Source organism: Hyperoodon ampullatus (assembly GCF_949752795.1).
Source record: "Hyperoodon ampullatus genome assembly, chromosome: 16".
Taxonomy (NCBI): Eukaryota; Metazoa; Chordata; class Mammalia; order Artiodactyla; family Ziphiidae; genus Hyperoodon; species Hyperoodon ampullatus.
In genome coordinates this window covers 76903537-77026063 of record NC_136929.1, presented here as the reverse complement: position 1 = coordinate 77026063, position 122527 = coordinate 76903537, and the positions used below count along the sequence as shown (strand labels likewise).

The following is a 122527-nucleotide window of genomic DNA, read 5'->3' as shown; positions in this document are numbered from 1 at the left end:
CCCAGACCTTGACTTTACTGAATGTAAAAGTAACATTTCCACTAGCCATCCCTTAAACGTCAGAAACGCTCCATCCGTCAGCAGAGATGGGTTCCAGTTTATGGTGCCTTTTCCGCCCTTTTCTTTTTTAATCTTTTTATTTTGAAACAATTTTAAGTTTGCAGAAGAGTTTTTAAGATAGTAGAGCTCCTATATAGCCTTCACTCAGCCTCCCTAATGCTAACATCTTATAAAACCATAATGTATTTATCAAAACGAAGAAATTAACATGGATACAACACTTTAAACTACAGGCTGATTTTTACCAGTTTTCCCATGAATATCCTTTTCTGCCCCAGAATCCCACTTCGCATTTAGTCGCCACATCTTCTTAGTGTCCTCCAGTCTGTCTTCCTTGCTTTGCATGGAAAAACACTTTCAAAAAGTACTGGTCAGGTATTTTTCAGAATGTCCTTCAATCTGGGTTTGTCTGATGTTTTCCCATGACTAGACTGCAGTTGTGGATTTGGGGAAGAAAAGCACAGAGATGTGTGCCTTTCTCATCATGGCAGGTGGATGTGATGTTGACAAGCCTACTGTTGACATTAGCCTTCATCACTTGCTTAAGGTACTGTGTCCACTGTAAAGTCACAATTTCCCTTTCCCTGCACTATGCATTAGAAAACAGTCGTCAAGTCCAGCCACATTCAAAGGGAAAGGAACTAAATTCTATCTCCTGCAGGGAGGAATGTCAAGGACTTTGTGGCCATCTGTTCATTTTTGGGGGAGGTACTTTGAGGCTATGCAAATCCTGCTTCTCTGCAAAGTTTCTCCCACTAATTTGAACATCCATTGGTGGACCTTGGCTGCACCAGGCCTTTTTCTTTTTTTTGCTGTGTAGTTGACTAATGATCTGCTTGTTGACTAATGAAATACAGCCAAAAAGTGTGTCCAGAGACTCAGCTGTCACGGTGGGATGACAAATAGATTCCTGACCCTGATGACTGCAAGAGTTTCTGGTTTGGTTAGATCTGTGTTTGCTCATCTGGAATCTGTCCCCAGAAAGCTTCCGGGCCACTGGTTCACTGATCGGTCCAGGCACGTGTCACTGACTGCATTTAGGCTCCAGGGAAAGCCTGGGCTTGGCTGCTGCCTCAGGAAACATTGACTCCTTACCAGAAAAGAGCAGGTTTTTAGGAAACATTACGCAGCTCTACTGTCTGCATTGCTGTGATCTATGATTGTTCTGGATTGAGAACTGACAAGTTTCTGGCAAACAAAGGCAGAGTGGACACGCCATTCCAGACAGGAGAGGGGCACAGGCCAAGCTCTTGAGTGTGTGTCTATGCGTGTGTCTGTGTGTGTGTAGGTGTGTGTGTGTGTGAGGGGTGTCAGTATTTGGAACTGCCCTGTAGTCATTCAGCCTCTCTATGTTAAACCCCTGTATGATACACTCAGGTAATTCTCTTATGTATGATTATTTAATTAAAGATAGTTTCCCCAGACTGTGAGCTTTCTGAAAGACGGACTAGGTCTGTTTTGCTCCCATGGTGAGCCCAGCACACAGTCAGGCACAGAAGAGGCACTGAGTCATATCAATTGACATAACCTGGAATCAGGGGTGTCCATGCTTTTCCCAAAGTTATGGGGAGTTTTCTCAAACTCCCCATAACTTTGATCACAGAAGCAGTCTTGTATACGGTGGTGATGTTCTTAGTGTTATTAGAATAGCGTTAATGCTTATTTATATTATGAGGTGAAGAAACATTTGTGGACCAGCCTAGGGATGGAACTATGATGATGTGGAACACTAGTAAGGATAAATTGACTTGGGCATAGTGGAAAAAAGATGGGTTGCGGTGTCAGTGATATTTGGATTCAAGCCCCAGCTTCCTCACTTGTTAGCTATATAATATCGTGGGATTTATCTAAGTTCCCTGAGATTCAGTTTCTTCTGTCTATCAGGGATAATAGCATCAATCTCACGGTGGGAGGGCTAGATGAAATTTTATATACAATGTATGTATATACAGGTATATATGTAGTATATGTAAAAACATGTATATATGTACTTGTATGTATACATGAACCTATAGATCTACTGTGTGTATATATACTAGTATGAATCTACGTATGCTCGTCTACCTATCTATCTTGTGTATCTATAGTTCCTGACATATGGTCATTTTTATCAGTTAGGATTCACATTAAGTATTTCGACAGAGAAAATTTACTACAAGGACGTGGTTAAACAGGTGTTAGAGAAGCAAACAGCAAAGGGGACTGAGGTCCCACAGAGGAAGCACCTGCAGGAAGGGCCCCCCACCCCTGAGGCTGGGGCACAAAGAGATGAGGGGCAGTGTGTTAGGATCCAGAAGCTTGAAGGAAACGCCCCGGGATGCTTAGTGAGGGAAGCCTGCCAGTGGTGCTGGGTCTCCAGGAGAACACAGCAATCTGGTTCTGGGAGTGCCAGAACGTTCACAGCAACCAGAACAGTGGGAGACTGGTACCAAGGGCTGCTAGGGTGCCGGCTGGGGCTCTGGGGACATTGGCAGGACAGCAGCAGATGGGAGCATGGCCCAACCCAGCATCACAAGGCTGACTGTGTATGGGAGGGAGGGCTGGGAACAGAGACAACAGCTTAGCAACTAGCAAAATCACGGAACTTAATTTGTTGCCTTCATCACGTTAACCGCTGCCTGGAATTCCATTGTACAACTCTAGCACAGTTTATTTATCACTTTCATGGTGCTGGACATTCAAGCTAGTTCAAATGAATACAAATTAAATTTGTATTAATTGAAATGATGCTGCAATGAAAATTCCTTCAATTCACTTTGGATTGTAACATTTTGTCACTGGGGAGAGCTTGTATGACATGATGTAAACCATAAAGGAGTTATTAATTAATACTATTTTCTCCCAAGATTGAATGTCTAAATATTATGTAAATCCAGGTGTTATAAGGAAAATATTTTCTCCCGTTTCATCCTCTTGGAAAGAAAGCTTCCATACAAGGAAGACTAGCACCTCGCAGAGTGCACTGGATAGAGCAGGTTCAATAGAGATTTGATACTAACGCTGCTGAAGAAATAACCTACCCAAAATACGATGCGTCACCTAGAGATTCCAAAGATTAATTTCCTTCCTCACTGAGCATAACCAAACACAAATTTCATGTGAATGGGCACCATGGTAGCGCCCTGTGTTCATTTCTCTACGAGCTGGTGGATATTTAACCAAGGCTCGCCCGGCCAAAGTCTCCTACGGGGCTCCTTCAATAAGTCATTTTTGAAATACTCTGTAATTTTCTGGGTATTTGCTTGGTTTTTCTGTTAAAGGTCACGCTTGGTGCGCAAGGAAGGTAAACTATTTTGGAAAGGCGAGAGTGCCATCTTGTGGCACATTTGTAAACTATTTTTGGAAAGGCGAGAGTGCCATCTTGTGGAACATTTGTGTTGCAGTTCTTTTATTTTAAAGGAGCTGCCGGGCTACGTCACCGGACGGGCAGGGTTCTCCTCATTTTCTCCCTGAATCTCATCTTTCTGTCTCATCTATTCTACGGCACTGGGATGCTATGGTGTCAGTTTGCCCCCAGCTTTTGAGGACGTGCCGTTTCCCTTAAACACACCTTAGCTCCTCGTCTGCCCTGTGCTGCCTTTATCTACTTCTGTTTCCTTCTTAGCATCAAACTCTGATTTTGCTGTTTGCTTCGTACCTCCCCAGGGAAGATCGGGGAAATTTCTTTAAAAATCCACGTAACCGTTACGATTTAGAGGGAAATACCTGCCGCTTAGGAGGAGAGCGGGGAGACCGTGGAGTTGAACAGCCCTCCAGAGGTCAGGAACCCTCCGCTGAGCTCCAGCCTCCGTCCCGGCCTGACGGGAGGTCGGCGCAGCTGCTCACCTTGTGCTTTCCTTCCGTACCAGGTCGGCAGAGGGCGGCGTCTGGAGAAAGGCCTCACGGGTCACTGAGAGGAGGTTCAGGCGCCCGTACTGCGGGGCAGGTGCCGCCTTTTCTCCCTTCTCCTTCCCCCTGCTCATCACCACCGGGCGGAGGTGAGGGGTGGCGGGATACGGGACACTCGGAGGCTTAGAAAAGAGAAAAGACCCGGGGCTACAGGGCCAGGCCGGCTCCTCTCTGCTTAGCCAGCCAAGTCTCACCGGAAGTCTAAAACGTGCCCCAGTAAGAGGAGGAGAAAATAAAATATACAAATCAAATGAGAATCTTTTCCATAGCTGTTAATTTAGGGAACACTTTCAAATATACTGGTGCCAGAGGGTTACATACGGAGAATTCTTGGAGCAAGTCCTCAGTGGGCAGCCGACTTCTTGAAATCGCCCCTTGATCTCTGGCGCTGAGTCATAGATCTGCGGGCCCCCGGAGACCCCCGAACTGGTCTCAGCCATTAGACTCTCCACGTGGGGAGGAAGCACCAACCCTCGCCCCCCTCTGGGAGCAGCAACCCCCTTTTGATAAGCCTCCTCCCCTGCCCCCTCCAGTCTGGGGGGGTCAAGGAAGCTGCGCGTTTCGTACAAGACACCACCCTTCGGGGCACACGTGATTGGCCAGGGGTGGACCCCGGTCCTGGCGGCAGCCAGGCAGCACTTCCCTGGTCCTGCGCTGGGCCTGGCGCAGCCAGAGAGGATGGAAGTGACGCACAGAGCAAACGGTGGTGCGGGCCTCGGTGGGTCTTTTAGTGTAGTAGTGTCTGAACATGTGCATACTGATTATATGCTATTATAAATTTTAAAATATAGGTTAGTGCTTTATGTTATTAAAAATATGTAAGGTTATGTTACGTATAAATTTCCTTTCAGGATAGTATAAGGGCGTTACAAAAAGAAATTTAAAAACAAATCGTGGTGGTGGGGAAAGGATATTAGGTCTCACTTGGTGGAGAACCAGGATGTAGATATGAATCCCTTCTTGGTTTTTGACATTTCCAAATACTTTCTCTTAACTATTCACCCACTGGTTAACCCTGACCATATCATACATTGTTTTTTAAAAATAGCTTCTTTAAGGGGCTTCCCTGGTGGTGCAGTGGTTAAGAATCCACCTGCCAATGCAGGGGACATGGGTTCGAGCCCTGGTCCGGGAAGATCCCACATGCCGTGGAGCAACTAAGCCCATGCACCACAACTAGTGAGCCTGCGCTCTAGAGCCCGTGTGCCACAACTACTGAGCCTGTATGCTGCAACTACTGAGGCTGCACTCTAGAGCCCATGCTTTAGGGCCTGTGTTCCGCAACAAGAAGCCACTGCAATGCACCGCCATGAAGAGTAGCCCCCACTCGCCGCAACTAGAGAAAGCCCACGCACAGCAATGAAGACCCAATGCAGCCAAAAATAAATTTATTTTTAAAAAAGCTTAAGATATAATTCACATACCATATAGTTTACCCACATAAACAATTCAGCATCTATTGGTGTATTACAATACTGATTTTAAAAAATTACGTTAAAAAGGATATATATATACATATATATGTATATACACACAAAACATAAAGACTGCCATTTTAACCATTTTAAGTACACAATTCAGTGGCATTAATTAAATGTGCAAACATCACCATTATGCATTTCCATAACTTTCCATCACCTTAAACCAAAATTCTGTAACCATTAAGCAGCAATCCCCCATCCCCCATCCTTCCCAGCCCCTGGCAACCTCTAGTCCACTTTCTGTCTCTATGAAGTTGCCTATTCTAGGGACCTACATAAGTGGAATCATACAATACTAGTCCTTTTGTGTCTGGCTTATTTTACTTAGCATAATATTTCCAAGGTTTGCCTGCACGTCTTGGAATCAGCTGTTTATCCAGAGAGTGGAACATGTTTTAAATATTTGCACTATTCTTGAGAAGCATATTAAAAAATAATTTTTATTTGCCATATTTAAAATATTTATATTTAATGCCAATTAAATTCTAGTACCATTTTAAATGTTCACCCATAAACCACTATATCCTGAGAGACCCTTATCATGTGATCAAGGTTCTCCCGATCACACTTTTTTTTTTTAATTTGTTTTATTTTTGGCTGCAATGGATCTTTGGTGCTTCTCATTGCGGTGGCTTCTCTTGTTGCGGAGCACGGGATCTAGGCACTCGGGCTTCAGCAGTTGTGGCTCATGGGCTCTAGAGTGCAGGCTCAGTAGTTGTGGCGCAGGGGCTTAGTTGCTCCGCGGCATGTGGGATCTTCCCGGACCAGGGCTCGAACCCGTGTCTCCTGCGTTGGCAGGTGGATTCTTAACCACTGTGCCACCAGGGAAGCCCCCCAAAATGTAGTTTTAAACAGTACATATAAAACAAAATGCACCTTAGTAATTTTTTTATCTTTATAAATACTTTATTCTGTTTCCAGAATATTCCAGAATACTGAAATTTACATATAATTTTAAAGACAACGAATATACAGCTCACTGAAATAAAATGTACAAGAAGTCTATGAGATGTAAGGTACAGATAAGAAAACCTGAAATGCTTTAACTTCATTTGCCCTACTAGGAGCATCAGGTCTGCAGAATTGATCCTGGCCTCACATCAGTGACTCTTCCTGTGCACCTGTTGACTGCTCCAGAGAACGTGCTGTGCTGCTGTGTTGACACCAGTGAATGACCAGGTTTTCCATCTTATCAAAGTCAAAGCGTCACTTCAATCCTAGGCTTTGGACAGAGTCCACTGTCTGTTTTTGTAAAAGAATACTTTCTTTTTACGAAGTTCTGTAATGAAATCTTACTAAGAAATTATTGAATCAGAAAGCAATACAAGGCATCTTTATATTACAAAGGAAATCAATGAAGACTTAAGAAGATAACCATCTACTACTTTAAGAAATCCCCAGTTCCGACACTTGGAGCAATGTAATTCCCACATTATGTTTTTCTATAAAAGACCTCTTCCTGCTTGTTTCCAGACTTCTTTCACTCCTTTAATGCTTTCTTTTTTCACACATTTCCAGTATTCTTGTATACTGAGCTGTTGCGGCACCTGTTAACCAAAAATGAAAACCAAGGGTCACGGTCTGCGAGTTAAACCCGGTTCACACGTGCTTGTCGCTGCACAGTCCCGCATTCCTCCAGAAAGGACTGGAGGTGATGACGCTGTGAAGGCGACTGCGGCAGACTGTAAACTAAAGGTAAAGGCTGAGAAGTGAATGTGAGTACGAGTATCCCACGGTACCGAGAGAATGGAGGCTCCTCCCCAGCAAGGTAACAAAGACTTCGCGTGGCTTTCTTTCATATGTTGGTTTTAAAATGTAATTATTTCATAATGTTTTCTTTTATAATATTTTATAATGTTTCTGGTTTTCTGGTGAACTTCAGTTAGCTATGTGGAACAAAAATTATAAGCCTAAAACTTTGACCTAACCTTGGCTAAAATTAAAAAGAAAGAAACCATAAGTCACAATATACTTGATGAGAAGCCTTAAGAAGAAACAGTGGGGCTTCCCTGGTGGCGCAGTGGTTGAGAGTCCGCCTACTGATGCAGGGGATGAGGGTTCGCGCCCTGGTCCGGGAGGATCCCACATGCCGTGGAGCGGCTGGGCCCCTGAGCCATGGCCGCTGAGCCTGCGCGTCCGGAGCCTGTGCTCCACAACGGGAGAGGCCACAGCAGTGAAGGCCCGCGTACCGCAAAAAAAAAAAAAAAAAAAAAAGAAGAAACAGTGGGTTGGCCAAAGAGTTCGTTTAGGAAAACACGAATGAACTCTTTGGCCAACCCAATGATATAGTGATATGTAATATAATATAATTCACACAAGTACTGTGCGGCTATGATTTCTCTCAGTTGAAGGAGAAAAAGCAAAGGTTAGAAAACATCTGGCTCCTGGTGACCATATGCACAGCATTGCTGGAAATCCACCAAGTGGAAGCAAAAGTCGATTTCAGATTATATTTATGTCCTTTTCCTATCATTGATTTGAAGCTCTTCTCTTTAATAGGTTTTTGAGAAATGGCAAAGAGGCTGCTGGATATGTTAAACTGTTAACTGGAAAGGCTGGTTTAATTTCCAGGAATATGATCATTAACTATGAGGTGTTGGATGACCATAAGCTTGTAAATCACGTCTGCTAGTGGAAATCGTATTTGTTCATTTCCCATAAATAATGTTTGCAGCAGGAAAATGAATGTGCTCTTCTAAGTTGTAAATGAACAGCTCTGTTTACATGAACCTACCGCAGTCTCTCTCCTGTTCTCCCTCCTGCCTTTCTTCTGGACTCATTACCTACTTATCATCTCCTGGAACCTTGTTTTCAACCTGCAGACGGCTTTCTTGAGTGTTTCTAGCAGATTCTAATCTAAACAAAATTTTGAGTTTGATTTGTCCCTCAGTTATAGACCAATATGTGAATTTGAGTGAATAATGATAACAGCTAACATCTACTTCAAGTGTCTCAGCCACTACATTAAATATTTTATGCTTAACTCTCATAAATAATTTTTTCTGGTAGATTCTGTTTCTCACTGTAACAGATGAGGAATCTGAGGCTCAGAAAAATTAAGTGGCTTTGCAAGATTTGGCAGTTAATATGTGATAGGGCTGTGGTTTGAGTCTAGGTGTCTAATTACAAAGCCCTAAGTAAAATTCTAGGCTATGACTTCTGAGTAGTGCTTCCTGATTCAGACTATTTTTTTAAAAAAAGCAAAGAAAAACGGTGGATCCCACCTGTAGGAGATACTTCAGTGTTGTAACTATAGCTTATAATCGCTTTAAAAATGATAAAAACTCCATTTAAGACTATACATTTGCTCAAATTCTAGGTTTACTTCCATTCATTTAACTACATATAAACATGTAACTATTTAAAAACTCAAAATCTGTTACCCATAAACCTCGATGCATCCTGTTTTTTAACACCCCAAGAAACTCTTCATGACTAAGACACTCATCACCATCCAAATCAAAGATCTTGAAGACGGTGTCCAAAATATTGTTGGAGAGTTCTTGTCCTGTTGTTACCTTCACAGCTCTCTTAAACTCCGCTAAAAGGAGAAAATATAAAAACTCATCAACAGTGTAAAATAGTCTAAGTCTAAATGTTTATTATTTGAGAAGTAAAAACAAATCTATGTATTTATCATTTGGGAAGTAAAACAAGAACAAAAATACTCATCAAGAATGTGTTCAAATAATAAACTTGGCTGAGAAATGTCAGCACGCTATTTTAATGTAATCAGTGTTTTGAACACAGATATTTAAATATTTCCTTCTACTTCTCAGGGGAAAGGTAAAGTAAAAGCAAAAAGGTAATTGTTAATAAATTGTTGTAAATCTGGAATAACCACACTGAATTCATTGAAAGGCCAATCAACTGTTTTTTCTGGTAAGTGGTCCCTTGACTGGTATCAACCAGGTGAAGAACAGAGTGACACTGTTTACAGATGATAAAAATTAAGTGATTCATATAACTTACCTAGTCTGACAGGGCGATGAGCTAAATTAAACATCTGCATGGCAATAGCGAAGTCTTCCAAGTGGGTCGCAAAATGACAAAATGACTTGAACTCATCCAAACTAATGCTCTAATAAAATAACAAAGTGAGTTTTTATTACAATCTTGTAAACACATTAAATAATTTTATGAATACAACTGTGAGTCCTCTTTTCTGTCATAAAGCCTGTGCACTTACATCTTTCTAAGCAAGTCTATTGAAAAATCTGAGATGCAGAATAACAACAGAACTATAGATTCTAGAGATTAGGAGGAATCCCAAGAGATTAAGTGCAGGGCCCCTGGGTGTGACCGTGCAGACTGCGCACTGTGTGAGCCTGAGTGCACGGCTGGGGGCCCCGGGGCTGTGAGCGTGGGGCTGGGGGCGTGTGTTACAGCCCCGCTGTATCTCCTCAAAGGTCCTACGTGGGGCTTCCCTGGTGGTGCAGTGGTTGAGAGTCCGCCTGCCGATGCAGGGGACGCGGGTTCGTGCCCTGGTCTGGGAAGATCCCACACGCTGCGGAGCGGCTGGGTCTGTGAGCCATGGCCGCTGAGCCTGCGCGTCCAGAGCCTGTGCTCCGCAACGGGAGAAGCCACAACAGTGTGAAGCCCGCGTACCGCAAAAAAAAAAAAAAAAAGGTCCTACGTAAAGCCTTAACCCCCAGCATGGCCGTGCGTGGAGGGGGCCTTGACAGGGGTCATTAGGGCTGAGTGAGGTCTCAGGGGTGGGCCCCGTTCTGAGAGGACTGGGGTCCTGATGAGAAGAGGGAGAGACACCAGGGTCTGAGTGTGAGCAGAGGAAAGGCTGCGTCTGCAGCAAACCAGACACTGACCACGTTGGCACCCAACCACCTCGAACTGCTGTTTAAGCCCCTGTCTGTGGCAGCCCCAGGAGACGAATACATCCTGTCACGTGGCCGGCCGCCTCCTTGCTCTTCCGCCCCGGGAGCTCAGGGCTCTGTAGTGAGAGGGACCTGCCCTTTCCTCTGTGCACGGTCCAGGCCTCGCTAAGCCTCCAGGGGCCTCTCAGGGGTGAAGTTCATCCTCTAAGGCTACTGAACAGAACGGTCAGGACTTGACCCTTGGCCCATCTGATTTTAAAACCTATGCACTCAAACAAAAAATAAGTTAAAGAACCTAGTTTTTCCACTGAAAAAAAAAAAGTATGAAAATTCTTATTTTGAAAGTAGATTCTTCCCTGCCTGAAAAACTTTCTCTTTGTGGAGACCTTCGGGACCACGCCCTCTGCACATGTGAGGCTGATTCAAGTTTCACTGCTTTCAGATTTTGTGAATTTATCGAATTTTTATTTTTTTAAATTTAAATTTTTGAAGAGGTAATATGTATACATGGTAAAAAAAAAAAATCCAACAATTCAAGAAGTAAAAAATGAAAAGTCTGCTTTCTTCTTTCACCCGTGACACACCCCTTCTGCGTCCTTCCAGAAAGGCGCTCCTCCTGTCAAACACGCACACGCGCCTGCTGTCCACGGCGGGCACGCCCCCCTCCACGTCTCCTCCCCGCTGTACTCTCATCAGCACACATCAGAGGGTGGCTGGTTCTCTACGTTGTGGTCTCAAAGCAGGCACCGGGGCCACCTTTCTGATTTTGGCTTTACTGCTGGTGAGAAATGGTTTGTCGTCAATGCTGCAACTTGCATGTCTGTAATTGTGAGTGAAGGTAAGCACTTTGCACTTCTATGCGCATCCGTCATCTGTGGATTTCTGCTCCGGGGCTTGAGGGGCTGGCGGGTGACCTGTTACTAGGAGGCAACTCTCCATGGTCTTTGGCGTTTCTGCGTATCTTGTGAACAGAGGCCCAACCACCTTTCTGCTCCAGATGGCCTTTCCAGGACGTCTGTAGAGTGAACAGCCTTGAAGAGAGACGGTGTCTCCCTCGGAGCAGAGGGCAGCCTTGCCTACTGTCCGTCATGAGAGACCCAGGCTCCTCGGCGGTAGCATGAACCCACTTCGTGAGCCTTGGGGGCAGGGGGACGGACGCAGACGTGGTGCTCGTGCTGCCTCTAAGCTGCAGATGATGAGCTTCTCTGGCTCTGACCCAACGGGCTGTGTCTTCTGCCGGCACCCGTCAAGTGGCAGAGGCTAACTTGCAAATGACAAAATCTCAGACACTTCAGTAATTAACACATTGATATCTGAGATCCCATTTTCTGTATTAAGTAGGGTAGAATGTCAGACCCTTCAACGTTCTTGATTTTTTAAGATCTCATTATAAACTAAAGAAACTGGTCTATTACATGTGATGCCAGTATTTCCCCCCATTTTGTTAATTTTTTTCTGTTGACTTTGATTATAATTTTGGGGGGATGAGGGAGGCAACAGACTTCTACATTTTAGGTAGTAATTTAATCAATTTCATTGAAAGCTTCTAGGTTTTTGCTTAGCGTATATACCTCACTCTAAGACATTGTTTCCAAGTCTTCTTCTGTACTCAGTTTCAGTTTTCTCTTTAACATTTAATTCTTTGATCCACCTAGAATTTATTTTAGAGTAACGAGTGAGGTGGAGGTTTCCTTCATTCTCTCCCTCAGAGGGCCAGTGAACTACCCCAGTGCCACTTACTCACGGCTCTTCTTTTACCCAACCAACTTGCAATCTGAGGTTACACATACTCAATTTCTGTATTTGTAATCTATTGCTGACTTAATATTCCATTCAACTGATTTGTCAAATTCCTTGTCAGTAACACTGTTTTAGTTCCAATGTTTGGTGATGCATTTTCATATCTCAGCTTTCTTTTTTTAAAGACTTCATTTTTTTAGAGCAGTTTTAGGTTCACAGCAAAAGTCCGGGGAAGGTGCGAGATTTCCATGTGCCCCCTGCCCCCTCATCGGCAGTTTCACACAGACTTGTGGCTTCTCTGGCTCCCTCTCAAGAATCCAAGGCCTTTTGATGGATGCCTGTTGGTGGTCACCAGTATCTGGTGCTCTCCTGAGACCTGCACATGTCAGGACCACGCTGCTTGGCTTCCTTGCAGTAACATGTGGTCATGCGATCAGTCCGGCCAGTGGCCGAGTGTGATGCTTCCAGGTCTAAAGATTTAATTGCTGGAATGTGACTCACTCCTTTCTTTTCCTGCCTCTGAGGCTGGTGTTTCTAGCAGATGGGGGAGCTCCAAAGGGGTGGAGCCTCAGAGAGTGTGGGTCCCCCAGCAACTGCGTGGGCAGGGTTTCCCACCAGCCCACAAGGGATGTGCAGCATGACTGAGAAGGAAGCTCTCCCGTGTCAGCCTTGGGCTTCCAGGGCTAATGTGAAAGTGCAGCAAACCAAGGCTGTTCAGACTGTACAACATAACATTTACAGACTGATTTAAGGGACAACTGCTATGTTTATAATAGTAAGACATTCTAGTCAATACCAGGGTGTGTCTCTACAGTTAGATAAGTTTTCTTTTCTATCCGTCAAGGCTTTAAAGTTTTTTCTATATATTTCTTGTTAAATTTATTTCTAATTGTTATATATCTCTATTGCAATTATAAATGAGATCTTCATTATATTTTATTATCTTTTTCCTCATTATAGAGATAGCTTTAAAAAAATTATATAAAAACACATGCCCACTAAGAGGTAAAATGAGGTTTTTTAAAAAAAATGAATTTATTTATTTATTTATTTTTGGCTGTGTTGGGTCTTTGTTGCTTTGCACAGGCTTTCTCTAGTTGTGGTGAGTGGGGGCTACTGTTCATTGCAGTGCGCGGGCTTCTCATTGCGGTGGCTTCTCTTGCTGTGAAGCACGGGCTCTAGGCACGCGGGCTTCAGTAGCTGTGGCACGCGGGCTCAGTAGTTGTAGCTCGCGGGCTCTAGAGTGCAGGTTCAGTAGTTGTGGTGCATAGGCTTAGTTACTCCGTGGCATGTGGGATCTTTCCGGACCGGGGCTCGAACCTGTGTCCCCTGCATTGGCAGGCGGATTCTTAACCAGTGTGCCACCAGGGAAGTCCCGAGGTCTGGGTTTTAATTTGGGGTAGTGGGACACATAATGAGGGAAATTAAAAAACAAAAAACCCCCAAAAAACCACATCCCCATTTGAAAAAAAATTTTTTGGAACAATAAAGTAAAAAATCACTCAAAATCTTACCACTGTCCATTAATCATTATTAACAGTTTGGCAATCATCATTTCATGCATCACACAATTATGTAATAGACAGTAGGTTAGTCTTCATTAATTTGGAAGTTACTTTATTGAATTATATAAACACATCTAACGTACTGTTTCATTTTCATCATGAGCATAGTAAAAAGGCACACCAACCTCTCCTGCAGACAGCTTCTCTCTCACATTTTTCCAATAAACGTCTTTATTTTCAGTGTTGGTGAAAAAAAGGAGCCATTCTGCAAAGTCTTCCTTTCTCATGAAACTCAAACCTTTAGAGAACTGAAGGAACTCCATTTCTTGGACCTCCGTCTGTAAGTTTTCCATAAATCTAAATGTTAAAATATGAGATGGTGTCAGTAACTCATGGCTTCGCCTTAGTGCTATAAATGGATTGCAGGCACCTTAAGCAGCACCTCTATGAGTTTCAATATGTTGCAGATCCCCTTACGTACCTGCCACGTGTTACAAGATCTGTACTACATGTCATGTCGCAATTTAACAGAAATATACATGGGGAGCAAAAGAGGTATATTCTCGTTCAATGGGAGAAGAACCGTCACTGTTAAAAATGTACTTGCTTTAGAGCCTGCATTTATTCCGCAGACCTTAAAAGTATGAAGGGGGAGTTTGACTTCAGGCTTCTATCTGTGTGACAGGTAAGAGTCGGTTTCCTACAACATTTTCTGAATGTACTGGATACATGAATTTAGTTATCAATGCCGTGTGTCTCTGGGTCAAAGCAGAATTTTATCTAAAATTTGAAGCATTTCAAGTTTGGGCTGATCAACTAACTCTTTTAGTGATACGCTTTGTCCTCCGTTTTACTGAGTTTTACTGTACTGAGTACTGTGATGGCATCAACTGATTCTTATAAGGATTGTTAAAAGGGTGTTTTACCTGCAAATGAGTGTACAGTGATAAGGGAAGTAGAAAATATGGTATAAAAACATTACTAACTGTTCCTTTCCTTTTTCTTTTTCTTTGGGCTCTACCTGAGGCTGAAATATTATAAACTTAATTGTTGTTAAACTATCCATTGTCTGGTTTTAGCTCTTTCATCTTAACTAATTATACTACTTCTGAAGAACATTAAATATGCTTAATGATAAAATCTTGTCTCAAATTATACGTCTTGTCAAGACATGAAAGTCTGGGACATGATACTGGACATAAATATCTGAATTGAAGAATTTACAGTACAAAAGGCCACCAGATGCATCCTGAACAAATTAAATAGTTTATAAATTAGTGTCTTAATTGGAAGACAGTGTCATAATTGGAAACAACGGGAAAAATCTGTTTTGCTTATCTGGGTTTTTTAGGCCACGGTGTCTTGTAGAGTATTTACTATTAATTTGCAAGTTTACCAATCAAGGCCGTTCTTCCCGAGAGCCGATCGCAGAATATATTTACCAGCACAGCACTGCTTACAGACATCTCTGAATTTATAAAAGCTCTTCATGAATTTAGAACATCCTCAACTAATAATTGGTATTTCAGAATTAAAAAAAATCCCAGTCCTAAAAAGTACATCTGCATCAATATCCTCCTAATTTTTCCTGATGAGAAAACTTGAGACCAATTTTCTTCCCTTTCCAACCACTTCCCTATCTTCAGTCACAAAGTTATTTTAAGTTTTAGCTATTTATTGGAATAAAAAACGAGGTCAAACATACCACACAGGAAATAAACACAGGGGTTATTTCTGGTCACTAGTTTTAGGGCTAACCGTTGAGTTTAGAAGAAGAGAAAAAGAAATGTAGAAGACAAGTCCCCAGTAAAGTAAGAGGACAGGGAGGAAAAGACAGGAAAACCAAACAAGACAAACAGGCGCTGGCACAGAGCGGGTAAACACCATCGCAGCTGCCTGCGTAGTCTGAGCTTCAGTACTTTTTCCCCTGAACTATATATATGCTGATAAAGAACTGAATTTTCACAATTAAATTACCTGAATTTTCACAATTAAATAACAATGAATAGACACCAAAATTCTAGGAGATAGAACTTAAATTATACTTTAGCTTTTACTGAAATGGCTAAGTGGTATTTCAGCTGGAGAATCTGACTAGTTGTAGAAGTAAAAAACAAAACAAAACCCCCAAACAAGCCACCAATTTATCCACATGTTCCCTCAGTCACTGGCAAGTTTCTCTTGACACCTGATGGCATCTACTAAGTCTGTCTGTCCCTCTGGTCACCTGGGGGGACTACTTCCTTGAAAGCCCACCCAGTGCCCCCAACCACCTAGCAGGCAACTGCAGGACCACCTCTTTCAGAAACTCTGTGACTGCTCGAAACTTAAGACAAAAGCTGTGTCTGAATTTCACCTCTCCAATTTCCAGTCACATGACCTGTTATAATAGTTACACCTGCATCACAGATAAGCTTGTGAACAGCCTCACTGAGTGGGTCTCACTGGTGAAGGAACAGACCCGGCACTCAGGTCCAATCGCTTGTCAAATCAAATCACACTTAGCAAACGGTCAAGCTCCGCACTGGAACCCAGGTTTGTCTAAATCATAAATATGTGTTTTTTTTCAAAATATAATATTGTTTCTCTAAATGAGAAAACTAATATCTCTAGGCAAATACCATAATTAGCTGCCACAACACTAACTCTGTGTCACCTTCCCTGCCTTTCCTTGAGACTTATAAGCTGTAATTTATAAAACAATATCCTTTATCAGACAAGCTGTAAAGAGGATGCTAAGACAAACGTCAGAAGAGAAAAGGCAAACATCTTTTTATAAGGTAGGATTATACATTATACTCCCATAAAAACAAAACTATAAGCTCCACATAACACATAGTGAAAGAACTTCTTGTGTTGTGCAATTTCAATGAGTAATTTGGCCACTATAATGGTGACTGGTTAAAAATTATATATATAATTTTATATTACATTATATATACATAATATAATATAATATATGGAAGCTATTTTCTGTTACTTTACCACTTACGCAAAATGTTAAAGACATGTTATGATTACCGAATTCTAGCCCAGTACACCTGTAACGTTAATTTTAGGGGCGGCCTCCTCCATCCAAGAGCCAAGTCCCTGAAAAACTGCATTTAAAGCATTCTTTGTTAATTGGATCTTTTTCTTAAATTGCATAATGGTGTTACAAATTTCACAGGGCCCATTAATTACAGAAACTCTAAGAAAAAGTTTAAAGTAAGAATTCTAAATGAAATTATTCCCTTTAAGGAAAATTAAAGTTAGAAGCAACTTTAAATAATCACTAAGCCCTACAATCTTATCTCCTAAATGTGTCTTGAAAACTCCCAGTTCAAAGTCTTCATCGCCACCCCAGTGGTTCAGGGCTCCCGTCATTCCTCATCTGCAGTAGCCCAGCGGCCTCATGTCGCATCGGATCCCCCCTGTCGTTGCCCACCATCCTGCCAGAGTGACGCCCATCTGACCAGGCACCAAGCGCGGGACCCCTGCGGGGCCTCCCTCACGGCCTAACTCAAGCTGGACCTTCTGGTGCGTGAGCCCCCACACAGGAAGCATATGCCTCCCAGGCCTCCACCCTCACCTCTGCCCACCCCTTATGCTTGTTTATTTCTCCAGCATGCCTGCCCTCTCTGATTCCTGGACAAGCCACACGTTCTCCTGCGTGTCCTTCCTCGTGCTGTTCTCCGTCCCTCCCTCCCCGACCATTTCTCCCTGGCTAATTCCTGCTCATCTGTCAAGATCGGCGTAGGGCTATTTCCTCCAGAAAGCTTCCTGATCACCCACTCCAGAAGTGATCTTCTGTGCTGCCCAAAACCCTATCCACCTGTGATAGCACTGACCGAATGCGTTTAAATGTTCTCTGCACATTTACTAGATGGTTCCCAGGAGGGACCAGCCCTGCGTCTGAGGCACAGCCCGGCACATAGCAGCACGTGGAATACACTCAGTCAGTCTTTAGTTAGCTGCACTGAGTTGACAAGAGGTGTTTCCTTCCTCCCAAATCAGTGCTTTTCCACCGTTTTGAGCTGCTTTCTGGTATTTGTCCTACGACTCTGGTTAGCGGGCAGGCCCGCGAGCACAGGGTCCGGTTCCACATGGAGCTATTCTTGCCGGGGACGAGGTGAACAGGACACGACACTGCGGTGCTTACAATGCCACAGACTGTAAGTGCGATTCCCTCCCTGCAGATGAAGACGTGAGTGCAGCAAGGTCCGCAAGCTAGACTGGACCACAGACACACCCACCACGTACCAACGCATCAACACGCCTGTGCTGTTCACAGCCGCTTTCACGCTGTGACGGCTGAGCTGCGCAGCCAGGACAGAGACTGTACTCACTGCCTGGCCCTTTACAAAGAAGGGCTGCCGACCCCTGGGCTGCGGGCGGGGGCGGTGGGAGCAGAGTTGGGCTGTCCCGGCTGTGCCCTCTCAGCAGAGCCGGCCCCAGCTCCAGCCAACCATCAGCAGATGGCAACAGCAGGGGCCTGTCCAGTCTAGAAGGCCCGATTCTGGCCCCTGCTGGAGAAGCACCCAGCTGACCCAAAGACTCATGGCAATAACGAATGGTCACTGTTTTAAGTTGGGCTGGTTTGTTGTGAATTAAGAACTAACTGATACGAGGGGCATCTCTCTCTTCTAGCTGCAAACAGTAAGTTACTAAGAATAATTATTGTAGTCTGTAAAATGAATACTACTTTTCATAATAGGTTAGAGGTATTTTTGAGCATAGTTACTTTAGTTTACATTTCACAGGTTTTGCTCTCAGAGATACTATATCTGGTTTTATGGCCTGCAGTTCTGGGACATAAATAAAGGTATTCGGTTGTTTCTTTACCTCTTACCTATAAAAAAATTTCCCTAAATGAATACAAATATTTGCATTTACCTTCGAAATTCTTTATAGTGAAGTTTTCTTTCTCCTCTTTTTCCAAAGAAACGTATCTGAAGGGTTGTGTTAATTTCAGGTTCTTTCACTGCTGGTTCCTGTAAAAAAATGATACAATAATTTCAAGTAATTATATAACCAAGGACAAAAAATGGATCCTGTAGCCTGGAATTCTTAGGACAATACCCACAAAAGATTCTTGTAACAACAACAAGAGGGTGAGAACAGATGTAGCCATTCTGTCTGTTACTCTACATAACACTATTCTATATCATGGCTCAAGCAGGAGGAAAACAACAGGGCTAAAATACTCAAAGGACCCAAGGTGGACTTCGGCAGTGAACGACATTTTGGATCAGGCCAAAAAGAGAGCTTAGAATAGTGAGATGAGTTATTTTAAAATGTGACCCTTAGGCATTTTGTAATAAAGCAGGACTGAGAGAATTAAAGCAGGGAAGTCTTGGACCTTTTGTTGAATGCTAGAAATGTGAGAAGCACTAGCTTTTCCTAATTATAAAGTTACCAGGTGAGGATTCCATTCAAGGCTACGAGAGAAGCAGATTCATAGACTCTTCCTCCTTAAAATCTCCAATAAAATAAACAAAAATAATAACAAAACAGAGCTGCTAAAAAGATTATCAGCAGCAACTAAACAACAAATGGGGGTACAAACTTAAACCAAATAATCTGAAAAAGAGCATCTGGAGAAAGAAATTCAGGCACTGGATGGTCCAGCCTGCTCCCCAATCCTGCCCCCACTTCCCAGATACAGAAGCAGGTGGGGTGACTGTCACATGGTGAGAACTCATAAAAGCCTGGGTGTAGTGGGCGAGAAGGTGGCTGGGACCAGCGAGGCTCCGAGACAGTGTGTGGGCTCAGGCAGAGGGCGGGCCGGCTTCCGGACGTAGAACCTTCTGGGCACTGTTCCCCTGAAGGGTGATCCGGAGCCCAGAGAGGGGAATGCCCCTTGGAGGGCGGAGTGGGCTGTGGTCCAGGGCCTTTACGGGAGCACAGGAAGTGAGCACAGTTTAGTCCTCCAGCAAGGGCTGCAGGGCAGGGCACCAACACGTGACCACCTGCAGCTCAGAACCAGAGCTGGCCCGGGGAAGGCAGCGACAGACTTGAAAAGAGCCTGAGGTGGGACGGGGGCCCAGCCTCTCAGCCCGTGAGCAGGGCTGCATCCGCAAGCGGACTCCCTGCTCAGTGTCTGCTCGACACCGGCCGGGACAGCTCCCGGGAGGCCAGCCAGAGACGAGTGCAGCCTCAGGTTCTGGAGGGGACAGACTGCAGAGACTCAGCGCAGGCAAGTCACCCACACATCCAGCAACCAGCCGGCCACGGCCCAGGGGCCGCAGGGGGCTCGCCCGCACCTCAACCCCCTGCCACGGGGTCAGCTCATGCGGAGGAAGCGGTGGTCCCAGCGGGGCTGACTGACACAGAGCCTTCCACAGTACTGACTCCTAAACACTTGACTTTGTGTCTAATAATTTTATAAAATAGCCACTATAAATACAAATGTGGATTTTAACTGGACTTTCACACAAGTGTGGACAGGAAGTCATGCCTGAAGTTTTTTCTTAATTCCCATATAAATGCCCAGGAGATACACTAAAATACAAAACCGTATGTATTCTCGTTAAGGTTAGAATATGATCAGGGTGTCTACTAAGAACACTATTACTAAACATTTTTGGGGGTAATTTTGTCCAATACATAAAGGAATAAACTAAGATTAGTATTATTTAGAAATAATTTTATACTTAGAACAACCAGGAAAATCAACAGAAAAAATAAGAAAATTCAGTAAGATAGACTGGTACAAAAACATTAAAAATTAAGTGAATTTCCTGCTTAACAGCAATAATTTTTCCCTTGAGGGTAAAGAGTCCATTTATAATAGTAAAAAAGTTAAGTAATGAAATATCCCTAGGGATGCCCTTAAGAAACAAATTTCAGATGAATGAAAACATTATATGTAAGAAAATAAAACCACAACTAAATCAGAGGATAATATAGGTTAGTATTTCACAACTGATTTTGATGTGGGGAAGGCATTTTAAAGAACGAAAGTAACTGAATAAATAAAAAGACAGCTAAACATGACTACATTAAAAATAAAAACATCTATAACCAAAACATCATAAACAAAAACAAATCTGAAAAATATTTCAATAATTTTGACAGACACTAGGTTAATATTCTCAAGTATATGAAGAAAAACCCTAAAGAAATTCTCAAAGAACAGAAACTGAAAATTTGGGTGTGAGGGAGACACAAGAGGGAGGGGATATGGGGATATATGTATACGTATAGCTGATTCATTTTGTTATAAAGCAGAAACTAACACACCACTGTAAAGCAATTATACTCCAATAAAGATGTTAAATAAAAAAGAAACAGAAAATTTATAAAATAAGAAACATGAATGGTGTACATAACTATCTTAAAAAACAATCTGCAATACCTTTTCCCCGGTCATACTGACACAGATTAAGAACAAAACAAAAAAGATACTAACCTTGGAGAGAGTGCCGGCAGGCCCGTAAACTGTTACAACCTTTGCGGAAGGCAGCCTGACAATATGGGTCAAAGCCTTACAAGCAGTCATGTCTTCATCCAACAACCTGACTCTTAGATCTCTATCTTAAATTTACACGTGTAGCTATTTACTGCATCGTGTCTTCTAACAGCAAAGATTTGGAAACAGTCTTAATGACCAAGAACAGGTCAACGGTTAAAAGTGTTATATCTGGGGCTTCCCTGGTGGCGCAGTGGTTAAGAATGCACCTGCCAATGCAGGAGACACGGGTTCGAGCCCTGGTCCGGGAAGATCCCACATGCTGCGGAGCAAGTAAGCCTGTGTCCACAACTGCGGAGCCTGCCCTCTAGAGCCCGTGAGCCACAACTACTGAGCCCACATGCCACAATTACTGAAGCCCGCACACCTAGAGCCTGTGCTCTGCAACAAGAGAAGCCACCGCAATGAGAAGCCCGCACACGGCAATGAAGAGTAGCCCTGCTCACCGCAACTAGAGAAAGCCTGCGTGCAGCAACGAAGACCCAACGCAGCCAAAAATAAATAAATAAAATAAATCTATTTTAAAAAAAGTTAAAAAATAGTGTTATATCCATAAGATTAGGTATTTGTTCATTCATTAAAAAATATTTATGGAGTATATAGGATATGCCTGGTGCTTTACCAGGCTATGTAGATACAACTTGTGTAGTAAGGAATTAGCGTTACCCAGATGTCTGGCCTTTGCCCTGGGCTGCTAGGAGGTGGTCCCTAAGAGAAGGTGTCTTTGTTTACCTGAGGACCTTGGGCCACAACAGGTAGTCCAACAATGAGATTTGGGGTGGAGGCTTTGGGCCATGGGGTATCAGCTTGACCTCTGGAACAGCTAGAGTCTGAGGTCGGCCATGAGGACAGCCAACCAGGTTTCCATGGCTGACCCCAATAGTCTCTGGACACCAAGGCCCTGGCTGGCACTACTCTGTGTGTGCTGTCACAGTCACTGCTGGGAAAGTTGCCGCTTTCTACACTCCCCTGGGAGAGGACGACCAGAACCTCTGGATTCTGCCTACGAGTCTCTCCCCTTGGCTGATGTTAACCTGCATCCTCTCACTGTAATAAACCGTAGCCACGGACCTAACAACTTTCGGGGAGTACTATGAGTCCTCCCAATGAATTATCAGACCCAAGGTGATACTGGGGGCCCCCTGAGCCTCAAGCTGGCATCAGAGGTAAGGGTGGTCGCGTGGCCGGCTCCCGAACCTCACACGACCTCAGAAAGAATAAGGGTGCGCACGCTCCAGAGGACACAGACGATTGAACACCTACCCTAAGGAGGGGCACGTGGTGTGGCAGGACGCGCAGGGAGCCGAGGACACGGGGGAGGTGCACACCCGGGAAGCGGGGCACCGTCAGGGGACCCAGACGCAGGTGAGACAAGTCCAGCATAGGGCTGCTCAAAGGGAATGAAATATAAAAAAACGGTGATTTTAATAGTGTGCAAAATTTGAAGCAGGCGTGCTCTAAAAGCTGAAATGATTTGGAAATTTAAGAAAATCTCACAGAAAGCAAATTGTGGAATTACAACTGATTAAAAGATTATCAATGGAAAATGTAAGGATATACATTATTGGTGGGAATGAAAGTTGGTTCATTTTCTACAGAAGATATTTGCCAATTATTTATCAAAGTTTATCAACAGCCTTAGAAATGTTCATACCTTTTAACCCAGCAAGTGAATTTCTGGGAAGTTACCCCTTGGATATATTCACATATATATAAAGTCATATGATTACAGGATTATTAACTGCATTATTTGCAATATCAAAAGACTGGATACATGTTAAATATCTTTCAAATGGGGAATGGTTGCATCAACTGGTACATCCATCCATACAGCAAAGTACTACGGAGCCATTAAAAAGAATGAGATATTCGGATATGGTAAGAAAAAATGGGAGGGTATGGAACAGTGTATAGTATGATACTGCTTGTATAAAAATGGTAAAAAGAACACATGGAAATGTTTAGTTGCTTATTTACATACATGCTTATATACACATGAAATATCTCTGGAAGAATACCCAGGACCTGAGTCATGGGGAGGAAAGTTCTACCCTGCATACATCCTCTTGTGAGTCCTTTGAGGTCTGGATCATGTGAATGTAGAAAACCTATTTAAAATATTTAGAAAAATTAAGTTACTGTTAATTTCCTCAACTATTTGGGAATACTTATTTGAGCAAACAGAATAGAGAAGCTATTGTAAATAACATCTGCTTGGAAATATTTAGTTTATTTGCACATACCTGGCATTCTGTTTCATTAGTTATTGTTGTCTTCAAGTCATCCTGTTTACTTAAGATCTTCTGCAGCTAGAAAGAATGCAAACACGAATTTAGATGCATTTCTACTGGATTTTAAAAAACAACCTAAAAAACAGATGCTAAGTTTTTATTATAAAATGTTTACTAGTTATTTGTTAAATATTAAATTATTTTTGCATTGTAACTCCTAATATTAGTTTTTTTTTTTTTTTTGCGATACGCAGGCCTCTCACTGTTGTGGCCTCTCCCGTTGCGGAGCTCCGGACGCGCAGGCTCAGCAGCCATGGCTCACAGGCCCAGCCGCCCCACGGCATGTGGGATCTTCCCGGACCAGGGCACGAACCTGTGTCCCCCGCATCGGCAGGCAGACTCTCAACCACTGCGCCACCAGGGAAGCCCTAATATTAGTTTTTACTCCTTAGATCATATAAGAATCAAAGGAGAAAACAGATATGCAAGTATTAACATTATTATGATTTGGATCATTTGTTCTCCTAAGAAAGCTGGCTTACTTTATGTGTGTATCTATCTATCTATCTATCTATCTATCTAAAATATATACACACACACACATATATATATATTCTAAAGGCATCACTGTATAAAAACTTCATGATTACCCTCATTCTTCAAGAGAATTTTTATTCCCTTCTTTTTTTTCTCTATCTCTTCTTTTCCTATCTCTGGTGCTTTATGGCCACATTTCAAGTACTTAGCTCTTAAAAAGCTATTTGTATCATATAAATGCTCTTCCCTTTTCTCCTTATGCATTTACAAAGCATTAAAATAATTTAAAGGCCTACATTTCTACTAATTATAAACTATCAATAGTACCTTCAAAAAAACCCCCAATAAACGAAAAAACAATACCTTCAGACTGAGTATATTAAAAAACCTACCTACCTTTCAGAGTCATTTGTACCAATCCTCACATGGAAAGCAAATTAAAAAAAAAAGTTTTTTAAAAAAATTAAATGCAGACAAAATCTCAAACTATGGATTCAAATCAATTAGGAGACAAACCTTCACCCATTTTTTTCTAGGCTGCTTCTTTCTTAATAGTTTGAAAACTGCTGAGTAACCAGCGGGGGAAGTACTGGACTACTTCACTGTGGCTTTAACTTGCATTTCCCTGAGAACTCACGGGGAGCACTTTTTCAAGTGTTATCTCCCATTTGTACATTTTCTCTCGTGAAGTTTCTGTTGTAGTCTTTTGCTTACTTAAAAAAATTTTTTTAAACTATTAAGTTGTAAGCATTTGTTATATATTCTGGATACAAGTCTTTGGTTAGATATGTTTGGAAAATATTTTCTCTTATCCTACAATTTGCCTATTCATTTTCTTAATAAACAGAAGTTATTAATTTTGATGATGACTACTTTATCAGTTTTTTCTTTTATGGTTACTGCTTTTAGTGCCCTAAGCAACTCTGCCTACCCTAGATTCTGAAGATATTCTCTTGTATTTTTTCCCAGAAGCTTAGTGGTTTTAGTTTTTATGTTTAGATATATAATACATCTCAAATACATATTTTTTTCAAATACATTTTTGTATGTGGTGTGAGGCAGAGGTTATGACTAATCTTCTTCATATATATATCCTATCCGTTTGTTCTAGTGTCGTTTGTTGAAAAGACTTTTCCCATTAACTGATTTGGTGTCTTTATTGAAAATTAAGTGACCATGTAAGTGTGGACTCTTTACTATCCTCCACTATCTACTTGTCCATCCTGTGGGCAACATCACAGTGTCACTGTTACTATAGCTTTGCAGTGTCTTAAAGTCAGGTAGGTGAGAGTCAACCAGATTTGTTCTTGTTTCTCAAGATTGATTTGAGTATTTTAGGTCCTTTGCTTTTGTTTATTTGGGCCATGCCTCGTGGCTTGCTGGATCTCAGTTCCCCAACCAGGGGTCTTAGGCTCCCTGCAGTGGAAGTGCAGAGTCCTAACCACTGGACCGCCAGGGAATTCCCAGGTCCTCTGCTTTTTTCTGTTTTTTTTTTTTTTAAATAAATTTATTTATTTATTTTTTGGCTGCGTTGGGTCTTTGTTGCTGCGTGCAGGCTTTCTCTAGTTGTGGCGAGTGGGGGCTACTCTTAGTTGCAGTGCGCAGGCTTCTCCTGGCAGGGGCTTCTCTTTGTTGCGGAGCACAGGCTCTAGGCACACGGGCTGCAGTAGTTGTGGCACGCGGGCTCAGTAGTTGTGACTCGTGGGCTCTAGAGCGCAGGCTCAGTAGCTGTGGCGCACGGGCTTAGTTGCTCCGCAGCATGTGGGATCTTCCCGGACCTGGGCTCGAACCCTTGTCCCCTGCATTGGCAGGCTGATTCTTAACATTGCACCACCAGGCAAGTCCTAGGTCCTCTGCTTTTAAATATACACTTTAGGGACTTCCCTGGTGGCACAGTGGTTAAGAATCTGCCTGCCAATGCAGGGGACACGGGTTCAAGCCCTGGTCCGGGAAGATCCCACATGTCACGGAGCAACTAAGCCCATATGCCACAACTACTGAAGCCTGCACGCCTAGAGCCCGTGCTCCGCAAAAGAGAAGCCACCGCAACGAGAAGCCCACGCGCTGCAACGAAGAGTAGCCCCCGCTCGCCTCAACTACAGAAAGCCTGCGCACAGAAATGAAGACCCAATACAGCCAAAAATAAATTAACAAACACTTTAAAATCAGCTTGTCAACTTCTATAAAAAAAGACTGCTGGGATTTTGCTTGGCAAAGTTGAATCTCTAGACCAATTTGGGAAGAACTAAATCTTCTAATCCATTAACATGGTATATTCCTCCATTTACTGAGGCCTCCTTGAATTTCTACCAGCGATGTCTGAAGTTTTTGGTGTATGTTTTTTGTTAAATTTATTTCTACTTATTTTATACCATCCAAAAAGAACTGATCTTAATTTCATTTTCCAAATGTTTGCTACTAATTATATGGAAATACAATCGATTTTTCCATACTGATCTTCTATGCTTTGATTTTGTTGTTGGTTCCTTAGTCATATTATCTGTGAATAAAGTCAAATATCCTTCTTCCTTTCTAATATTTTTATCTCTCTATTTTCTTTTCCTGTATTGCTGTTATCTCTAGAATCTCCAGTAAACTGTTAAACAGCAGAGGTAAGAAAAGACATCCTTTGCCTTGTTCCTGATTAAGGGGAAAGCATTCAGTATTTTGTGTTGTAGCATGATGATATTTAAAAAATTTTTTTTGTAAATGCCCTTTATCAGTTTGAAGAAGTTCTCTCCTATTCCTACTCTGAGTTTTACACAAAAATGCTTATTTTGTTAGATGCTCTGTCTGCATGTTCTGATATGATCATGTTGGTTTCTCCTCTATTCTGTTAATATGATGGACTGCACTGACTGATTTTCAACCATGAAATGAATTTTGTATTCCTTGGATAAATCTCACTTGGTTGTGATGTATTATTTTATATGGTGCTTGATGTGTTTTGTTCTATCTGGTTAAGTATTTTCATACCTCTGTTCATGAGGAAAGTTGGTCTATAATTTACTTCTCCTGTTAGGTTTTTGCCAAGTTTTAGTTATCAGGGATATGCTGGTCTCATAACATGAGGGAAATGTTCCTTTTTCTTGTATTTTCTGAAAGAAACTGTGCAAACTGGGCACAGTTTGACAGATTTCACCAGTGCAACCATCTGAGCCTGGACATTTCTTTGTGGGAAAGTTTTTGATAACAAACCCAATCCTTTGATACAGGACTAATTAGATTTCTATCCCACCTCTTGTTTTGTTAAGTTTTGCTTTTCTAAGGCACTTGTCCAGTCATCTGAGTTATCAGGTTAACAGTCACATATGAATAAGCTGTTCACAATATTCCATTCTTATCTTTCTGATACCCCTAGGATCTCTGGTGATTTCTCTCTTTTCATTGCTAATACTGATAATATGGATCTCCTTTTGTTGTTTGTTTTTGCTAGATCAAGTACTGAAAACTAGTCAAAATTTATCATATAATTAAAAAAACAACAGATGTTAGTCATAAAATGATAAATTTGTATAGAAAATTCAAAACATCTTTTTTTATTATAAGACACAATATTGTTATAATAATCTGCACACAGTTACTATAAATAGTTAAAAACAAACAAACAAAACAAAAAAGCAAATAGGATTAGTTCACTGAAATAAGAATTTTTTAGGAGGCTTATTACAGTACTGGCTTATTCCAATTTTGTGTAATTTAGAACAAGGGTCTGTGCTGAAGTCTACCCATGTGGGTTTAGTGCCACATAAAGCTTGTCCTGTCAGAGTCGTATCTAGAACATTTTGGTCTGGACTCAGGGAGAGTGTTACCCAGGTTCTGGTGCATGTTGAAATTACAGTGCTGTATATTTAGTTCTATAATAGCCCCCTTTGAAACTATTTTGTATCCAGGTATCCTCTTAGGCCAAAAGGTCTCTCTGGTCTACCAAGATACTTTCTAAGATGGCTTGTGCATGTTGCTGACTCATGATAGCAACAGACTAAGTGCCTCTCCTGTGACCATTCTAAGTGCTGGGATATAGTGGTTACCGAAAGATAACATCCTTGCTGTTGTTAACTTACATTCTAATGGGCCAGAGGTAACAAACAAGTGAACAAATAAATAAGAGAATTTCAGATAGTGTCAAGTGCTATGACGAGAAAAAATAAAGTAGGGTGACAGGATTCAGAGACTGCTGGGGAGGGGTTTCTGTTACATAGGCTTATTCTGGATAAGGATCTTATTGAGGATGTGACATTTGGGTGGAGATCTGAATAACTAAAAGCTACCACAGGAATGGGGAAAGGGCATTCTAGGTGGAGGTAAGAGCAAAATCTGGCACAAACACGGGTGCTTTCTTAGAGAAACAAAGAACGGTAAAGCTTTTATACGTAAGTGGTAAAAGAAGCAGGAAGACACATTCAAATACAAATTCTGAATGTCTAAAAAACTACCAACAAATTGACTAACTTTATATTGATCCATATTTTCAATTTCAGGCTGAAAATGAAGAAAAGTACATAGGGTCAATTTAACTTATTTTTGTTTTCAGGATGGATCATAATAGTTTAAATTCCGGAATAAGAACACTGTTCCAAAATCAAGAAGGATAAATTCTACTGAAGGCCTTTATATTTAATAATAACTCTAGCAGGTGTATTTAGCATGATAAAATTATAACCTGACTGCATTAAGAGCAGTTCTTCCTACCAGTATGGAAACAATGTGAAACCAGAGGACCACCTAAGGAGAAATTTATACTAGTAAACAGACTTGTCAGTCTATCTATTTACTGTTTAAAGAAGTTGCACTAAAACCCTGGCACTTATCCCAATAAGCAGATGTACTATCTATCAAGGTAAAAATTAAATGGATTTACTATTACTGGCTTTGATCTTTGCTGGTATTGTTTGTTATTATCTGACAGAGAATGGCTTATACACTTAGTTGCTATTTTACTTGTTCTTGGGATAAAGAAGTAAGCAATACACTTTCCAACACAGTTTGTAGATCTGGATATTAATAAGACAGGAATGTATCACAAAACACAAAAGTAATAAACGAAGGCAATTTATATTTTAGGACATTTTTACAAGACTTTATATTAATACATTCCTTCATTACTTTTGCATTTGCTGTTCAAATCACTTTGTTACATCTACGTTTTGGGTATTAAAGTAACTCTCATTACTTTTCTAGCAACAAATAAAATGCACAGGGGAAACATTCAGATAAGCTGAAAAAAAGAACAAACCCACAAAACCCTGCCTTTTAAATATGCTTTTCTGATCTGAAAAGAACAGTTTGGTGCTTTCAATAAACTTTCAAATAGAAGATGCTACAAACTTAGGTTTCCTAACACAATGACCATGGAAATGAAATAATTACTTAAATAATTAATGTAAGCATAGTTTTTCCTCCTCTATGCTGTTATTTTATTTTTTATTTTTAAAAAATTATTTATTTATTTATTTTTGGCTGCGTTGGGTCTTCGTTGCTGTGCGCAGGCTTTCTCTAGTTGCAGTGAGTGGGGGCTACTCTTCGTTGCAGCGCGTGGGCTTCTCATTGCAGTGGCTTCTCTTGTGGAGCACGGCCTCTAGGTGTGCGGGCTCAGTAGTTGTGGCTCGTGGGCTCTAGAGTGCAGGCTCAGTAGTTGTGACACATGGGCTTAGTTGCTCCGTGGCATGTGGGAACTTCCCGGACCAGGGATCAATTGAACCCGTGTCCCCTGCATTGGCAGGCGGATTCTTAACCACTGCGCCACCAGGGAAGTCCCCTATGCTGTTATTTTAAATCGACAAACTGCATCATGCTCATGGGTTAACAAGTTTAGTGTTTTATTCCTAAGATCAGCACAAAGAACCCTTTGTAGGCTTAGAAGGTTGAGTTTTATAAACTTAAACTTCAAAAAAAAAATCAGTGATGTATCCTAACGTTCTTTTTGTTTCCTTAATTCATGGATTGGTCATCTAAGAATTTCCCAAACATCTAAGGAAAACACTGTAGTATTTAGAAAGTGTTCCGTAAATCCAGAGTGTTCAACTATTATGTTAAAACAAGTACTTGGAAAGCTTTCGAGGCAGGTTTGCTCAACAGTTTCAGGAGCAGAGTCTGCCCACACAGAAAGGAGACTGCTGGGCGGCCCTGAGGCTCCCTGAGAAGAGGCCTGAAGAAGGAAAGGGGACGAGGACGTTCGGTGTCCGTCGGGGCCACCACGTGACCGCGCTGCAGAGCACCGGAGCCTTGGCGCTGCATGTGTGACTGTGAGGTCACCCGGGGCCCCGTGTCCACTTCATGACGCTACCTCAGCTTTCCCGTTCTGGGGGGGTCGGACAGTGGGGACAGCGCCTCTAAAACCTGGCCTGCTCGTGACTCCCAGGAATGAACAGAGCAGAAAGTTCACCCAGGGCCGAGGGGTTACGGTTTGCGTGAACTCACACCCTTACCTAGCCCAGGCTTTCATGATTCTTAACCTCTACTTGAATAATAACGACCATCTCAAACACATCCTTCTCCCCGACCTGAGGCAGCCTGAGGTGCTGGAATGTGAGGGGCTCCGTGACTTACGACACTGGTATTTCAGGTCCTACTTGTGCAGACAGACATATTTTCACCCTCAAGCTAACCTCAAACCAATTTCCTTCCTTAATCATCAGACATCCCAGAAGAGCAATTTTTCTCTGCTGCCACCAACTCTGCATTTCCCATTCACGTCTTCTGTTCCGCGGCCTTGGTCCCCAGTAACCTGCAAGTTTAAGGGGCTTCCCGTGGCCTCTGTGCCACCTGAAGACGCCTCAAAGAGACGGATGCTCAGTGCTCCGCCCTGAGCCCACCGCCCGCACTCTGCCGTGCTTCTCCTTCTCTACCTGCTCCTTCTTTCAGCCCCTGGCTTCTCACCCTCAGCTTGGTCCCTTAAGTGAACCTGTTCTCTAGACTCTGGCTTACCCACCTCACTCTACGTTCTCCCCTCTGAGGTCACACACGCTCAGGACTTAGCGGTCACCTCTTCCAGGACACTTCCTAATCCCAGCCCCACTCCTGGTCTGCAGACAGCTGCCTGCATGGATGTCCTACCAGTTTATCAGGCTCACATTTCCAAGCTCAGAGTTAAGACCTTTCTCAGCCCAGTCCTCCTCTGAATTCTCCCACATATGAGGCAGGGTAACACTGAAGAAAGAGCAGGCTCCAGAGCTGGACAGACTCAGAGTCAAATCCCGTGCTGCACACCAGTTCCCTCATCTTTAAGATGGGGATACTACTACTGATTCTGTAGGCTGTTGTAAAGATCTAATAATATAGCACAGATGTCATAACCAATCCTCAAGAGAAGGAGTCCTCTGTGCCCTTTGATCAGTTAGCACTATCATGACTCCTGGTCAGGCTGGCCGGAAAAAGCAGTGACCACCGTTGATTCCTTCCTCGTGCTGGAAGCCGGGCCCCACACAGCCTGCACGCAGCACCTCTTGGGGGATTTCCCACTTCTCACTCCCAGCTGAAAACTGGACAATGACAACAGCCTATGGGCCTCCTGGCCTCCAGTCTCTCCACTTCTGGTTGGCCTTTCACACTGCGGCCAGAGATGAATCTGGAACACTGATGAGCCGGCTGGTCTCCCCGACAGGGTGTGCAATTCACATCCTACGTGTCTGCGCACATTTCAGCTGCACAGCTTCCACCACAGTTTCAGACAGCGGCCTACAGGTATTATCTCCCCAAGGGAACACTAATGACTGTCACTTAATCACTGTTTGTGCCAAACAGAGCAATGCTATTTCTGCTTTCCTTCGCCTGAATGGAACTGATTTCAAAGATAAATTTATGACGACTATCTAGTATTTCCCGTCTTTCGTGCTTTTCGAGCATTTTTAACCCACGGTCCTGAGCAGAGCTACGTGTGATACCTGGAAATTCCTGGTTCTTTCCTTTTTGTCTGTTTACAAGTACCTTCAACTTCTTGGTGGAATTCCAGGCTGCTTTCATAAACCAGTTGGTAACTGGTTAACAGTGATAAACTTTACCCACACTGCTTCTTTGGAAACAAACAGATTTGGTAATGTTTGTTCACAATGACCTAATGAAACACATTTTTTTTCCAAATCCATATCTCTTACATATAACATATTTTGAATACATGAAACATTCCAAAGATTCTTTAAGCAGTTAAATGGTATGGTTTTCTCTATAGTTTTTCTATTACATTAAAAAATTATTATTATTTATTTTATTTATTTATTTTTGGCTGCATTGGGTCTTCATTGCTGCGCGTGGGCTTTCTCTAGCTGCGGCGAGCAGGGGCTACTCTTTGTTGCGGTGCGCGGGTTTCTCATTGCAGTGGCTTCTCTTGTTGCAGAGCACGGGCTCTAGGCGCCGGGCTTCAGGAGTTGTGGCTCACGGGCTCTAGAGCACAGGCTCAGTAGTTGTGGCGCACGGGCTTAGCTGCTCCGTGGCATGTGGGATCTTCCAGGACCAGGGCTCGAACCTGTGTCCCCTGCATTGGCAGGCGGATTCTTAACCACTGAGCCACCAGGGAAGCCCCTCTATTACTTTTAACTTCTCCCACTTTTGAGAAAATGAATTCCACAAGATCAACGACCTGTTTCTCTGAACAGTACAGTGAAACCTCACATATCTAGAGGAACACTTCAGGCAACTCCAATCCTTGGGAATCCTCCAGCTTTCTTACTTAAGCTGAAAACCCAGAAGTAAGAAAAACCTTTTCAGCATTTGAGACAAATGTCATAAAGAGCATGTAATAAAATATACTAAAAAGTTTCTAAAAATCTATAGCCTTGTATGTTCTAAAGCAGTGCTGAGCAACAGTAATATAATGGAGCCACACAGTGATTTTAAAATTTTTAGTAGGGCATTAAAAAAAGTAAAAAGACAAATCTATATCATGGTGCTTAGCACATACTAACTACTTAGACAAATCACTGATGAATTAATGAGTATTCACATAAATGACTAATTTATGACTTTTAAAAAAAGCCTTTGAGATATGAAACAAATGGAACTCTCTTACATTGCTGGTGGGGACTGAAAATGGAACACAGATTTCGGAAAACAAAATTGGCAACTTCTTACTTTATACTTAGCATATGACCCAGAAACTCCACTCCCATATATTTAGTCAAAGAAAACATATGTTCACCCAAGACCTGCGTATGAATATTCACAGAAGCTTTATTTATAACAGCCCCAACCTGAAAACAACCAAAATGCTCATCAAGTGACTAGAGAAACAGATCACATCCACACAATAAAATACTACTCAGCAATAAAAAGGAGCAAACTACTGACAAACGCAACACACAGATGAATCTGAGTAAAACAAAGAGTACATATCAATACTTTCTGATTCCATTTATACGAAACTCCAGGAAAGGAACACATCTATGCTGGAAGAAAGCAGACCACTGGCTGGTCTCCTGTGGCCAGGAGAGGGGAGGAACTGAGTGTAAGGATACAGGAGGACTTTGTGGAGTGTGGAAATGTTTTAGACCTTGACTGGGCTGGTGGTGACATGAGCAAGTGGACTCTTTAAACAGGTACATCTGACGGTATATAAAGGATCCCTCAGGTCCCTTTGATAAGGATCCATCCACAGGCTTTGCAAATTTAATTACTAAAATATTTGGTTTTATATGTAGGAAGCTATCTCAAAGATTAGAAACAAACAATATAGCAAAAAAGGTCTTAAGTAGGGAATACATTTATAAATCAGTGGGATCCTACAAAAATTAGGTTTATAAATATTTAACATCTTTAGAAATTATCTGGAGGAGGGTGTATAGTGTATAAATCTAAGCATAAAGTAAATGACAGGAACACATATGTGAGTGGGCAGTAAAGCAGCAGGTGAAATTCTCAGTGTTTCAGCTTGAAGTGTAGCAGAAACCATTTACTGCGGCCAGTGGCGGTAGTTGTTCAATTATTTTATTTTATTTTATTTTATTTTATTTATTTATTTTTGCAGTACACGGGCCTCTCACTGCTGTGGCCTCTCCCGCTGCGGAGCACAGGCCCTGGACGCGCAGGCTCATGGCCCAGCCGCTCCGCGGCATGTGGGATCCTCCCAGACCGGGGCACGAACCTGTTTACCCTGCATCGGCAGGCGGACTCTCAACCATTGCGCCACCAGGGAAGCCCTGTTCAATTATTTTAAGAGGTTTGTTAGGGACTTCCCTGGTGGCGCAGTGGTTAAGAATCCACCAGCCAATGCAGGGGACACGGGTTCGAGTCCTGGTACGGGAAGATCCCACATGCCGTGGAGCAACTAAGCCTGTGTGCCACAACTACTGAGCCTGCGCTCTAGAGCCCGTGAGCCACAACTACTGAGCCCATGTGCCACAACTACTGAAGCCCATGTGCCTGGAGCCCGTGCTCTGCAATGAGAAGCCACTGCAATGACAAGCATGCACGCCGCAATGAAGAGTAGCCCCCGCTCGCTGCAACTAGAGAAAGCCTGCGTGCAGCAACGAAGACCCAACGCAGCCAAAAAAAAAAAAAAGTCTGTTTATCTGGGGAGTCATTTGAAAAAATAGATACCTACATAACAAACATTTAAATTAACTTAAAGAAGTAACATCCATTTTAGAACCAAAGGCTTTTTTCTTTGGAGTGAAGCCACTGATTGAAATTACTGGTTATTTTTCTTGCCTAAGTATATAAAAGATAATTTATCATCTGTAGTTTCCAGTTCCATCTTTGTTAAAGTGCAGCAAAAAATATAAAGAAACAGGTGAAATTAATATCTCAAAATTATGACATTACCACGAATCAAGATATTTTACATTCCTTTCTTTTTTCTTCAAAATCCAGTGCGTATTTTACATTACAAGACATTCAGATAATGTATCTCATTGGAAATACAGGCACACGTCGTTTTATTGTGCTCTGCAGATTTGGTGTTTTTTACAAACTGAAGGTTTGTGGCAACCCTGCATTGTCAGATGATGGTTGGCATTTGTTAGCAATAAAATATTTTTAAATTAAGGCATAGACATTGTTTTTTAAAGATATAATGCTATTCCGCACTTAATAGACTACAGGATAGTAAAAACATAACTTTATTTTTTATGTTTCAAATTTTTTATTTTTATTTATTTATTTTTTTACATCTTTATTGGAGTATAATTGCTTTACAGTGGTGTGTTAGTTTCTGCTTTATAACAAAGTGAATCAGTTATACATATACATATGTTCCCATATCTCTTCCCTCTTGCATCTCCCGCCCTCCCACCCTCCCTATCCCACCCCTCTAGATGGTTACAAAGCACTGAGCTGATCTCCCTGTGCTAAAACATAACTTTTATCTGCCCTGAGAAAGTAAAACATTTGTGTGACTTGTTTTATTGTGGTGGTCTGGAACCAAACCCACAATTTCTCCAATGTGTACCTGTACTTGAACCATATTTAGATTTTGTAAAATTTACAAAAGTAAATAAAAAGTAAATAAAAGTAAAAATTAAAAAGTAGATTCACATACTCAAGTTGTTTCAAATATACTTGAAAATCTGCCAATACCTGAAGTGAATGTCAGTTTTTAAATTTAAATTTAATTAAAATTTGGAAACTCAAGTTTCTTAGTCACAAGATATTTAACAGCCACGTGTGGCCACTGGCTACTTGACCGAACAGTCCAAGTACGACTCGTTTTAAATATAATTTCAACAAGCCTTGTGGTCTGTCTTCCCAGTACACTGGGGACTGGGAGAAAGACACAGAGAACAGAACTTACTTATCTTCTCCATAAAGCGCTCCTCTAGATCGGGAACAGTGAGCTCTGCCTGGCATACTCCCCGCTGTTTACATGCACTGACGTACTTTTAACAGTACCATCGACTTCCTTGGAACGGAGTAAAATGTACTGCTGGCGTGTTACAGAGTTATGTCTTGGGAAATATCATTTAAACATTTCACCTTTTCAATTATGAGCCTTCACAAATTCCTAGAGAATTTGAACCAATTTATACCTTTTGTGGCTTTTTCATTTTCTTTCCCTATTCTTCCTGAAGGCTTAAGGTTTTATTTTCCTTATTCTTTTTTTTGGTGGGGGTGTATCAATAATTTTTAACCCATCTATAAAGCGCTTTCTGTTGTATTATCATTTGCTGAAATCATAAAAATAAAACTCTAAAACATGCAGATGCTTAAGCTCATTTCTCCTTTTGGAATCTCATGCTCTGTTCTGTAACTGTTTCCTCAAGGCCGTATTATAGAAAATTTAATATTTTTGAATGTATAAATGATTTCTTGGCATTTTATATGTAAGCAGTAAATATAATTTTCATTTTAATGGAAATGTAAAATTATCACACAAACATCCAGGTGTTTTATAATAAACCAAAAATAACTAGAATCTACTTACCTTAAAAAATTCCTTTTTCTCAACCATCTCATTGCCGTCTGCATCCAACATTTTAAATGCAACATGAAACCCAGTATGGGGTTCTGCAAGTGAAAAATGAATAATTATGTAAATGTTGGTGGAATGCAAGTTACCTGAAGATCTATAGGTCTTCAAACTTGAAATAAGCCACCAGAAACAACATGAGTAAGTGCCTGAAGTAGAGGAAAAACAGTCTCTCCTCAGGATAACAATTTTCAAAGGCTGGTATGTTTCCATGGTGTGCTGTTCTGCTATTAAGTGTTCTGCCTTACAAAACAAAATTCATTTGAGAACTTAACGTATTTCTTCCGCTCTACTAGGGGCTTTCCTACATTCTTACAGTACGTTCTCTATTTTCACATTGATTACTACTCTTTATTTCCCTTTCCCAAGAGTAGGGTTTTGTAAAAATTATTTTGAAATAATTTTAGGCTTACAGAAATACTGCAAAGCTGGTACGGTGAGTTCCCACAGGCCCTTCACCCAGCCTTCTCTCATGGCAGCATCTTATGTAACCATAGTACCTTTACGAAAACTAAGAAATTAGCACCTTTAACTAAACTAGAGACTTTATTTGGATTCCATGGTTTTTCTATTCTAGGGTCAAACACAAGGAAGCCTGTTGCGTTTAATTGCTATGTCTCCTTATCTCCTCAGAGCTGTGAAAGTTTCTCAATCTTTCCTTGATTCTCATGACCCGGACAGTTTGCAGAGAGTAACTGGTCAGGAGTTTTGCAGAATGTCACGTGAAGGATTTTTAATATTCCCAAGTGAAGGCTGCGTCTGACTCTTCAGTTCAATAAGCCTTCAGTTAAGGAGACAAAGTTGTGGGGAGCCCGAGTGCAGGGGAGGTGGTGAGACTTCAGGGATAATCTCACCCCACAGAATCATTCTGTAGGTACAGAAAGCAAGGCACCAATAACATTCTTCACGATAAAGATATAAATACCAAACTTCCAACACCCTGTCTGGTAAGACGAGAGAATTCCACATGATCGATGAGAAAAACTGTGGAATACTTACTAGTGAGGATTGTAAGCAAGAAAAGATACTCGGTATATGAAACCAGACCTGAAAGAGATAAAGACATCAGAAAGTAAGTTTTAGATGGTTTAGAAGTAACCATATACATACTATATGGAACCTTCACCTAATTAAAAACACACACGTTTACTTTAAATTACCTCTCTGGTATAGCAGAAAAATTTCATAAGAGTTAAGTACAGTACTAATACTTCAAAAAAAAGGAGACTTTTATTAGGTCACTATTACTAGGAAGGAAGGGGAATGGTCATTGGTCAGCAAGTACAAGCGTCCACTAGAGGTTTTATCTGCATGGCATTTTGTATAATTTCATCTCAAATTTTACTATTCATAACATCTCAAGTGAAGCAAACTTATAAATTCAGTAGAGTGACAGAGATTTGGATATACCAAAGGTCAAACCATGTTATTTAAAATGAAGGAATTAAATTTCTGTAGCAGCGACTTGATTTTAATCTATAGGTTCTCCCTGGTCTTTCTCCCCCTCAGTTTCAACTTAACTGTTGAAGAAGCCTGGTCATTTGTCCAGTAAAGTTTAGGAGTGTAGAAGATTTGCTAACTGCATCTTTTTGGTGTCGTTTCACATGTTCCTCTAACGTCTATATTTTCTACAAACTGGTACTTACTTAGATCCAGAGCTGTGCTCAGATTCAAGTTTAGTTTCTGGCAACAATTCTTTTTTTTTGGCCGTGCCGTGCGGCATGCGGGATCTTAGTTCTCCAACCAGGGATCAAACCTGTGCCCCCTGCATTGAGAGCGCAGAGTCTTAACCACTGGACCACCAGGGAAGTCCCAAGAATTCTTAATAGATGGTGCTGCATACTTTCACCAGGAGGTCAAAATGTAAATGTTTACAGAAAATGCTAAATACCACTGAGAGATACTGATAGTAAGAGTTCCAGGACTTAAAAAAAGGTGAAGTCTTCCAGGGTTTAGATGACCGAAGATGTCTCAGAGGAAGCAGTTCTAAAAATGGTCTTTGTTCCTTTTTATGGTTGAGTAACTATACTCCAATAAAAATTAATTTAAAAAATGGTCTTTGAATGATGGGTGAAAACTGCAATGAAGCAGGGGTGGTATAAGTGGGAAAGCCATATGTATACGAGAGATGAAGCTGCATATGAACACTGAAAAGTGAGGGTTTGTCTGCAAGGATGTTCCTGTGGAAGAGTCAGTGGGAAGCACAGCTACATGGTGGCTCAGAGATGAGGAAGGAAGCCTGGCAGAGGGTGACGGCAGCGGACCTGCACCATCCTGCTGTGAAGGCGGACCAGTCCCTATGGGCCCCCGGTCGGATACAGCAGAGACGCAGGGCCGAAAGCAGTGCAGAGCAAACAAGGCAGGTAAGGGTTTGACACCCAGGTAGTTCAGTGCTTCAGCTAACAGGCAACTTCAAGTATGTATTTAAATGCTCTTAATGACTTAACAGTTTTTTACATCAGCAATTTTTCTGACATTTTTATTTTGGAGCAGCTGTGCTTCCCTTTAATAAAAAGCCTAGAGTAAGTCTTCAGGTATTTTTTCCTAGAAATATTCAGTGTTTATATGAAGGGAGAATAAATTAAATGTGTTTTGTCATATCTCATACCTGAGAGAAATGCTCTAACGTTAGTTGAAGGATCAAAGTATTTCATATCTTCGCAGCCTCAAAAAAGTGAACAGTTTTTTTCTAATTTTCAAAGGAATACAGCAATGCGAAAAAATGGCCAAACTGCTGGACTGATCTGGGCTTGGTGCCAAAAGGAGACTTCACTTTTCCTTTCTCGAGACATAGGTACATGTCCTGTGCACAGGGCAACTTTTTGAAAAAGAAAATTCTTTGAAATACTGACTTAAAAAAATGCTTGAATAAACACAGTTGAGACAGTGTAAAAACAGCACCTTACACTCTCAAGATAGATTATAGACAATATAGCTCTCAAACAGCATTCTAGGCACCTGCCTCTGAAAATGCTTTTAAAGGAAACTGACACTTCCGAATATTTATAGGAGAAACAGTTTAATACATATTTGTTGCAGTGAATTGTAAAACAAATGCTGTTAAATGTCAATGTTTCAAAACTGCATGTCAAATAGGGAAGTATTTTTAAAAATTTATATTAAAAAAAAATTCTTTTTGGCTACACCGCACGGCATGCAGAACTTTCCCGACCAGGGACTGAACCCCCCGCAGTGGAAGCGTGGAATCTTAACCACTGGACCACCAGAAGAGTCCCTATATTTAAAAATTTATTAAAGAATCCTTAAGGGCCACTAGAAGAGATGATTAAATTCTGTTAGTTACTATGCTTCTGTAGAAATATTTTAAATTTGGAACCGTTGAAAAATATGACTTGCTACTAAATGCAATTTTGAAAACTCTGTTCTCCAAAGAGAAATTACTACATGTATCATAAGAACACATCTACATCTTACAATATATGTTATAATTTATATTCAGTATATCCCTGAGGATGGTATTATGTTGAGAATTCTGCTCAGTTTCAAAAAATACATAATAGGGGCTTCCCTGGTGGCACAGTGGTTGAGAGTCCGCCTGCCGATGCAGGGGACACGGGTTCGTGCCCTGGTCCAGGAAGATCCCACATGCCGTGGAGCTGCTAGGCCCGTGAGCCATGGCCGCTGAGCCTGCGCGTCTGGAGCCTGTGCTCCACAACGGGAGAGGCCCACGTACCTCAAAAAAAAAAGAAAAAAAACATAATAATTATAACATAATTTATTTTTCTTTATAATAAGGCATGGAGGTGGATTATTTTCTTATTTCAAGAGTACACTACCCTTTTGTTAGTTATGATATAATATACATTCTGATAGTTCTTTTAGGTGGTAAAATAGAATATTTTAAATTGTTCCAAATGTAGCTAAACTTTACATTCTTTTTTTTCAAATGACTTCATTAATATCAACAAAGGAGTATATCTGGAAAAAAGTGTATCTTGAATCTTTCCTATAAAATATTCAGTGTTTTTTCTTTAACCTGGAATGTACATTTCAACTCATGTATTTCAGAGAAAAACTAAAAAAATAAGTCTTGTTAAGTCCTTCCTCAACATTTTTTCTTGTCCTGTAAGTTCTCTAGAGGTGGGAGAAGAGAGGATGAATTCAATAAATATTTAGGAGGCAAAATTAGAAAGATCTGTGTTTGGCTGCATATGAAGGATGGAGGGGCAAAGAGAAAGTGTTCAAAGCTATTTCCCGGTTTCAATGAGCTGGGTGAAAAGTACCACCACCCAGTAAGACACAAACAAAGCCTGGGTTAAGGGCAGCTGGCGGCTGGGGAAGCGGCAGCACTTGGGGAGGCCGCAGTAGCTCTTACTTGGCCTTTTCACTCACTCTTCTTCTGATCCCTCACCACCACGTGGCTCTGCTGTTCTCCTGCATTTCCGTCAGTGGCTTAATTTCCTTGTCATCAGTAAGTTCTACCGTTAAGTCCCGATTTCCTTACCAGTCCTAATTAGTGACGGCTGTTTTTAATACACCCCCGTGTGAACGGCAGGAAGTTAGGTTGAATTCTCCTCCTGCCGCTGCCCAGCGCACATTTTCATTCGTCCTCTCTGACTCTGAAGTGAATGCTACCATGGTCTCTCTCCCTGCAGTCACTTCTTCCTTCTAGTTCCCCTTAAAGCCTCTCTTTCCTCTATTTCTCCTACTAACATCCTTATAGATTTGCCTAAAGGGGGGAAAAAAATCAACTTTCTGCTGTGGACTTCCATCTTCTGTTTATTTTCCGAACAGTCCGTCACTAAGGGCCTTCTCCCCTGTCATCCAGAAATACTGACTTTTTATTCTTTAAGAAATCTGTGTGATGCCCCTGTTCATTTTGAGAATATAAGTAGTCCTCCAGTTACATAAAGAACAGGGAACGAGAGCTATGGAGTGAGAAGTGTGAGTAGGCTGATGGATCTGTCTCCTGTGGTTAGAAAGCAGTACGTACAGATGGAGAGAGCGCTAGAGATCCAGACGTATATGTGTCTGTCACTGACAGTTAAAGACAGTACATAGAAAAGAAGTTACTACCCATCTTCCTCAGTACCCTCTGTATCTCCTATGGTATGGAAGCAGCACAGCTGGTAACGACACAGATTCACAGCCCTCCTTCCCGAGACCAGACCGTGACTGCGGACATGGCCCGGGCCCAGCAGAACCTCTAACTGAGCAGCTCCAGGGACAGCTCCGCCCCCGCCCCCCAGCCCGTCTGAAGCGCTACGACTGTAAGTAACACAGTTCTGGAAGCTGCACTAACTGTCTACTTCCCCTCAGGTCGAACTGCTGCATTCAGGGCTCCACGAACCCGGACCCCGGAAGCCTGGCCACTCCACGCTGTCATCTCCGAGCTGAGCACACGACGCTCCGCTCGCTGCTCTGAAACCTCCACTCCCGCGTCGTACAGGAAGCCTCAAAAACACTGCCCTTCACGTGCCAGGGGGCCTCCCACTTCCTCAGTTTGTTGTCTTGCTTTTAAACCTCGGCGTCTCCTGTGAGACCACAGTGTCTCCCGGCTTTTCAGGGCTGACGAGCGGCTCTGCGCTCTGCCTCTGTGCACCGCGCCGCCCAGCGCGTGGCCCCTGCAGGCCCTGCGGAACCTCCCGCCGGCTCCTCTTCTGCGCCCTCCTCAGGCGCCTCGGCCCCCTCTGCCCAGACGAGACGGGCTTCTCTCATCCGACTTGCTGCCTTCTTACCACTCCCCCACGGCAACCCGCCGTTCCCAGGACAAGGCCCACGCTCCTGGACACGCCCCCCCACGCTGCGTGCGTGCGGCTGAGGCTCTGCTCTCCTCTCTGGCTTAGGTCCAACCGCCCTCAGCGGCCACAGCCGCTGTCCAAGCGGCCTCTGTCCTCTTTGTTGACACGCCCGCAGCTGATCTGCACTTCATCCTTCCGGACCCAACCCACCTCCATGCCTCTGCTTCTCCCCGACGCTCCGCGACGCTCTCCGGAATCGCCTTCCTCAGTAAACACTTTACCTGGTCGCCCTGTGCTGAGCCCTGCCGCACCCGCAAGCGGCTTCTCTGCTCGGGACGCCGGCACCCTTGCAGACGGCTCAGGGGGTGACTCCTGTCCCCACGCCACGCTCATCCCGGACCTTTGCTCTTCCAACCTCTCGCGGAAACCTGTTACTCCGAGGCTGATGCCGTCGAGCTGACCACCTCCGACTTTCTTCCTGGTCACCTACCTGGCTCCCTCTCTTTAGCCTTCCGTCGCTGGAGGCCTGAGCGCCTGGTCCATCGTCCAGCACACAGGACCACACTCTCCTCTCAGACCCGGGGTCACCCCTGTCACATTCACGCTGCCACTCACTGCTCCAGCCGGCCGATTCCACGACCGCACCCGAGGCCGAGCTCACCTGCAGCGGCTTCCGCTCCGAACCGGAGCGCAGCCCCCGGCTCTGCGCGCACGGTGGGCCCCGCTCCCGGGTTCCCAGCTCCCCTGCGCCCACCCTCACCGGCCGCTCTCTCCTGACTTCCCACTTTCTTTCCATCGCTCTTCCCATCTTTCTTCTCTCCAAGGCTTGTTACTGAAAGCCTCTCTTGTTTTTAAGTAAAACGGCTGCCCTCGACACCGTTAACCCCCTAGCCCACGACTTTTTTTCCCTGCGTTTGCCTAGTAACACCCTAACCGCACGCTTCTGTGCGCTTCCCCGCCTGCCTGCGGCCGGGGGAGAACCAGCGGGTGGCTGTTCCCTCACCACCCACATTGTCTTCTGAGCTCTGGCCTTCCCAGAAAGCTTCCTACGTTTCTCCGTCAGCTCTCTTTACTGGTCACAGACGCCACTTCAAACCTCCTCCTTTCTCCACACCCTCCACTTTACGAAGGAATCAGGGCCACCCCCAAACCTGCCTCAACTTCTCAGCCCTGCTCTGCAAACATGTGCGGTAAACACCCGCACATCACCCCTCCCCACGCGGTACGACGCAAAGCTCCCCGCTGAGGGGCGCGCCCCCCACCGAGCTCTGCACGCCCCCCGCCCCCTCACACCCAGACGCGCGCTCAAAGCCCTTCGTGCAACACAGACCGCCAGGACCGGCCTCCAGCTCACACCCGCCCCGCCCTGCACCACTGTCCTCCACGCTCTACAATCTGCCCCCAGAACCCGTCCCAGAACCGCCCCTGCCCTTGCTGAAGCGCGGGAGCACCTCCCCACCGCCAGCCCCAACCACGTTCTGACCCCCTTCCTTCACGGGCCCTGCACACTGATGCTCCCTCCCTCCCAGGCTCCCGCGACTCCCTCTCCCCCGCTGATGCCTCTGCCTCCTCTCCTCCACGGGCACCTCCTCCTCCCCTGCTCCGGTGAATGCTGGTGTCCTCTGCGTTATCTCTGAGGCTTTGTCTTCCTACTTTAGAATAATCACTTTACTTACTTACTTATTTGGCTGCACCCCTTGGCATGCAGAACTTCCCTGACCAGGGATCAAACCCGCGCCCCCTGCAGTGGAAGCAGAGTCTTAACCACCGGACCGCCAGGGAAGTCCTTTCTCTTCTTCTTCTTTTTTTTTTAAAAAAATATTTATTTATTTGGCTGCGTTGAGTCTTAGTTGTGGCACTCGGGATCTTTTGTTGCAGCGTGCAGGCTCTTAGTTGCGGTACGTGGGCTTAGCTGCCCTGCAGCATATGGAATCTTAGTTCCACAACCAGGCATCGAACCCGAGTCCCTTGCATTGGAAGGCGGATTCTTAACCACTGGATCACCAGGGAAGTCCCAAGTCCTTTCTCTTCTCTTTTTTTCTTTTATAAATAAATAAATAAATAAATAAATGTATGTATGTATGTATGTATGTATGTATGTATGTATGTATTTATTTATGGCTGCATTGGGTCTTCGCTGCTACGCGTGGGCTTTCTCTAGTTGTGGCGAGCGGGGGCTACTCTTCGTTGCAGTGTGCAGGCTTCTCACTGTGGTGGCTTCTTTTGTTGCAGAGCACGGGCTCTAGGTGCACGGGTTTCAGTAGTTGCAGCACGCGGGCTCAGTAGTTGTGGCACACGGGCTTAGTTGCTCCACAGCACGTGGGATCTTAGTTCCCGGACCAGGAATCGAACCCGCGCCCCCTGCACTGGCAGGCGGATTCCCAACCACTGCACCACCAGGGAAGCCCATCTCTCCTTATTCCAGATGCTCTGCTTCACCCTTCTCTCCAAGTTTACTGAAATCAATGTTTAAATAATTTTTCTGTGATAGCTCAAAGAGTTTAAGAAAAAGCTGCTTCAGATGTAATGAGTATTTTATTATGATTTAAAAACATCTATTAAATAACACACTGTTATAACATTATCTCTGTAGATTCTCTAATGTATGTTCTTCAATATGCAGCTGCAAACCTCATAACTTAATTCCTTAATAATACTTTGGTTAAATAAAACACAAGTTATACAAATAAAAATTACCTTTATCGCCAAGGTCTCTAAAAAAAGTTGATCCACAACCAGCTCTTTTGATTCCTGCCAGCACGTCCTCAATATCCTTTGAATAAACAAATTAAAGTCTTTCAATTTAATTTATTTTTTTTTTTTTTTTTTTTTTTTTTTTTTTTTGTGGTATGCGGGCCTCTCACTGTTGTGGCCTCTCCCGTTGCGGAGCACAGGCTCCGGATGCGCAGGCTCAGCAGCCATGGCTCACGGGCCCAGCCGCTCCGCGGCATATGGGATCCTCCCAGACCGGGGCACGAACCCGTATCCCCTGCATCGGCAGGCGGACTCTCAACCACTGCGCCACCAGGGAGGCCCTCAATTTAATTTATAATAGTTGATTTTCTATCTTAAAAAAAAAGAAAAAGAAAAAAGACCTTCACCTCCATTGCTTACCTTATTTGTCAGCCTCTTGACTAAAGTTTTACCTATAGCAAAGAAGAAATATTATTTAGTACCCATATACCTTGGTAAAATTCAACTTCCATTAAGAAGAAAATCACTTAGAAGACAAAACAAATAACTAAATATTTATAAAAAATAGAAGTCTGGCAATTTAAGCTAATATCTTTAAACAAAAGTTATGAGCCAGAGAATTCTAAGTGTAAACACAAACACTGTATGTAGTTCTTTGTAAGACCTATGTTCATTTTCACTCACTCCCTTCCAGAAACATGGAACCTTCTAACCATCTCTCACTCATCGTAGCTGTCTAAGAGAAATAAATTTGTGCCAAACATTATTTCTTTCTTTACATGATTATTAAAATCTGCCTCCTTTTGCTTTCATTGACTAAAAAAAATACACATTCATGTTTCAGAAAGCTACGTTTTTAACACTGAAAAGTTCTTAAGGTCACAGATCTGCAGTCAGATCTAAAGGCTGGTCAGGGTCTCCCCTGGTGGTGCAGTGGTTAAGAATCCGCCTGCCAATTCAAGGGACACGGGTTCAAGCCCTGGTATGGGAAGATCCCACATGCCGCGGAGCAACTAAGCCCGCGAGCCACAATTACTGAGCCTGCGCTCTAGAGCCTGCGAGCTACAACTACTGAAGCCCGGGCGCCTAGACGCCACGCTCCCCAACAAGAGAAGCCACCACAACGAGAAGCCCGCGCACACCGCAACGAAGAGTAGCCTCCGCTCGCCGCAACTAGAGAAAGCCCGCGCAGCAACGTTGCACAGCAACGAAGACCCAATGCAGCCAAAAATAAATAAATAAAATAAACAAATAAATAAGTAAAAAAAATAAAAGTAAAGGCTGGCCAAGATGGCTGTTCATTCTAAAGTGATGTTATTTTTAACAGTTGCCTACTGGATAACAGATTAAAATTCTTTCAGGCTTTCCGCCATCTTCTTTAGGCTGACCTCATTTTCCTCTTATCCACTGTAATTCTAAAGCAATCACCTTGCTTCTTTTGTTGAGACTTTTTCTGAAGACAGCCTCAAGCCATTTACACACCTAGAACACTGAAAAATATTTTGTTAATTTTATTTCTTACGTAAGCCATATGCGTCACAAACTTCCCTTCTTGCTCTCAAAATTATCCATAAAGTTCGTTCAGTGCAATTACATGGTGTGTGAAAATTCAGGTGACAGGTTGAAAAAAAAGAATACTTTTAGATGTGGCTTTTTGCAGTTTGCGATGCTTAAATTTGGACTATAAATCTACTGGGGACAAATCCTATTATTTACTGTTAATAAATTATCAAGATTTTATTTTTGCTTTAATAATTAAAACATTAATTGTGAACATGACTATATAATTTTTAGAAACATCTATGACCATGTCTGTAAGCTTAGGAGTTACTATTTTGGAAAAATTGTTTGTCACTGATAAACTATTAAGTGTTACCCAATGACAAATAACGATTCTAATGTTACGTGCTATTATAACATGAGATCATCAAATAGATAGAAGTTACCCGGTTATTTCATGTTGACTACAAGTTCTGCCCGATACCTGTATATGTATTTGATTATCAAAAATGGAGAATCCATGTACTAAATGAACTTGTCTTGCAAAAAAATTTTTTCAAAATGGAATCAATAATTAGAAAATGATAAAGAAATTACCTTTGCTGATAAAAAGTCTGGGGTACCTCTGTTTCAGAAAATTCATTTTTAGGTTTTAAAAAAAAAAGACAAGGCAGAGCTCCTAGGAAAACACCCTGTCTTTCTTATTTCCTTTCTCCTAAGTCAATAAACATTTCTCTGAGTAAGAGAGGGGATTGTGGTGTTTCCAACCCAGAACGCTCTGCTGGGGTTTCTTAGTGCCTCTCACCCAGGCTGCCTGGTTTTAGACCGCTCGTTTATGGGCTCCCCAAGGAGAGAGACCAAGTATCAGATTTAAGAGGGGTGCGGTCTGGTCGGCTACACGAGGGGCATGACCTTTGTCCATCCGACAACAGTAACAACACAAAGACACATTAAATATACTTAAATATATGTATTCATTTTTTGCCAGTCCTCTCCCCCGCACTTTTTAAAAAAACTGAGGTAGAGTTGATGTTCAATATTAGTCTCAGACATAAACATAGTGATTAATAATTTTGATAGGTTATACTCCATTTATAGTTATTATAAGATATTGGTTATATTCCCTGTGCTGTAGCAGGGGTCCCCAAACCCCGGGCTGCGGACCGGCATCGGCCCCGCGGCCTGTGAGGAACCAGGCCACGCGGCAGGACATGAGTGGCGGGTGAGGGAGTGAAGCTTCATCTGCTCCCCCATCGCTCGCATCACCGCCTGAACCATCCCCTCCCCCCACCCCCACCGCCCCGTCCCGGTCCGTGGAAAAACTGTCTTCCACGAAACCGGTCCCTGGTGCCAAAAGGGCTGGGGAAAAAAAAAAAAAAAAAAAAAAAAAAAAAAAAAAAAAGAAAAAAAAAAAAAAAAAGGGCTGGGGACCACTGCTGTAGAGTATATCCTTGTAGCTCATTTTACACAGAGTCGTTTGTATCTCTCAACCCCCTATCCCTATATTGCCCCCCACCCTTCTTCTCTTTCCCCACTGATAACCACTAGTTGTTTCTCTGTCTGTGAGTCTGTCCCTGTTTTGTTATATTCATTTGTTGTACTGTTTAGATTCCACATATATGTGATAACATAGTGTTTGTCTTTCTCTGGCTGACTTACTTCACTTAGCATAATGCCCTCTGGGTCCATCTATATTGCTGCAAATGGCAAAAATTCATTCTCTTTTATGGCTGAGTACTATTCCACTGTATGTATACACCACATCTTCTTTATGCATTCATCTATTGATGGACACCTGGGTTGCTTCCGTATCTTGGCAATTGTAAATAGTGCTGCTATGAACATCTGGATGCATGTATCTTTTCAAATGTTTTCTTTGGACACATACCCAGGAGTGGAATTGCTGGATCATATGGTAGTTCTATTTTTATTTTTTTGAGGAACCTCTATACTGTCTTCCACAGTGTCTGCATCAACTTACATTCCCACCAACAGTGTAGGAGGGTTCCCTTTTCTCCATATCCTCACCAACATTTGTTATTTGTGTTCTTTTTGAGGATGGCCACTCTGATTGGTGTGAGGTGATACCTCATTGTAGTTTTGGTTTGCATTTCTCTGGTGATTAGCAATGTTAAGCATCTTTTCATGTGCCTGTTGGCCATCTGTATGTCTTCTCTGGAAAAATGTCTATTCAGGTCTCCTGCCCATTTTTTAATTGTGTCTTTTGTTTTCTTGAGATTGAGTTGAATGAGCTATTTATATATTTTGGATATTAACCCCTAATCAGCCATAAATACTTTCACACACATAAGAAATGCATTCTTATTGATTTCATAGCTATTTCATATACATTTATGCTGTCATATAAAAATAACAGAATGGGAAAAACAACAGCAAAAAAGGCAGATCGAGAGTTGAGGCTGCCTTGATTCACTGTGCAGTATGAAAGGATGGAAAATACATTGTAGCTTTTCTCAGTAGGGGAAGGGATAAATCTTCAACACTATGATGGAATTTTGGCTCAAGAAGTAGAGTGTTTTAAAAGGTCTCCACCTACTCTGGAGATTCTACCACGTGGTTTTCACTGTTTACAGAGGATTTCTGAAGTTAAAAACCAGGAACAAGCACATCTTGTTACAGGCAAACAGCCATTTTAATACTTAAAGTAAGTAAAACTGCAACAATACATATTAAGTGTTGTTATAGGTCAAATAAATCTTTGCCTGTAGCCAAAATAAGGTTATTTGATAACCATAACTATAAAAACATTGCTAATAGTATCTAATTCAACTTCATTTTGCTAGAGATAAGTGGACTTCTGACACATAAAAATTAGACAATAGAGACATTTACATCATTTCACGTCTTGCCTAAATATATGGAACAACTTAGCATCAATATTAGAATTGGTATAAGAGCCGATTACACACTTGCTTGAATCCAGTCTCAGCTATGATGGAAATCAAGGCAGAAAATAGCACATCAGCAAAGCAACTAAGCTACCGAATATCACTAATAAAAGTGGTAACTGGAGGAAAAAAAGGAAGGCAAATTCAGTGGTGCTATTTTCTTTCAACAAAGCATGTGGCTTGTTTATTTTGCTGGAATATTTAAACAGTGAGAGCCAGAGATGACCTCTGGTTGGCATTTCTTCTAGAGGAAGACAAATGTGATGCCCTGAAAGGCCTAAAACCAGCCTCCTTGCCAACTTTGATAAGTCGCTTCTTGAAATACATTTACATCTTTTTTTTTTTTTTGCGGTACGCGGGCCTCTCACCATTGTGGTCTCTCCCGTTGCGGAGCACAGGCTCTGGACGCGCAGGCTCAGCGGCCATGGCTCACGGGCCCAGCCACTCCGCGGCACATGGGATCCTCCCAGACCGGGGCACGAACCCATGTCCCCTGCATCGGCAGGCGGACTCTCAACCACTGCGCCACCAGGGAAGCCCGGGTAAAGTGGAAAGCTAATTAAATTGTTGCCAGAGAGTGGGATTCTGTAATCTGGGATTTCAAAACTGGAGCAATTCTAGGTAATGGACATGGGAGGTGAATGATAAGAACGAAGGTCACTAAAATTGAGAACTAAGTACTGTAAGGCTAACGACATTTAGTAGAAAACAGCATCAAAGCCTGGAATTCAATAGAAAAGAACTTAAATAAAGGAAGATGGTGTTTTAGCTAGATAACCTAATTCTGAAAGGAGCACGTTTTTGTGGTTTTCTGAGTGTGCAACAAGGGACTACGATGACACTGATCTCCCCCAAACCTAACAAATAATGAAGGAGAACAAACAGCCAGCATCCACCTGAAAGAGGCGTGGGGAGACGGTTCAAATAAGCACCATCAATTACTATTAATAAAGTATATTATTTGTAAGAAGTCCAGGAAGATAAATACCAGGTAAAAATGAGTTTAGGAGCTAATACATTTCAGACTGCTTTATTTCTTTCTGTTTACACATGAGGATCACGGGTCATTGGGTTGGCTCCGTTTTTCCTTGTTTTGCTGTTCATCATGATCCGTAGGAATGCAACCAAGATTCTTCTTCTTCTTATCCATGATGAAAAATGAAGATGAAGGACATCATATGCATAAAGGATGTATTATTCAGCCTTCAAAATTACTCAATTCTTCATTTAGCTAAATGCCTTCTGATAGAGTTTAACTGCATTCCAATGAATAATAAAGTGGAAACATTGTAAGAACCTAAATTGGTTGAATCATGGGTTGCATAAAAACAACAACAATGAAAGAAAGAAAAAGCCACGTAAACTTTGAACTTCATTAGAAGAACCTGGGCCTATGGCTAAAACAAAGTAGAGCGAAGTAAAGGTTCGATTCAATTGAAAGAACATAAAATGGGAGAAAATTCTTTTTTTTGGTGGGGGGGTGGGGCTGTGCTGCACGGCTTGTGGGATCTCAGTTCCCCAATCAGGAATTGAACCTGGGCCATGGCAGTGAAAGCCCGGAATCCTAACCACTAGGTCACTGGGGAACTCCCAGGAAAATTCTTGAAAGAACATAAAATGGGGGAAAATTCTTTGATGACACTGAGCACAAGAGTAAATAGCTCATGTTACCTGAGGAAGAAAATACAAATGTTTGTGAGAGAAAGTCAAAGGAGTGAACCACTGAGTCAGGTAAAGAGAAAACAGACATTAACACATACTGTTTACAAGTATATGATATGTTAATATTCTGCTAATCAAGCTTTTACAACCTCCACTTGAAACCCTAAACGAAAAAATTAGAATAAATTACAATATAGGTCACAGCACAAACATTTCTGATAAACAAGAACTGTTTGGCTATTAAGTATTTCTAAAAAATTCTTTCATTATCCTTTGTTTTCTTTCATAATATCATCCTCTCTGTTTTGTACCTTACAGATAAAAATTTTTAGAAAAAGCAATCTATACCTGTCATTTTCATTTCTTTCTAATTCTTTCTTTAACTGTCCACCACTCTCTTGATACCGATCTACCAAAGGTCCTGGTGACCCATGCTGATGACCAAATCCAACAGCCTCTCCCCAGTTCCCATCCTACTGGATCTTTCTGGACACCCACACTACTGACCAAACACTTCCTGCTCCCGTGACACTGCACTCTCATCCGTGGCCAATGGTCTTATTTAAAAAATCTCTGTAACTGGCTCTTCTTGCTTCACTCACCTTCTAAATGTAGATTTCTTTCTTTCTTTCTTTTTTTTTTTTATATTTATTTATTTATTTTTGCTGTGTTGGGTCTTCATTTCTGTGTGAGGGCTTTCTCTAGTTGTGGCAAGCGGGGGCCACTCTTCATCGCGGTGCGCGGGCCTCTCACTATCGCGGCCTCTCTTGTTGTGGAGCACAGGCTCCAGACGCGCAGGCTCAGTAGTTGTGGCTCACGGGCCTAGTTGCTCCACGGCATGTGGGATCTTCCCAGACCAGGGCTCGAACCCGTGTCCCCTGCATTGGCAGGCAGATTCTCAACCACTGCGCCACCAGGGAAGCCCCCTAAATGTAGATTTCTTTAAGACATCTTTTTAACTTTTTCTTTTTAATGCAAATAATAAATATTTGTTGCTGATGAATAAGAAAATTACAAGACAAAAAGAAAATACAAAAACTGGTAATTCCGAAAGTAAGAGTGAACTATTAGCAATGTGGTGAACATCCTTGAAGACTGTATTTTACTTATACATATATATAAACAAGGAAAAAATGGGATCTCACTCTTTATAGGCTTTTAAAAAGTTGCCTAACTGACAGACTTGAAGGGAAAGAAGACAGTTCGACAATAATAGATTTCAATACTCTACTTTCAACAATGGACAGAACCACTACAGAGAAGATCAGTAAAGAACTAGAGAATGCGAACAACACTGTAAACCAACATGCTGAAACTTACGGAACACAGTAAAAAACAGGAAATGTGAATGTATCCAAACAAGTATGGAGTGTGAATCAGTAATCAAAAACTTCCCAACGGGGCTTCCCTGGTGGCACAGCGGTTGAGAGTCCACCTGCCAATGCAGGGGACACGGGTTCATGTACCGGTCTGGGAATATCCCACATGCCGCGGAGCGGCTGGGCCCGTGAGCCATGGCCGCTGAGCCTGCGTGTCCGGAGCCTGTGCTCTGCAACGGGAGAGGCCACAACAGTGAGAGGCCCGTGTACTGCAAAAAAAAAAAAAAAGAAAGAAAAAAAAAGAAAAGGCCATCTTAAAATTAATATGGAATTTCAAGAGACCTTGAATAGACAAAAGAATCTTGAAAAAGAAGAACAAAGTTGGAGGATTCAGACTTCCTGATTTCAAACCCTAATACAAAGCTATAGTAATCAGGCCTGTGTGGTACTAGCAAAGGATACACATACAGAACAACAAAACAGAATTGAGAGTTTGGAAATAAACGTATACATTTATACTCAGTTGGATACTGACAAGGAAGCCAGGACAATTCAAAGGGAGAAACAATACTTTTCAACAAATGAATAATCAGATCATTAGATAATAGATTAAAATAATTAGATAATAAATAATAAACAGAGAGCCACATGCAAAAGAATGAAGGTGCAGCCTTTTACTTTACACCACTTACAAAAATTAACTTAAAATGGATCAAAGACCTAACCTCAATAGTTAAAACTATAAAACGGGCAAATCTTTGTGACTTTGTATTTGGCAATATTTTCTCAGCTATGACACTAAAAATATAGTCAACAAAAGTAAAACAAATACATATGACTTCATCAAAATTAAAAGCTTTTGTGCATCAAAGGACACTATGAAGAGAGTGAAACAATCCACAGAATGAGAGAAAAATGGAATTTGCCCATTTCACCTAAGTTATCTGCATACAGTTGTTCATTGTATTCCTTTATGATCCTTTATGATCTAAGTTGTTGGCACACAACTGTTCACTGTGTTCCTTTATGATCTTTTAGGATCCTTATGATTCCTTTATGATCCTTTTGACTTCTGTTAAGGTTGTTAGTAATGCTCCCTCTTTCACTGCTTTCTAATAGTTTGAGTTTTCTTTTTTTTCCTTGATCAATTTAGCTAGTTATTTCAACTTTTGACACCTCTTTTCAAAGAACCAGTTTTTAGTTTCATTGATTTTCCTCTACTTTTTCTAGCCTCTATTTTCTTTATCTATCATCTTTGTTATTTCCTTTCTTTTGCTTGCTTTAGCTTTAGTTTGCTGTTCTTTTTCCAGTGCCTTAAGATGACAGGTTAGGTTACTGATTTGAGACCTTTTGCTTTATTAATATAGGTATTTACAGTTGTAAACTGCCCTCTAAGCAGTCTTTTAGCTGCATTCCATAATTTTTGATGTATTATGTCTTCATTTTCATTCATCTCAAAGTATTTTCTTTTTCTTTCTTTTTTAAGAAATTGAAGTATAGTTGATTTACAATGTTGTGTTAGTTTCAGGTGCACAGCAAAGTGATTCAGTTATACATATATATATATCTGTTCTTTTTCAGATTCTTTTCCCTTATAGGTTAATACAAAATATTGAGTATAGTTCCCTGTGCTATACAGTAGGTCCCTGTTGGTTATTTATTTTATATATAGTAGTGTGTATATGTTAATCTAAAACTCCTAATTTATCCCTCCCCTCCACTTTCCCCTCTGGTAAAGTTTGTTTTCTATGTCTGTGGGTCTATTTCTGTTCAGTATGTAAGTTCATTTGTATTTTTTTTTTTGGTTCCATCTATAAGTGGTATCATATGATATTTGTCTTTGTCTGGCTTACTTCACTTAGTATGATAATCTCTAGGTCCATCCATGTTGCTGCAAATGGCATTATTTCCTTCTTTTTTACGGCTAAGGCTCCACTGTATATATAGACCACATCTTTATCCATTCATCTGTGGATGGACACTTGGGTTGCTGCCATGTCTTGGCTGTTGTATATAGTGCTGCTATGAACATTGGAGTGCATGTATCTTTTCGAATTAGAGTTTTCTCCAGATGTATGCCCAGTAGTGGAATTGCTGGATCGTATGGTAACTGTATTTTCAGTTTTCTGAGGAACCTCCCTACTGTTCTCCATAGTGGCTGCACCAATTTACATTCCCACTAACAGTGCAAGAGGGTTCCCTTTTCTCCACACCCTCTCCAGCAATTATTGTTTGTAGATTTTTTTTTTTTGCGGTACGCGGGCCTCTCACTGTTGTGGCCTCTCCCGTTGCAGAGCACAGGCTCCAGACGCAGAGGCTCAGCCGCCATGGCTCACGGGCCCAGCCGCTCTGCGGCATGTGGGATCTTTCCGGACCGGGGCACGAACCCGTGTCCCCTGCATCGGCAGGCGGACTCTCAACCATTGCGCCACCAGGGAAACCCTGTTTGTAGATTTTTTGATGATGGCCATTCTGACTGGTGTGAGGTGTTACCTCATTGTAGTTTTGATTTTCATTTCTCTAATGATTAGTGGTGTTGAGCATTGTTTCATGTGTTTGTTGGCAATCTGTACATCTTCTTTGGAGAAATGTCTATTTAGATCTTCTGCCCATTTTTTGATCGGGTTGTTTGTTTTTTTGATATTGAGCTGCATGAGCTGCTTGTATATTTTGGAGATTAATTCCTTGTTGGTCATATTGTTTGCAAATATTTTCTCTCATTCTGTAGGTTGTCTTTTTGTTTTGTTTATGGTTTCCCTTGCTGTGCAAAAGCTATTAAGTTTAATGATGTCCCATTTGTTTATTTTTGTTTTTATTTCCATTACTCTAGGAGACAAATCCAAAAAGATATTGCTGTGATTTATGTCAAAGAGTGTTCTGCCTACATTTTCCTCTAGGAATTCCACAGTATCAATCCCACATTTAGGCCTTTTGAGTTTATTTTTGTATTCATCCTGCTTGGTATCCATTTTGAGTTTATTTTTGTATTAATCCTGCTTGGTATTCTGTGAGTTTCTTGAATCTGTGGTTTGGTATTTGTTAATAATTTTGGAAAATTCTCAGCTGTTAATACTACAAACACTTCTTCTGTTCTTTCTTCTCTTTCTGGTATTGCCATTACGGGCATGTTACACTTTTTGAATTATCCCACAGTTTCTGAATATTGTTTTTTTCAGTCTTTTTTCTTTTCGGTTTGGGAAGTTTTGACTGACATATCTTCAAGATCACCAATTATTTTCTGGGCCCAGAGGATTATTCTGATGAGACCATCAAAGGCATTCTTCATCTCTGTTACAGAGTTTTTTATTTCTAACATTTCCTTTTGACTCTAAGAGTTCCCCTATCTCAGTTTACATTACCCATCTGTTATTATATGTTGTGAACTCTTTCTTTTAGAGTCCTCAGTATATTAATTATGGTTATTCAGAATTTCTGGTCTGAAAATTCCAAAATATCTGCTATATTTGAATCAGGTTCTGATGTTTGCTTTTGCCTCTTCAGATGACGCTTTTTGCCATTTAGCATGCCACTTGATTTTACTGTTGAGAGCCAGATATGATGTGCTGGGTAAACATTACTGCAGTAAATAGGCCTTTGGTGTGAGGTTCTATGTTTACTTGGCTAGCATTAGGCTATGTTCACTGTTTGCTGTAGTTAGATGTCAGCAGCTAAAACTTCCTAATGTCCTGGTTTGTCTCCTCTGCTGTGTTTTTGTCTCCCTAGAGCCTTCTTAAGTAAGGTCTGAGAGGCATAGTTCTTTCAGTTGTATCCGCATGCTATATAGGAGCCCTACTGATGGTGTGTGGTGATGTGTGGGGAGATCCTATGATGGGTCTCAGTCTGTTAGTGAGCCCGTGTCCCTAGGCTGTGATCTTCACAAGTGCTTTCAGTTTTTTGTTTTTGTTTTTCCTCCTTAAGTGAGGCAGGAATGGGGCTGGAGTTGGGTTCTTCCATTTCCCCAGGTTGGTTAGGCTGTGGGTTAGATTTGGGTAACACAGCTTCCTTTTTGTGCAGGACTTTGTTAAGGAGAACAGAATGCTCTGGGAATTTCAAAATGGTTTCTTTTCTCCTCCCCTTGAGGGGAAGCAGGAGAGGATTTTTCTCAGACCTTCACTGTGAGGACTGGTGGGGCCCTCAGGGTGGATTTTCACAAATTTTCATCTCTGAAGGTAGCCCATGCCCAGGCTCTAGCAGCTCCTGAAACACTCTGCCAGATGGTGGCTCCAGCGGTGGCTTCTCTCTGTGTCTACCTTCTCCAGTTTTCGCTCTGTGTGCCCTGTGGTCTCAATTCTCTCATGGATCTGAGAAGAGCTGTTGATTTTCAATCTTTCAGCTTCTTTTGTGCTGTGAGAACAGGAGTGACAACGTCCAAGCTCTTTACATGTTGAAGAGGCGAAACTACTTTTTTTAAAAAATAAGTTTATTTATTTGTTTTTATTTTTGGCTGCATTGGGTCTTTGTTGCTGCGTGCGGGCTTTCTCTAGTTGCTGAGAGCAGCGGCTACTCTTTGTCGTGGTGCGCAGACTTCTCATTGCTGTGGCTTCTCTTGTTGCAGAGCACGGGCTCTAGGCACACGGGCTTCAGTAGTTGTGGCACATGGGCTCAGTAGTTGTGGCTCGTGGGCTCTAGCACACAGGCTTAGCTGCACCACGGCATGTGGGATCTTCCCAGGCCAGGGACTGAACCCATATCCCCTGCATTGGCAGGCAGATTCTTAACCACTGCAACATCAGGGAAGCCCTAAACTATTTTTTAAAAGAAAATTTTTTGTATCTCTCCAATTATTTACTTAGACAAATTTTCTAGGAGGGAACTTATTGCAACAAAGTAAGTAAATATTTTCAAGGTTTCTGATATATACTGTTAAGCTTCCGTCCAAAACAGTGTGAAAGCTAATAAAGGGAGACGTTACTGCAAGGGAGTCGGGAGGCTAGGAGGGCAGCGCTCGTGCACACACCTCCAGTGCTCAATGTGACCCCCAGGGAGACACACCCTGCATCTCCAGCAAGAGGGAGAAACACGTGCTCCTTGCCGGGCAATGAAAAGCCACTACTTCAAACTCCCACTTCCCTCCAGTGCACTTTTCATTTATAACAGCCCCTCCCAATTTCCCCTTCTCTTTTATGAAAGAGTTTTCTCTCCTTTGCTTTAAGGGACTTGCATGTGGTTTGTCACTGATGCACGTTCTGAACTGTAATTCTTTGCTCCTCCCAAATAAACCGTTTTGCTGGTAAAATAACTGGTTGTTTTAGCGTTTTAGATTAACAGAAGTTGTACCAAAATAATCTAAATATATTTTTACCACCTTATTTTCCTTCTCATAAACCTTCACTGATCCCTCACTGGTTCGAGATGATGTCCCCTTATCTCCACCAAATACACATTTCTCTGGTGGTTGCACAGCGTCACCGAAATCCTCTGTACATTTGGCCCTTATTGTTTTTCAATTTGATCTCTCAGTACCCCCCAATGCCATGCTTTGGTGCTAGTGATTGGTGAACTTACTGTCCCTGGAACACATTATGATCATTTGTTTTTGCTCAAGCCATCCCTCAGTATCAATAATGTCTTCCCAAACTCAATCTACACTTCTTCCAGCTCACCTTGCCCTGTCCCATTCCACCTGTTCCATATGCACCTATCCACAGGGCAAAACTGTCAGCACACTTTGAAAGGTGTCAGGAAGCCAAGAACTTTTCAAAGAACACTTCTGCAATACTGGGCACAGAGGACCAGGCCATGTCTACTCTCTGCAAAGTGAAAGTGACTGATTTAGATAAATAAAACTAAGAATTTCTGACAATTTGGGATAACTGGGAGTAGACAGTTTATGAAATAAAATTATTTAATTAAAGCTTTTGGATTTAGATAAATAAAACTAAGAATTTCTGACAATTTGGGATAACTGGGAGTAGACAGTTTACGAAATAAAATTATTTAATTAAAGCTTTTGGATTTTTGCTTCTAATTCTATTTTTTCAGGTTTTTTTTAAACCAGTGGCATCATGACTCTATTGTATGACCCTCCTTTTTTTTAGTTCTGAGCAAAACTTTAATATTGAGAAAACTAGGTTTTTTCAAGTAATCAAAGACCTGGTGATAAAGATAACACAAAGCACAGGAAATTATTTTGATAAAACACAAAATTGTTACTTTCTAGGCAGATTACTTAAAAACGGAAACCTTTCACAATAGCTTATCAAGAGCAGACCATTAGTCCAATGAAGCTTTCTCTTTTTAGCAGATGAAAGAAAATTAAGTTTTAGTTTTATATAAGTACAGTATAGGTATTAAAGCTTATTTTTTAAACTGTTATAATAATAATTCAATTTTTAGCCTGTTTGACCACACAAGATTCCTGTTCTCTCTCCCTCTTTGTCTGTCTCCCTCTCTCTCCTCAACCTTTTTTTTTGGTATTCCAAGCATTGTTCCTTATAATATTTCAACTTTTTGCATTGATTAAAATACAATCTGAGACAGAGTAAAACTGTGTGTTCAACAATTTCCAAAAATACATACAGTATCCATACATATGAAAAGACCCACCTCAATAAAACAAAATAATATTTAATATTTCAAACATTCAGAAGCATATGAATGCATTAGAAAAGGTCTTTAAAAGCTACATAATAAACCAGTAGTTAACTCAGGAGAGGGATCTAGGTTTGAGTAAGGTCAAAGGTGAATTTTTAATTTCTGTTGATTATTTTTTTCAAAGATCAAATATATATATATATATTTTAGACTGTAAATATGGTCTGTTTTTGCTTCTTTCCAATAGAATACATTTGATCACATTTTTTTTTATACAGCAGGTTCTTATTAGTCATCCATTTTATCCACATCAGTGTATACATGTCAATCCCAATCGCCCAGTTCATCCCACCACCACCCCACCCCGTGTGACCCTCCTAATTGCTCTAACCTAGTTTCTTTTTTTTGCCCAATTTAAAACATCAACACCACCAAAACGTAACATCTTGGATGAATTAGTTACCCTATTAAGAACTTAATTAGTGACATTTAAAAACTTACCTATTTTTTCCTCTCTTTAGAAAAACCCACGTACAAAGCAACTATTTCTTAGATAAATAAATAAATAAATAAATAAATAAAAGTTTAGTGTCACAAGGGTTGAAAGTCTAAATAATTAAGTAAACGCATGGTACAAAGAATGATGATAATTAAAATGAAGAAAAGCTGTTACCAATTCTAAAAAACAGAGGTTTTTCAGCCCTAATATTTGATTTTTTTTTTAACTTAAAAAACGAAAACACAACTTACGTTCGATTTGGTCAAACATTACTGAGAAGAGGAAGTCCCGTGGTGTCATGTAATACTCTCCCTCGTGTTCCAGTGAGGAAAACTGCATGAAGCGCTGTTTACGAGGAGACGGTTTCCCTTTCATCTCTCCAGAGTCCACACTTTTCTAAAAGAAAAAGAAATTGCAATTGCAGATTTTTTTCAGTATCATTCCTCAACTTGGCTACTTCTACAATAATCTTTAACGAGTAATTTTAGTGTTTAGGTATAACAACCTCCAAACTTTGAAGTCATTTACTGAACAGATATTTACTGAGTGCACAGGCACTGAAGACGGAGCAGTGATGAGGCTAACCTGAGGAACCTGCATTCCCAAACAGGAGAATGACAATTAATGAATAAATGTATAAAATAATGTAAGACACTAAAAAGTGCCATGAAGAGATATAAAGCAGGATAAGAAAGTGATTAGTAACATTTCAGGACTTCCCTGGTGGCGCAGTGGTTAAGAATCCGCCTGCCAATGCAGGAGACATGGGTTTGAGTCCTGGTCCGGGAAGATCCCACATGCCGCGGAGCAACTAAGCCCGTGCGCCACAACTACTGAACCTGCGCTCTAGAGCCCTTGAGCCACAACTACTGAGCCCGTGTGCCACAACTACTGAAGCCCGCACGCCTAGAGCCCGTGCTCCAAAACAAGAGAAGCCACCGCAATGAGAAGTCCACGCACCGCAACGAAGAGTAGCCCCCACTCGCCGCAACTAGAGAAAGCCTGCGTGCAGCAACAAAGACCCAACGGAGGCAAAAATAAATAAATAAAATAAATAAATTTTTTTAAAAAGTAATTTTTCAATGGGATGGACAAGGAGAGTCTTTCCGAACAGGTGACATTCAACGAGACTAAATGAGGCACGCCTTGTGGGCTTGGGCTCTGGAAGGAGAGCATTCCAAGGAGGAGGTAAAGAAAGAATACAGACCATGGGACGGGAAAAAGCGTGGTGTGCTCAAGGGTGGTATGGCGGAAGAGAAGCTCAGGGAGACAGGACGGCAGCAGATCATGTAAAGATGAAGTACACCCATTCTGATCAGTGGCCCTGATTTTAGGAATATATTGACATCATGGGTGCACAGTGTTAAGAGAACAAGAATGGCTAAGACAGGGCTTCCCTGGTGGTGCAGTGGTTGAGAGTCCGCCTGCCTATGCAGGGGACACGGGTTCGTGCCCCGATCAGGGAAGATCCCACATGCTGCGGAGTGGCTAGGCCCGTGAGCCATGGCCGCTGAGCCTGAGTGTCCGGAGCTTGTGCTCCGCAACAGGAGAGGCCACAACAGTGAGAGGCCCGCATACCAAAAAAAAAAAAAAAAAAAGAATGGCTAAGATATTGTTACTGTCAGAGTCTGTACCTTAGACAATGGGACCTGGGCCTTGACCCAAATGCTGATAGAGACGACACTGAAATATTTATTGCTAACCTTTCACGGAGCATTTACTATGTGCTAGGCACTGTACTAGTTAAGTACCCTCCATGGATTATTTAGTTAATCCTCAGAATAACTGAACAGTAAATATGAAAACCGTAAAGTAAATGGCAGAGCCAGGATAAAAAACCAGGTGTGTCTGCCTCAAAAGTGTTTCAATCTCTTAACTACCACAACTATCCTCCTACCCATGGCTAGGCACTGTGCCCTAGGCAGACTGGAAGAAGACGACATACCAGTCAGCACACATGCCAAGGTCAAAATAGGAACCTTGACTCAGAACGTGTCATCTGTGAAATCCAAGAGCACACTGGCACTCGGGACCGCTTTCCTGAAGGTAACAAGCTAAATCAGACCACGACATCCTTCCTGGACACATCGCTTCCTTTCCATGCTGACACACAAGTCATGTTCAGTAAGTGCTGAGTGGAACTGAAAGGGGGAAAAATGGCAATTCCAGTTGCTTAAACCTCCAAATTCAAAGCCGTCAACAGCTCCTTTTAGCTGATCTCAGTCCTCTAACCAGTATTAATTCTCTCTCCCCAGTTTGACAACTGGCTTCCTTGAGTGCCTACCAGAATACTGGCCGTATACAGAACACTCAATAATACTGCACTGATGGTGCCGTCTTCTCCAGATCTTGCCTGTTCATGTCTTTCCTTTTCTTTCCCCTTAAATTACTACTATAAAAATAACTCAAGGGGCATGTCTTAATTATATGAGTCCATACTCTTATCTCAGTCATCAGAAAATTGAATTTTATTAATATTTTCTGAACATTTTATACATGAAGTAGATAAATTATCCTTTGATTTATTATCAAATGGATAGTATTTGTAGGAAAACAGTGGTAAACAAGACAAACAGTAATTCCTACTAGAATGTACTAAGTGCCTTGGCAGTGAAGTTACAGAAAGTATACAGATGGGATAGGGAAGGGAGAAGGGTAAGAGTTTTCTCAGTAAATGTCACAGCACTGGCAAAGCCCTAGATACAAGAGTCATACAGTGTATTGAAGAGCTAAAGAAGTCAAACACGGATATATACATTATTAGCTTAAAGAATATCTATGTTTATTATACTAATGTTAACATATAGTCTATTAGATTTTAAAAAGTAAATAATCTATACAGAAATAGGTATATGTATTTCCAAATCTTTAAATAAATGTTGGTTCTTAAAAAAAATTTAATTTATTTATTTATTGGCCATGCCACACGGCATCTGGGATCTTAGTTCCCCCACCAGGGATTGAACCCGTGCCCTCTGCAGTGGAAGTGCGGAGTCTTAACCACTGTACCGCCAGGGAAGTCCCAATGTTGGCTCTTTTATACTATCTTGTATCTAAGTTGTTCATGACTAGTTAAAAAAATACCTTTTATCAACCACTTAATCCCTTTTATGCAAACAAACATATTCTTCTTTCTAAACTTCAACCAACTAAAAGGGGCCATTACTCATTTATCCTCCTCAAGTGCTCTCATAACAGGATGGATCGTTATTCTATGTCTCTTTTGGTTTTCATGCTGTCCTCTATCTTGTGGCACTCTTCCTCTTTCCTGGTCCTAACCTATACTGAAAATGACCAACAAGTAAAAACACAAACCTCCCACTCTCTTGCAGCAAGATATGAAAACTATTCCTCCATCTCATAGTTACCATATTCTATATACTTGTATGCGTCTATAACTTGCATAAGCGTAACATTTCTGAAGATTCTTGAGAAGAGTCAATTATTCTGGGAAGTGTCATTTTATTTTTATTTTAAAAATATTTTTAAAGTCTTTACTGAATTTGTTACAATATTGCTTCTGCTTTATGTTTTGGTTATTTGGCTGCAAGGCATGTGGGATCTTAGCTCCCCGACCAGGGACTGAACCCGCACCCCCTGAAATGAAAGGTGAAGTCCCAACCACTGGACCACCAGGGAAGTCCCCTGGGAAGTGCCATTTTAGATAATGGCTGATTGGGTTGCCATCCCTTCCAATACTGGTTAAATATCCTCCCCAATGAACAAGAAAAGGTAGAGGAGGCGAAACTAAAGCTCCCTTCCCTGGGTTGATTTCTGAGCTTGAAACTGCCATATGAATTGTAGACCATGAATTTAGAAGGTCACTTACAAACAAATGACCTCCACATTTGCCCACCACCACGATTCTCTACCAGTAGGCGATGTGGCATAAAACTATCTAACGACCCCCTACTAACATCCTCACAACTCAACCTGGTGTCGTACCTTTAATTTCTGCTACTTCGTGGTATAAATTAACCTATTCTACTACCCCCAAATCCTGCAACTCCCTTTGCCAGCACTAGCAATGTCTCTCCTTTTTCTCATCTTTTCCACCACCTCTCACACTGCTTACTGAGGACACAGCCCTCAGTTGGAGGCCATCACCTGTGCCGATACTAATCCCACCATTTCCCTTATGCAATATACAGCAGAAGCCCCCAAGTCACCACCTCTTACTACTAGAGTTTTTCCCTTCATCCTAACTCCTATCCGCCGACCTCCCAAGTAAATACGTAATCGAGCATCTACTAGTGTGAGGGCACTCCAGGAAGAGACAGGACACATACTAATCAACGGGGCAACAATGCAGTAATAAACACTAACAATATAGCTAATGTGAATTAAACACATGCCAGGTAGGGTGCTAAAATCTTTACATACATGGTCTCACTCAATCTTCACAATGACCCTAATGGGAGACTTCATTTTATCAGCTTCATTTTACAAAAGAAGAAACCAAAGCTTGTCAAGGTTAACCAGCTTGCCTGGGTTAACATGGCAAGTCCGCGGATAGCACAGAGGCAATATGACCACCTCAGCTCAACCACTATCCTATGGCAGCTCCTCTAAGGATTACATAAACTAGGAAAATAGAGAAAGCAGTGTGGGTAATGACAGTTGAGAAAGTTTTCATGAAAAGAGTGGGATTTAAGTTAGGCTCTAGAGAATAACAAAGAATAGAACTAGAATTAGCCATCCTTAAGACCTGGGCTAAGAGTTGTCCATTTCCTAAATGACATGTATTATTTCCCTTGTTCAATAAAATTTAAAATAAGTAGGAGGTTATGAACACATTTCTTCACTACGTCAAACTTTACGCAGAGGAAAGAAGAGTATTGTTCTGAAATTGCCAGAGCCTTTCTAATTCCAAGTTGAGGAACCAACAAATCAATTTTCTTTAAGTCCCCTTTGTCATACAGTAGTTGAATTTTAAAGGACCACAAATTGATGTGTATTATATATTTATGCTTACTTCACAGAATCTGGAAGATCAGTTTGGCATTTTGAATCTTTTATCTATAAAGTTTATTCTTGCCATACTTCACATGTACGACCACTACGATCAGAGCTCCGATGGATGGATTTAACCTCAAGAATTAACCGTGTCTCTCTGCCCCCAACCCTTCCATCCTCTCCCCTGGTGCTCTCCTGCTCACGTGAGCGTGCCCTCTCTGCCCACATCCTCCTGTCTCTCCCCTCCTTCCCCCGCACGTTTCAGGTGGCTTTTTTCTGTTGTTGCTGTTTGCGTATTCCCTGAACTGACCATATGGTTTCGGGCACTCATTTTTCTCTCTCTCACAGATACGTGTACATGTGGCGTATCTGTGGTCAGTTGTGCTTGGTAAACTGAGTCTGGGCAAAGGCAACTGCTTTCTGAGTTTGGTTAAGTGCACTGAGAGGATCAGTTTGGATGCAGAGGATGGGGAGGAATAACAAAGGTCAAGGTATTAAAATTCTGTCTGAGACAACACAAGGGCAGAGGCCCAGCTTAGTACCGTTAGTACTGCTCCATAGCAGGCGGTGAAAAAGTTCACAAATTCATCTTCAAACATTTAAGAACCTGTTATGTGTCACTGTTCTGAAGATATACAGATGAACACTGTGAGGTCTCGGCCTTTAAGGAGCTCACAAAAGGGAGTGCTGGAGAGCAAACAAACAATTCAGAGCTGCGGCTCCAAGGTCAAACTACCCGGGATGCAAATTCCAGTTCTGTCACTCACTAGGTATGTGACCTCGGACCAATTATCAGCTGACTCACGAACAGTGAGGAAACAGGAATCAAGCTGCCTGGACTTAAATCCCAGCTCTGTCACATGGCCAAGTTCCTACTGTGACTTCTCCCTAACTAATCTGTAAAATGAAGAAGACAGTGGTATCTACTTAAAGGGTCTTTTATAAACCCTGTGTTCAATGAAATAATACACATACTACGTGCTCTGGAAGGTCAGCCATTACTATCATGATAGTCGTAATTTAAACAAATGCTCTAACAGAAATATGTAAAAAATTGTAGGAGAAGGCAGAGAGAGGACCAGTTAACTGCCTTGTTAATCGGAAGACTTCACAAAGGCATCCCAGGCCAGGAGAAACGGGACCTGAGCTGCAAACGGTGAGGAGCCGCCAAGACCAGGAGCAACAGTAGAGCAAAGCACGCTGCAGCCAGTCCCGAGGGCTGGGCAGAGGGTCTCTGGGGGACGCGACAAAAATGGGCAGAAGGGGAGAAGGGCAGACACAGTGCACCAGGAAGACCGTCCTGGATGTGGGCATTTTCTTTTAATTCACACAAGAGCCAGCGTAGATGGAAGACACTGGAACGTACACAGCTGATGCTGCAGGATGTCTCATACCATGATTCAGCACTTAGTCTATACATCCATCCAATACGCTTGGCTTTTCAGTCTCAAAATCTCAGCATATTAGAAACATTACATTACAAATGCTAGAGTCAAGTATACTAATGGCAGAAGGGAGATCTTACAGCCTGAAAGTGAGACAGGAGAGAAAAACTAAACAAGCCAGACCTGGCCACAAGAGTCTGGATCAATCAATGTTATGACGACCAATAAATAGCCACTAGGTCTATTTATATGATGATGATCTCCAGTCACTTAGAAATTGCTAATTATGTAGGAAACATTTTGTTAAAAATGTAGGAAAATGTGTAATGTAGCTTAACTGTTTTTAATGTAAATCTTGCATTAAAAAAAGATGTTTTATTACTTATGAGGGTAATTTTAGTTGTCTGGAAGATTCACTTACAGGGCATAACTCATACCCCACTGATGTTGTATAAACTCAGCATTACTCTCTAATCTACTATATATATCCAAAGCACTTTGTGGAATGTATGTTATATAAAAATACCAGGGCCACGTTTATATAAACTGAAAATGATTAGAACTGTGAGTAAAAGCACAGTGTCTTTCAGAAAAATACAAGTAGACATAGTTCGGGCTCGTCATAAATACTATTACATGTCAAATAAAATTAGACCACAGGATACAAATCTTTTCATCTTTCCAACACTGTTAACAGTCACTTTAAAAAAAACTTACTACTAGTGTATTCTTAGTCATGATGAGCTCTCACTTACAGGAAAAGCATCTATACAAACAGCAATTCAGTATGCTGACACCTAGGTCTCAGGATGTCAAGAGAAATCTGAATGTCATCTCCTAGGGCTAAATCAATTCCTTTCAAAGATAAAAGGTATCATAAGGCAAACCATAATTTTAAGTAATTTATATAGGATATAAAGAAACGTTGCTATTCATGTCTAAAAATCTGTTAAATTCCAGGGGCCGTTTCAAGGGTATGGTGAGAATACCAGTACTGGAGAAACTCGGAACCTCCAGCTTTTTTTTTTTTTTAATTTTTAAAAATATTTATTTATTTATTTAGGCCGCATCGGGTCTTAGCTGCAGCACGTGGGATCTTCGTTGCAGCATGTGGGATCTTTAGTTGCGGCATGTGGGATTTTTTTTTTAATTGCAGAATGTGGACTCTTGGTTGTGGCATGCATGTGGGATCTCGTTCCCTGACCAGGAATTGAACACAGGCCCCGGCATTGGGAGTGTGGAGTCTTACCCACAGGACTACCAGAGAAGTCCCGGAACCTCCAGCTTTTATAGGCTCTGCTACAAAAAACAAGTTTTCTTTTTCCCTTTGGATTTTTGGTTTTCACTCTCAATCTATATGATAATCCACTTGCAAATAAAATTTGGGAAGGTTCTTTCTCTATGCTAAAAAAAGGTATAATGTACCTTCCTGAGTTAACTCTTAATAAAATCAAAGGGTCATTAAAAACAACAAAAACAAACAAAAAACCCCCCATAAATTGATGAGAAAGCAGTAAGTAAAACTTCTTAAAATCTCCATCCCAAAACCTGACAAAGAACCAGAATGAAAACCAGAAAGTAAGGACAGCCATGCTGATGCTAGCTCCTATCTCCCACTCTAAACTTGTTCTAGAAAGATCTTCTATTGATAGATACTGATAATGCTGACCCACCTGCACGACAGTGCTAGGAATGAAAACTAGTTTCCTCCCTCAGAGTATGATGGAACGAGAGGAGGAGATTCTGGAATCCCTTGCGGATGGGGCAGCCGGGCCTGGGTGTGCGCACTGCACGCCTCCGGGGGCCCCTCACACTGGGATCGCAGACAGCTGTGGAGCAGATGGCAGGAAGGTGCACTGTGGAAGGTGACTTCCTCTAACCTGCAGGGGTATCGCTGTCACTGAGAGCTCCCAAGTGCAGGGATGTGCAGGCCAGAGAGGACTGTGGGGAGTCCCCCCGGAAACCCCTGTCACTCGCTGGCGTCACTAGAGACCCAGCACGTGCCTCTTTCCCCTCTTGCGTCCTGTCAAAGGAGGGCTGGCATCAGCAGAGGATGCCGGGCACGGCTGGGCAGAGGAAAATACTGCGTCCACAACCACGCTGACCAAAAAGCCAGCAACTATGTCCGAGGACATTTCTCTAAAGGGGCAGGCACCCCAAACAGGGGGACAGAGGGAATCGCAAAGCCCACCCCTGGGGACGTGCTAACCCCCAGCGTGGCAGGACGGCAGAGCGCCCAGAGGAGAGCCAGGACACAGCCTCGCTCCTCCTCCAGTCCCGCAGGCAGCAGACTGACCCACAGGCCATGGAAACTCCGAACATCCTGCTCTGCAGCGTATGTTCTGCTGTGAAGGTAAGGAGTGGTCAGTTCACGACGGAAAGGGGTCGAGCTTAGACACTCACACTGTCCTTGGCAAGTGACATACCTGGCCAGACCATCTGTGTAAAACCTGATGGTGGGCCTATCCAAAGTCTCTGGGAAAATGAAGAGCGATAGGAAACAACACTGAAAATCAAATTCTGAAAGAAAGCAGAAAAAAATCACAGAAAACAAAAGACGTGATCGATGGACTTTAAACATCCGAGAGCAAAGGTAAGATGCGAGATGGCAGAGGCCTCTGAAGGGGAGCCAGCCCAGCTGCACAAGAGAAGCAGAGACGAAAGATGCCAGCGTGGACTGAGAAGCTCTAAGGAACAGGAAAGACTAGAACCAACATTGCAGAAAACATACAAACCACTGATAGGAAAAAAAATCACATAGAAGGCAGAAGAAAAGCACAGAGAAAAGCATTTAGGGAAAAGACTATCCACATGTGTGACAGACACCAAGGATTCAACATGAAAACTGCTGTACTTCAGGAAGACAGAGAACAAATCAGCAACCATTTCCAACACAGAGCGGGAAAAACCTCACCGAAACCCTCAAAGGCCTGAACTTACTACCCTATCTGCCACTGCCCTATGTGAATATATTCAGGTCTGAATAATCCTAGAAGACCTCGGGGGAGATTGGTCAGTTTTAGTTCTTTCAGAAAACCTAAATAAGGCAGATGTTAGAAAATCTAAGTAAGGTTAGAACTATGATGCCCTTACTGCTGGATTCAACCTCTTAAAAGCTGTTCTCAGAGAAGATAATACAAAAAAAGGACACAGTAAATGATTAAGCAAGATGTAGTTCTAAGATAATTCTTAAAAGATACACATCACCCTTGTATACTAAGTGAGGAAATGGAAGCAGCGTGAGGGGGTGACATACTCAAGCTATTCAACCCGAAAGGCTGGGGAGAGTTTGTTTTGCCCCTCTTCACTCCAACTTATTTACTGCAGTGCAGGAGACCTATTCCAGTAGGCATGGACCAAACGGTACCAATCTTAATGTTTACCCAAATGAGATACCCTAAGTTACTTGGACTCAACCCTGTCGGCCTCAGGAAGAAGAGGAGCCTATGGAACGTGCCTGTGGAGATCAAAGCACTGCTGAGGGTCTGCTGGGGCTCTGCCCGTAAACCTCCCGGGACTGGGTGGAAAGCGATGGGAGCGGGGATGAGTCCGTCCCGGTATCACTCGATCTGCTTCTCAAACCTGCCTCTAAAGCTAAATGGATGGGAAAGGAGGGGCAGAATACAAGCTGGGATTGGAGCTCTCGTCCACATGGGAGAACCGTCCACATGGTTCTGGTTAAACGTAAAGTGCTCCATGGCTTTCGAGGATTACCTGTAATGCAGTAACAAATGTGACAAAGGAATTAAGAGCAATGAGTGATATGAACTGGATCAAAGAGATCTTTGAAAGCTGATGACTTCTGTTGAAACATTTCACTCGTTTATTGCCTTTAAAGCAACAGGTGCTTCACCATTCTGTCTCTACTTTCTATCCATGAAGTGACAAACTGGAAAAAGTGTTTTCTTCTTCGTTGAACATTCTTTGGTCTCTACATTTCTCATGAAAAAAGTGGTAAAAGAAAAGGCCTTCCTTACAATGCTTTCAGTATGTCCAACAGATATACATTGCATCAGGCAAAATGTAGTAAAACCTATTCATTTGGGGGTTTTATTTTGGAATTTGCAGTAATCTGGATAAAATGTAATTGTTTTGTTGTCTTTGAACTTTCGGTGGTGTAATTAAAGAATATCTTTTCTTCTTAAAGAAAACTTCACAACTGGAAATTTTCAGTCATTAGACAGAAAGAACTTTTCCATTTCACTCTGAATCAGGGAGTTCTTATTGTACATGAAACAAAATACCACCAGAGTAAATTAGAACTATTCACTGCATAAGCTATGCTTCACGATAAATTCTACAAAATGACAGAGTATTAGTGAGGGAGACAAAAGTCATTCCTGGGAAAACTGGGAGCTCTGGAAACTATTCTCTGTGGCTTCTGGATATCGTTTCATCTAGTGATGGCCTAGCCTAGACTTCCTTCCAGAGACGGGAAGAAAGCTAGTGTGACTTTTCTTAGATGAGCACAGTAAAATGAAATGACATATGCCTCTCTCTATATATATGAATTTAAAAATAGCGCCTAGGACCACAGTAATCTGTCAGAAGAGGAGTGGCCACTGTTAGGGATGCTGATGAGTAAAGAAAGAAGCATCTTCTCTTCCAGTAACAGCTTTCTCTCTCCAGATGAGATCGCTGAGCAGAATACTCATTTCCCTTCCTCCATAACTACTTTTCAGGAGGTACATCATAACTACATACATTTTTGTTTATGTTCTAACCAGAAAGTTTAAATTAGGTTTCAAGTGATTAAAAAAAGGCTAGAGCCCTAACTTAAAATCTCAGTACCTTCCTGAAGCTTCATCAGTATCACTCACTGCAATCACAACTAAGTAAAGCTTTTCCCGAGAAATGACGGAGTTGCTTTAGCCTACTGCCCTACTCGCAAGGGAAGTACTACTCTGTGAACTCCTCCTACAACCATTCAACATCAACTTATTTAATAAATATTACATGTCTCCTACGACCAAGCACTGTATAAAGTGACACATGAACAGACACCCCCTTTCTAGTGGGGGGAGGCCTAACACAAGTGGGTGAATGCTAGACAGAAGTACGAAAGGAGCACTAAGCATTTAGCAAACATGAAAGTCCCACAATGATAAATTCCAATCTCTGATAGTTACTTTTCCAATGTTACTTATCAATCATGACATTTTGACTTCTTTCTTTTCAAAATGAGAGATATGTACACGTACCCCAATGTTCATAGAAGCACTATTCACAACAGTCAAGACATGGGAGCAACCCAAGTGTCCATCGACAGGTGAATGGATAAAGATGTGGTATATATACACAATGGAATATTATTCAGCCATAAAAAAGAATGAAATAATGCCATTTGCAGCAACATGGATGGACCTAGAGATTATCATCCTAAGTGAAGTAAGCCAGACAGAGACAGACAAATATCATATGACACCATTTACATGTGGAATCTTAAAAAAATGACACAAATGAACTTGTTTACAAAACAGAAACAGGGACTTCCCTGGTGGCGCAGTGGTTAGGAATCCACCTGCCAATGCGGGGGACATGGATTTGAGCCCTGGTCCGGGAAGATCCCACATGCCGCAGAGCAACTAAGCCCGTATGCCACAACTATTGAGCCCGCGTGCCACAACTACTGAAGCCTGCGTGCCTAGAGCCCGTGCACCGCAATAAGAGAAGCCACCATAATGAGAAGCCCACGCACCGCAAGGAAGAGTAGCCCCTGCTCACCGCAACTAGAGAAAGCCCACATGCAGCAACAAAGACCCAATGCAGCCAAAAATAAATAAAAAACAAAACAAACAACAACAACAAAAACAGACTCACAGACACAGAAAACGAACTTATGGTTACAAAAGTGGAAAGGGGGCAGGGATAAATTAGGAGTATGGGATTAACAGATACACACTACTATATATAAAATAGATAAACAACAAGGGTTTACTGTATAGCACAGGGAACTAAAAAAAAAAAAGAGACAGAGATGCACCAAACTAATATTTTTCATTATTATATAATTAAATTTAAATAGAAGACGCCTAACAGGTCTGGTATGAGCAAATTTATCTCGGTTGTGATCTCTCTTCTTCAGGCAACTGAGAAGTACAGCAGAGCTTAACAAGGAGCCTTTTGTGATATAAGCTACGATCTAATTTCAGGACCCTTACAAACGCATGCAAAAAAGTCTCCTCAAAACTGAGAACTTCAAGTATGCCTGGGGAAAGTGCTGCTATCGAAGGGCTGAGTCATAAACAGAGGCTACCAAGAGGGTTAACAACATTTAGGATATCATATCCTACAACACACACAGTGTGGAGTGAAGAGGGGATGGATTAAAGGATCCCTTCTCGCCTTTCTCCCATCCCTCCACGGGCAACAGCTGCAGTCTGTAGCTGTACGTATTTTATAGTTTAGGATTCCAGAAGGAAAGTGATTCATCCATACAGTATTTTGCACTGCTTTCCCCCCATGCTCCCACATTCTCCATGATCCGCTCAGGCTTCCATACCCCCAGTCCCCAGCAAAAGACTGTCCCCGCTACATGCTTCCTCGGTTTACAGGAAGCACATAGTGAGGATGGCTTTTTAAAGCTTGTGGCTGAATACTGATGGCAGTTTGCCTCTCTACCACCAAGTCCCTTAAGCCCCACACCCTAACCCTACACAAAATTTGGTCAAAGACTGGAATTAGTTAAAAAACAAGAAGAAAAAACCCCAAACAGCAACATGTTGCTTGCATACAAATTTTATCCCAAAAATAGAACAAATTTTTTGAAAACCTTCAGATAAATGGAAAAATAATGAAAGCTTGAAGGAAGGGGCAGATATGCAATTTCCTATTAAAAACAGAAGTTACATTTCTATTTTAAAAGTCCACTGATACTATTATTTTTATGAATCGGTCTTGTACAAGACAAATACGGTACTAATTTTAAATGTCAACCTTAGTTTTAGTCTTTGCTAACATAATTTTCCTGAAACTGACAAGGTTTGCTGGTGCGTCCTTAGCTTCAGTTTTCACCTTGCTACCTCTGATGAGCTTTAATAAACCTTTGCTGCACATCTTTCCAGAAGACAGATTAAATAACCACTTATCGCTTCTGATGGTTATTAAACCTCACGAAGCTAAGCGGGTGACAGCTGCTTCTGGCCCTTTCATTTGTTAGGGTTCCGGTACTCCCTCCTCTAAGAGCCCTCCCCCAGCGTCCATTCTGGGTTAGGGTGTCCTAGAGCGAGTGTACAGGACTCAGTAAACGCTCATCAAAGCCCTGGTGACTCTGCACTGCATCTGTCTGCCCCCGGCATGCCTTCCTTTGGTTAATATGTTAAATGGTTAAAAAAGTGTGCCAGGAATGAGTGAATCTTTATGAATGGGAATCAATTCCAAACTTGAAGTGTGATATTTAAAAATAACAATTTAAAAATAGATTTCAGTCCTTGAACCAATATGCGAAAGGGTTTTGTGCTTCTGTATTTTAAACCCTATTAATAATTTATTAAAATATCTTTAGGTAGCTAGGTATGCACAAGTGCACCCAAGTGTGCACACAATTATTTCCTCTTATTACAACCACAAATTATTGCATACTGTTAATTACTTTAGATTTTAAAAATGCCTTCATAACAGGAGCACAGAGGCAAAGCTGTGGACAGGGGGTGGCAGTGTTAACTGTACCAAAAGGATATTGCTTATTTTGCGCCTATTGCACAAGCCATGGAATCTCAGAAACAGATGCTATGAAACTGTGCTGCACCAGCTGCTGTGCACTTTCTGTCTGTAAATCTGAAGAATCTGATGGATTTCAGGCCTTATATCATGTTTGGTTTGGGTTGTAATGGATTTTTTCAGCTTCCGCTTGGAGTTCGTGGACATAACAATACAGCATGTCTAAGATAAAAGTTTTGATTAAAATGTATTTGTAGCAAATGAGCAGGGGATGAGCTGAACATTTTACCAAGCATTGACAAAACACATAAAGATACTACTTTCACAAAAAAGGTACTAAGATGCATGTCATTTCTGTTTATAAATTAAATCACCGGTAAATAAAGTGATACATAGATTACATGATACAAAAAGTAATGCACATATATGATTACACATTTTGGCAAATTAATTTATTGTTCAATAAAGCTCTGCTTTTTATCTGTAAAACATAAACATAGAACAAATCGTTTAAGAACTGGCAAGGACTTGCCAAAATCTCCCTTTTTGCTTTTACCTGATTCTTTGGACATATTTCATGCTCGTAAGACATCCACGCTCTCATTTAGTAATTTCTGAAGATACTTTAACAGTGAGGATTTTAAAAGATTCTATAATAGAATCTGCTATTTGCTTTAAGGTGGCACCTAACATAACTAAAGTAAACAACCGCTAAATAAACAAGCTGAAGAGAATCCCCACTTTCCCACTTCTACTGCCAGCACTGCTAGTGTTCAGCCCCTTTTCCCTTCAACGTCACCACCCTTCTCTGCCTTTAACGACAGGTGGCATCCAACGAGGATACCCGAGTTTCCACATCTCGCCTTCACGTACAGGGCAGAAGCAGGAGAAAACTGTGCCAGTGAATCATATACTAAGTGAGCAGAATTGTTAGCATTTGCCCAGGCAACAGTGAGGCCTGAACCAAATACGAAGTTTTTGGGTGCATGTTTCAGAAAAATCCTTATCTCGACCCTTGAGAATTTTAGAATCTTATATGAGACACAAAACCAGTGAAAACGTATAGTTCAGGATAGTTCTTACATGCATATTTAAGGGTTGGCATGGTCAGAACAAGCACTTGGGTGATCTTTCCCTTTTAAAATGTATTTGGTGGTGAATTTACTCCTGTGCTCTTTATAATCAAGAGAATAATCCTAGTTGAATCTTAACTAGGATTAGGGAAGAAAGTAGGGAAAAAGAATGAACAGATATTTGTAGGCTAAAATAGAGCCTGAAGTTCTGAAATGATTCAGGCAACCCTAATCTCCAAACTTGAATTGCTAGCCAAGTCCCAAAAAGTTACTCTGAATATTTAAAGACTTGGATGAATTTTGTCACTTTGTTTAGTGTAAAATTAGTTTCTAAATATTCATGGCTGTTGTTTAGATACTCTTTTAACTTATAATAAAAGAACTTTATATAGTTATATTATTACCAATATTAAAAATGTTACTATGAAATCATAGTTTACGCTCTGAGTTCCTGAATGACCCACCTCACTCGCATGCTAGAGGGTAAAGAGAATAAACCTGAAGACACTTTCTTGGATAATGGATCTTTATGATTTAAAGGAGAGGGATATGGTAATAGACCAAGGCATCTGTGACATTTATAAAGGTGTACACAGGATAAGCTAGTACAACAGGGCTAACAGAAGGCACACTGGGCTAGAAAAGAGAATGTACAGTCAGAACAGAAGTGAAGTACTGGTAAAAGGGAAGAGTTAATACCATAAAGTAAAGGTAAATATTGTAAATTATCTGATCTGAGGGTAATATCCAAAACCAAAGAGTAACGCAGTGACAGGATCAAAACAGTTTACTTGAAAATAATTTTAGATATAACACCTGAAACATTTTGTAACGTAAAGAAGGACAGGGCTTCCCTGGTGGCGTAGTGGTCGGGAGTCCGCCTGCCAGTGCAGGGGACGCGGGTTCGTGCCCCGGTCCAGGAAGATCCCACATGCCGCGGAGGGGCTGGGCCCGTGAGCCATGGCTGCTAAACCTGCGCGTCCGGAGCCTGTGTTCCACAATGGGAGAGGCCACAACAGTGAGAGGCCCGCGTACCGCAAAAAAAAAAAAAAAAAAAAAGAAGGACAAATACTAAGAACCTAGAAGTGACAAGAACGTAACCTAAAAATTTAAAGCAGAGCCGCATAACCCCACACTACAATGCTTCCTGGTGCTTGTGACTCCTGGAAATTATAGGTGAAAACACTGTATGAGCTTTTTGGGAGAGAGTACATAACTTTTATCATATTCTCAACCTATTCAAAGAATAAATGACAGGTGACTTCCCTGGCAGTCCAGTGGTTAAGAATCCGCCTTCCAATGCAGGGGACGTGGGTTCGATCCCTGGTCGGGGAACTAAGATCTCACATGCTGCGGGGCAACTAAACCCACGTGCTGCAAACTATAGAGCCCTCACACTCTGGAACCCGTGCGCCACAACTAGAGAGAAGCCCACGCACTGCAATGAAGAGCCCGCGCGCCACAACAGAAAGATCCCACATGCCACAACTAAGACCCAATGCAGCCAAAAATAAAAATAAATAAAATAAATATAAAAAAAGAATAAATGACAAAGATGAATCAGCAAACCTGAGTAATAATATGGTAAAATACAATAACAATTAAGGGCTTCCCTGGTGGCGCAGCGGTTGACAGTCCGCCTGCCGATGCAGGGGACACTGGTTCGTGCCCCGGTTCGGGAAGGTCCCACATGCCGCGGAGCGGCTGGGCCCGTGAGCCATGGCCGCTGAGCCTGTGTGTCTGGAGCCTGTGCTCCGCAACGGGAGAGGCCACAGCAGTGAGAGGCCCGCGTACCGCAAAAAAAAAAAAATAATAACAATTAGTTAAAAAAAAAAAAAGCTCCAATTCTAAGCACTGCTCATGTTAGAACAGCGTACAGTTAATTAACTCTGAGATGATACGTTCTCATCACATGGCTGTAGAGGACTCTTAAAATTGAACAGAAAAAGTTTTCTCCAGCAGGACTAAATATAAAATGAGAAAACAATTAATTCCAAGTCCTTTAAAAATGTCTTACGTTTTCCACCAGCTAAAGCATATTAATTAAAATAAAAAATACACAACCGCTGTATAGCCAGAATAAGGCAAAGTACTAAAGGACATCATCGTTGTATAAAAAATTCGAATAAAAGTTTGGTCTTAATAAAGTCTTATATGTGTATCTGCACAATTCTGATTTTCACATCACTTTCTCTTTTCGCTGATATGGGCTAAAGCCATGTAGGCTGCCTTCCCCAAACCAGGCACTGCCCTATATAAGCAAGCATAATAAATACTCACAGCCTCTAACAGAGAAACAACTAAAGAGCAATACAGACGAAAAGAGCCTGGAGAGCGAGGAGACAGGGGCAAGAGGTGGTCTCCAAGAGGGCAGCGACAGCTCACTGTCACTAGAACGACCTCTCTGGAACCACACTTATTTCTTTCTTTCTTTTTTTAAAAATTTATTTATTTAATTTATTTTTTGGCTGCATTGGGCCTTCAGTGCTGCGCGGGCTTTCTCTAGTTGCGGCGAGCGGGGGCTACTCTTCGTTGCGGTGCGGTGGCTTCTCTTGTTACGGAGCACGGGTTCTAGGCATGCGGGCTTCAGTAGTTGTGGAACACATGCTCAGTAGTGGCACACGGGCTCAGTTGCTCCGCGGCATGTGGGATCTTCCCGGACCAGGGCTCGCATCTGTGTCCTCTGCATTGGCAGGCGGATTCTTTTTTTTTTTTTTTAACATCTTTATTGGAGTATAACTGCTTTACAATGGTGTGTTAGTTTCTGCTGTATAACAAAGTGAATCAGCTATACATATACATATATCCCCATATCTCTTCCCTCTTGCACCTCCCTCCCTATCCGACCCCTCCAGGCGGTCACAAAGCACCGAGCTGATCTCCCTGTGCTATGCGGCTGCTTCCCACTAGCTATCTATTTTACGTTTGGTAGTGTATATATGTCCATGCCACTCTGTCACTTTGTCACAGCTTACCCTTCCCCCTCCCCATATCCTCAAGTCCATTCTCTAGTAGGTCTGTGTCTTTATTCCCGTCTTGGCAGGCAGATTCTTAACCACTGCACCACCAGGGAAGTCCCCACACTCATTTCTTAACTTCAGAGCCATTGGCTTTATTTCTAAAACATGAGAGAACGATAGTTGTTAATACCTTAACACTGCCTTGCAAAGTTTTAAATAAGTTTTAAGTGACTTGAAGAGACTAGTCACTGTTAAAGCTTTGGGTGTTGTATCTTGAGTGAGAAGGTTTTAATAAAAACCTTCTCACTCAAGATACAACACCCAAAGCTTTAACAGTGACTAGTCTCTTCAAGTCATGAAGAGGCAAAATGGTTCTTATGTGTTTCTTTTGGCCACTTTTCCTAAATTTTCTATAATATACACATATCTCAATAAGAAAAAAGCCAACATAAGTAAGTAATCTTTAAGAATTAAGAAAGAGCCAACAGCTGGAACTCCCTTCCTAATATATTTCAAGAAATTTCAATAACCATAATAAAACAGCATTTCTTTAGTGTTTTAAGGAGCAATCTTTTCATGACTGTAATTGAAGACGGATTTAATCACTGCCTAATGGCAGTACTAATAAAATACAAAGTCCTACTTTAAAAACAAAACAGTTGCAGTATTAAATAAAGTCAAGCTTCAATTACAAATAAAATATGGTTAGTATTAAGTTTTTAAGAAAGAAAAGTGTGTCTGGCTCACAGGATAACCCTCACTGTCGTCTTTCTACAGCAGCAGTTCCTGGTTAAACCGCAATGTTCCCTTATCACCACTCCCTCCTGCTGCGCACTAAAGTAGCTCACTCGGGGAGTCGGAGCCTTTCACATCACACTCCAGCACAAGCGGGACTGTCACTGGAGGAACGTCAGGAGGTGTTCGGCTGTTCCGCTGCCTCTCCTCGGCAGCGGCCGAAGCCACGCACTCAGAGCAGGATGCACCACAAGAGCAGGCTCCTGACCCTGACTTCAGCCCTGGAGCAAATCCAAGCATTCCAGAACGCCCCACCAACGTGGGTCTGAACAGAGGCAGAAGCCCTACTAGGGATCTGCTTCTGATCTGAGCTGGCTCGTAACTGGTCAACTACGACCAGATTTAAACTGAAACATATTTTGTCTTTAAAACACCTAATAGTGTGATTTAATCTCTTGGTATTTATACACTGCACACACTCAAAAACACAGAAACTAACCCATTTATACTTTCTTATTATGTATAATCTTCTAATTGTGCATACTAGCAAATGAGAAAAATGACTGATATTCCCAAATAGCAGACAGACTAAGCCAATCATATTTTGTTTTGGAGTATCTAGTGATAAAACAATTTGTGACAAAACACTGTGCTTTCCTATTTAAGGCTCATTTTGTCTAATTTTAAAGATGGTTTGCACGTCTAGGGCGCACAGCAGCCAAGTGATGAGGACAGAGGAGGGAGCCGCCTGGAACTACGCTTGTGTAGCAGGAAACACTGAAGCTGCACAACTGCTAGCACAGGCACATCAATCATACAATACACATGTGGATAAACTGAAGATTTTATAAGGCTGTATTTCTTAATGGAGAGTAATCACAACTTTTATTCTGCATACCACACATTCATGAAACTTTCACAGATGTCAGTGAAAAGTTTCTATATAGACCAGGCTGTGCTTAAATATACAATCCATTAAGTATTATTTCTATATTGAAATTATTTATAATCTGAAACATTTAACAGTCTTTTTTATGGAGAGCACATTAAGAGAAGATATCTACTATGGCTTACTTTACCAAATATTTACCACTTTTTAATGTAAATTTTAAGTTCACATACTGCTACTATTGATGGCTTAGGATATGTTTATACACTGTTATAATTCATAAAACTCCAAAACTCACAGTAACAAAAGCATTAATTTGAATGCATTATCTACCAGAACATATGCTTTATAGAATAAGAGTAAATAGTAATTTTTTACTCAGGTTCAGCTAAATAAATATAATTGCAAAAGGACAGATTAAAAAATGCTTCTGCTTTTACATTACAATTTGCTTTTCTTCCGTTCTTGGCCCCTTTGTCCCCCCTCCCCAAAAAGCACCTCCGCAGACTTGCAGTAAGATACAGAAAGAGTGTCCTATCGCACGAGGAAGGAAAGACCACCTCGCATTCATGCAGGACAAATAGCTGTGCCAAAAGCACAAATTACATCTCATTACAGGGTATAACTTGTCATCTTTTTTTCATAATCTGGCCATTTACACACTTTGATTTTGGACTTCCATTTGGGTTTATTAACATCAAAGCTTTGTCATCACTTATGTGTTTCTAGAGACATTTTTACCTGAGGCAATAAAGTGTAAAAATTTCTTTGCATTCTTGCTGTACTGCTGCAAGAAAGCTTTAGTCTTCATTAGGCTTACAATGTTTCATGGTTATTAAACTTCTGTATGTTGCTATAAAGTTCACTGCCCTCGGCATACCAATTTTAAATGTACTATCGTTAAACCCAATGCACGGCACACAAATACACTCCAACCAAGTAGACTCCAATATATTATTGTTTTACTCTTGCTAATGTCTTACTAATGTCCTTTCCTCCCCTTTTCACAAAAATAATGACCACAAATATACTCAGACAACTTGAAATAAAAGAAAGCAATGCCAACTTAATTTTATGAATTGTTCAGGGCTCTTATAGCAAATTAAAATAGTTCCATTTCATTAAATACATTATTTGAGCTTTTAAAATACTCATTGATATGCAATAGAAAAAGAGTCCTGCATCTAATGACACTTGCAAAATCGCTTTCCCAGTTAACATATTTCTGTTTGACTATTTAAACATGATGATCCACATTCCTTGCTTTTATTTATTTAAAATTTGTGACCACCATTTGTTTTAGTCAGGTTATACTCACAAAATATGAGTTCAAAATGTGAATTTAAATAATATCAAAGGACTTCCCTGGTGGCGCAGTGGTTGAGAGTCTGCCTGCCGATGCAGGGGACACGGGTTCATGCCCCGGTCCAAGAAGATCCCACATGCTGTGGAGCGGCTAGGCCCATGAGCCATGGCTGCTGAGCCTGCGCGTCTGGAGCCTGTGCTCCGCAACAGGAGAGGCCACAACAGTGAGAGGCCTGCGTACAGCAAAAAATAAATAAATAAATAAATAAAAAATAATATCAAAGAAACACCATATTTGATGTTCTCTTACTATTTTAGAATTTTAAAATTTAATGCCACGATGCAATATATTCTTCTCATTAAACTCGTAATACCAAGGCTTCTTTTGTTTTAGACATTTAAAAAATTAATTAATCTTTGGCTGCATTGGATCTTCGTTGCTGTGTGCGGGCTTCCTCTAGTTGTGGCAAGCAGGGACTACTCTTCGTTGCAATGCACGGGCTTCTCATTGTGGTGGCTTCTCTTGTTGCAGAGCACGGGCTCTAGGCGCGTGGGCTTCAGTAGTTGCAGCATGTGGGCTCAGCAGCTGTGGCTCATGGGCTCTAGAGCGCAGGCTCAGTAGTTGTGGCGCACGGGCTTAGTTGCTCCGTGGCATGTGGGATCTTCCCGGACCAGGACTCGAACCCGTGTCCGCTGCATTGGCAGGCATAGTCTTAACCACTGCGCCACCAGGGTAGCCCAAGGCTTCTTAAAAATAATTCGTTAGGTAAGATTTTTTAGCTACATAGGAAAAACTCACCAAAAGCAAGCCATCAGAAGTTTGTGGCCAGTGGTCCTATATTCATCCTAACTACTGTCTCGAAGCTCTCGTTCTTCATGAACGCGTTAACCCGTCGCCCCCTCCCTCTCTGGGTTTTCTCTCCGGCAGCAGTCATTACTGCTCTGACCCTTCTGACCCGCCCACGTTTCCCTGATTCTACCTCCTAGTTTTCCAGAGCAGCTCACCATCAGGGTCTCCTGTCTACAGCCAGCTGCTAGGGTTAACCATGCCCTCTGCTTTCACTCCTGTCAGGATGAAGGAGGAAAACTTGTTAGTCTCAAAGCCCAACCTTCTACCTGGGGTCTGACTCCAGGTAACCTCCTTCCTCAAAGACTTCCACCTATAATCACCCCCACAGAGGTGGACCAATTTTTGCCCCCTTATTATATCATTCTCCCAGCCAGTGTCTCTTTTCATACCCTTTACAGCAACACTTCTAGAAAGAAGCATCTCTATTCGCTTTCTTTGCTTCCTCACTTCAGTCTCTCCTCAACACATTCCAATTAAATTTGCCCCCAGTATTTCACTGAAATGCCTTTTGTCAAGGTTACGAACAACTCCCCTACCGCCACACCCAAAGCTCAACTGTCTGTCCTCACCCGCTCAGTAGCAACAGACTTAAGTGAGTTACAGATTCGAAGCAATCCCTATCAAAATCTCAGTGACATTTTTTATGGAAATTGAAAAAAAATCCTAAAATTCATATAGAGCCACAAAAGACCCTGAAGAGTCAAAGCAATCTTGAGTGAGAAGAACAAATCTGGAGGCATCACACTTCCTGATTACAAAATCTATTACAAACCTACAGTAATGAAACCAGAAGTAGCAGGTGCTGAAAACTATGGTACTGGCATAAAAACAGATAATACGGACCAATGGAACAGAAAAAGAGACCAGAAGTAAATTCATGCATTTACAGTCAACTAATCTTCAATAAGGGTGCCTAGAACACATAATGGGTAAAGGATAGTCTCTTCAAAAAATGGTGTTGGGAAAGCTCGACAGCCACATGCAGAAGAATGAACTGGACCCTCATCTCACACCTTATACAAAAATTAACTCAAAATGGGTTAAAGACTTAAATGTAAGAACCAAAACAGTAAAACTACGAGATGAAAATATAGGGAAAGCTTCTTGACATTGGTCTGGGTAATGATCTTTTTTTTTTTTTTTTGGATATGACACTAAAAACACAGGGAACAAAAGCAAAAATTCTCAAGACTACATCAAACTAAAAAGCTTCTGCACAGCAAAGGAAACAATCAATAGAGTGAAAGACAACCTATGGAATGGGAGAAAATATTTACAAACCATACATCTGATAAGAGGTTAATATCCAAAATATATAGGGAACTCAAGTCGATGGCAAAAAAAACAAAACAAAAAAACCTTGATTAAAAAATGGGCAAAGGATCTGATTAGCATTTTAAAAAAGAAGACATACAAAAGACCAACAGATATATGAAACAGTGCTGACAATCACGAATCATCAGGGAGATGCAAATCAGAACCACAATGAGGTATCACCTCCCACCTGTCAGAATGGCTATTATCAAAGAGACAAGAGGTAAGTGCTGGTGAGGATGTGCAGAAAAGGCAACCCTCATGCACTGTTGGTGGGAGTGTAAATTGGTGAAACCACTGTGGAAAATCCCTCAAAAAATTAACACTACAACTACCGTATGATCCAGCAGTCCTGCTTCTGGGTATGTATCTAAAGGAAGTAAAATCGCTATCTCTAAGAGACATCTGCACTCCCAGGGTCACTGCAGTTTTATTCACAAGAGCCAAGCTACGGAAAGAACCTGTCTGCATCAGCAGATAGTGGATAAAGACAAGATCGATACACACCCTTACCCACAAGATGGAACACTATTCAGCCTTGAAAAAGGAAGTCCTGCCATTTGAAACAACATGCATGATCCTGGAGGGCATTATGCTCAGTGAAATAAGCCAGATACAGACAGACAGATACTACATGGCTTACTCATCTGTGAAATCTGGAGTCAAGCTCACAGAAGAACGAAGTAGAATGGTGGTTGCCAGAGGCTGGGGCTTGGGGAGATGCTGATCAAAGGATAGAAGTGTCAGTTACGCAGGATGAATAAGTCCTGGAGACCTAGTGGACAGCACGATGACTATGCATATACACCATACATACAATACTATATCATATGCTTGAGGTCTACTAGGAGGGTAGATCTTGAGTGTTCTCACCAACCACACACACAGACAACACACACACACACACACACACCTCACAATGGTAACTTCATGAGGTGATGGATGTTAATTAGCTTGACTGTGCTGATGATCTCTGTTACACAAAGAAAACATCAAGTTGTATACCTTGAATATATACAGTACACCTCAACAAAACTGAAGGATAAACAAACAAAAACCCCTTCCAGGAGTGCTGCTAAAAGCCTGGGAACGGGAGGGACTGCATTCTCCAGCCGCCCCTCCTGGGCATCGCTCCATCCGATGCCGCCTCTGCTTAAACCACAGGCGTTGCGCGTCACTCTGCCCAAGCGCTGAGAATACACCAGACTTCAGACTGGGTGGGAGGTGGGGAGATCAGCAGGCTGTAAGAGAACACACCCTTTCCAGCCCCACGCCTCTCTCTCCCTTCCCTTCCGTTCCTACGCCCAGACTTGCCTGCGTGCTCCAAATTCTCCTGCCCTCAGGCAAGCAGCCCGCCCTCACCCGCGGAGCCTGAGCCACACTCACGTCCTTAGGGGGCTGACTCTTCACGGAAACACTGGTCATGCAAACCCAAACCATTCTCCCCCAAGAGGAATTCAGCCAGTTGTTAACAGACAGACCTTGTTGTATTTAAATCTTTAGTCAGTGTAATCAATACTACACAAAGTGTGTGTCATCCATTTAACGACAATATCAAAATATAGTGTCTATTAATCCAGTTGGTTTTAGCCATATGTCAGGATTATCTTCCAAATGTAAAAATAATTTAATTGGCTTGAGGTTTACAAGTTGAAGCATCTCAATAATTGGAATGAAAATGCAATTTATTTTATTCTAAAATTTATTCTGATATTTTAATGTGATAGCTCAGGACAAAACCTTGCTGCATAAAGACAGATATAAACATTGACAATATGAATTAAAAATTAAATATCATACACAGTAATAGGTGAAATGGACCCACCTTTAAACTTTTGAGACAAAGGTATACCAATTATTGTTTCATTATAGATTTCATCAATTTATTTACCCATTCAATAAATACTTAGCACACCTACTATGCACAAGACTCTTTTCTAGGCTCTTGGGATATAGCAGAAAAGAGCAAGGTTTCTTATTTACTTAGGTTTCCTACTGGGAAAATGGCATATGTCTCTATGACCCTAAGTGTGTAATTGAGTATACATAGGACATTTAGTAACTGAGCTGATTCTGAACATTTCTAGAAACTGCCTGCCTATTATTTCTACAAAGACTAATCAAACCAAAGTTAGACAAGGTCACTTCATTACATAGTGCAGTTCATTTATTTACTCTTTGTATAAACATTTATTATGTGCCATTGTGTGACTGTGAATGTTTCAGGCACCAAGAATATAGAGATGAAAAAGATAAGAGGCAATTCTTCTGGGGGAGACAAAATAAACAAGAAGATAAAATAATTGCAGGGAGTGATAAGTTCTACAAAAGAAAAGAAAAATGAATTAAATGTTAAGAAACGCTTTCAAGGATTTATAAATACAAATATAAATAAACATATCAAAGGGAATCTGACACTTATGAATCTACAGAATAAAAAATTTGGATTTATTTAGAATAAAAAACATTTATACAGTATTATAGACTAGGTTATACAAAACAACTTTACCTTAAACATGGTGGACAAATTTTTCATTAAAAAGCAAACCAAAAAAATCCTATTATGAAGTCAGGGAAACATATATTCAATATCACATATAATTTGAAAATTAATATAAGGCCAAAAATTATAAAAATTTAGAGAATAAATGAAATACTCATGCAACAAATCAATAAGAACAAATAAAATATTATCACTGCTGTCACCTGCAAACTGTAATGCACTTAACTTTGGCTTTATGGTTTTCTCTTTACTTCTCTCCCCCCTCAGTTTTAGGCCTTATTTACAAGGATTTATAATATCAAAATGATTCAGAAAAGCTTTACTTTTAAGTCTGATCTTACATGCCATTGAGGATTTACTTAGTAATATGGAGATGTTTGTTTTCATCAGTTTTTGGTTTACCAATATATTATTTCTAGCTTGCAATAACAAAATACAGTAATAGCAAAAAAACTTTTACATAGTATTGAAATTCCTGCAGGAAGAAAATTATTTTGCCATTGCAACTTGAAAACTCTAGAGCTCCTGTTTCTCCATGAAATAACTTTCTATATTTTTTAATATATCAAGGTTAGAATGCAGCTATCCTTTTAAAGCAGAATGGGCTGGAATAATAGAATAATTTTGTCTTCTCCCTTCTATCATTTCTTATCTGATTTTACTACGCCAGAATCAAATATAATAATATTAAAGAGAGTAATACTAAAATCTAGAACAGTTTTCAAATATACTTAAATGTTTCAGAGGAAGCAGGTTACAGACAAATAACTGACAGGCTGACATGCTCTAAAGCAAGTCATGCCCTAAAGGATATCTGTAGGAGCAATATGTTGTTGTCCAGATGTAATCACTTGTTCAGGGCTCCTGTAGGGATCCCCCGCTTCAGACCACTTCGCTTTCACCAAATTCACCAAAGACCTACACAGTACCCGCTTCCGCTAACCCAAAGAAACCTGAAGAAGATTTTCGCTTTTACGAAAAAAGGCAAAAAACGAAAAAAGTGCTCAGCCTTTGTTTTTCAGCTAGCCGTTAAAGGGGCAGTGCACAGCCCAGGCAGCAAGAGCAGCCCTGGGGACTACATTCAGCATCTCAGCATCAGATGCCAGAGCTCTGAACTGCGTCTGTGAGCATCTGTGCTTCATCTCCATTTATTCTGTGCATCCGTTAGCAAGACGTGTCCTAACTGCTCCTTCACTTTATGCCAATTCGGCTTACAAAAGGTTTCATAGGAACGCTCTACTTTTGGATAGTGGGGGAGAACCTGTATATTTTCTGAAACAATACAATTACATTTTACACAAGACTCCTGCAACTTAGACTCTGCAAATTTATCTTCTAAACTTCTTTCAAATTCATCCACTAATTTAGCCATCACCAACTCTCTCCTGAATTATTTCAACAGCTCCCGACCTCACTTTCAATCCATTGAAAGTGGAGTCACTAAAGTCTCCATACTCTTTCCAAAGGTCCAAGTCAAATCTGCAATACAGTAATACGTGTAATTCTTGATTTATGCATTAAATAACATGGTATGGTGGCATGTTTAATAAGCACTGTAATTTCAAAGACGTGATTCTTTGAGATATCTGTCACAACTGTATCAGAACAGGACAAGATCTGAGGTTGAGGCTGTTATACTGTCGGTTACTGTTAATACTTCTGTAGCTAGTTGCCTACATTCACAAGAAATGAAGAAAATGTTAAGTTATAGGTCAATGAAAACAAAAATGTAATCTTTTTCTATTTAAATTCAGACTCCCTGAATTCTATGCCTGTATTCTTGGGGGACCATGAAGGTTAAGCCCTATGATGGCTCCCTGCTGTCCTCAGGATAAAAATGTCTTCATGACCTGATTCCCTGCCACCCCTACCTGTTCTGAACCTCATCGCGTGCAGCTCTCATCCTACTGAGTCCAACTCCTCCCTCCAGACCTCTGCAACACTGTTCCCCTGCGTGCAGTATTCCTCCCCCTCTCTTTGCCCAGCAAACTCCATTCATCCCACAGGCGTCAGTTTACAGGTCATTGCTCAGGAACCCAAGCTTGTGGGAGGGGCTCTTCCAGGTGCCCCCAGAGCACCCAGCACTTACCACCCCTATCGCCCTGTATTAAAACTGCCCCCGCGGGCTTCCCTGGTGGCGCAGTGGTTGAGAGCCCGCCTGCCGATGCTGGGGACACAGGGTTCGTCCGGGAAGATCCCACATGCCGCGGAGCAGCAACCCGTGAGCCACGGCCGCTGAGCCTGCACGTCCGGAGCCTGTGCTCCGCAACGGGAGAGGCCACAACAGTGAGAGGCCCGCGTACCAGAAAAAAAAAAAAAAAAAAAGAAAAGAAAAAAGGCCCCCGCACCAAGCTGCAAGCACTTGAACCGTGTCTTGAATTCCCCACTCCTTGCATACTGCCTGGCACAGAGGTAGCACTTCAATAATTGTGGAAAGAAGAAAGAAAGAAAGAAGGGAAATGCCAACATATCTGCTGTTTCATGAGCTTGAATTCTACCCTTAATTCCTGACTGACCCTCACAAATGCAAGCACTGGTCACAATGGAAATCTGAAGTGTATGAGTCAGTGAGTATAAATTCACTATTTTTATTGGAGAAATCACTTACTGTGATGACTGAAAATGAAGGACATTATCACTATTATTCAGTCCATGTCAGGAAGACTGTACCACCTTGCAACGCTAAGTAAAATAACTATATAATACATATAAGTGTACCAAGAGCACATCTATCTCAGTAGTTCTCGACCATGCACACATGACTCCAAAGCAGCGGTGGCACTGACGGCCGGGGCGGCGGCGGGATTGACAGGCCCCTCTTAGGGAAATGTTACCCGAGTCAGTGAGGTGGAGGGAGTTTTCAAACTACAGGCCCCTCAATTCCTGCTGTATTCAGCCACTGCTGCTGAGAGGAAGGTGAGGTCATCTTCAAGTCCACTGGGGTGGCAAAAGGACGAAAACCACTGTTTTAATAAAAGTGGTCCAACAGCAGATCAAGCAAATGCTGTGTCAACAGACCTTGTAAACCCATTGATAATACAATGGTTTCTGTATTACTTTAGCTGGACTGAAACTACCAAAGGTTGCAGGGAGGGAAGGGAGCTGGGGAGAATTCAAAACACCACACTGGTGTAAAGTTTCAGTGTCCTGTCAGGAATTGAAAACACAAACAGGCTAGCAGTGGGCCACAAAAACACAGTGACACAGACGGACTGAACCTGGAATCTACAAATTGCTGAGTGGGTAAAACTGAAGCCATTTCTGGGCACACGGAGTGAACCCCTTTGATAGAAGGTGTGTCTGAGTAGCGCTAGGTCAGAGCGTGACTACAGATAGCTCTGCAGGACAAAATTTAAAAATGTGGATTTTATCCTGGGAGCACGAGGCACTAATGGTTTCTGAAGAAGCGTACGTCATGTGGTTAAAATGATACTCTTGGGAAGATTAACTAAACAGGATGAATTAAGCTGTTGAGAACAGAGGCAGAGAAACCAAAGATGGATAATAAACTGAATTGCTTGACACAAAAAACACCGTTAGACAGATCCTTCCACCTGTCATCAGAAATGGTATGAGAATGAGGGGAGAGTTATTGTTTTAACTTTGTGGCATCTTAATTTAATACAAGTAAAAATACTGTATGTCAATCCTTAACTTTTATTCACAAGGCCTGCTTTCCTCTCTTTTGTTTTATCTGACCGTTGAGTTTTTCAGAACTCAAGGCACTTAGAAAGGCATAATGTAAATCTAACCAACAGAAAAAGAATACTGCTTTTAATTTTCAAAAATATTCACACATAAACTTAAAAGAATTAAAATGTCCTTTAAATATTTAAAAAGTAGTACTCTTTTTCAAATGTTCAAATGTTTTGCGTGACAATTTGATATTGAACCAGGGAACATGACCTTTACTTTCAAACATGGTAGTTTTAAAAGAAACGTCTTTTGCGTGGTACTCAGAGTCCGCGGAAGCATGAAGGTTTACAACAGGTGATACTGTTCCTGACAGTTGACCATCAAACCTGGCAAGCATCGACCAGCCGATTGCCTCTTTTATTATTAAAAAGGTCACCTGTTAGGACAGCTGGACCACGGGGCGCACCTGCGGGCCCGGGCGCACGGGACACGCCCCCACCGTCCCCGCGGGTGGGCGGCGCAGGCTGCCGGGGGCCGCCCCAGCACCCCACTCCTCACCCGCACCCTCCACCCGCCGGGCGTCCGAGGACTGAGGGGCGCGGCGGGGTTGCCGGACGGAGCCCGTCCCGTACCTGGGCTATCACGGTGAGGCCGCTCTGGGGCGCCGCCATGTTCACGCGGCCGTGGTACCATGCTGCTCCTGCTCCCGCCAGGGCCACGCCGACCACTGCCGCCGCCACGGGCCCGGAGCTTGGCCAGGCCCGCCGGCCAGCAGCCAGCCCGCGCCGCAGCCTTCCGCCCCAGGCCGCCAGCCGGGAGCCTCCCGCCGCCGCCATTTTTGCGGAAGCGCCCAGTCGCCGCGTCCGCGTCGCTTCACACGGCGGCCCGAGAACTCGAGCGCGGCCGCGGTGTCGCGAGACCCAGGCGGTCTCCGCCCCGCCCCCGAGCCCGCGCGCTGTGAGCGGGCGGGGACGGGGCGGGGCCTCGGGACGGGGCGGGGCCTCGGGACGGGGCCTGGGCGGGGGCGGGACGCAGTGGCCGGGAGAGAGTGGGCACGCTGCCGGGTGTGGCACCAGGATCGCCGTGCCGTGTGTGTGTGTGTGTGTGGGGGGGGGGACGTGTCCTGTGGGGCCAGGGCCGGGCGGGGGTCGAGGGCCTGGGGCCGGGGTCGCGCGAGGCGGCTGGCTGGCTGGCGCCGGGCGGCGGTCGCGGTGAGCTGGGAGCCGCTTTCCCGGGGGGCGTGATCAAGGCGGTGCGACCGGGTCCCTGGTGTTGGGCGCTGACGGACACGCCCTGTGGGTCCTGGGAACCGGGTCGCCTCGGCATCCTACGGGCTGCGTTCCGAATCACTTACCTGAGTCAGAAAGCTGCTCAAGCTCTACAGGCTTCCGCACAGACCTCGAGGACACAACCTGGTTTAAAAAAATTGTATTCTATTGTCTCACTGTGGCAGCTAAGCAAACTTTTTTAAAAATGTATTTTTCAATTGTGGTGAAATACACATAACACTATCATCTTAGCCATTTTTTAGCTCACAGTTCGGTGGCATCAAGTACATTCACGTTGTTGTGCAACTATCACCAGCATCATCTCCAGGACGTTTTTTGTCTTGCAAAACTGGCGAACTTAAAAAAAAAAAGCGTCTTCGCTGTCTTTTAAATCCTTCCAGTCCTTACATTCTCGTCTGCTCTTTGGTTTTTGCTAAATCATGTTCTTTCCCAGCCGTCTAACTTTGACGAAGTAGTTTTTTTTTAAATAAAATTTTCTGTTTTTTAAAAATGTATTCTATTTATTTTTTATTTTTTAAAAATTTTTGGCTGCATTGGGTCCTCGTTGCTGTGCACGGGCTTTCTCTAGTTGCAGCGAGCGGGGGTTACTCTTCGTTGCAGTGCGCGGGCTTCTCACTGCGGTGGCTTCTCTTGTTGCGGAGCACGGGCTCTAGGCATGCGGGCTTCAGTAGTTGTGGCACGTGGGCTCAGTAGTTGTGGCTCGCGGGCTCTAGGGCACAGGCTCAGTAGTTGTGGTGCATGGGCTTAGTTGCTCTGTGGCATGTGGGATCTTCCAGGACCAGGGATTGAACCTGTGAAGCAGTTTTTAATGAACTTGCAGAGTCAGTCTCTTTACTTCAGGCAATCACTATTTGCTGAGTGTTGGCTTTAAACTCTTCTAATAAAGTGTTTGATGGTGTCTATTATCCCACCTGGCCCCGAGTCAGATGCAGCAGCACACCTTCCGCATGTCTCTAGCATTGGGGACCCAGGTGTTTTCCCCAGCACAGGCTTGGGCAACACCTCAGTCCTGGCCATTCCACTGATTATAAGAAATGATTTAGCTGAGGCAGATGGCTTGGCTTTGTTTTGTAGTCTCTGATCCTCCATTCACTGGTCTTTACTTTTCAGAGTAAATTTACTTAATAAACTTGGTTCAGCCTCTGAAATGTCCCTAAGCCATCAGAAGCTTTACTGGGGCATGCAGTAACTTACAGCCCATGTCAAAGGTGCCAAGAGTCCTCATCACATAATCACTGCCATCTTGAAGTTATGCAAAACAAACTAAAAACCGAAAACAAAGAACAAGTGCCACACTAAATCTACTTGGACCACTTAATCCCTTGGATCCTCTTGTCATGATCTGCCCTTCGTTCTTGCTCCCTTTCCTTAGCCAGCTTGTCTAAACTGATCTGCAGTTGGAGCTTCCACACTTTTCCCACCTGCTGGAACCACTTTCTGTGTCCGTCCCAGGCAGGAAGTAGAGGGACTCAGTGCACAGCTGTCTGATCCAGACCACAGGGTTTGCATCCTGCCTCTACCGGGATGATCACTGTGATTAGGGGCAAATTACTTAAACTCTCCGAGTCTGAATTTTCTCAACTGTAAACACTGTCTCAGGGTTTGGGGTTGGGGGATTACATGAGATGTCCCACAGGAAGCGACTAGTCAAGTGCCCTGTAGACTCACCGCAGATGTCAGCTTACCCTCTTCAAGATTTGCCTCACTGCTGCCTTCTGATCACAAATGAGCTTGACCGAATGCCAATGAGTCCAGAGGGCTGGCCTGTCTAACCGGAGATCTTCCCGCTCTTTCTTACCTGACTTGACCCCGTAGACCTCTGGTCCGTTTTCCACCTCTGCTGACTCTGGTAGCTCTCGGCATATGTCCTGCTTTTCTGGGTTATTGACATCTAGCTCGTTTCTGTCCCTGGGGATTATAGGGTTTCTAGGACATGTTTGTACATCCTGGATGTCTTACCTTAAAGCTTCTTCTTTTTTTCTTTTGGCATGCAGGATCTTGGTTCCCCAACCAGGGATCGAACCCACGCTCCCTGCATTAGGAGCACAGAGTCTTAGCCACCGGACCACCTGGAAAGTCCCAAAGCTTATTCTTGATTTCCAGGAACCACAGTTACAAGATGTAGTTGTGTGGTTGTGTGTATACACGCCGCCTAATTCACAGTTCCTCTACACATTTAATGAAAGCTGGCATCTATCATGTAGTCATGGTTCCAAGCCCCAAATAGGGGCATAATCCTATGAGAGCATTTGGTGTCTTTAAAAACATTGTATTTCTCCCACAGTTTGACATCCTCGTGGGCGAGGATATCTTATTTTTCTGAGCACAATGCCCCGCACATATTAGACATTCAGTGAAGGAGTGAATATGTCACCAAGTGAGGACGGCACAAATGAAGCACTGCTGTGCCGATTTCCATTCTTTGGGCATCAAACATACAGAAATATTACTATTGTGTTATTTATTTTCCAAGACAAAAGCCTCATTTTTAATTATTTTCTTTTCCTGAAAATCTTTGAAACTACTTGAAAAACTGTGCTTTGTAATTATTATTATTATTTTTTTGTGTGTTATGTGCCCAGACCTCTAGAACTCTCATTAAGACTTAATGCGTTCCAACTTTTCTTTTGCAGAGGAAACACATTCTTATAATAGAGCCAATCTCTAGCCGACTAACCATTCTAAGTATGAAATCTTCCCTGGCAGCTGCTGACATTTGTCTGAACACATTGAATGTATTGGTCTTTTTAGGCTCCGGCTTTGTTCATTTCTTCCTCACCAGCTGTAGAGAAAGTCCCTGGCTGGGATGTATTTTCAACCATGTAGTTTATAAACCAATCCCCAAATAAGGAACGGCTTCTAAAGCTATCAGATTTCTGCTGTTTTAAATGGTGATTGGAGAAAGACAGAATATAAACACCGATCGTTTCAAAGTATCATTCTTTTTTTTTTTTTTTTTGCCGTACGCGGGCCTCTCACTGTTGTGGCCTCTCCCGTTGCAGAGCACAGGCTCCGGACGCGCAGGCTCAGCGACCATGTCTCATGGGCCCAGCCGCTCCATGGCATGTGGGATCTTCCGGGACCGGGGAACGAACCCGTGTCCCCTGCATCGGCAGGCAGACTCTCAACCACTGCGCCACCAGGGAAGCCCCAAAGTATCATTCTTAATTCACTTACTCTGTGCTCATTTTCTGTAGGAGGGACAAAATTTATATGGAAGAAAAACTGTGCTCCAGGGGCATTACTTTCACTGGAGAGTCCAAGCCTGAATTTCAAAACAATGCAGGATGGCATTGAACTATGTACTGAACAGAGGAGGAAGAGCTTGAATAGAGGGGAAGGTATCTAGGGAAGCGGGGAGACGATCTAGAACTTGGGAAGCCAGAAGGGTTGCTACAGGTAGAATCCTCCAAGACTGGAGGAACACTAGGGTTGACAGCCTGGGCACGAGGTAGATATGGTGGGTGTTTCCATGGCTTGGAGCAGAAGGGCTGGTTCGGGGCTGCCCTGGAGTAGCTTGAGGGCCATTAGGGGGTCATGCAATCATCTCCACCAATGTATGGACCGCTTGTCAGCTCTCTTGATCCCTCTACACGTTTGTCTTTGGGGTATTCACGCCTCCTTTCTGGCATCCCCACCCACCTCGTGCCTGGTCTCCTCTGCAGCTCAGACCCTCTCTGCCCAGTGATTGTCTTCTACCTGTCCAGATTTTATCCTGGCCTTTCTCGCCCACTGTCCCATGGACTTCTCTAAATTATCTTCCTTCCTGCCTACAACCTGACTTTGATTTTCTCTGGGTTGCTGGTCTTGAACAAAAGAGATCACCTAGCTTTTCTTATTGAAGGCATTTATTCTATCGTATCTCCATTTAAAACATGAAGTTTTTAACTCAAATGCATCTTTAATCCTAGCATGTGTGGGGAAGATTAAAAAAAATTGCTATCCTGGGCTTCCCTGGTGGTGCAGTGGTTGAGAGTCCGCCTGCCGATGCAGGGGACACGGATTTGTGCCCTGGTCCGGGAGGATCCCACATGCCGCGGGGCGGCTGGGCCCATGAGCCATGGCCGCTGAGCCTGCGCGTCTGGAGCCTGTGTTCCGCAACGGAAGAGGCCACAACAGTGAGAGGCCCGCGTACCGCAAAAAAAAAAAAAAAAAAAAAATTGCTATCCTGATTCTGAAAGATTATTTACTGTTATATTACAGAATAATGGGTGTTAAGACTGATTGTCTTAGGTGGAGGAGAAAAAAATATGGAGGGTCTCAAAAGATAAGTTAAAGATGTTGGACTCAGTCCTGCAGTAATAAGCAGTATTTGAATGGACATTATAAAGAACTATTGCTTGGAATAGACAGAGGTTAATCTATATTTATGGTGGATAATTGTGTAGCAGAGGGTATGAATCATCCTCAGAGGCCCTAGATGAGTCAAAAGAATTGCTAATTATGTCTTTTTTGTGCAGCTTGGGGCCATGGGTAAAAATATCTGGGTATCGTGATTGATACCAGCATGTGTAGAAATAGGTCAAGATGAAATCTTCCTGACAGTGAAGAAGCGGTGCCGAGAGCTGCATTTTCAACGTCTTTCAGATCCTCCTCTGCTTCTCATTCCCTCCCCATCACCCAGCTCACACTCTCGTCACTGCAGGCTTTGATGATCGCCGTCGTCTCTTACCACGGACTGTTGCTTCTACTCTTTTTCTCCTCTGAAGCAGCCCATAGATCTATGTCAGATCAATCTTCCTAAAACATTTCTTTCACCATACTTCCATTAGCTGTGCGATTTAACCTTCCTAAACCTCCGTCTCCTGGTTGGAAAATGAGGAGATTGCTTTCAGTTTATTTTTCCAGTTCTAAAATTCTCACTCTATGCCACTCCAGAGTGGCTTTTTTTTTCGTTTGGCAAATAATACTGAGTGTAGAATCCATGCCAAGCACAGTGCCACCTCTTAGAGATGCAGACACAGCCTGCCGCCATGGTGCCCTGTTATGGGCAGGGGTCTCCACACATTGGATTGTGCCCCTACGCTTAGAACTTGTGAAAGTGTGTTACCCCCATTTGTGTATGTTTTTTCCCAAATCTACACATTTACAACTAAATGTTAAAAATCACATAATAAAAACTTAAATGGTGAGATAAAAGATGAAATAGTATTTATAAAACTTAAATTTTATTATTTAAGGTGCAATTAATGTTTTGCTCTCTCTAAAACTGTTAATATTATTTTAGTGAGATCGGTGTGATTAAATTGGCTTCATTAACTTACAAAATCTTTTTCTAAAATAATTTTTTTTAAGTTTATTTTGTTTATTTATTTTTGGCTGCGTTGGGTCTTTGTTGCTGTGTGCAGGCTTTCTCTAGCTGCAGTGAGTGGTGACTACTCTTCGTTGCGGTGCGCGGGCTTCTCAATGCAGTGGCTTCTCTCGTTGCAGAGCACGGGCTCTAGGCACACAGGCTTCAGTAGTTGTGGCGCGCGGGCTCAGTAGTTGTGGCTCGTGGGCTCTAGAGCGCAGGCTCAGTAGTCGTGGTGCACAGGCTTAGCTACTCTGTGGCATGTGGGATCTTCCCAGACCAGGGCTCAAACCTGTGTCCCCTGCATTGGCAGGTGGATTCTTAACCACTGCGCCACCAGGGAAGTCCCTGTTTTGTATTTCTTAATAATGTTTGTAATCCAATGAACACACAAAACTTCACCGAGAAAAAAATGCTGGGAAGTTAGGGGACACCAAGGAGTGGAGAGAAGAAGAGTGAGTGAAAAGTCTTGTACAAGCGTGTGTCACACTTCCACATCCCTGGGAGAGCTGTCTGTGTGTGATGAAGTGCACTAGCGAAAGCATGATGGCACAACGTCTGAAGTTGCAAAAAGCAAGATTTTCTCCAGAGAGCACATTTATGAAACAGACTGTGCATGTCCGGGATATTTGATTGTTTTCAAATCACTTATAATGTCTCCAAAGTTCTGTATATTCCACCAAGAAAGAAAATCAACACTTTTTTTTCCTCTGCCCTTTTTCAACTGTAAACCACACATCTCAAGCAAATCAAAGATGGTGACTGAAGAAGAGTTAAGGAAGATGACACGTCTGTCCAGATGAGCAAGGGAAGACGGACAGGAATGAAAAACCTAACGGGATGTTCTTTGATCGCAAGATTTCAGCAGAAATTTCCAAGTCCGTGATATGTGTTTATGTGATCAAGACACCCAGAATACCATAGATGTCTTCCATTGTGTAAAAAACTAAGGCGTTAAGTTAGTGCAAAAGCTTTGCTACTTTCACTGTTTCACAATAAAACAAATTTCAGTTTCATTATGCTTTCCCTTCCCCCAAGGGTAGATCTGTTCTTTTTCTGTCTTCAGGCTACCACGCTATGTGACCATGTGGCCTTAGGTGACTTGTCCAGTGGAGGCCGGCAGGGTGCAGGACGGTCATCTGACAGCAGAATCTCAGGTCTCTCCAGAAGCTTCTCTCTCTGTCTTGGTTTCCTGAGTTTCTTTTGTGCTCCAGGGACTCAGAAAAACACACGGAGATGGTCACCATTCAGTGGTTCCCCTGAGATGATGCTGATCCCAAGGTGCTGGGACTTATTGCGGATCTGGCAGGGAGGGTGGGGCCTGGGGGACAAGTGAACCTCCAGTAAATCATCGTGAGACAGCAGACTGATGGCTGGGCATGTCGGGGACCTGCTTGGTAGGCAGGGAGGTGACGCCGGTGGCCTTGAGGGATTCGGTCTGGCTATGTCCTCCTGGCCGTGACCACAGTGACCTCTGCCAGTTGTGAGGCCTTCAGCTGTGACCTTTGGGTGCTTGGGGGAGGGTAGGGCCGGGACGCTGAGGCTAAGAGGAGCTGGGCAGAAGCCGGGTGGCTCTTGAGAACCAGCAGCCCTGGCCACGCCAGGGGGACAGCTTCAGAATTTGAGCCAATAACCCGAGTCTGTGAAGAGAAGTGCAGAGCAGCATCCCATTTGGGGGTGGGCTTCAGGACGCGGACGTTGGTTTGTAGAAGAGCTGGCACAGGGGCAGGATGGGGCTGCTTCTGGGCTCCTTGGGGGAAGGGGTGACCGTGGAGGCCTGTCTTCAGGGAGACAGCCACGGGGTGGGGGGCAGGCCTGCCGGTTCCCCCGGGCCCTCTGACCTTGCACACCAGCTCAAGTGGCTGATTTGCTGTTACTCTTTGGGGGTCCCCTGGGCCTCCTGGGGCGCCTGAGATGTTTTGCAGGGCTGGGCTGGCAGGGCCACCTGCCTTCAGTAGGAGGCCTGGGGTGGGAGACCCGTCCAGAGCCAGGGGGGCAAGTGAGCAGAGGCAGCAGGAAACGGAGGGTGTGAATGCTGAGTCCGGGCGGGGAAGGCTCGGAGGCTGCCGTGTTTGTTCGGATTGCTGGGGTGACGCTGAGGATGGCCGACTCTTGGCAGGGCTGCTGGCTGGTGGCGTCTCTGTGGGCCAGTGGCTGCCCTCGGCTGCTTACACGCAGTCCCACGTGGATGAGCTATGAGCCCACGGCTGGGGCCTGGGGTGGCATGAAGACAGTGGGGACACATCGCATGATCGGCGCTTCCGACCTCGTGGCCCGGATTCTCACCGTGACATTTACGTAGAGTCCCACCTGTCACCGAGCCAGCCCGGGTCTGCGCCCCCGTGCCCAGAAAGCAAGCCCACTGCCTCCGGGGGATGGAAAGGGCGGCTTTTATCGCAGAGCCAAGCAGGAGCCCGGGGGACACGGAGCCACGTACACAGGGACTGTGGGACTTCCCACCTTTTTGCTGGACTGAAAGAAAACGACGCGTGGGAGCTTTAACATCTCGCTCCTGCGTCACCCGTGGTGTATACCCTCTCCTTTGAGAACAGAAGGTCTGGTGCATCTTGGAGCAAGTCCAGCCTCCCAGCTTAGCGTTCCCAGTGGTGGGAAAGACAACCTCATAGATCCGCCAAACCCCAGCGTTTCCCTCTGCGGGGGCCACGCAGGCAGCTGCAGTGAGATGGCGTTGGGCCACCAGGTCCGGCCGCGCTACATCAGGGGAGCTGGTTTCCATCCACTCCGAGCTGACGAGTTGAGAGCCAGCGAGCCATACTTTCTTGCTAAAAAAATAAAAATAAATCACTCTTTTAATGTTTCTTTAAATACCTCAAATACTTGTTGGTAAAGAAGTTGATATGAACACATTAAGAAATATGGAGACTTTTACAGTTATCTGTCTTATTTTTCAGTTAGAATATAGACTAGTTTGTAACAGGTTTTCTAGGTTTTTGGTAGCCTTCCCAATAGCACATAATAAATATTTCTTGGTTGATTGATTAATAAAGATGTTAGTATATGTGTTGATTTAAAAAAACACAAAAAATGTGTTGATTTAAAATTCCATTTTAAATTTAAAATGGAATCAGATGGAATAAATGGAACAGAAGTTAGGAGAAGGGATATTATAATATTAAATGATTAAAGATCAGACAAACTGTAGATATATTTATATGGTGCACATGTATTTTGTGACATATATGCTTTTCTATATTTCAGTTCCAATGATCTCAGTGTGTATTACAATCTTTTTGTAAGAAACATTTTGTTTCTCACTCAAATGTAGATATTGAGAAGCATAATAACATTCAGGCAGAAATGTAGTGTTTACAAATTTCATTAAATACCTTTTTATGAAGTAAAAGGAGAAAAGTAGTGAGATAGTACGTGGGACATTTTTTTATTAATGTAAGAATTGTTTAAGTATAGTTTCCCCTAGTGCAAATATCAAGAGCACTATGGCTGCAGAGAAACAGATACTGAAACGCTGCATTGTGATTTTTTTTCAAAAAAGATGACAGCAATGATGAGTTTCATAGTGAGTGAAGAAGAAGTCTAACAATAGCCGTATCTACCTGCCAACGTCAGGTGGAACAGCAGCTATGCTCAGCTAGAGTAACGGCCGCCAGGACACAAAGGAGGTGCTGCAGACAATTCCTTCATTCCTTGGACGGCCGTGATGTCCCCTGGGGTAGGCACTGAAAAATCTCCAAGGCTCTGGGTCCCTGTTAACGGTAACTCCTTAAAGAGCTACCTGCAGCATCAGAAAGATACACGATGTTTGAAAGCATGGTTTTCATGGGTGAATTGCCAGAAGACAAATATATATGACTATGTAGTGTGTATGTGTGCGTGTGCGTGTGTGTGTTACATTTGCTTATTTGTGAACAAATGTTTGTTTGAATTTGTTTGTGTGAAGTATCTTTTTGTAAATGATAATATAATGCATCCAGAGGGTGTCAAATTCAGGAATGAAGGATTACTTATCCATGTATAATACAGTATATAAAGTAGTAAACTGTATAGTATAGATCTGAAGCATTCTTGGTAAAATAAAAAAGGTGCCCTTTGTTAAAATTTCACAGTGCTTCTTTCTTTGTGAAGCCTTATCAAAGTCCTAAGTCCTTTTTCTAGCATGTGTGAGATTCTTCAAAAATACTTTCCTCAGAGATCAAAATTCTAAATTTCAGATTCGGTTAAATACATTTTATAATTCATCCTGCAGCTGTCGGAGCTATAATGGGGTAAAATGAGAATTGCTTTTTAGGGCGTATTTCTCAACAGAGCAGTTTTGAAAATGAAACCAAATCTTCACGCTCCACTTGACATTGGAATTTAAAGTTATTTTTACAGGCTCCACTGCAGTCACTATGTGAAACATTAAAAAAGTTATTAGAATATAGTAAGTTAATAGTTAAAACAATTTTCTTCCAGCATCTTATTTGGTAAATAAAAAACAGCAATACAAATTATATGTTGCTATCACCTTTAATGGGTTTTTGTATTTATGCTTTAACCAAATAACACATTTTCTTGTGTTAAATGTTTCCTCCCTTTTAATTATAGCCAGATTCGCTGCCTCGGCAGGTAGAGTTTTTATTAACTTGAAAGTATGTTTGTTTTAAGTAAGGGCTGTGTGACAGACCCTTCAAGGGAAACCACATTTTCTCTGAAATGCAGTGTGGTGTCTAAATATAGCCCCAAGTCCCTAGAACATTGAGGGACTGGAACATTTTCAGGTATCCCTACTGGAGACAGATCTGCTTTCGATTTTACAAAGTACTGACTGTATGAAATCACTGAAGCTGGACCAAAAGAAAAAAAAAAAAAAGGCTTCCAATTCATGGTAAATCCCAGGGAAGACAGACAAGCCACAGAGCGGGAGTGAGAAGCCCTGGGTCCAGCCTCCTTTTTGTCTTTGATTTGGAAGGCCTCTGACCTTGGGCACCCCCGCGAAGTGGGGCACCACATTTCTGTCTTATTCTCCGTCCTCCTTCCGTGACCTCCCGCCCCCCACAAGCGCTTGTCCCCGAGGGCTTGGCCCCCTGACGGCCAGCTAATCCGGGTAAGGGATCTGTGAAGGGCCCCGTTCGAAGAAGGGGGCTTGCTGACCCTAATCCCCATGACTCTGAGAAATCAGGCTCAAACTACAGCTTAAGGATGGCAGGATTTAGGTTCTTTTACAGTGGAGACTGTTAAATATCACTCCTGTAGTAATTCTGGAAGGCTTATAAAATGAGAGAATTTCTCCTATGTCTGAGACAGCTTAACTCTTGACATTAACCTGGGTGGCCATGAAGATGTTGTGGCGAAGAGTAAGTTCTGGGTGACCCTACTGGGCTTAGACATGTGACTTCAGCGTCAAGCTCTTTAGATACAAGAGACCATTTGAGGTCTGATCACTACTCTTGTGAACTTCCAAAGAGACTGCGGGTCCCAGTTTGAGAGCAACAAGGAGAAAACCCTAGTTTCATATATTTAGATGAAGAGTAATGAAACAACAAAAACAAAATAACTGAAACCTAACAAAATAAATGGCTTGCCCAAAGTTGTAGCACAAAATAAGGATGGCATCAAGAATAAAAAGTTCAGGTTTTCTAGTCTCAGTGGAGCACCCTTCTCACAACAATATACTACTTCTCAAATTTAAATGACGACAAATGAACTTATTTACAAAACATAAACAGACTCACAGACATAGAAAACAAACTTATGGTTACCAAAGGGGGAAGGGGGAACGGATAAATTAGGAGTTTGAGATTAACATACACACTACTATATATAAAATAGATAATCAACAAGGACCTACTGTATAGCTCAGGGAACTCTATTCAATATCTTGTGATAACCTACATGGGAAAAGAATCTGAAAAAGAAGACATATATATGTATAACTGAATCACTCTTCTGTACACCTGAAACTAACACAACATTGTAAATCAACTATACGTCAATAAGAAAATAAAATAAAATTACCATTAATTAGTCAATTGATGAGCTTTTCACAAATGATTTAAATATCCCCCCAAATATAATACTGGCTGAAGACCAGCCGATTACCATTTTTCTAATAAGAACAAATATTTAGTGGCATCAGTGTGGACAATTCTGAATAGTTTAGATCAGTGCTTTTTTACTGTAATGTGCAAACAAATGACTGGGATGTCTTGTTAAAATGCAGGTCAGTTTCTGCAGGAATGAGGTGGAGCTTGCATTTCTAACAAGCTCACTAGAGATTCTGATGCAGCCTGACCAGCAGGGTTAAGACTGAGCATGGAAGACCCTACCACCCTTGGAAAGTTTCCTGCCTTTAGAGAACTCCCACTTACAGCAGTAGATGAGACAAATGAACAGAAGTAAGACAACAATAAATATAACTTGAATTCATCTGATTTTTTAAAAATGTATATTATTTCTTTCTGAGTGATAGATTTTTCCCAATTCGCTGAACGTCCCTCCTGGCCAGCTCCTTTTTTTACTTTTTATAGAGTGTCTAGAAAATCACTCTGTACATAGTAGCTGTTAAGAAATGCCAACTACCTGTCATCACAGGTCATTGCAAATACCAGATGGAAATTCCAAGAGGAACCGGATCATTCAGTCTCGTGATAAAATTCCTTTCAGTAATGGATTATCCCAATGGCTGGATGGTGGGTTTCTTTGCAACTTCATCAACTCCCCCCAAACTCGCCCCTTCACAGGCAGGGCAGGGGCAGGCCACCTCTTCACTGACTGGGGACATTCTGCAGATCGCGAGGCCGGTAGGCAGAGTGTGTGCAGATGGATGGCTATTCACTGTCTCCTGGTTAGACCGGGGAGCTTCAGAGTGAGGAAGCAGGAGATGAAAGCCATGAAAAAGCCTGGGATTCTCTCAAAAATAGTCCAGAGCTGTGCTGTCCCGTACAGGAGACACGGGCCACTTGTGGCTATTTAATTAGCATTAAATGAAAAATGTAAATTCAGTTCTGCAGTTGCTCTGGGTACATTTCAGGCACACACATGGTTAGTGCCTACTGTGTGGGATAGCGGTGCGGATACAGGACATTTTCGTCATCCCAGAAAGTTCTGTTGGACACAAGGGGCAAAAAAGGAAAGAAAAGCTTGATTCGTGTGGTGGCTGGACGTTATCAAAGAAACGTCAACTAGACAGAGATTGCTCAAGGACAGCATTTCAGCTGGAGAGCAGGGTAGTGGAATGGGGCAGGTTTAGTTTGGGGGGAAGGGAGAAGAAGGATAAAATGAGTTGCTCACATCATAACCAATTATTTTGACTTTTTACATTTTTTTCCTGAGCAATGGGTACACACGACGGAACCCATCCACTTAGAAAATATTTTCTTTCCCTGACCGTATAGTGCTTTCTGCAGTGCTGTCGTGTATTGCTTTACACGTAGTTTATGCTGCGTAAACTGCTCTTGACTTTGGGGGTCCCCCACGCCCAGTCGTAAGCCCATGTTCTCGTGTAACTCCGATTAACTTGTGAAAGCTCTTTAGGCTGGTGGATCAGAGGTTCTGCCTTTATGTCTTACAACGTTTTCTGATAATTCTCTTTCCACTCACTTCACTCATTCATTTGACGAGTGTTTATTAAATACCTCCTAGGTGCTAGGCATCTGTTAATTCTTCTTCTTTCTTCTCTTCTCCCAAGACAGCTTCTTTCTCCTGGTTGAGATTTTAAACAGTAATAAAATGAAATTTCCCAGCCGGAACTTAATATTACAAAATCTGTTCTAAGTGGAGCAAACCACACTCTAACCATCTGGGCAAGTGGATTAAGTTTGATCTTAGGAGGAGAGAACGTTTATAGCGTTCTCCTCGGGTCTGAGATCCCCTCTGAGGACTTAGCATCCTTAGGGCCTGTATCAGTTTCCTAGGGCTGCCATAGTAAATTACCACAAACTGGGGGGCTTCAAACATAAGAAACACGTTCTCTCATGCTTCTGGAGGCCAGAAGTCTGAAATCAAGGTGTCAGCAGGGCCGTGCTCTCTCTGAAGGCTCCAGGGAAGAATCCTTCTTGCCTCTTCCCACGGAGTGGCTGCTGGGAATCCTCAGCACTCCTGGGCTTACAGCCGCATCCTCCAACCTGTGCCTCCATCATCACGTGCTGTCTTCCGTCTGTGTGTGTCTGTGTGTCCGTGTCCAAACCTCCTTCTCTTTTCTCTGACAAAGGCACCAGTCCCTGGGTTAGGGTCCATTTTAGTCCGCTATGACCTCATCTTAACTTGATTACATCTGCAAGGACTATTTCCAAATAAGGTCACGCTTGCCAGGACTGGAGCATCTTCTCGGAGGACACAATTCACCCACCGCAGTCCGTTTAAATACAGACACACAGATGTATACACGCAGGTCGTTGATTTTAGCCCCAGTAAAAGCAGCAAGGAAGCAGGGCTCCAGGGAGAGCCTGAAGTTCGACGAGAGAAGAAGGAACATTGCTCTGACCCTTGGTCCTTCCAGCTTCTCTAGGGAGCAGATGGGACGAGCCGTGAAGAAGATCAAAGACTGCCGGGGCCCAGAGGGCAGAGTGCTGAGCACGCGGACGCCGAGCGGGCTGTAACTCACGTCTGCCCGTCGTTCTCTCCTCCTACCCTGTGCTCTGCCCTCCTCTGCCCTCGCCTCATCCCTTCTCCATTCAGTCTCTCTGTCACCCCTTTCCTTTGAGCCCCAAAGCAAAGAAGAAATATATTATGTGACCAAAGAACTTCCGAGGGACACTAGCGTATTCCCCATTAGGTTATAAGTGTTTAATCCAGCATTCTGAGCACAAATCATAGCGCAGGGTTTGTAAATTTCATTACGTTGGCCTTCAACCAAGTTTTGGTGGAACTGATTTTCTCAACCAATTTTCTCTTTTCTCCTGTCTTACTAATTTCCATAGCACACAGTAGCAACATACAGTATCTTGTTAATCAATACATAGACATAAGACATTTATAAAACAGGGCATCTTCTCTTAACATTTCCTAAAGGGCTGACTCATATTATAGGTTAATCTACTCTGATTTTTGTGAAACGTTTGTCCATTCCTCTTACAAATATTTGTAAAGCACCCACTATGAATAAAGGATTTTGCTAGAATTTGTGGATGATGCAGAAATAACTAGGACATAGTCCTGCTTTCGGGAAGTTTCCGGTTTGGTGGGAGAAAGACTCAGATATAAATAACTATGATATAAGGTAAAATGTGATAAATGCTGCAATCCAGGTTCAAATGTTTGGGGACAGAGGGGTTGATAATGACTGGGAGGGCCTTGGAAGAGGTCAGGAGTTTGTACTGGGAACTCAGGATGGAGAGCGTGTCAGCTAGAGCTGTTCCTTGAAGGACGTTGTCCTCGGAATACGAGGACAAAGGTGTTGATTTATACAGAGCGGGCAGGTCCTGGGGGAAGGAGCGACAGGAGGTTGTGGTTAGAGGGACGTGAAGTGGAAATAAGGCTGGAAAGAGGTCGAACGATCCAGAAGACAAGGGTCTTTCTTTGAATTCCAGATTGAAGTATTTGGACGTCATTCCATATTTAATGGAGAATCATCAAAGTGTCTCACTGGAGGACCAGAAGGTCAGTTGGGAAGCTGTTGAAACGGTCCGTGAGTCAGGATGTAAAGATCTGACCTAGGAAAGGGGTGGAGGATGTGGAGAACAGAGGAAATCGAGGCACAGGTGGAAGGAGAATCACGAGAACCTGGCAGCGGACAGGATGTTGACGAGGAGGGAAAACGGAGTGCCCGGGAGGGGCCTCGTGCAAGGACGTGGTGAGGGGGCCATGGAGAGTCTATTGTGGTCTTCTGGTATTTTTGAACCATTGATGTAGGGAAGTCCAGCAGGGGGTGAAAAATGCATGTTTGGAGTTGTGAAGAGCAGTCAGAGTTAGGGATGAATATTATTAACTAAAGAAAGGATTTTAGAGAGAAAGGTGATGCCCAGCCTTTCTATACTGTAGAAAGACTGTACGCTTTAAGTAAATTTATCCTGTCGGAAAAACACTTAGAAACAAGAGCATTATTATTTACTAAACATAACTGTGTCTAGAGAGGGAAAAATATATAAAATGGAAAAACACCAAAGGGATAAGAAAAGACTTAGGATCCTAAGGAAATAAGGGTTAGTCCTCCCCAGGGGCTAGTTTAAAAAATTGTTGATTGAAGGGAGCCTTGTTATTGATTTTATATTTTTGATTATATAATTGGCTATTGAGTTCTGGGAAAGAAAAAAGAGGGAAGTTTAGGAACAGAATGATCATTGAAACCCTAGGTATCCGAGACTTCAAAAAAAGATGCTGTGTACTTTCTGCCTAATTTCTTCCTAAAAAGTATTCAAAAGTGTGATTACCCCTAGATGTCCAAGACAATGTCTTCTGGGGGGAAAAACACCCCAATGAAGATGAAGAATTGACTGGACTTACAGTAAGATGTTTGTAGTCACTTTATAGCTTTCCATTTGCAAAGCTAGCACTCATGAAGCTTTACTTTTTAAATGTCACTTAAAAAGCATTGCGGTTTGGATGTTTGTCACCAGATTGGTGCCAACCACCGTCAAACAAAGGCTTCTCTCTAAATAAGCTAAATTCAATTTCATACCACCACATAAAAATCTAACTGCTGTTAAGGTTTTTCTTTAAACTAAAATCTTGATTAAAATAAGAGAACAACAATTAATGGACTCATTTAATACCTTTGAGTCTCCTTTTACTTATAGAAAATGTAAGGTAACATGTAAGGGCTCAATTATTTTTAACATTCCTCTTCTGTTCTATGATATTGCACATAAGAATGATATGTGATTTAGAGCAAAATTTAAAGAAATATGAACACCCAAGGTACAACTAAGTATTTGTTATTAAAGTTTTATTTATTTATTTTTTCGGTACACGGGCCTCTCACTGTTGTGGCCTGTCCCGTTGTGGAGCACAGGCTCTGGACGTGCAGGCCCAGCAGCCATGGCTCACGGGCCCAGCCGCTCTGCGGCATGTGGGATCTTCCTGGACCGGGGCACGAACCCGTGTCCCCTGCATCGGCAGGCGGACTCTCAACCACTGCGCCACCAGGGAAGCCCCACCTTCACCATTTTTAAGTGTACAGTTCAGTGGTATTAAACACAGTCACGGTGTTGTACACCTGATACCAAAGCCAGACAAAGACACAATCAAAAAAGGAAAAGTACAGACCAATATACCTTATGAACGTTAATGCAAAAATCCTCAACAAAATACTAGCAAACAGAATTCAGCAGCATATTAAAAGAATTACATATCAAGGTCAAGTAGGATTTATTCATGATATGCAAGGATGGTTCAACATATGAAAGCTAATCAATGTAGTTTGCCACATCAACAGAATGAAGTGGAAAAAAAACCACATTATGATCTCAATTGATGTGAAAAAAATCATTTGACAAAATTCAACACCTTTTCATGGTAAAAACACTGAATAAACTAGGAATAGAAGGAAACTATCTCAACATAATTAAAGCCATATATGAAAATCCCATAGCAAACCTCATACTCAACAGTAAAAGATGGAAAGTGTTTCCTGTAAGATTAGGAACAAGGCAAGGTTGTCATCTCACCCTTTCTACTCAGCAAAGTACTGGAAGTTCTAGCCAGAGCAATTAGATAAGAAAAAGAAAGAAAAGGCATCCAAATGAGAAAGGAAGAAATAAAATTACGTCCAGTTGCAGATGATATTATCTTATATGTAGAAAACCCTAAAGATTTCACAGAAACCTGTTAGAACTAACAAATGAATTCAGTAGCAGGATATAAAGTCAACACACAAAAATCAGTTGCATTTCTGTGCATGAACAATGAACAGTAGCACCAAAAGAATAAAATACTTAGGAATTAACCTAAGCAAAGAAGTGAAAGGCTATCTCCATGGGAGGCCTCTGCCTTTATGACGTAAAGGGAAGAGCGAGCATAGAGAATTATACACAAAACTCTGCTCTGTAAACTCTCTGGTGACACTTGTCATCCAGCTCACATTTACTGGGGGAGAGACCTGGGAATACAGTCTTCCATACGCCCGGGGAGGCGTAAGGAGGACCAGAGACTCGTTAGCCTTAGTGACGACTAACCATACCTTAGTCCCATAAACCCAGCACTGAAGCAAAGGTGGTGTTTCATGCAAAATTCATTTGTTCCGCAGTGAGTTGTTCTTTCAGACTCTCTAGCCTGTGATGCCACCGGATTGGGAGGCCCCAGCACATTCTCAAGTGCACTAAGACTTGAGAGCCATGCGATGTCACAAATCCTACTTTGAGTTTCCAAAAACTCAGCTGACTAATTTTGATAAGCTGTATGGAATATGAGATAGTTCCTAATGTTATTTACTCAAGAGCAAATGCTTGAATTATTTAAATTTAATGAAATAGATGATAGTGGATATCAATTTGGGTAGAGAAAGCACAGAGTAGTATATATAAATATAAAGGAAGACGTTGGGAAAAATACAGGTCGAACAGGACTGAGAAAGGTAAATGGTTTTTGGAAAAAATTATAAGGCACACATGTTATCACTTACACTGCTCCTTTGAAGCAATGGAATATTCCAGATTCCTCTCTGATAAGTATGGATAATGGTACTTGGGTGAAATGATTATTTCTAGAAAGTTTAGGATGTGTAACAGTAGTGGAATTAGTTCTTGTTAATTCTTATTAGAATTATTAATTTTGTTACTTCTTTTATTATTGACTATTTTCTTGGTAACATGTGTTATAATATGAAATTTTATATATATGTAAATCATATATATATATATATATATATATATATATATATATATGGCTCTAGGCTCTAAAATAAGCTGAATTAAGAAACATGATAAATCATGTCAAGATTAACAATGTTAATTGATACATTTTACTCCAAACTCCAGTAAGATTTATTAGGGTCTCTGTATCTAAGTCTAATGTGAATTACAGAGTTTTGGATAATTGCTATTAAGTAGAAGAAACAATTTAAGTAGGAAAGAAATCTATTAGGTCACAACACTATTAGGACACAAGCATAGAATTACTAGCGTTTAAATCTATTTTCAGTATTTCAAAATTATATGTTGCATGAAAATGCTAAACTTGGAGAAGATTATTGAGTCTCTCCGTGTGAGCAGCTGCCAAAGGCTAATGATTATAATTAATATGATTTTGTTAATAATAATAATTAATAGTAAAGTCTATCTTAAAACGTGATGTTTTAAAAAATAATATTGGAGATAGCAAGTGTATGTAATTTTTTCCTCAATAAAGTTTAAGATTGTAAAACTACATCACAATTATTGTTTCCTATAAAACACATCATATTTTAACTGGGATTATTCCCTGTAGTCAAGATATTTAAAGAAAATACTTCTGAAAAACACATGAAACTCCTTGGGAAAAGAGGTGCCATCTGAATAGGGGAAAAGGTATTATTATTCTAATATTTGTACTAATGACAAGGGAAAAAGACCCATTTGACCTTTGCATGTAATGATAGGAATGTTTGAATTCTCTGGAAGTTAATTTTATTGCTGAATGACTATTTAATTGAGCAGAAAATTTAAAACACTCTTTCTTCATGATAAATTTTGTTATGGGATTCTGCAAATTTCTTATATACTAGCAAAAAAAAAAGTTTTTTCTTAGAACTTAAGTGTGGTTAGTAATGGCCACACGGCTGGCAGGATGCTCTGGGTGTGAGGCTGTCCACTCTCCCCAGCAGCTGGAAGGGTAAGTCACCAAACTGGGTGCAAAGGGACCGAGGATCCGAACTTGGGGGAGTCTGGTTTCCAGTCACCTTCCCTGACTCTGGGGCTGTGCTCCCCCGCAGCGAGGAGGTCATGGAGCCACCCTACGGACCTACCGCTCTTTCTAGAGTTGACCCTCCTGCAACTGACTAATTTTCAGTGGGGTCATAGCTGACTCGTGTACATACAATAAAAACAAGGCAAAATATTGGATACACAAATCTAGAGTTAAGAAAAGAAAAAGGTGAAATTTGACATTTCTTGTTCAATTGTTAAAGGCATTATATAATTTTAGATTTGGGAGAAACATTTGAAATTTTTTATTAACTCTAATTTTACAAAGGAAGCAAATGAACCCAGAGACTGGATGGTTTTTGTGCTGATCTTGCAATAACCCAGGCCCACCGACTCCTAGTTAGTGACTTTCCTCTAGATAAAAATTTTACTTATTTTTTAAACACCATCTTGTTACTAGGCTTTAATAATTTTGCATTCTACAAACAGACTAGCAAACCTGAAGCCTATGGTGTCGGGTTGTGAATGACCAAACTCTTGTTTACTTCTTTCCTACCTTCAACTTTCTCTTTTTTCTTAATGTGTCTTTATGGATGTATTCGTATGTAATGTGCATCCAGCTTCGCTAAATGGATGGTGACCGGAAGATGTGTTTCCTTCTTTTGACTGACAATAAAAAATCGTGATATGAAATTAATGCTCTACATGTCCATGACAGTGTCTTTGGAAGATGTTTTGTCCCACGAGTGCCCCATTGGAAGGCAGAGGGAGGTCAGCTCCGTAGTTCGTGGTCACCAGCCTGATGGCTCGGGAGGCACTATTTGGGGGTGGGTCTACACCTCACATGTGGTCAGCCGTGGTGTCACTCTTCTGGGCTGTGTGGTAGGCAGGTTCTTACAGTGACCGTGCTCTGTCCTCAGCTCGGACTCACAGACAGGAGGGAGAGGCCAAGCGTGTCTCACCTCTCCTCTGCCCGCTGGGCCACTGTGCGCCCATCGGCCACCGAGGAACCCTGGTTCTCTTTCGCTTCAGGTGTCACTGCTAATCTCCGTCACCTCCTAACACCTCCATCTCAAGTGCATCTGACTCTGGAGTTGACTTTTTAAAAGACCAGTCCTCCGAGTCAAGTCCAAGAGCTGCCACTTATAACCTGACTGCTCTTCCGTCGAGTTGAGCTAAAACTTTTCCTTCCTTTCTCCCGGGATTGTCTGTGGCTCCAGTGAGATAATGTCAGGGGAGCCTTTGTGGTAAAGAGACGCATTGTTATTGTGTGTTTCTGTCATCAAAACTGATAGCTTATCTGGGCTTGAGCCCCTGGCACAGAGATTCTGATTTCAGTTGTCCTGGGGGTGGTCTGGGCACCACATTTTCAGAAGTTTCCAGGAGGTTCTAACAGTGAGACTCACTCTGCACTTCCCATCAGTGGTTCTCCAAATGTGGTCCTCAGACCAATAGCATCACCTGGAAACTTGTTAGAGGGGCACATTCTCTGGCCCCAGCCAGACCTGCTCCCTGGGGCTCTGGGGAGTCTGCCGCCCTCTCAAAGGGGCGGGCAGGGGGTGGACTCGCCCGGCCTGCACTCCTTCCCCGCTGCTCCCCTGTGGCTGGAGGAGGGAGCTTTTCCCTCGCAGGCCTGACCAGTCCTTCATGCAGGTCCCACCTTCTAGCAGGCCAAATTCGGACATCGGAATGGGGTTCATTTGTGTGACACCCAGTTTCCAAGCACCCAGCGTATGCCAGCAAGGCCTCCGAGTGCTACAGTCAAAAGCGGAGAAGGCCGCTGCCCCCGCGGCACTGACGGGCCGAGGACAGAGCGCCCCACGGCTAATGCTCCCAAACAGCTGTCCCCTCCAAACATAAGGACAGCACTGTTATGTCTCTGAGGACAAGGATCACGAGATTTACTCAGGTCAGGTGTTCTTTTCCACGTAATGAAGCTTCCGTGAATGCACAGTGCTCGACAGGGGGGTCCTGTTTCTTAGATGTGCAGCAATAAGGCCAGGGCGGCTTCGGGGTGTCCCGAAAGGGTGGGCACCTCTCCCAGCACGGGGGCCGGCAGCCCCTGGGGCTCTGGAGATGCACAGTGGGTCTGCTAAGGAGACTTTGGGAGGCAAGGCCCCTGATTACACAGCACGTGAAGCTCCGAGGTCCTTGCTTAGCAGGACGCGTGTTCATCTGAGCAGTAATTAGGAAGGTGAACGTCTTGGAAAACTTACCCGTGATTTGGGCCGTAGTCTGATGTGGACGAGCCATCCTGACGTGCAGTGTCGGCTCCGTCCACAAAGGGGCGCCTATATTCTTTGGTTTTATTTTCCACCTGGAAACCACCATTTATATTTTCACCCCGGCACAGGATAAACAGAAGAGTGACTTAGGTTTTGCTCTTTGCACAGCTGATTGCGTGTCACTTTTGACAGTTCTGTTACATTCCAAACAGTTGTGATTTTTTTCCATCGGGACTTTGGGATGTTAGTTTTAGGACATCAGGAAATATGCATCCCTATAAACAAACAGTATCCCTATAAAATATGAGCCCTGTGCTATTTGGGTTATCTGTGAAAATATCTCCTTCATCAGTGCCCATGAACAAGATCTGTCAGTAAAATAATAGTCTCCCAATTGCGCTGCTGCATATTGGAAAGAATATCGACATAACAGAGAAAGCAAGTTGATTCATTTAAGATAGTGAAACAAGGGAATGATACATTTCCTCATGATTAGACAGTTACAGCTCTGGAGACATTCCATTAATAGGGTCAGATGTGAGTCACATGACACTTTTCAGGTGGCACCCAGCTATAAGGAAAGGGCCGCAGGTGAGGACACAGGTGGACAAACACAAACTCCTTGAGGGGCCGGAAAGCTGGAAATTCAAGATTGTGGCTTTCAAAGTCAGTGTGAAATTGCAACACAGATAGAGAACTAAGCAGCTCAGAGATGGAGGAAACAAGTTAAACTTGATGACACCTGGATAAAAGCATGTGCACAGCAGTGCCTGAGGCCCAGGGGTCTCTGTCCAGTGGTCCAACACACGGTACCTGGTGAAGACGCTGTTTTTAGAGCAGGTTCATGCCAGTTTCTGCTTTCCTGGGACGTGTTTCCCTCTCTCCCTCTTGGCTTCCCTGCCTCACCTTTTACTCCTAAATTAATATGACACAGGGAGGGGTTTGGGTTGGCTTTTCGTTTTGTACAGTTTTCTGCAAAGAGAAGAGACATTAACAGCTCCGCGACTCATGGTTTGGCCCCTTGCTCTGAGGCTGAGGAGCTGGGGGAAACTTTCTACGCTCTTCTGCAGGCCCTGCACTTTCCTGCAAGTGCTGGATGGGGACCAGAGCCCTGGGCCCCCCTTCCCAGCTGGTTAGGAGGAGGCCGGGGTCTGGGGCTGAGCTCTGAGGATGCGCTGACGAGATCATGAGTGAGGGGAGAGCTGCGTGGCTCTGGGGGTCTGCGGCGCGACCCAGTCCATCATTATCTGGGGGTAATTGGAGTTGAGAGGGTAGGACCTCTAATGAGCTGCTTCGCTCCCTAATGGCCGGGGGCCTGGGAATTAGCACGGCCGCTCTTCCACATGAGTGAGCCCCGGCCCCCGGCCACCAGCGAGCCCCTCCGGGAAGTTCTCAGCAACTGCCTGATGGCAGCCCCGCTGATGGCGACAATGACCGCCAGGCCCTTGCAATGAGGCCGTGGGCACCAGTTAGAGACGAGCCTCATGGAGTGACGGTGGCCTTTCAGCGACGAGTGCCCCAGCGCCAGTGGCTGGGGGTCCAGGGGTGCCTTTCCAGCCCCCGGGAGAGCGCAGACAGACAGACAGACGGACTCTAGCCTGGCTGCCCCCTCGTGCACTGACAGACCCCCGAGCTCTGCCTGCGGAGCCCTGCCCCTCCCCCAGAGGCATCGCTGCACCCCCACAAGCACAGAGCCTGTGCCCCCGCGCCTGCTCCTCCATTTCCCTGCACCGTTTCGTCAGGAGCAGTGGAGACAGGAGACGGGGCTCCCACTTAAAGGACTTGCCCAGCTCAGCGTCACGGGTTTAACGCCACAAGGGGACCGGACGGGGGCTTCCAGGCCCGGCAGTGAGGGCCACTGTCCTTTAAGGGACTGTTAGTGGGAGCAGCCCCGCCCGGTCCCACCGCCCTTGCCCACCCCAGCGTGACCTCGACTCGGGGAGGGAGGAAGCAGACCTCCCGCTCGGGGCCCCTCCAGGGCAGGGTCAGCTCGCCAAAGCCTCCTAAACCTCGCATCCTGGGCGACTCCCTTGCCCACCCCAGGCCCTCCCGGGAAGAGACCTTCAGGTCTAGTCACTCTTTCTCGAAGTGAATTCACTCATTTATCTTTTCTGAACTTAACACCTTGATAAATTTGCTGTAACGTGGACACACATACTACTTCCTCTGTGTAGAAAGACAGGAGTTGCATGAATTGCAAACTATTTTTAAATACGGCAACTAAGAAAAAAAAATTAGGACAGTATTTTTACTGGGTGGATTTGGAGATAAGCTGGGTTTTTTTTTTTTTTTGTTATAGGAGTTTTTCTTGAGCGTAACTATTGACTCAAATCCAGGCTTTTTTTTGGGGGGGGAAATGAAACATGTGAAGCTTTGAATTTATTTTAGTTTTTTTGAATTTGCATGTGTGACAGGTGTTGATTTATCATCTTAGAAAAGCCAGGAGGAGAGAAAATGACAAATACTTTTAGTGTACTACCAAGTTTTAAAGAGAGAGGTTGCTGTCATCTTTAGGGTGGTTGGTTTCAGCCATAACATGCAGACACAGAAATTGCTCGTAAAATGTAATTTCACTAGAAGATGATTCCTGTTCAGTCGAAATGAGGAGTCAGTGCTGAATTCAGCTCACAAGTGACCAATTTAACTTCTCTTACTTGTGCCTGAAAATAATTGCAGGTGCAAAAAAGGAGGGGACCTTTAAAGAACTGGACTTCGGTGTGCTGGGTGCAGACGCCCAGTCCAGCTGGGTTCTGCAATGGTCCTTCTCTGCTTTGGCTGAGTCATTTTGGTGACTTGCAGCTTTAAGGGAGGAAAGATACAAAGAAAAACAGACTTCACCTGATTTACAACAAGAGTTTTCTATTGACTGGTTTTATTCTTTTCACTGCAGAATTTAGAGAAAGCAAGCAGTTCACAAAGCACCTATTTCTGGTTTGAAACGCAACTTGTGGTTTCCCACTTGTTAAACATTTGCTGTATTTTAAGACACTTTGCCTAAGAGTTGATAAAGTACTTGTAAAGCAATGGTTGTTGGGGGAAATTCCCCGAGGAACTAATTTCTTATTGGGAGTTCGCCTGAGAGGGCAGTGATTTCCTGCCGTGATTTCTAAATCAGAGGTGGATTCAGGATATGAAGGTGCTTGTGTGTATGTGTGTGTGTGTGTGTGTGTGTGTGTGATCTCTGGGTGAAGAAGCAAATTCCTCACTTTGAAAGCTCAAACAAATGCTTTCCTCTGGAGAAATAGAAAAAAAAATAAATCCAATGGGCTGGGTAAGTATCCTTGACTCCATAGAATGGAGCTCGACCCCACAATTAAGTGGTCCTGACATGAGGTGACGGTCAGGTGCAGCCCTTGGTCCACAGAAAAACCCCAGCATGTGAGCAGAATGGTGGCCGCGGGCAGTCATCAGTCCAGGAAAACAAGATGCAAGTACTCGGGAAAATAAAGAGCCGGCAGTTTCTACACACCCATCAGGAGATACGAATAACAGAGCGCATCCATTTTTAAATGTAGCGCATTTTTGCTGCTCAATAAATGTATCACAGTAATCATCATCACATTTTTATTAGACACTGTGCACTTAGAAGCAAGCTTGGTGGTCTCCTTGGGTGTCTGCCAAGGTCTAATGGAGCCTTCAGGGCTGTTCAGATCCCTCATTTAGGGTTTTCTCTCCTTTCTGCAGGGTCTAAGGAACAACAGCAAACGTCCCTACAGTGAAGGGAAAGGAAGGGGGGAGCTCGTATTTTACCTGAGGGTCCACCTGCCCCAAAAGGTGAAGCGGAGATAATCACCTACAAAGGACAAGGAAGACGTTAGCATTGGCCTCCTGCTCAAAAGTTGGTTTCTGACCCGGTGTCCACATTCGCTGACCTATCGTGCCAGAGGGCATGCTTACTTAGCAAGGATGGCAAGGCTGGGGCTTGGCATGAAAACATCGCCTTCAAAGTCAGTGCTGTAACGTCAAGGCCGACGAGTATAAAATACCTTGAGCAGACGAGGCACATTTTGGAAAGCAGACGTAGGTACGATCCTATAGAACGCAAAAGCGTCTCCCCTTGTGAAGTGTAGTCAGGCACCCTGCCTGCCAGCACAGCGGTGTTGGGGGAGGGGAACTGAAGGCCTGGAAGGTTACAGGTCCTCTTGAGGAGAAGCAGCCCCTTCTGGGGACTTGGACATGTGGGTGACAAAGCCTGACTTGCAGGGCTCACCCCAGGGTCGTGTTGGGAGCATGTCCTACTGCATGGGACGTGCAGAGAAAATCCAAGACATAGTGTAAGGTCGGAAATTGAGGACAATGAAAATGGGATGAGGAAGTCGGTGGAAATGAGACTTATTGATGGCATTCAGATTACGAAGAATTGTTATCCGAAGAGGGCAGTGACTGTCTCTGCTGATGACAGAACGGAAGGAACAAGTCAACTAGGAAAGAAATGTAAACTGGAGGGTGTGGAGGGGTGGAGTGTGATGCCAGCGGGGGAAAAACAAGGAGATCAATCACACGCCGTACCTGGAACAGCCCTGACATATTGAACATAAATGAACAACGAATCGCCTTAGAGAGATAAACACAGAACGTGAACCACACACAGCTCTGCATGTTAGAGAGCGAATGCGTTTTGTGTCTGACCTGCAGATGGAAATTCCCAGAAGGAACGCGCGGCGTGACATCCGCTTGCGGGGCTGGGTCTCACTTCCAGGTGTGTTGTCTGTACCCACCCCCCTATGCAGGTGTGTGTAATGTATATTTATATGCTTGTTTATTTACTTACTTACTGCCAGATGTACAGCCAGCATCTCCCAGAGGAGAACTGTGTGGGATGCTCTTGGGTGATTTCATCTCTGGAAAGGTGGCCAGGTACTGGGAGTGGCTGGGTTCATGGGGCGGGCATAGTTAGTGGAGGTTTGCAGGGGGTGACAGCGGGGCCTGGGGAGGCCGTCGCCCCTACCTCTGTTCTCCCTCTACTCTTGTTTCCATCACCAGTTGGCACCTGACAGCATGATGGCGGGTCCCCTGAGGGCGGGGACATGCAGCCTTGAATTCCCAGCACGTCACGTGGGGCTGTGCACTTAGCAGGACCTCAACCCATGTTGATCGGCTAGAGTTGAATATTACCAACAGGTTAGGAAAGCCTCCTGCGGAGAAGGGTGACACCACGAACGGTGCTAAAGGGGCAGGTGCTTTGGGCTGCACGACCCCTGGCGCCCTCTCACCTCTGAGCATCATGTCCTGCGGTCCTGTGAGGAGGGGTCCACATATATCATATTGATTATATTTCTTTAGAGAATCCTGATTAATACAATGGGGAATGAAAAACCCACAGTTTTCAGTTTATTTTTAGCCTTTATTTTTCCCTCAATGACAAATATATTGGATTGTTAGCAGGAAATGTATTACACGTAAATTAGAATCACTGGGCGTGAGGATGCTACACTTATGATCTAGAAAACTTCCTCTCCTTCCACATTTGAGGTGAATGGATTTTGAAAGGAGCACGTGATATTTAATGTAGGTTCTGTTAAAGAATAAGTGAAAATTGAATAAATCACTTGAAATATGTTACTTAAAAAATCAATAACATAAATTATGTTTCATGATAAACTAACAGCACTGTGGTGGACATCTCATACATGTGATCATATTTAAAGATTTAATACTACAATCAATAACAGTAACTTTCACTCAGAACATGTGTGTTTCAGCTAGTTTCAAAGCAGACATATTTTCTTCATCTTACTCTTTCAAAACCACTAAAAACTCTAATACGATCTTGAAGGGAAATGTCAGCAATGTCTGGAAACTAGAAGTTAAGAAAATTTAGCAAGTTTATTTTCTTTACAGCCTTAGATTTTGAGGAACTTGATTGGAATTTGTGGCAGGACTCATGCTAGACCAGGGTTTCTTAACCTTGGCACTAGTGGCATTTGGGTTGGATAATCCTTCACCATGGGGTCCTGTCCTGTCCCTTGTAGATGCACCTCTACCTGCAGATGCCAGCCGCACCCCTCCGCCTGCAATGGTGGCCACCAAACAGGTCTCCAGCTTTTGCCTAGAGTCCCCGGGGGCAGAATGGCCGCAGCGTAGGCACGTGAGACATGAGCAAGGCTGGTTATGTGAATAAGTAAGGGACCACAGCCTCCAGTAAGCGCAAACAGGAGACTGCTCAATAAAAAGGTAAAAATAAAGGTTAATGAATCACAGAACCCCTGGAGCCTGCAGTGTTGGCTCCTGGCACGTGATGTGCGGTTAGTAGGAAGTGGCTTTTGCCGTTCGTGAACTTTCCTGGTTCCTCTCTACCTTGGTTTCGCCAGGATCAAAGCGGTGGCCTTTGTTTTTACCCAGAATAAGAGCACCGTCCAGTGACAGAGCTTTTATACCTGTGTAGTAACAACACCGTGTTTGATTAATGATGGTTCAGCTACGTGGAAAGTTCCCGAACAACCAAGTGTCGTGTCCAGCTGGCCTAGGGAGGGAAGACAGGAGCTTAGCAAGGATCTTGCTTCCCGAGAGCCCTGTTTCTGGTGGGGGTCTGACATGAGCTCAGATACCAGCGGCTTTAAGTAAATGAGGAAGTAGGAGAAGATAAAGGAGCGCAAAGTTGGGTGCCTGCGGGGGTGGGGGTCAGTGTGAGTGTCCACCTGGAGAGGCCGCAGCCCCCAGTTATCCAATCAACAGTCCTGCAGGCTTGCTCTCAGGTATTTGTAGGTGGTGTTAACATCTGGATCAGATGGCTTTAAGTAGATGAGATTATCCTGGGTGATCTGGTGGGCCTGATCCAATCAATTTAACCTTAGAAGCAGAAGTAAGGTTTCCCTGAAGTAGAAGAAATTCCTCCTGCCCCAGAGTTTCCAGCCTGCAGGCCTGCCCTGCAGAGTTTGAATTTGCCAAGCCAGCCCCCACAATGCCTTGCGACCAACCTCCCGGGCCCTCCCCTCCCCTCCCCTCCCCCTCCCCTCCCCCTCCCCTCCCCCTCCCCTCCCCTCCCCTCCCCTCCCCTCCCTCTCCCTGCCCCTCACCTTCCTCCCCTCCCCCTCCCCTCCCCCTCCCCTCCCTCCCCCTCCCCTCCCCCTTCCCTCCCTCCCCCTCCCCCTCCCCTCCCCTCCCCCTCCCCTCCCCTCCCCTCCCCTCCCTCTCCCTGCCCCTCACCTTCCTCCCCTCCCCCTCCCCTCCCCCTCCCCTCCCCCGTCCCCTCCCCCTCCCACTCTCTCTCTCTCTTTCTCTGTTTCCCTGGAAGCCTAATGAACAAGCTGATTTACAATAAGAGAACTACCACCATTGTTATTGTCAAGGGACATATTGAGGACAGAACCCTATCTCATTTATTTTGTTTCCTTCTGGACTCTGGCCCACAGGCTCTCAATAAATGATGAATTGAATGAAATTATTGTTAGCAATTACACAAACAGCTCTGGAGTATATAAAACAATATTTTGAATGTCTCTGCTAGGAAGTTGGTAATTTTTATGAGAAAGGGCATCATTTAGCTTTCAAAATTCAAAAACAACTTTTTTCATTATGTAAGTAACATTAAGCACACGATTGAAAGCCTGTGAACTAGAACACAAACACTCGGCAAGTTCACGATCGTAACAAGCAGGGCCTGGCATTCCGTTTGTCCGCCAGGCTTCCCTCCCGAGCCCCTACCCCATTCAAACGTGGGTTTGTATGGTGGGGATCATACTGTATTAAAAGGTTATTTGTTTTTTTGCTTTTCCCTTTGTTATTACTTAGTCTTCATAAATATCATTTCCTCTTTATTTTTCCTCTGTTGAAAATAGCTTTACTGTTTATGTAAAATTAATTTCTGCTCATTAATAAGACGTACTTTTATTGAGCCTCTTTTAGGTGTCAGGCATTTTACATGGTCTCTCTGTTTTTATTCTCAAAACAAGTACGGGGCAAATATTATTATCATCCTCACTGTACAGATGAGGAGGTTGGTCTTAGGACCATTAAAGAGCTTGTCTCGTCTGCCAGGTGGCAGTTCTGAACTGTCCTCTTTCTACTTTGCTACAGTGTCTTATTTTGCTTATTTTACTTTATCTTTCCTTTTGTGGATACAGGGGTTTATGAATTGTAGGGGGACATTCCTTTGCATATTGTTCTGTGGAAAAGAGTATGTCAGAGATTCAGGATCTGATTCCATAGTTTGTCATATAGTGTAAGTGGTTTTCTACAACTTAACAAAGGGGAGCACACCTTTCTTTAGGTGCGTGAAAATTGATGTTTTACTTCAATTTATGTTTTCAAATTTAGTTCACATTCCAATGATTTTTACAGAGGAAAAAGCCGTAGTTTTTAGGATTTGGGTTAGTCACTGGTAACTATCCCATTCAAAATCCACATAATCACATACGTACTTGAAACCGACAGAAAAAGTGCTACATGAGCATCCAACCCAATTGGAAAGATAGAAAGTAAAATAAATAAGTAAAATTCAGCTATCGTTAAAGAAATGTTCAAAGATTAAGAATGGGCACTGTCAGATGGATCTCCTTGTAGTTTTTCACATGAGAACTGATTCAAAATATAGCATTCTCTCCATATTAGGGTTTACTTAGAAATACTAAGAACTTTTTATTGTCCTTTCCCTGTGTGTATTAATGTATTGAAGTAAATGATGCCATACTAAAGGAAACACCCCAAATATGGGCGGTTGATTAAAATACGTACATGCACGAATTACAGCACTGTGGAGAAGGAAACATCACCACTGCTGGTGTTTAAAACATGCTTTCAGAGAAAAAACAAATACCGTATGCTAACGCACATGTATGGAATCTAAAAAAACGGTACCGATGAACCTACTGACAGGGCAGGAATAACGACGCAGACTTAGAGAATGGACTTGAGGACACAGGGTGGGAAGGGGAAGCTGGGACGAAGTGAGAGAGCAGCACTGACATATACACACTACCATGTGTAAAATGGATGGCTAGTGGGAAGCTGTTTCATAGCACAGGGAGATCAATTTGATGCTTTGTGACCACCTAGAGGGGTGGGATAGGGAGGGTGGGAGGGAGATGCAAGAGGGAGGAGATATGGGGATGTATGTATATGTATGGCTGATTCACTTTGTTATACAGCAGAAACTAACACAACATTGTAAAGCAGTTATACTCCAAAAAGATATATTTAAAAAAAATGATTACAGAAAGAAAAAAAACCACTTTCACTTCCTTTGCCCTCAAGTTGCTCCTGTATATTGCAAATCAGAATGCCTCACCAACATTAACTGTCTACCGTGACGTAGTGTTCTGGGTGTCTCTGTATTTTCTTACTTTTCTTTAAGCCCATGCTATTTAATTATTCTTGATAAATGCTCACACACCACTTGATACTAACGGTGTCTTCTGGGTCTGGCTAGTTCATGAACAAGACTCCCTCTCTTTTCCCCTCTGATTTTGTTGTTGTTGTTGTTTGGTTTTAATTGCATTAGTGTGAGGGGAGAAGTTTTGGGCAGAGAGACTTTCTGTATTTCGTTCAGAGGCTACTGCAGAAATCCTGCTCACCACCATGCTGAGGACCAGCTCGGCCAAAGAGCAGCCGCTGTGCCCCAGGGAAAGGGCTTTGTTGAGTTGGCCAAGATATCTACAAGAAGATGCTTAAAGATGCTATGCTTTCCACGTTCTTGCAAGGCTAGCTTGGTAAAGTTCTCTAGAGAGATTGTAAGGATAAACGATATTCTCTCTGTGTTATAATATCAAGAAGCCAGCATAGTTATCTAGAGGTGGGTTTACATACCAACATAATTCATAAAATTAATGTGCCAGGAAGTTCATATAGGGTACAATTTTACTGCTATATATATATCCTTAGACAAATTTGGAATGTAATTTTTGATTTTGTGTTTTCTCTGTTCAGTAACTCAGTGGAAAATGCTGGCTGAGGTGAGTGTTTCAAGAATGTTGTAAAGCCGCCTTTATGAAGACCTAAGAAGGTAATTCACTGATGACCTTAACCTTCACCTTGAACCTGTCTGCATTCATGCAGTCTTATAAGCGAAGGCTGGCAAGTCTAAGTTAGTTGTTGAAGGCTGTGCTTTTAGCCTGGTGAATAACCTCTCATTTATTTTTATGTCCTTAAATTAGCATCAGTGCAGACAAGCTAGGTCTTGGAAGAACTTGGACAAGCCCTCTTGGCTTTTCTCATGGACAGTCATGCCCAGGGGTTAGGACTTCAGTGACTCCTCTGAGGTAGGTGCCCAGGTTTATCCATGTCCCAGACTTGGGAAAAGGTTCAGTTGAGACAGTGGATGTGTAAGATCTTTGAAAACTGGAAGACACTATGAAATAGACAGCAGAATCCTTGACATAATAATTCACCACTATTTTTGGATAGCAGGTGGTTGGTTGAGGCAGGACAGTCGTCCTACTGCAGCTAGGAAAAACTGGAGAAATTACAAAAACAATATCTTTAAAGACAGAACGTTGTGGAAGAAACTAGATGGAACTAAAATTACAGAGCAGGGACATTGTTCCAAGGTAAGCTGGTGATTTTTATATATATATATATATATATATATATATTTATATTTATATTTATATATTTATTTATTTATAGGTATTTTTGTAAATTTATTTATTTATTTTTGGCTGTGTTGGGTCCTCGTTGCCGTGTGCGGGCTTTCTCTAGTTGCGGCGAGCGGGGGCTGCTGTTTGTTGAGGTGTGCAGGCTTCTCACTGTCGTGGCTTCTCTTGTTGCAGAGCATGGGCTCTAGGCGCGTGGGCTCAGTAGTTGTGGCACACGGGCTCAGTAGTTGTGACTCGTGGGCTCTAGAGCAGAGGCTCAGTAGTTGTGGCGCAGGGGCTTAGTTGCTCTGCAGCATGTGGGATCTTCCCAGGCCAGGGCTCGAACCCGTGTCCCCTGCATTGGCAGGCAGATTCTTAACCACTGCACCACCAGGGAAGCCCTAAGCTGGTGATTGACAGCTGTTTTTGGCCCCAGAATACTTGTTGATTTTGGACACAGGTTGAGGCTCAGACTTGGCTCAGGCAGAGGGTCCTTGTGAAGGAAAGAGAAACTGGCAAAGCTTTAACACCCATGGGGCTAGTGGGACAAACTGGAAACTTGAGGGGCTTCAGACTCAGAAACTTTCTGGGGCCAGGAGGCTGGAGAGCTGGTTTTAATACCTCTGAAGGGTAGAGAGAGATTTCCCATAATCTTTCAGGGTTGAGGAAACTGATACCCACCAGCCTCTTCTTCAGAAGCATGGGGTCAGGGGGCCACACCAAGGAGCAGGGGTGAACCACAGGTCCAGAGTCTGCCTAAAAGTGCAACCCAGCACCAAGCCAACTCAGTTCCTGGTTGGATTCAGGTGATCAGCCCCTCACCCAGTCTTTCCAAAAGAATGGAATTCAGCATCATCAGGATCCTCCCATTTTTTATATATAACATCTGGTTTACAATCAACAACATCTAGACATGCAAAGAAGCAAGAAAATATAAATGATGATAAAGAGATAAAAACCAGACAGCAGAAGCAGACCATATGCTAAAACAAATAGAGTTAATAGATAAGAACTTTAGAATAATATTCAAGAATATATATATACACACACACATGTATATAGGGGGATGGAAATAACAGATGAAAGTATGGAAAATTTCACCAGAGAATGGGAATCTATTTTTAAAAATTCAAATGGACATTTTAGAACTGACAAAACCATTACCTGAAATTAAGCACTTAGTGAGTAGTTTAATAGCAGAATGGACTCAGTAGAAAATGGGATTAGTGAATTGGAAGAGAGACCACTAGAAAATACTCAAACTGAAG

General features: G+C 42.7%; 1 protein-coding gene across 1 annotated transcript; it reads right to left on the bottom strand.

Moving 5' to 3' along the window:
- Nucleotides 1–6313: 6313 nt before the first annotated feature.
- On the bottom strand, nucleotides 6314–89074 carry MICU2 (mitochondrial calcium uptake 2). The gene is made up of 12 exons (XM_079721662.1): nucleotides 88841–89074; nucleotides 59195–59339; nucleotides 44941–44972; nucleotides 44524–44599; nucleotides 37124–37171; nucleotides 36080–36162; nucleotides 23203–23268; nucleotides 18382–18479; nucleotides 13692–13863; nucleotides 9402–9510; nucleotides 8813–8970; nucleotides 6314–6976 (listed from the first exon to the last, which is right to left on the bottom strand). Exons 1-12 carry the CDS (start codon nucleotides 89042–89044, stop codon nucleotides 6872–6874), a joined length of 1296 nt encoding a protein of 431 aa, XP_079577788.1. The 5' UTR covers nucleotides 89045–89074; the 3' UTR covers nucleotides 6314–6871.
- Nucleotides 89075–122527: the final 33453 nt, after the last annotated feature.

Excerpts from the sequence above, each read along its gene's own strand:
- MICU2 (XM_079721662.1), bottom strand. The coding sequence starts at position 89,044 with ATGGCGGCGGCGGGAGGCTCCCGGCTGGCGGCCTGGGGCGGAAGGCTG. Across the intron at positions 59,340-88,840 it reads GCCTCACCGTGATAGCCCAG|AAAAGTGTGGACTCTGGAGA; the intron begins GTACGGGACGGG and ends TTTTTCTTTTAG. Across the intron at positions 36,163-37,123 it reads CTTGCTTACAATCCTCACTA|AACCCCATACTGGGTTTCAT; the intron begins GTAAGTATTCCA and ends TTTCACTTGCAG.